Source organism: Ovis aries, chromosome 2 (assembly GCF_016772045.2).
Source record: "Ovis aries strain OAR_USU_Benz2616 breed Rambouillet chromosome 2, ARS-UI_Ramb_v3.0, whole genome shotgun sequence".
Taxonomy (NCBI): domain Eukaryota; kingdom Metazoa; phylum Chordata; class Mammalia; order Artiodactyla; family Bovidae; genus Ovis; species Ovis aries.
In genome coordinates this window covers 25454618-25598796 of record NC_056055.1, presented here as the reverse complement: position 1 = coordinate 25598796, position 144179 = coordinate 25454618, and the positions used below count along the sequence as shown (strand labels likewise).

At 38.1% G+C, this 144179-nt stretch overlaps 1 non-coding gene across 1 annotated transcript; it reads right to left on the bottom strand.

The window, feature by feature from the left end:
- Positions 1 to 121157: 121157 nt before the first annotated feature.
- On the bottom strand, positions 121158 to 121287 carry LOC114113409 (U11 spliceosomal RNA). Its single transcript, XR_003588445.1, has one exon. It is a non-coding gene; the product is annotated as a U11 spliceosomal RNA (small nuclear RNA).
- Between the last annotated feature and the right edge of the window lie 22892 nt (positions 121288 to 144179).

Genomic DNA, 144179 nt, shown 5'->3' with positions numbered 1-144179 from the left:
TGCATGAAAGTGAAAAGTGAAAGTGAAGTCGCTCAGTCGTGGCTGATTCCTAGCAACCCCATGGACTGCAGCCTACCAGGCTCCTCCGTCCATGGGATTTTCCAGGCAAGAGTACTGGAGTGGGTTGCCATTGCCTTCTCCACCACAACACCTAAATCATGTAAATTCCATGAATTATATAACTTATTAATCCAATCTAGTTAGTAATCTGCTGAAAGTGAAACTGAATGTTGCTCAGTCAAGTCCAACTCTTTGTGGCCCCATGGACTGACTATACAGTCCATGGATTCTCCAGGTCAGAATACTGGAGTGGGTAGCCTTTCCCTTCTCCAGGGGATCCTCCCAACCCAGGGATCAAACCCAGGTCTCTCACATTGCAGGTGGATTCTTTACCAACTGAGCTACACGGAAGCCCATACTCTGCTGGTCAACAACAATTATGCTAGTAGAGAAATCAAGAAAATGGCAGACATATCTTATAAAAAACAGATGACAACCAGGAGTGACATTTAATAGCTGCTGTTTCAATTTTTAAGTTTATAACACAAAACACGAAAAATGGTCATATTAGACAAAGCTTTTAGGGGAAAAATAGCTCAACAATGGAAAAAAATCCATAAAAATCAAAGTAGCTTCATATTTATAAACATGAACCAAGAGTCACCAGGAATTCATTTGAGGAAAAAGAAGGACTATAATGATTAAGACAAACAAACAGAAAATCAAAACAGAAAGCAAAACAAAACTTCTGCTGGAGGAAATAAATCATCCTGCAAAAAGGAAAAAAAAAAAGGTTAAACTAATTTGAACATCTTTGGAGAGATTTGTAATGTCTAAATACTAAAATAAAAGATTTCCATGGAAAGGAAACAGTAGAAAAATAGTAAAATATTTTTGAAAATTAATACATAGCCATAAAGTGAAAAATTTAGTAAAGGATTGAATGATGAAAATGAAACAGCCAAAGGCAGAATCAATGATCTAGAATATGTTGAGAAACTCTCCAAAAGTGATCAATAAAAAAGGAACAATGAGACAATAGGAAAGGAAAAAAAAAAAAACAAAACACCTTAGTATCATGGATACCCTCTTCCAGGAATCCCCCTGTTCATTTAATAAGATTTCTAGGAGAAAACAAACACACAAAAAAGGAAAATTTTAGAAAAACTTCAAAGATAGAAGAATAGTAAGAACAGTAATAGTGCTTAATAAAGTACTCACATGTTCACACTGAAGTGAGCAATTGGACACTGAAAAAGGTAAATCAATAAAATTTGAAAAAACACTCACCTGGACTTTCCTAGCATGCTTGTTCACTCCAAGTGCAAAGAGATAATACTCTAAATGCTGTCACAGGTGGCAGAAAAAAATTAGCAGAGAAACAAATGACCATTTGGATTATGTAAGATTTCTAATCAGTAACAACAGGTTTTAAAAAACAACGTAATGATTGCTAAAAGTTGAGAGACAAAATTATCTTCACTTGAGAGTTCCTTGCTAGACTATTCACAAAGCCAATGTCAAGGCAAAGACATTTTCTGATAAGTGAATAGTAGCTGTTTGTTCCACCTGTGCACTGTGTATGAATTAGAAATTACTGAGACAATGTCAAAGTAAAAAATAAATCTAAATAATGACCGTGTAAGGTACAAGATTCAGTGAAGGAAGAAATATGAAAAGCTATACAGGAAATTTTTAAATGGATTAATTTCAATTAGGAAAACTTTAAAAGGTCATGTTTCTTTCATATCTTTCTAATCATAGTATGTAGTTTTACAAAAACATTTCCACAGTGGCCGTGTTATAAAAATCAAATTTAGTTTTCTATTCTTACAACCAACTTTAGAAAGCAAGTGTAGTTTAAAATGGCATACTTGTGTTATAAACCTTAAAGCATAATAAAGTATAAAATCAACAAAATTAGGATGGCAGAGGGAAGAGTAAAGAAAGAAAAAAAGTTGAATAAGCTAGAAGAAAATGATACAATTATATTACACAGGTAATGAATCATAAGTAGAGCTCTATAAAATATATATACATGCATACTTAATTTATTTTTAAAATAAATATGTCAAGTAAACTTTTTATTTTAGAACAGTTTCAGACTTAGAGAAATATTGTAAATTTGTACAGAGATCACTTACACTCCACACCCAGTTTCCTCTATTATTAACATCATATATTAGTATAGTACATTTGTTACCATTAATGAATCAATACTGATACATTATTGTTAACCAAAGGCAGATCTACTCAGGGTCTGCTGCTGCTGCTAAATTGCTTCAGTTGTGTCTGACTCTGTGCGACCCCATAGACAGCAGTCCACCAGGTTCCCCCGTCCCTGGAATTCTCCAGGCAAGAACACTGGAGTGGGTTGCCATTTCCTCCTCCAATGCATGAAAATGAAAAGTGAAAGTTAAGTCACCCAGTCTTGCCTGACTCTAGCGACCCCATGGACTGCAGCTCACCAGGCTCCTCTGTCCATGGGGTTTTCCAGGCAAAAGTACTGGAGTGGGCAGGCTCTGCTAGGCTGTGACAATTTCTCAGAATTTCCTTGTTTTTAATGACCACAAGAGTTTTGAAGAATAGTAGTTAAGTATTTTATAGAACTGTCCTATTGGGATTTATCTGATGTTTTCTGGAAGACCACGGAGTTAAAGTGCCATTTTACCACATCATATCAAGGACACATGCAATCCACATTACTTTCTACCATTCATGTTATTAACCATGACCATTTGACTGAGATAGTGTTTGTGTTTGTGAGATATCTCTATTCTAAAGTTATTCTTTTTTTTTTTTTTCTCCGCCTCCCATTTTACATGCCATCCTCTTTGGAAAGAGGTCAATATGCACAGCCCAAACTTGAGTACAGAGATGCTTCATTCACTTGAGATTGGCTTATCTATTAATATATAAACAAAAAGAACAAGTTCCTGAATGAGAATAAAACACTTGCAAATGATATGAATGATGAGGGATTAATATCCAAAATATATTAACAGCTTATACATCTCAACATCAAAAAAAAAAAAAAAAGATTAAAAAATGGACAGAAAACCTGAGTAGATGTTTTTCAAAGAAGACATACAGATACCTAACAGGCACATGAAAATTTGCTCAGTATTGTTAATCATCAGAAAACCACATGCCACAACTGATGAGATATTATCTCACAACTGTCAAAATTGCTGTTATAAAAAAGACAAAAAATAGCAAGTGGTGAGAACATGGAGAAAAAGGGAATTGGCATGCACTATTGGTGGGTATGTAAGTTGTTACAGCCACTATGGAAAACAGTATGGAGGGTTCTCAAAAAACTGAAAGAAGAACTACCGTATAACTCGATAATTTCACTCCTGGATATATATCCAAAGTAAACAAAAATGATAATTTGAATAAATTCATGCATGCTGATATTCATAGCAGCATTATTTATAGTAGCCAAAATATGGAAGCAACCTAAGTATCTATCAACAAATGAACAGGTAGAGAAAATGTAAGATATATATGTGTATATATATATATATGTATAAGTAAATGAGTAAGTGAAGTCGTTCAGTTGTGTCTGATGCTTTGCGACCCCCTGACAATATCTCAGAATTTCCTTGTTTTTAATGACCACAAGAGTTTTGCAGAATAGTAGTTGAGTATTTTATAAAAATGTTCTATTGGGATTTATCTGATGTTTTCTGGAAGACCACAGGAGCCTACCAGGCTCCTCTGTCCATGGGATTTTCCAGGCAATAGTACTGGAGTGGATTGCCATTTCCTTCTCCAGCGGATCTTCCCGACCCAGGGATTGAACCCAGGTGTCCCACGTTGTAGACAGACGCTTTACCGTCTGAGCCACCAGGGAAGTCATTTTATACATATGTATACATATACACATAATCTTTCTCTTGCATACACACATACACACACATATGTACATATACACATAGTCTCAACATGTATACACACACACACAGTGGAATACTACTCAGTCATTAAGAAATAATGAAGTTTTGCTACTTGTAATAACATTGGTTATATAGTGATTGCTTATATTATGTAATATATAAATAACTATATAATTATTATTACCTACCACCCAGATTAAAAATTGTTAAAGTTTAAATACACTTTCTTCAAAAACTCTTATTATGGAAAATTTTAAACATACATAAAAGAAAAGCCTCCATATATCCATCACTCAGCTTCAATTATCATTAACTCATAGGCAATCTAACTTCATCTGTATCCTCATTCATTTCCCCTACCTTGGATTATTTTGAAACAAATTCCAGATATCATATTAATATTTTAAGTTTATTTCAGAACATATCTCAAAAAGATAAGGTCTATTAAAAAAAAGTCACAGTTAATCTAATCACACCTAGAGTGAACAATAATTAATTAATATAATTAAAACCCAGTTAGCATTCAAGCTGTCTATTCTCATAAATATCATCAGTATCTACAGTTTTCTCAGTGTGTTTAAGTCAGGTCCAAATAAAGGGCACTCATTACTCTTGCTGGTATGTCTCTTAAATATCTTTCTCTTTTTCTCCATCTTTCAATTTGTTGAATGGATCTGGTCATTTGTTCAGTGGTTTCCCAGATTCTGGATTCTGCTAATTGTCTTCTGGTAGTGCATTGGAGAAGGAAATGACAACCCATTCCAGTGTTCTTGCCTGGAGAATCCCAGGGACTGGGGAGCCTGGTGGGCTGCCATCTATGGGGTCACACAGAGTCGGACATGACTGAAGTGACTTAGCATAGCATAGCATAGTGTTAAATTTAACATGTCCCTTGTAGATTGCATTTGGACACTTAGACATTTGATTTAGATTCAGATTTTCATTTTTGGAAGACTGTTGATTCTTCCAACAGGAAGCACATCCTGTCTTATTCCCTCCATTTGTGATGTTGACTGACCTGATATTCAAAGTCTAAATCCATTAATTCTTAAGAACCACAAAATGATACCATTCTATGTTCCTTCAACACTCATTAGCTAGAGTAAATATGTATCAATAACAAGAAATTCTACCTCATCTGCTCTTTGGCTAGCCACTGGCAGAATCAATAAGACAATGCAGGATACATAGCTCTTTCCCTTTGTAAAGTTTGCTAGTTTTCAAAATAATGACTTGAGCCATTTATAGGCCAACTGTTTTATCCTTCGTATTAAAGAGTTTTAGATACTTTCCAAGTTGTTAAATCAAGAATTAATGAAGGACTTCCCTGGTGGTCCGGTGGTTAAAAATATGCCTGCCAAAGCAGAGGACATGGGTTTGATCCCTGATCTGAGAAGAGTTCACCTGCCACGGAGCAACGAAGCCCATGTGCCACAGCTGCTGAGCCTGCATGTTGCAGCTGTGAAGGCTGCACCCTCTAAATCCTCTGCTCTGCAGCAAGAGAAGCTATGGCAATGAAAAGCTGGTGCTCCTCAAGGAAGAGCAGCCTCTGCTCAGTGCAACAAGAAAAAGCCCACATTCTGCAATGAAGACCCAGTGCAGCCAAAAATTAATAAATTAATTAATTAAAAAATAAGTAATGAAGTATATATATTCTATTTTACTGAGTTACATTGGTCATCACTGTAAAATGAAAAGGGGCGCCCCAGGTGTCCCTAGTAGTAAAGGAAGGCATCTCCTGCCTGCCAATGCAGGAGACATAAGAGACCTGTGTTCAATCCCTGGATTGGGAGGATCTCCTGCCTAGAAAATTCCATGGACAGAAGAGCCTGGCAGGCTATAGTCCATAGGGCTACACAGAGTTGGGCATGATCACAGTGACTTAGCATGCACAAGTAGCACACAGGCATAAAATGGGAAACACAAAATGTTGGCAATGGTTGCCTCTGGATAGAGAGGTTGTGGATGGTGGGAAAGATTCTGTGTAATCTTTGAAAAAAGACTTTATGCATGAATACAATATTGTAAATCAACTATACTTCAATAAAATAAATTTAATAGTAAATGGAGATAGTAAGATTCAAAAAACCCTGCATGCAGATTTTACTTTAACAATATAAAATTTTTAGGAATTTTTAATTATATGGTAAAATGCTTATATTTTAGCATTTGAGTGACAAGAGTAAAGAAAGACCCATGTATAAATATGTATTAAGTAGGCAGTGAATACAGTTTAATGGAGAAAAAAGGCAGCTAGAAGGTAGGCATGAGAATAAGAATGGCCAAGAGCCCTAGACCCTTTAGGTCAAGGGCATAGGATTGAATTCTTGTCTCATAACATCAGTATGACTTAGTATTGATATCATCAAAACTTCCTCAGGATTTTGATCATTTTCCCAACATAACCTGGTCTGCCTTAACTTCTGGAGGCTCTGAGTAGAGAATCTATCTATCTCCTTGCCTTTTCTAGCTTCTGGAGGCCACCTGAACTCCTTGATTGAGACCCCTTCCTCTTATCACTAACACCTTTTGTTTCTGTTGCCACATTTCCTATTAATTAATCTCCTGACTCCTTTTTATTTTGTAATTACATTGGGCCCAACTAGATAATCCATAATAATCTCCTTAAGATCCTAACTTAATTGCATCTGCAAAAGCCCCTTCTACCATACAAGGTAACATTCAGATATTCCAGAAATTAGAATGTGAAAATATTTGGGGGAAAGCATGTTTCAGCATATCACAATTTTATATGGGAAAGAGCTGAGGAATAGAATGAATCTCTCTGGGGCATAGGTCCTTGTCATTCAATCAACCTGTTTCAGTGGCTGTTTCTGCTAACTTCTCTCTCAGGAAGACTAGGAGACTGGCAGGAATATATTCACTGTAAGATACTTTACAGCAGGATTTTAAAATGTGCTTGGCATTTGCTTTAGTCAGGTAGGGTAAGGCACACAGACACAGAAATTCCAGTCATGAAGGAAGTTTTTAAACCCACAAATCTCCAGAAGTTGGAGGCGCATCATATAGGTCACATAGGTAAGCACCAGGGTGGGCCAGGAGGCAGAGAGGAATATAGGGGGCAAGAGCATTTGCTGTTTTTGTTTTGTTTTGCAGGGAAAGCAAAGCAAGACATGTTTAAGATTATCTAGTTTGAATAATTTCACCAGTTTCTGGTGTGAAGAGGCTGTGTCTAGACGTCTGGTATCCTAATCAGAATTTTTAGAGTGTGGGCCTGGCCGCCCTTCAATCAGGCTCTCGCAGGACTCCCGCACTTTTTATCTCTGAATCTCTGATGTAGATGGGGTCTTTGACCCTATCATGTATATGGGGTTCCCATACATGTGAATTAAAATTTGATTTTCTCCTGTTAATCTGTCTTTTGTAAGGTACAGTTTGGGCCGAGGCAAAAGAGGAGAGACGACCTCAACAGAGGTTCAGTTCAGTCACTCAGTTGTGTCCAACTCTTTGCGACCCCATGAATTGCAGCATGCCAGGCCTCCCTGTCCATCACCAACTCCCGGAGTTCACTCAGATTCAGGTGCATCGAGTCAGTGATGCCATCCAGCCATCTCATCCTCGGTGGTCCCCTTCTCCTCCTGCCCCCAATCCCTGCCAGCATCAGAGTCTTCTCCAATGAGTCAACTCTTTGCATGAGGTAGCCAAAGTACTGGAGTTTCAGCTTTAGCATCATTCCTTCCAAAGAAATCCCAGGGCTGATCTCCTTCAGAACGGACTCGTTGGATCTCCTTGCAGTCCAAGGGACTCTCAAGAGTCTTCTCCAACACCACAGTTCAAAAGCATCAATTCTTCGGCACTCAGCCTTCTTCACAGTCCAACTCTCACATCCATACATGACCACAGGAAAAACCATAGCCTTGACTAGACGGACTTTAGTCAGCAAAGTAATGTCTCTGCTTTTGAATATACTATCGAAGTTGGTCATAACTTTTCTTCCAAGGAGTAAGCATCTCTTAATTTCATGGCTGCAGTCACCATCTGCAGTGATTTTGAAGCCCCAAAAAATAAAGTCGGACACTGTTTCCACTGTTTCCCCATCTATTTCCCATGAAGTGATGGGACCAGATGCCACGATCTTAGTTTTCTGAATGTTGAGCTTTAAGCCAACTTTTTCACTCTCCTCTTTCACTTTCATCAAGGGGCTTTTGAGTTCCGCTTCACTTTCTGCCATAAGGGTGGTGTCATCTGCATATCTGAGGTTATTGATATTTCTCCCAGCAATCTTGATTCCAGCTTGTGTTCTTCCAGTTCAGCATTTCTCATGATGTATTCTGCATAGAAGTTAAATAAGCAAAGTGACAATATACAGCCTTGATGTACTCCTTTTCCTATTTGGAACCAGTCTGTTGTTCCATGTCCAGTTCTAACTGTTGCTTCCTGACCTGCATACAGATTTCTCAAGAGGCAGGTCAGGTGGTCTGTATTCCCATCTCTTTCAGAATTTTCCACAGTTTATTGTGATCCACACAGTCAAAGGCTTTGGCATAGTCAATAAAGCAGAAATAGATGTTTTTCTGGAACTCTCTTGCTTTTTCCATGATCCAGCGGATGTTGGCAATTTGATCTCTGGTTCCTCTGCCTTTTCTAAAACCAGCTTGAACATCAGGAAGTTCACGGTTCATGTATTGCTGAAGCCTGGCTTGGAGAATTTTGAGCATTATTTTACTATCATATGAGGTCGGTTACCTTTATTCAGGCAAGGAGGGGTGACAGTCAGCCTAAAGACCAGGCTGAGTGCAAGAGGGATCAGGGAGGTTTCATGTTTAAAGGGAGGTTTGTGGAAGCGCTAAGGGAAAAGTAAGTCAGGTGGGATATTTTGGGTAATCATTAGTTGAGATGGCATTTGCAGTTGAACAAGGGGTGGGAGGTTTTGGACAGGGGGTGATAAGTCCCAGGCTGATGTAGAGGGTGGGAGGTTTCTGGGCAGAGGATGATAAGTCCTAGGTAGATGCAACTGGCCTGGAGCATCAGGTGGTGAAGTCACTCAGTCACGTCAAACTCTTTGTGATCCCATGGACTGTAGCCTATCAGGCTCCTATATCCATGGATTTTTCCAGGCAAGAGTACTGGAGTGAGTTGCCATTTCCTTCTCCAGGGCATCAGGGTGGGACTTAAAGTTCAGTTTTGTTTCCTTCAAAGTTAGATGATTCAGCAAGGGCTTTTGAGACCATTGTTTTCTTTTCTAGGCCCAAATACTCCATCTTTCATCATTTTAATAATTTGACCAGCTCCCCCCTCCCCCAATAACAATAAAAACAAGCAAAAGAAGGAAAGGGGGAAGGGACATTTTCACCTTCCTGACATTTCTACTGAGTGCCCTTTTCCAAGAGCCTAGCATATTGTATTTGGAGAAGTGAGAGATGTGCCTTGGTTACTATTGGTAATGTTTATAATTCTGAAAGGAATAAGGAGTGTGCTATCAAGGCCATGTATTGTGGCCTTAATATATGTGCAGACATTTTGATTTATGCTTTAAGTATCTGTGAGGCAAGAGACTCCCAAGTTCTTCACCCTAAAGGGTCAACTCTTAGGCAGTGGTCTAATAGTTCTTACTGATTGTGAAAATGGGGTCATTTGTTGTTGGTCTGTGCTAAGATAACTGACTGCCTTAAGTTTGGTGAACTGTGTTGACCTTTGGGTCTCATCCTTTACCAGGACATCCTGACTAAGGAATTAAAAGCAACAACATTCCACTGAGTTCCATCTTTCTTATAAAAAGGGCCATGCCATTGTACCATTGTAATTTGCTCAGTTAATCCCAAGGACTCTGGGGAGAACTGACTTATGGGAGCACCATGGTATCTGGCAAGGGGCTGAAAACAGGGTATAACCCCTCCTGCAACTCCTCAGGGATGGTGCTGTCCAAGTAGGCTTGGAACATGGGACCAACACCCCAAGAGCACCAGAAGGACACAACATGATGCCAAATTATTTTAGAGCCTTAAAAGCTAATGGAGGAGCTATTGAGACCACATGGGGCATCCAGGCCTGAAACCACGTGAGCAATCCATATAAACTTGGAAGACTGGGGGCTCCTGGAGGCCAGGCCAGAAAATGGCTGTTTCCAAAAGTGAAGTAGAGACCTTGAAGGAATGAAAGGACTTGCAAGTGAGCTCTAGGACTTCCAGGTTGCTGCTCTCAATGCAAAGTATGTTTCCCACCCCATTTTTGAGATGAATGGCACCATATTGTAGATCAGGCCCTGAGCCTTTGGAGTGGCAGCACTGACTCCAAGACCCAAGACTACCAGAGAAATGACCCTAGGGAGTATCAAATAGTGAGAACTCACACAAAGGAAACCACTTGAATACAAGACCCAGAATCATCATATCACTCTGTGCAGGATGCCTCCTCTAAACAACAAAAGAAACCCAAAAAACAAACCCAATCATCAGCAGACAGGATTACCACCTCACTCAGCCTTGCCCATCAGAGGAAAAACAAACAAACAAATAAACAAAAACTCAGCACAACTCTCACCCTATAGGAAGCTTGCACAAACCACTGGACCAAACTTAGGAGGGCAGAAACAAGAAGGAAGAAAGAATTCAACCATGAAGCCTGGGAAGAGGAGACCTCAAGCACAATGTTAAAAACAAAAAGTAATGAAAAGGCAGAGAAATACTACACAAATGAAGAACAAACTAGAAACACAGAAGTCCAAATAAATGAGTAAATAGGCAAACTACCTGAAAAAGAATTTTAAAAAATGATAGTAAAGATGATCAAAAATCTTGACAAAATGGAAAGAATGCCAGAATCAATTAACAAAGTCCCAGAAGAATTAAAGAATAAACATGCAGAGACAAACAACATAATTTCTGAAGTTAAAAATACTCTAGAAGGAATCAAGAGCAGAGTATCTGAAACAGAAGAATGAATCAGTGAGCTGGAAGATAAAATGGTGGAAATAACTTCTGAAAAGCAGAGTAAAGTATAAAGAATATAAAGAATTGAGGATAGCCTCAGAGACCTCCAGGACAATATCAAACGCATCAACATTTGAACTATAGGGGTCCCAGAAGAAGAGAAAAAGAAAGGGTATGAGAAAATTTTGATGAGATTATAGTTTAAAATTTCCCCAACATGGAAAAAGAAATAGTCAATCAAGTCCAAGAGGCGCAAAGAGTTCCATACAGGATAAATCCAAAGAGAAACATGCCAAGACACATACTAATGAAACTAACAAAGACTAAACACAGAGAAAGAACATTAAAAGCAGCAAGGGAGAAGCAACAAGTAACATACAAGGGAAACCTCACATGCTTAGCGGGTGATCTTTCAGCAGAGACTCTGCAGGCCAGAGGGAATGGCAGGATTTATTTAATGTACTGAAAGGGAAAAATCTACAACCAAGATTACTGGACCTGGCAAGGATCTAATTCAAAAGTGATGGAGAAATAGAAAGCTTTCCAGACAAGCAAAAGTTAAGAGAATTCAGTACTACCAAACCAGCTTTACAACAAATGTTAAAAGGACTTATATAGTCAACAAACACAAGAAAAGAAAAATGATCTACAAAATCAACCCCAAACAATTAAGAAAATGGCAATAGGAACATATATATCAATAATTACTTTAAATGCAAAAGGATTAAATGCTTCAACTAAAAGAGAATGGCTGAATGGATACAAAACAAGACCCACATATATGCTGTCTACAAGAAACCCACTTAAGACCTCAAGACACATATAGACTGAAAATGAGAGGATGGAAAAATATATTCTATGCAAATGGAAAGCAAAAGAAAGCCGGAGTAGTTAGCCTTATATCAGACAAAATAGACCTTAAAATAAAGAATATTACTAGAGATAAGGAAGGACAGTACATAATGATCAGGTATCAATCCAAGAGGAAGACATAACAATTGTAAATATCTATGTGTCCAACATAGGAGAACCTCAATACATAAGACAAGCACTAACAGACATAAGAGGATAAATTGACAGTTACACAATAATAGTAGGAGACTTTAACACCCTATTCACACCAATGGACAGATCATCAAAACAGGAAATTAATAAGGAAACACAAGTCTTAAATGATACATTAGATGAGATGGATCTCATTGATATCTTCAGGATATTCCATCCAAATGCAGAAGAATACATCTTCTTCTCAAGTTCACATGGAACATTCTCCAGCATAGAACACATCTTGGGTCACAAATCAAACCTCAGTAAATTTAAGAAAACTGAAATCATATCAAGCATCTCTCTGGCCACAACACTATGAGACTAGATATCAATTACAAGAAAAAAAACTGTAAGAAACACAAACACATGGAGATTAAACAACACTCTCCTAAATAACCAACAGGTTACTGAAGAAATCAAAAGGGAAAGCAAAATATTTCTAGAAACAAATGACAATGAAAACATGACAACTCAAAACCTATGGGATGCAGCAAAAGCTGTTTTAAGAGGAAAGTTTATAGCAATACAGTCCTACCTCAATAAACAAGAAAAACATCGAATAGACAACTAAATTTACCCCTAAAACAACTAGAAAAAGAACAAAAAATCCCCCAAAATTAGTAGAAGGAAAGAAATCATAAAGGTCTGAGCAGAAATAAGTGAAGAAGAAATGAAAGAAACAATAGTAAAGATTAATAAAACTAAAAGTTGGTTCTTTGAGAAGATGAACAAAATTGACAAACTTTTAGCTTGACTCATCAAGAAAAAAGAGAGAAGAATCAAATCAACAAAATTAGAAATTAAAAAGGAGAGGTTACAACAAACAACGCAGAAATACAAAAGATTATAAGAGACTATTATGAACAACTATACGGCAATAAATGGATAACCTGGAAGAAATGGACAGATTCTTAGAAAAGTTCAATCTTCCAAGACTGAACCAGGAAGAAATAGAAATTATGAGCAACCCAAATACAAGCACTGAAATTGAAGCTGTGATCAAATATTTCCCAAAAATCAAAAGCCAAGGACCAGATGGCTTTACAGGAGAATTCTCTCAAACATTTAAAAAAGAGCTAATGTCTATGCTTCTAAAACTCTTTCAAAAAATTGCAGAGGCAGAAACACTTCCAAACTCATTCTACGAGGCCACCATCACCCTGATAACAAAACCTGAAAAAGACAACGCAAAAAAGAAAACTATAGGCCAATACCACTGATAAACATAGATGCAAAAATCCTAAACAAAATTTTGGCAAACAGAATTCAGCAACACATCAAAAAGCTCATACACCACAATCAAGTTGGGTTTATTCCAGGAATGTAAGAATTAATCAATGTGATACGCCATATTAACAAATTGAAAGATAAAAACCATATGATCATCTCAATAGATGCAGAAAAAGCCTTTGACAAAATCCAGCACTTAAAACTCTTAAAAAAAAAATGGGCATAGAAGGAACCTACCTAAACATAGTAAAGGCCATATGTGATAAGCCTACAGCAGATATTATTCTCAGTGGTGAAAAACTGAAAGCATTCTCCCTAAGATCAGGAACAAGATAAGGTGTACACTTTCACCACTATTATTTAATATAGTTCTGGAAGTCCCAGCTACAGGAATCAGAGAAGAAAAAGAAATAAAAGGAATCCAGATCAGAAAAGAAGTAAAACTCTCACTGTTTGCAGATGACATGATACTGTACATAGAAAACCTTAAAGATAGTAGCAGAAAGTTACTAGATCTAGTCAGTGAATTTAGCAAAGTTGCAGGATACAAAATCAGTACACAGAAATCATTTGCATTTCTATATACTAATAGAGTTTTGCCAAGAAAATGCACTGGTCATAGCAAACACCCTCTTCCAACAACACAAGAGAAGACTCTACACATGGACATCACCAGATAGTCAACACCGAAATCAGATTGATTATAATTTTTGCAGCCAAAGATGGAGAAGCTCTATACAGTCAGCAGAAACAAGACCAGGAGCTGACTGTGGCTCAGATCATGAACTTCTTACTGCCAAATTCAGACTTAAAGAAAGCAGGGAAAACCGCTAGACCATTCAGGTATGACCTAAATCAAATCCCTTATGATTATACAGTGGAAGTGAGAATAGACTTAAGGGACTAGATCTGATAGACAGAGTGCCTGGAGAACTATGGACAGAGGTTGGTGATATTGTACAGCAGACAGGGATCAAGGCCATCCCCATGGAAAAGAAATGCAAAAAAGCAAAATGGCTGTCAGAGGAGGCCTTACAAATAGCTGTGAAAAGAAGAGAAGCTAAAACCAAAGCAGAAAAGGAAAGATATAAGCATCTGAATGCAGAGTTCCAAATAATAGCAAGGAGACATTAAGAAAGCCTTCCTCAACAATCAATGCAAAGAAATAGAGGAAAACAACAGAATGGGAAAGACTAGAGATCTCTTCAAGAAAATTAGACATACCAAGGGAACATTTCATGCAAAGATGGGCTCAATAAAGGACAGAAATGGTATGGACCTAACAGAAGCAGAAGATATTAAGAAGAGGTGGCAAGAGTACACAGAACTGTACAAAAAAGATCTTTTTTGACCAAGATAATCACGATGGTGTGATCACTCACCTAGAGGCTGACATCCTGGAATGTGAAGTCAAGCGGGCCTTAGAAAGCATCACTATGAGCAAAGCTAGTAGAGGTGACGGAATTCCAGTTGAGCTATTTCAAATGCTGAAAGATGATGCTATGAAAGTGCTGTACTCCATATGCCAGCAAATTTGGAAAACTCAGCAGTGGCCACAGGACTGGAAAAGGTCAGTTTTCAGTCCAATTCCAAAGAAAGGCAATGCCAAAGAATACTCAAACTACTGCGCAATTGCACTCATCTCACATGCTAGTATAGTAATGCTCAAAATTCTCCAAGCCAGGCTTCAGCAATACGCAAACCGTGAACTTCCAGATATTCAAGCTGGTTTTAGAAAAGGCAGAGGAACCAGAGATCAAATTGCCAACATCCGCTGGATCATGGAAAAAGCAAGAGAGTTCCAGAAAAACATCTATTTCTGCTTAATTGACTATGCCAAAGCCCTTGACTGTGTGGATCACAATAAACCGTGGGAAATTCTGAAAGAGATGGGAATACCAGACCACCTGACCTGCCTCTTGAGAAATCTGTATGCAGGCCAGGAAGCAACAGTTAGAACTGGACATGGAAAAGACTGATTCCCAATAGGAAAAGGAGTACATCAAGGCTGTATATTGTCACCCTGCTTATTTAACTTATATGCAGAGTACATCATGAGAAACCCTGGGCTAGAAGAAGCACAAGCTGGAATCAAGATTTCTGGGAGAAATATCAATAACCTCAGCTATGCAGATGACACCACCCTTATGGCAAAAAGTGAAGAGGAACTAAAAAGTCTCTTGATGAAAGTGAAAGAGGAGAGTGAAAAGTTGGCTTAAAGCTCAACATTCAGAAAACTAAGATCATGGCATCTGGTCCCATCACTTCATGGCAAATAGATGGGGAAACATTGGAAATAGTGTCAGACTTTATTTTTCTGGGCTCCAAAATCACTGCAGATGATGTTTGCAGCCATGAAATTAAAAGACGCTTACTCCTTGGAAGGAACGTTATGACCACCCTAGATAGCATATTGAAAAGCAGAGACATTACTTTGCCAGCAAAGGTCCGTCTAGTCAAAGCTATGGTTTTTCCAGTAGTCATGTATGGATGTGAGAGTTAGACTGTGAAGAAAGCTGAGTGCCGAAGAATTGATGCTTTTGAACTGTGGTTGTTGGAGAAGACTTGAGAGTCCCTTGGACTGCAAGGAGTTCCAATAAGTCCATTCTAAATGAGATCAGTCCTGGGTGTTCTTTGGAAGGACTGATGCTAAAGCTGAAACTCCAGTACTTTGGCCACCTCACGCAAAGAGTTGACTCTTTGGAAAAGACCCTGATGCTGGGAGGGATTAGGGTCAGGAGGAGAAGGGGATGACAGAGGATGAGATTGCTAGATGGCATCACTGACTCCATAGACATGAGTTTGAGTGAACTCCAGGAGTTGGTGATGGACAGGGAGGCCTGGCATACTGCAATTCATGGGGTCACAAAGAGTCAGACATGACTGAGCAACTGAACTGAAGTGAACTGACGATCCAGCAGTCCCAGTCCTAGGCATATACCCTGAGGAAACCAAAATTGAAAAAAACACATATATCCCATTGTTCATTGCAACACTATTTACAATAACTGGCACATTAAAGCAACCTAGATGTCCATCAACAGAAGAATGGATAAAGAATTGTGGTATATATATATATATATATATATATACACATACACAATGGAATATTACTCAGCCATTAAAAGGAACATGTCCGAGTCGATTCTGAAGAGGTGAGTGAGCCTAGAACTATTATGCAGAGTGAAATGAGTCCGAAAGAGAAAAATAAATATTGTATTCTAACACATATGTACAGAATTTAAAAGAATGTTACCGAAGAATTTATTTACAGGGCAGCAATGGAGAAGCAGACATAGAAAACAGACTTATGGACATGAGGATAATGGAGGAGGGGGTGAGATGTATGGAGAGAGTAACACGGAAACTTCCTTGGTGCTAAATTGCTTCAGTCGTGTTTGACTCTATGTGACCCCATAAATGGAGCCAACCAGACTCCCCCATCCATGGGATTCTAGGCAAGAACACTGGAGTGGGTTGCCATTTCCTTCTCCAATGCATGAAAGTGGAAAGTGAAGTCGCTTAGTTGTGTCCGACTCTTTGCGACCCCATGGACTGCAGCCTACCAGGCTCCTCTGTCCATGGGATTTTCCAGGCAAGAGTGCTGGAGTGGGGTGCCATGGAAGCTTATATTACCATATATAAAATAAATATCTAATGGATATTTGCTGTATGGCTCAGGAAACTCAAACATGGGCTCTGTTTCAATTCAGAGGAATAGGATGGGGAAGGAGATGGGAGGAAGCTTCAAAAGGGCAGGGATATATGTATATCTATGGCTTATTCATATTGAGGTTTCACAAAAAAATGACAACATTCTGTAAAGCAATTATCCTTCAGTAAAAAAGAAAAAAAATTAGAAAAAAAAAGCCTATGGAATATGACTTGCATGAAACATTTAATCCCTTTCTTCTTTTTGATTTCTCCTTTTTAGGCTATCTATATTATGCCTGTTTCACAGTTGTATTTTTTAAGCAATAACTTGTCTGTTTTCATGGGTTCAGAGGTGGAGAAAAATTTTGCCTCAAGATGAATCATACTTGAGTCTCACCCATACATAATTTAGGTGATATTGATAGGAGATTGAGGACTTATGGTTGATTCTGGAATGGGTTGTAACTTTTGGACCTCAGAAGAAATCAAATCTGCCCCCACCTTGATCTCAGACTTCCAGCCAATTGAATAATGAGAAAATGAATCTCAGTTGTTAAGCCACCTAGGCTCTGGTGTTGCTTTATGGTAGCCATAGCAAACTAATACAGCATGTAATAGTGAAACAGAGAAGAAAATGACTAATTATATGAAATGCGACTGAGAATTGGAGAAGCAGGGGGTCACTCCATGCCCAGCCTTGGAGGTCACCATAATAATAATTGTTTATCTGAAGAGTTATTGAATGCATTGCAGAGTTTGGGGCAGGAAGATGATATGATCAGAGTTATATTTTAAAATTGCCACTCTAACAGCAATGTGGAGTGTGAATTTGGGAGAGGAAAATCAATTTATGTGGATTAGTCACTTCATAATCCAGACCAAATCTTTGGTAACATGTACCAGCAATAATTTTGTTATGTTTATGTATTCAGTGGGTCAGGAATTCCGACAGGAAACAGGGGCCATGGCCTATCTCTGCTCTGACATTTCAGCTACTTAACTCTAATGGCTGGTGGTAACCAAAATGTCTTTAACCTAAGGCTATTAAGAGATCTCTTACATATTTGATGGGACTATTGATCATATATGTATGACCTTTCCTTGTGACTTGAGCTTCCTCGTATCATGGCAGCCATAGGGTAGCTAGGACGGGTCAGGCCAGGTGCAGTAAGTTAGTGGAAAAGGTCAAGTTTCATGACCTTTAACAACCTCATTTAGAAGTCACAGAGCATCACTTCTGCTGAACTCTACCAGGAATAGGTATGGATCTCTGGCTTGCAGGCTAGATGAATGGTGGTAACATTTGTTAAGATGTAGAGCCCTGCAGTGTCACTAACCATCAGGGAAATGCAGATCAAAACCACAGTGCAGTATTACCTCACACCTGTTAGAATGGCCATCATCTGAAAGACAAAAAAAAATTGTCAATCCCCTCAGCCTCTGCTGCTGCCAGTACTCTGGCACCACCTAGCCACCTGGCACTGGAGGTCCTCCACAGGAGGGAGGGAGGCAAAGGGCGGCAGCAGGGGTGACTGACAGGGGCGGCAGCGTCTTGTCTTCAGCGGGTCAGGCCAGAAAGAAAACATAACAAATGCTGGTGCGGATGTGGAGAAAAGCGAACCTTCATGCACTGTTGGTGGGATTGTAAATTGGTACAGTCATTAGAGAAAACAGAATGGAGGCTCCTCAAAATATTAAAAATGAAGCTACCATATGATTCAGCAATTCCATTTCAGTTATATCTCTCTCAATAAGTTGAAAGGATCTAATGAAATATTTTTGAAATCTATGTAGAAAATGCTTATATATATATATATATATATAAATATATAAAATCCCTAGCATCCCACTGAAGTGTATGTAAAAGTGAAAGTGTTAGTCACTCAGTCGTGTCTGACTCTTTACAACTCCATGGACTGTAGCCACCTAGGTTCCTCTGTCCATGGGGATTCTCCAGGAAAGAATACTGGAGTGGGTTGCCATTCTCTTCTCCAGGGGATCTTTCCAACCCAGGAATCGAACCCAGGTCTGCCACATTGCAGGCAGATAATTTGCTGTCTGACCACCGAGGAAACTAAAGGAGGTCAATAAATAATTGTTGCCGGTGAATGCCAGATGTCAAAGAGTAAACCTGACATCCAGGTGAACCAGATCACATGATATAAAATGCTTCCTTAAAGACAGCATTTGGCATCCAAATTGAGGGAAGTGAGTATAATGATACCTGACCTCTGAGACTGTGTTCTTATTTGCTGGTTGTTTTCTGCAGCCAATACCAAGGAGTTTGGGTGATCAGAAAAAAGAGGAAGCCATTTTTCTGCTAAGGCAGATCCCTCTGTGACAGCTTTTACCCTCTTTTTTTTTCTCTTTCCCAGTAAAAAATCTTTCTACTGTTCAAGTGCACATGACATCTTGTTCTCAATGAAAAGAAAAGACAATCCTATGAATGCCCACAGACGAAGCTCTCAGCATCTCCTTGAAGATTTGAGGTCTGGACACAGGCAGCCCTACCCCCTTCTTTTCTTTCTGGGGACACATTGCATTTTTTTCTCCCAGTCCCTTAGCAGGTGGACATTTTAAAAATTTAAATTTATTTATTTTTAATTGGAGAATAATTACTTTACATTATTGTGTTGGTTGCTGCCATATATCAACATGAATCAGCCATAGATATGCATATGTCCCCTCTCTCTTGACCCTCCTTCCCACCTTCCACTCCCATCCCATCCCTCTAGGTTGTCACAATGCACCAGCTTCCACTAGAAATATATTTTACACATGGAAGTGTAAATAATGTCAGTGCTACTCTCTCGATTCATCTCACCCTCTCCTTTCCACCCTGTGTCCAGAGATCTGTTCGTCTGCGTCTCCATTGCTGCCCTGCAGATCTGCATGAAGAGATTTTTGAAGCATTGTCTTTTAGTTTCTTACTGAAATAAGAATTTTAACAAGGTGAAGTCTTATTCATTTGGGAAGCATGGTAGGCAGAGTAATGGCCCCCAAAGACATTCATGTCCAAATCCTTGGACCCTGTCAATATATTATCTTTCTGGATAAAATGGCCTCTGGATAAAATGTGATTCAGTTAAGGGCTTTGAGATGGGAAGGTGATCCTGGATAAACTGAGTTGGCCCTAAATATGATCACAAGGAAACATCACAAAAGGGAATGTTTGCTTCCTGGGTATTGGGCAGCGGGAGATGTGACTGTGAAGAAATGATTAGGGAGCTGCACTCTTGCTGGCTTTAAAGGCAAAGGAAAAGTCCATAAACCCAGGCATGCAGATATCCTCTGGCAGTGGAAATTGGCAAAGAAATGGATTTTCCTCTAGCATCCCCAGAAGATACACAGGCCTATAGACACTTTGATTTTATTCCCTGTTTGAGTTCTCATCCACAAAAATATAGCATAATAAATGTGTGTTGTATAGTTTTAACCATTAAGTTTGTGGTAATTTGTTATAGCAGCCTCAGGAAACAGAGACAAGAAGGATTCTCTGGGCATAGCCCCAGGGACAATTCTGACCCTCATTTCTCTCAGTGTATCTCCGACTGTCCAACCAAGGTTCATTCTCAGTCTGCACCAGTGGAATCTGCGTTCAGCCCATCACTGAATTAGAGAAGCTAGGAATGCTCCAAGGACAGGATAGTTGGAGAACCTGACACCACCAACACTACCACTGACATCCTATCAGAAGACGGTGGAGAATGCAGCTCACCAGCCAGGCATGAGTGAGTCCCTTGGCTGATATTTTGCACTCAATAAGCCAGTATTCCCAGCCCAGCCAGTCTCCTTTGGACATGTGCCATTCTCAGAACCACCTTCCTCACTGTTGTGGAGTGCAGGCATCCACTTCCTCACCAGAAAGAGTGAGGGAGCTCCTCTTTTCATGAAAGCACTGATCTCATCAAGGGGGCTCTACCGTCATGACCTAATCATCTTCCAAAGCCCCGCCTCCAAAAGCTATCCTCTGTGGATTAGGGCTCAATATATTAATTTTCTGGAGGAGACAAGCATTCAGTCCATAAAAATCTTTTCTTTTTTCTCTCTAATTTTCCCTGAACACCACCAAAGTGGTTAAAAGCCTGCAGTTTCATCTTTGCCACCTTGATCTGTCTCTTTTGGACACTGATCCAGGCTGTTTCTGAATCCCAAAATAGTTAAGAAATAAGCTTACACTAAACAAAGTTAGCTAAAACCTGGAGATACATTAAGTGTGTTAGGAAGGAAGAAGTTAAGTTTTACCCTGTTATCTTGCCAGTTCTTTATCGCTTCTGTGTTAAAGTACTGAAATTATTACCAGGGTAAAATGAAGTAAAACTGAAATCTCATGAGAAAATTCTGTATTAAAAAATAATACTCATGGTTTTATAATTCATGTTAACGAACAAAAATGACTCTTAATCACTTTAAAAATATAATATTCTCCACAATATTTGACAGTTCTTTCCTAGAGCCACATAGCCATACAGAATTTATCTAGGGATTACATTCTTCTCAGGAAAGTGAATTGATGTGACAATTTTTAGAGTTTTATTTATTCCATCTAGTTTTATTACCAGATGGATGTAGTCTTATACATGTGTATATTTTAAAATATATATATGTTATAAAATAGCAAACGGGCAATCAATTTAATGCAATCAACAACAACAAAAAATGTGTGACTTCTGAAAGATACCTTTAATATCTAGGTAATTTTTTAGCAATTATTTTTCTAGGTCATGATTTATTTGTGCTATTGAAGAGTTAAAAAAATTAAAGTGAGATCTATACAGAAACCATACATTTGTAAAATATGCTAGAAATTGTATTGGAATTTAGTTCTAAATCTCTGTCAGAGAGAGATAAAATCAATGAGCTTTACTAAGGGCAGGATGATACAAAGACTGAGCAGGCTGGAGTAAGAATTTGTACTAACTTGAGAACTGAAAAATTTGACTAGAGTAATTTTACAAAACTTACACTTTTTTCCTATAAAATAGGACATTGGAGGTAGTTGGGGAAAAGAATGTGACATAATTATTGTAAAGATGTAGGAAAATTAAATTGGCAATGGTTTCTAGTGTGATGAAATTGTTGCTCTATACATCAGTATGAATCTGGAAAAGTCTTTAGTTTGATCAACAAGGGAGAAGATGTAGAGAGATTCTAAATGAAGCCTTTACTAAGTGTGCCTTAAACAGTTTTGGTTACCATTGGTGGGGATGGTCAGCTGTGTCCTAATCTTTCGGTCCTATTGATTATAGCTCACCAGGCTACTCTGCCCATGGAATTTTCCAGGCAAGAATACTGGAGCGGGGTGCCAGGGGGTCTTCCCGACTCAGGGATTGAACCTGTGTCCCTTGTCTCCTGCATTGGCAGTTGGATTCTTTACCACTAGCATCACCTGGAAAACCCTTTAGTTATCATAATCAGCTAAAAAGTGATCTCTTCTTTGCTAAATAGTAGTCTTGTAACCTTGGGAAAGTTACCTTTCCTGAACTTAAAATCATTTGTGGTACATAGCATGCAACCCACTCCAGTGTTCTTGCCTGGAGAATCCCAGGGACAGGGGAGCCTGGTGGGATGCTGTGTATGGGGTTGCACAGAGTCAGACATGACTGAAGCGACTTAGCAGCAGCAGCATACTTTCAATAAATGTAGTTTTTTTTCCTCATCCTCCTCATGAATTTGTAAGAATTTTCTAGTCTCATAGACCATGAATATACCTCTAGGTCAAGGATAGCAAACAGTCTTCATCCCACACATCAGCTTAACCAAACAATGAGCAGAGGACAAGGCATGACTTCAAGAAACATCTTTTCTCTCTGCTGTTCATATTTGTTAAAGGACAGAAAGATTGGTTATTTTTAAGCTATGTTTTGTCTGTTTTGATTCAACAGTACATTTCTTTCCTGTACCATTGATGAAATATCCTTGAAGACATGAGTCCTTGGTGGTGGTTTAGTCACTAAGTCATGTATGACTCTTGTGACCCCATGGACTGTAGCCTGCCAGTTTCTTCTGTCCATGGGATTCTCCAGGAAAGAATACTGGAGTGGGTTGCCATTTCCTTCTCCAGGGTAACTTCCCAACCTAAGAATTGAACCCAGGTCTCCTACACTGCAGTCAGATTTTTTATTGACTGAGCTATGAGGGAAGTCCCACCTATTGTATTTAGCATAACTCATGCTATTATACATAAACAATTTTCATGATTACACAATAAAAGAACTTTAGGAAAGAGAACCACAGAAAGCTTAACCAATTTAGTATTATGTTTTTATTTTACAAAATCTTTTTTTTAATGCTTTCACATCTTCTTTTTGTCAATAAGGCTGAAAAGCTTATCAAACTGACTGAGGTTTAGATTAGCCATGTTAAATATTTTCACTGTAAATAATACTTTAAAAAAATTGAAATATAGCTGACATATGCCATTTTGTAAGTTTAAGGTGCACAGTATGTTGGTTTGATGCATTTATTTATTGCAATATATTACCACCATAGTATTACTATCTCTATTGATTCATAAATGTATTCATTTTTAAAATGCTACAGGAAGGGGAAATTGAAAGGAATTGTTAGTTCAGTCAATCGTGACTGATTGCCCAACGTGTCCCTGTGAGACAGGCTGCTACCTGAGACTTTGTTGCAGTGCTGGACAAATGGCTTCTCTTGAGCCACAGAATACAAAGAAACTATAAGGAATTAAAAACATGCTTCATGCATGCCCAGATGGGGAACAATAAAATAAAAAAAGACCAAAAACCCAACTGCATTTCTGAGGTGCCATGCAAAAGCAGGGTACTGCACGTGTACCCTAAACATAGCACCACCAAAGAAGTGGGCAGAACTCTTAAGTTACCTCTTCTGCCTGACTCCTGGACCTGCCCCTACATCACTGCATATAAGGAACCAGCTTGCTCCTCCTTGAAGAGCAAGCAAGGACACCTGTTACTTGTTTTGTTCCCCTCATGCTACAGCATGAGTCCCAATAAAGCCTTGCCTGAATTTCTCATCTGGCCTCTTAACAATTTCTACTGATTAAAGAGTCCAAGAATCCAGATCAGTAAAACCTGGGCTAAGCCTGCGTTCTCAAGTCCTGCACTTAATGCCCTTTCTGCTCTGTTGGAGGCACATTGCACATGGGGTTCAGGGTAGGTATTCCAGAAAGAAGGAGCTATTAATACGTGATGCAGTGCTCAGGGATGTGAAACACAGTGACCATTCTTGGGGCCACAGTATCCATTTTTGTGTACACATCAGTATGAGGCATTGAAGCTATATGGGAGATATGCTTCGAGGGGTCATTATTGGTAAAGTCATTTTTGACATGGATGGGCTTTAGCTATTGATGGGCTTAAACAAGGATAAGATGAGTTATCTCTTGAGCAAGGAGGAGGGATTTGGAGCTGGCCATGACCAGACTCAGAGATCCAGGTGAAGGTCTGAACTATATGCTACTACATATATTTATTTTTGTTGTTCAGTTGCTCAGGCATGTCTGACGTTTTGCCACTCCACAGACTGCAGCATGCCAGTCTTCCCTGTCTTTCACCATCCCCCAAAGTTTACTCGAACTCATGTCTATTGAGTCAGTAATGCCATCCAACCATCTCATCCTCTGTCATCCTCTTCTTCTCCTGCCCTCAATCTTTCCCAGCATTGGGGTCTTTCTCAATGAGTCATCTCCTCTCATCAGGTGGCCAAAGTATTGGAGCTTCAGCTTCAACAGCAGTCCTTTCAATGAATATTCAGGGTTGATTTCCTTCAGGACTGACTGGGTTGACCTCCTTGCTGTCCAGCAGACTTTCAAGAGTCTTCTCCAGCACCACAGTTTGAAAACATCAATTCTTCAGTGCTGAGTCTTCTCCAAGATCCAACTTTAACACCTGTACATGATTACTGGAGAAACCATAGCTTTTACTATACAGACCTTTGTCAGCAAAGTAATGTCTCTGCTTTTTAATATGCTGTCTGGGTTTGTCAAGATCCCCTGGAGAAAGGAAAGACTATCCATTCCAATATTCTGGCCTGGAGAATTCCATGGGCTATACAGTGCATGGGGTTGTAAAGAGTCGGACACGACTGAGGGACTTTCACTTACACTTTCTAGGTTTGTCATAGCTTTGCTTCCAAGGAGCAAGTGTCTTTCAATTTCATGGCTATAGTCACCATCCTCAGTGATTTTGAAGCCCATTTTAAGTAAGTCACTGTTGACATTGTTTCTATTTGCCATGACATGATGGGACCAGATGCCATGATCTTGGTTTTTTGAATGTTGAGTTTTTCACTCTCCTCTTTCACATTCATCAGGAAGCTCTTTAGTTCCTCTCTGCTTTCTGCCATAAAGGTGGTGTCATCTGCATATCTGAGGCTTTTGATATTTCTCCTGGCAATCTTCATTCCAGCTTGTGCTTCATACAGCCCAGCATTTTGCATGATACACTCTTCACAGAAATTAAATAAGCAGAGTGGCAATATATAGCCTTGAAATACTCCTTTCCCAATTTTGAGCCAGTCTGTTATTCCATGTCTGATTCTAACTGTTGATTTTTGATTTGCATACAGGTTTCTCAGGAGGCAGTTAAGATGGTCTGGTATTTCCATGTCTTGAAGAATTTTCCAAAGTTTGTTGTGATCCACACAGTCAAAGGCTTTGATGTAATCAATAAAGCAGAAATAGATGTTTTTCTGTTATTCTCTTGCTTAGGACACTCAATAAAACAGAATTCCCAGAATTCTCTTTGTTTTTTTTCTATGACCCCAATGGATGTTGGCAATTTGATTTCTGGTTCCTCTGCCTTTGCTAAATCCAGCTTGCACATCTGGAAGTTCTCGATTCACATACTATTGAACACACACACACACATACACGTGCATGTGTGTGTAAAATTTCCTGATATTTTTGCACAGTCATGCATGTACTTTTATAAAATGAGATTATGGAGAAAATGGAAATGAAACCAATATCTCAAACGGATATCTGTGCCCCCATTTCTGTGATCACTATTGGCTTTGAGCAATTTTCCATTATTTTCATTGTGTTCATTAGTCATCAGTATTTTCCTTCCTTGTAATTTTTGTTTGTAGTCTTTGCTCATTCATTCAGTTGATGGTTTTTGATGGCTTTTTCTTCATGATTTGTACGATTTTTTTTGTATTCTAAGGTTATTAATATTTATCAATTTGTATATTCCAAATTATTTACTTTTGAACTGTTTCAACTGCCTTTTATTATGTAGATGTGGATATGAATTTTATTTCAACTCTCTTGAGTTTTTAATGGCTCACTGGTTATGTTTTATAGCTCTGAAATTGAGGTTACTAAGAGAATACTAAATTAAACTCTTACTTTCCTTTTAAACACCTGCTTAAAACACCTGTTTAAAGATGAAACAGTTCATCTTTCCATGACTACACTTTTTATTTTTAATTGAATTATTTCCTCTTTCAATCCTTGCATATTTATTGGAAGAACTGATGATGAAGCTCAGGCTCCAATACTTTGGCCATCTGATGTGAAGAACTGACTCATTTGAAAAGACCCTGATGCTGGGCAAGATTGAAGGCAGGAGGAAAAGGGGATGACAGATTATGAGATGGTTGGATGCCATAACTGACTCAATGGACATTATTTTGAGCAAGCTCTGGGTGGTGTTAGACAGGGAAGCCTGGCGTGCTGCAGTCCATGGGGTCTCAAATAGTTGGACATGACTGAACAACTGAACTGATTTCCTTATTGGAAGATTATGTTACTAAAACTCTTTACAGCCAGTTTCACAGACAAAAATGATTTAAAAGTCTATTTTGCTTGATAAAGAGCCACACAAGATTCTTTGTAAAAAAAAAATGATGTTGAAATTTTACAGTTTTCCCCTAACTGATTCTTTAAATGCAGACCTCTGATTCAATTATCCCTCTGCTGCTGCTGCTAAGTCACTTCAGTCGTGTCCGACTCTGTGTGACCCCACAGACGGCAGCCCACCAGGCTCCCCTGTCCCTGGGATTCTCAAGGCAAGAACACTGGAGTGGGTTGTCATTTCCTTCTCCAATGGGTGAAAGTGAAATCCCTCAGTCGTATCCAACTCTTAGTGACCTCATGGACTGCAGCCTGCCAGGCTCCTCCATCCATGGGATTTTCCAGGCAAGAGCACTGGAGTGGGTTGCCACTGCCTTCTCTGTATTCCTCTGCAGTAGACCCTATTAATCTTCACGTTCTCACCTCCTGTGTCCTCACCATGCTCCTGGCATAGTGCCAGCTACATGAAGACTTGGGGAGACAGTCTTCCTTAGAAATAGTAGTGTAGATAGTATAGGGCTTCCTAGAATGCTAAACTGCTGTGAACCAAATTTCTGGTTGCCTGACTTCCAGCATCTCTGCATTCATTAGGTCATGACCAAGCTTGAGAAATCCCTATACTATCTCCTTTTCTTTAGTGGCAACTCATCAGTGTTGCAATTCACAGTTAACAAATATTACCATAACCCTTACACCTCTATGAGCTGGAGAAGAGAAATAGTTAGGCTTCCTGGTGCACTTACAAAACCAAATGAGATGAATGAATTCAGGACTCACCCTGCAGTGCATGCTTTCATGATATTGTAATAGGGAAGAAGCAATTTGTCTCTATGTTGGATTGGTTTCTTTTATTTAACCTTTGCATTTTATTACTTTTGCTACTAGGTAAAACATTGCCCAAAGCCTGAAATATGCAGGCTCAAGATTCTGACCAGAACCATCTCAAGGGTTTTATCTTTGAAGATCCCTTTTCCATTTATAGGGAGACAAAAAGTTGCAGAACAGAGAATAATACTCTGTCATGCTGGAGGATTACAGAAACAGTATAAGCTGACCTACTATTGCAGGAAGAAAGGATTCTGAGACCAAGAAGCATGCAACAACCAATAATAACTTTACCCTTTTTAGTATAACAGAATCCTGAATTCTCACATGGTTAAGACAGTTTTTTGGGACACCAGTCCACCATCTTCTTGGTCCATGGGCTTTCCAGTAAAGTCACAATTCCTTGCCCCAACAACTCTTCTCAATTTAGTGGTCTCTCTTGAGGCAAGTAGTATGAGCTTGGATTCAGTAAAAATGTTGAATATTGGTTCCATTTTCAAGATTTGTGGGAAAATTATGAAAAAAAATACCGAAGAGAAAGAAAATACTTTCTCTTACACAACGTTTATATATAATAGATTCATCGTAGACAATGAACAGACTAGCTGGCCGAAACAGAGGGTCATTTTCCATTAGTATTTAGCAGTCTTCACTGTTAGTGGTTGAAATGAACACGAAGGTCCTGACCTTTATCCTGTGCTCATTCTGGCAGATCCCACACTTGCTTCCTTCAGCATGGCTCCCTCTGCCCCAGATCTCCTCCTTGCCCAGCCTCTGGTCTGCCACCATGGCCCTGTTCCTGATTCTACACAAAGTCAAATCCAGACACAGACCTTCCCCAGTGAGGCAGAAGGCCTTAGTGCCCAAAGCACAGAGCTTACATTCCTTCTATTTAATAAAAATTGAGGACCTAATGTTGAAAGAAAAGAAGTCTTGGTTGATAACCCGCTGTGAGCTACAGAATTGGCAGGCCTCAGGAAGTGACAAGGTGGGCCAGTTTGTAAATTTCCAAGACCCAGAAGTTTAATATGTCTTAGAGACAAAGTAGGCAGTCAGGGTAATCTCAGGTGTGGTGACAAGCATGGACATGTAACCAACAATAATGGTTTTTGTCTATGGATTCTAGATTTCAGATATAGAATTTCCATGTCTGGGAAGCAAAACCCTAGCCCAGGAGGAAATTAATTACGAGAAAGAGGTGAGCAACTCACCTACTTGAGTAATAACTGGTAGCACATATTGCTGGCCGTAATGCTAAGCAATTCTGACCAGGAGGTAGGAGCTTTATGAGAAGAATCATTGGATTTAGGTTTAGAACACACAAACCCCAGTAGCAGGACATGTTCATCATTTTCTCAAGGGACAAGTTAGTTATACAACAATTAAGGACTGGGCCAAAAGTGCAATCTGAATGAAATGGCACATCACAACACAGGGACAAAGACTCCAGCAGGTACATGGATTTTATTTCTTCAAAATAAGAACATTTTCATTCAAAAATTCCACTCAGTTCAGAGGAATTGATCATTGAAATGCAGGAAAAGGAAAAAAAAACACAACATTACACCTAAGAAGGGATAACTCCCACCAAGGTACTACATAAAAATAATGATTTCTGAATACACATGGTTATGGAAAATGATTGTCTGTTATAAACAGCAGTCTCTGACAGTCTGCCAGCAAGTACTTATTGGGGTGAACTAGGATGAAGAAGGATTAGGTGAAGGAGAGAAAACCTTAATGATCTTTAAATTAAACATTAACTTTTTTAAAAAGGAAACTCTTCCTTATTTGCACACGTATAGTATATATTTTATATATGCATGTGTGTATGTGTATGTATGTCTCTACCTATCTATTTATTTATCTTATCTGTATTATCTATTTTTCATATCTGTCACCTCTCTCTCTCTCTCTCTCTCTCTCTCTCGACAACTCCATGAGCAGGCAGGGGAGAGAATCTCATGCATGCCAGGGTCAACCTAGATAAACTCTCTCCAGATTAAGAAACCAAGTGTGGTGAGCTAAATAATGGCCTCCAAAGACAACCAAGTCCTAATCTCTGGAACTTGAAATGTTACCTTGATTAAAAAGTGATTTTCTGATGTAATTTATTATTTTGCAGTGGAGAGTTTACCTTTGCTTATCATAGTGGGACCTAAATACATCACCAAACATCCTTGTAAGACAAAGGCAGAGGGAGATTTGGCTACAGAAGTAGCAGACAGAAGCAAGAGGTTGGGGGTGCTGCAAGGAAAGGATTTGGAGCCGAGGAATCCAGGCAGTGTCTGGAAGCTAGAAGGATGAAGAAACAGACTTTTCCCTAGAACCTCCAAAATGAATCAGCCCTTATGACACCTTGATTTGAGCTGAGTCCGATTTCACACTTCTGGCCTACAGAACTTTAGGAGAATAAATCTCTGATGTTTAAAGGGCCAATTTTGTGGCAATCTGTTCCAGCAGTCATTGGAACATAATAATCAAAGAAATAATAGAGGTTCTTTCTTCCTTAAGTATAGATTTCATGTGATGACACACACTATTCAGAGCATCTGGGATCAGCAATGAAACTGTGAATCACTTTTTATGACTGAAAACCTTTAATGCAAGGAAATGGGACCTCATAGTGCAAAGATTGGTACTGACTCTGGGTGTTGGAGTCTTGACTTCTCTCATATTTCAGGTGAGGGTCTTAGGTTTAATCCAAAATCCTTTATGTACCTATGTGAGACTGAGCCTAAACTCTACCAGGCATTCTGATAAAAGCCTAGAAAAGGAAACTCACTAATAAGATTGCAGGTCTCCCAGGGTGCCTAATTCAGTCCAGCATGGCCCTGAGGATTCTTGTAGGAGTCCAGGCTAAGAGCCTCCGAGAGCTCTGAGAGGTCCAGCTGACCAAGAGAGCTCTGAGAGGTCCAGCTGACCAAGAACACCCTCCCAGGACTGTGGAGCTGTCACCTGACATCAGCCTCTGACCTGCAGCCTTATCCTCACTCACCAGCAGGATTTTCTTGTGCTCTTGTGTTTCTTGCACAATAGCGATTTTGAGGTTGATAGTTTTCCATAAGGAGTCACTGCTCCGAATGTGTGTGTAAAAGTTAAATTTGCTTCTATTCTGACAACTTTCAGAAAGAGTGCTCAGTGAATACAACCATTTCAGGGTGATGACAAGTTGGAGAGTTTTGAAAGAGCTATCCTGCAAAATAATTTGAGCCTTATTGCTTGATTACAGTTCTTGTAACACTTCAGTCTCTCTCTCTCTTTTTGACACGCAAAAAGGTGTACACATTTAACACATACTATTTGATGAGTCTGAGGTAAGTATACATCCATGAATCATTATTACAGTGTAGACTACGAACTTATGCATCTCCTAAAAAAGTTTCTTCTTGACCTCTCTTTTATTGTTATTTTTTTAAATAAGAACCATAGATATAACATCCACTGTTTCAGCAAATTTTTAAATATTCTACGTTGTAGAGTTGTCAGTGAGAACTCTGCTGTAAGCAGATCCCTAGAACTTATTTATCTTGCTTAACTGAACCTTTATAGCTTTTGGTCAACACCTTCTGGTGTCCCACTCTTTCAAGCCCCTGGCAACCACCATTCCACTCTCTATCTCTATAAAGTTGACTATTTTGAATTCTACATATAAGTGATACCATATGATAATTATCTTTATCAGACTTAACTCACTTAATATTATATTCTGTTTATTGTTGCAAATGGCAGGATCTCCTTTTTTAAAGTACTGAATAAAATTTCATTGTCTGCACATAAAGTCTTTATCACAGACCTATAGGTTGTAATCAGTTGAACAGATCCTCAGGAAACTGTCTGACCTAGTTCCAATCCCTCAAAAGGGACACTGGGAAATTTTTAAGGACAAATGGAGGACTTGATTCTACAACCTTCACAGGCACACAGAAACTCAGAGTATCTAACAACATTTACTATTTGTGCATTTTCCTTAGATTTTCCCTGCTTTGTTCATAGTGCAATTTATGTTTGAACACTACTGTCACTTTAAAATCATCTCAGCTACAGGAAATAAGGAATTCTTTCCTAATTCACTGGTCTTAACTATGACTGGCCTCTGAGTCCTCTCATGATATCATATATCTTGTATATACTTCTGCTTGTTGGCTGGACATCACGCAAATGTACAGACAGAGACTGTCATCTGACTTGAGGATGACAAGACTAAGATGTAATGATTCTGTTCTTAGTCCTCTCCTTCAGGAGCCAATTGAGAGTCTAAGAAGGATTATACTTTGCAGAGGAAATGGCTTCTTTACATTTGGTGTTAAAATATAAACTTTGTATCTGTTCCCTACTAACTTCTGCTCAGAATTCTTGTTTAACTTTCACTGTTAGAACCTACTCATCTTTTCTTCAATAGAGCTATGATATTTTCTTTCACTTTCAAGCATTTTTTTTAATTGTGAAATTACACACTTAGAAAAAACACATTCAACATAACTGATAAAGAACATTTTAATAAGTCACTATTAAGAGAATACTTTTGCTAACTTTTACTTGGTCCAAGCCATATAAAACATTGCTAGAACACTAGAGGTCCTAATTTCCTTCTTTCCTTTTGTAGTAAAACATTTTATTTAGTTGTTTTTAATCAAATGAAAAATTCTTTAGATTCTATAAGGCTTTACAAAGTTTCATATACATGATTTCATATAATCTCACAACAACCTGTTTTTAATTTCCTTTACCCTGATATTTGGAAAAGGAAATGGCAACCCACTCCAGTATTCTTGCCTAGGAAGTCCCATGGACAGAGGAACCTGGTAAGCTATAGTCTATGGGATTACAAAGAGTTGGACATGATAGAGACTAACACACACCCCCTATATTGCCCCTCCCTGCTTTCCATATCTGTGAGTCTGTAGAACCCCTAACAACCATTCCTTATGCCTAGAAAGGTGATCAGTATATTTCCTATTACACCAATCACTTTCTTGATTTTATTTTTAGCATGTCATGTAGGTAAGCATCATGAAACAGTACAAGATTAGTTTTCTGTGTTTTTGAACTCTAAACTAGTGGAATAAAATCACATGTACTTTTTTTTGATCTGGCTTATTTTGCTCAATATTCATCCATGTGGCTGTGGAGTGATTGATATGAGGATGCATTTGTTTTCATTGATGTATCATACTCCACAGTAAGATCATAACACAGTACATTTATTCCTGATGTGTATTTGTGTTGTTCCCATTATGTAACTATTAGAGATGGTGCAGATGTAAATATTCTTGAATATGTTTCTAGGAACCTATGTGTACCATTTATTTTGGGTACTCTTTTAAAAGTAACATGGTAGAGTCTTCAGACATGTATACTTTCAATTATTCCAGATAAAATTGAACAACTTTCCAAAGTACTTGAGCACTTGATGCTTCCACAAATAGAATCCATGAGTTCCAGTTGCTTTACATCCTTTTCATTACTGGTATTACTAGTTTTCTTCATCTTACTAATTCTACATGCATGCTGTTGTTTAGTCACTAAGTCATGTCCGACTCTTTTGGGATCCCATGTATTACATAGACCACTTGATTTCACATTCCAGGATGTCTGGCTCTAGGTCAGTGATCACACCACTGTGATTATCTGGGTCATGAAGACCTTTTTCGTACAGTTTTTCTGTGTATTCTTGCCACCTCTTCTTAATATCTTCTGCTTCTGTTAGGTTCATAATATTTCTGTCCGTTATTGTGCCCATCTTTGCATGAAATGTTCCCTTAGTATCTCTAATTTTCTTGAAGACATCTCTAGTCTTTCCCATTCTATTGTTTTCCTCTATTTCTTTGCATTGATCACTGAGGAAGGCGTACTTATCTCTCCTTGCTATTCTTTGGAACTCTGTGTTCAAATGGATATATCTTCCTTTTTCTCCTTTGCATTTAGATTCTCTTCTTTTCACAGCTATTTGTAAGGCTTCCTCAAACAGCCATTTTACCTTTTTGCACCTCATTTTCTTGGGGATGGCTTTGATCCCTGCCTCCTGTACAATGTCATGAACCTCCATCCATAGTTCTCCAGGCACTCTGTCTATCAGATCTAATTCCTTGAATCTATTTGTCACTTCCACTGTATAAACGTAAAGGATTTGATTTAGGTCATACCTGAATGGTCCAGTGGTTTTCCCTACTTTCTTCAATTTCAGTCTGAATTTGGCTATAAGGAGTTCATGATCTGAGCCACAGTCAACTCCCGGTCTTGTTTTGCTGACTCCATCTTTGGCTGCAAAGAATATAATCAATTTGATTTTGGTATTGACCATCTGGTGATGTCCATGTGTAGAGTCTTCTCTTGTGTTGTTGGAAAATGGTGTTAGCTATGACCAGTGTGTTCACTTGGCAAAACTCTATCAGCCTTTGCCCTGCTTCATTTTGTACTGCAAGGCCAAATTTTCCTGTTATTCCAGGGGTTTCTTGACTTCCTACTTTTGCATTCCAGTCCCCTATAACGAAAAGGACATCTTTTTTTGAGTGTTAGTTCTAGAAGGTCTTGTAGGTCTTCATAGCACTGTTCAACTTCAACTTCTTCAGTATTACTGGTCGGGGCATAAACTTCCATTACTGTGATGTTGAACGGCTTGCCTTGGAAACAAACAGAGATCATTCTGTTGTTTTTGAGATTACATCCAAGTACTGCATTTTGGACTCTTTTGTTGACTCCATTTCTTCTAAGGGATTCTTGCCCACAGTAGTAGATATAATGGTCATCTGAATTAAATTCATCCATTCCAGTCCATTTTAGTTTGCTGATTCCTAAAATGTAGATGTTCTCTCTTGCCATCTCCCATTCGACCACTTCCAATTTACCTTGATTCACAGTCCTAACATTCCAGGTTAGTTCTAACATTCCTATGAAATATTGCTTTTTACAGCATCGGACTTTACTTCCATCACTAGTCACATCCACAGCTGGGTGTTGTTTTTGTTTTGGCTCCGTCTCTACATTCTTTCTGGAGTTATTTCTCCACTCATCTCCAGTAGCAAACTGGGCACCTACCGACCTGGGAAGTTCATCTTTCAGAGTCCTATCTTTTTGGTTTTTCATACTGTTCATGGGGTTCTCAAGGCAAGAATACTGAAGTGTTTTGCCATTCCCTTCCCCAGTGGAGCATGTTTTGTCAGAACTCTCCACTATGACCCACCGGTCTTGGGTGGCCCTACATGGCATGGCTCATAGTTTCATTGAGTTAGACAAGGCTGTGGTCCATGTGATCAGACTGGTTAGTTTTCTGTGACTGTGGTTTTCAGTCTGTCTGCCCTCTGACTGAGAAGAATAAGAGACTTATGGAAACTTCCTGATGGGAGAGACTGACTGACGGGTAAACTGGATCTTGTTCAGTAGGGTGGAGCCATGCTCAGTAAATCTGTAATTCAACTTTCTGTTGATGGGTAGGGCTGTGTTCACTCCCTGTTATTTACCTGGAGCCTAACTATGGTGGAGTGCTGGGAACCAGCACAGGAGATCCCACCCATCACAAAGGTCATAAGGAAGAAACCTGAAGGGCAAAGGCGAGATCAGCCTCAAGGGACCCCCCTAAACCCTCTCGAGCAACTACCCCAAAACCAGAATCTGTCTGTTTTACTATATCATGCCTCTCACTAACACCTCTGATGTTAACAGGGGGCTATCCCCGACCACTTTTTCTAAAGCTTGTGAACAATGTCCTTTGATTTAACCACATTAGATCTTGAGTTAATAAATTCCTCCCATGCTATAGCCCACTTCACCTTTAGCATATAGGAATGCAACCTTATCTAGTGCTTTCGGAGGGTGGCACCTGACTTTAGAAAAATCACCTTTGGAGAAAATGAGTTTTCTGGCTGACTAATCATTATCAGAAAGGGTCATAAGATGTTAGCAGGCCCCCTGGCCAGAAGATGATGTAAATCACCCAAGATCTTTGTATATCGGAAGGAATGCAGGGAGAATGCCTGGTCCCGATAAGGGTCAGGACTGCTGACCCTGCATGACTATGCGTCTTCCATTATTTTCAATGTATAACTCAAGGTATATAAGCTACCCTGGAAAATAAAGTTTGGGCCTTGCTTACTGAAGTTTGGTCTCCCCATGTCTTTCTTTGTTTCTTTCTTTATCTTCTTTTCAGGCTGACTCCCTGGGGCATAAGGGCCCTCTGAGTTCAATTTCCTGCCTGGGCTTCTAAGACCCACTTGAGAGGGAGCCCAAGGCAGGGCACCCTCTCCTATTCAAGCAGGCGCCTATGGCCTATGTGAACAGAGCAAGTCTCTTGTCTGAGATTTTATTGGCTTTCTGCGTAAACTAAGGAATATCAGCCTCTTTCTCCCCTATATTTTCCTAACTGCTATATTCCTTCTTTATCTCTTTCTATATCTCTAAATAAATTATTCATCTAGGTCGCTGATGCCGTCCCCCTGAGGATACCCTGGATCCAACTGGGGCTGGACCCGGTAGTGGAAGTAATGACAATAATGGAGACCTCCTTCAAAAGGTCCCATGTACACACTACTGCACTCAGTCCCCCTGACTCTGTAGCAGGCCACCACTGACCTATGCATATGCCAGAGACTCTGGGACACTCATAGGCAAGTCTGGGTCAGTCTCTTTTGCAGTCACTGATCCTTTCTCCTGGCTCCTGGTGCACACAAACACTTCTATTTGTGAGTACAAGGCTCTGTTTGATCACTCACTTAGAACCAGACATCCTGAAATGTGATGGCAAGTGGACCTTAGGAAGCATCATTATGAACAAAATCTAGTAGAGGTAATGGAATTCCAGTTGAACTATTTCAAATCCTAAAAGATGATGCTGTGAAAGTGTTGCACTCCATATGCCAGCAAATTAAAAAAAAAAAAAAAAAACAACTCAGCAGTGGCCACAGGACTGAAAAAAATCAGTTTTCATTCCAATCCCAAAGAAAGGCAATGCCAAAGAATGCTCAAACTACCACACAATTGCACTCATCTCACATGATAGTAAAGTAATGCTCAAAATTCTCCAAGCCAGGCTTCAACAGTATGTGCACTTTGAACTTCCAGATGTTCAAGCTGGCTTTAGAAAAGGCAGAGGAACCAGAGGTCTAATTGCCAACATCCATTGGACCATCAAAAGAGCAAGAGAGTTCCAGAAAACATCTCTTTCTGCTTTATTGACTATGCCAAAGCCTTTGACTGCATAGATCACAGTAAACTGTGGAAAATTCTGAAAGATATGGAAATACCAGACCACCTGATCTGCCTCTTGAGAAACCTGTATGCAGGTCAGAAAGCAACGGTTAGAACTGGACATGGAACAACAGACTGGTTCCAAATAGGAAAAGGACTACATCAAGGCTGTATATTGCCACACTGCTTATTTAACTTATATGCAGAGTACATCATGAGAAACACTGGGCTGGAAGAAGCACAAGTTGGAATCAAGATTGCTGGGAGAAATATCAATAACCTCAGATATACAGATGACACCACCCTTATGGCAGAAAGTGAAGAAGAACTAAGGAGCCTCTTGAAGAAAGTGAAAGAGGAGAGTGAAAAAGTTGGCTTAAAACTCAACATTCAGAAAACGAAGATCATGGCATCTGGCCCCATCATTTCATGGAAAATAAATGGGGAAAAAGTGGAAACAGTGGCTGACTTCATTTTTCTGGGCTCTAAACTCACTGCAGATCAAGACTGCAGCTGTGAAATTAAAAAACAAAACAAAACAAAACACTTTGTCCTTCAAAGAAAAGCTATGAACAACCTAGACACGATTTCAAAAAGCAGAGACATTACTTTGCCAACAAAGGTCTGTCTAGTCAAGGCTATGGTTTTCCAGTAGTCATATATAGATATGAGAGTTGGACTATAAAGAAAGCTGAGCACTGAAGAATTGATGCTTTTGAACTGTGGTGTTGGAGAAGACTCTCGAGAGTCCCTTGGACTGCAAGGAGATCCAATCAGTCCATCCTAAAGGAGATCAGTCCTGGATATACATTGGAAGGACTGATGTTGAAGCTAAAACTCCAATACTTTGGCCACCTGATGCGAAGAACTGACTGATTTGAAAAGATCTTGATGCTGGGAAAGATTGAAGGTGGGAGGAGAAGGGGGATAACAGAGGTTGAGATGGTTGGATGGCATCACCAACTCAATGGACATGAGTTTGATAAAACTCTGGGAGTTGGTGATGGACCAGGAGGCCTGGGGTGCTGCTGTCCATGGGGTTGCAAAGAGAAACTGAAGTGAACTGAACTGCACTACATAGCCAGCCAGACTGCTCTGTCCATGGGATTTCTTAAGCAAGAATACTGGATGGATTGCCATTTCCTTCTCCAGGGGATCTTACCAACCCTGAGATCAAACTTGAGATGAGATGCTCTTTAAGGATACGTTTCCAATAAGATATATTATGATAGAATCCTAGGTTATGAAATAATGGGTAAATAAAATGACATAATAGTTTGAACCTCAAGCGTGCCTTTAACATCAATTATTTTTGCTTAGTCCATTCAGTTTCCTTCAGTTCATTTCAGTTGCTCAGTCATGTTGCTCTTTGCAACACCATGAACTGCAGCATGCCAGGCCTCCCTGTCCATCACCAACTCCCAGAGTTCACTCAAACTCACATCCATCAAGTCGGTGATACCATCCAGCCATCTCATCCTCTGTCATCCCCTTCTCCTCCTGTCCCAGTCCCTCCCAGCATCAGAGTCTTTTCCAATGAGTCAACTCTGCATAAGGTGGCCAAAGTACTGGAGTTTCAGCTTCAGCATCAGTCCTTCCAAAGAAATCCCAGGGCTGATCTCCTTTAGAATGGACTGGTTGGATCTCCTTGCAGTTCTAGGGACTCCAAGAGTCTTCTCCAACACCACGTTCAAAAGCATCAATTCTTCAGCACTCAGCTTTCTTCACATTCCAACTCTCACATCCATACATGACCACAGGAAAACCATAGCCTTGACTAGACAGACCTTAGTTGGCAAAGTAATGTCTCTGCTTTTGAATATGCTATCTAGGTTGGTCATAACTTTTCTTCCAAGGAGAAAGCATCTTTTAATTTCATGGCTGCATTCATCATCTGCTGTGATTTTGGAGCCCCCAAAAATAAATTCTGACACTGTTTCCACTGTTTCCCCATCTATTTCCCATGAAGTGATGGGACCAGGTGCCACTATCTTCGTTTTCTGACTGTTGAGCTTTAAGCCAACTTTTTCACTCTCCTCTTTCACGTTCATCAAGAATAAAGAGACATAATTCATAATGTCTCAAGCCTCTAATCCTTCTTCCTCCAGCTTTTTCTCTGATGACCTCGAAAATAGAAGCAAACAGGAAAGAAATTCTACAAGTTACCACCACCACACACACCTGCCCGCCAGTTCTGCCCTTATTGTTTACCTTCTTACTGTCTCTTGCTCCTTAGTCAGTCCCTTTAGATCCCATCTTCTCTTGCCTCCTTGAGGACATTGCTCCAGCAAGGATCTCTTCTCATCCCTATAGCATCAAATTGTCCTTTCCCAAATACAAAACAAGCTGTAAAAGGAAAACTCTTGGCCCTGTTTGTCCCCTGTTATAATAGCTTCATTATCTGATTCCCTTTGCAATAAGAACATTTCTGGAATTACCCATACTCTGGCTCCAGTTTCTCTCCTCCAATTCTCTTTATTCTGGTATTCCATTATGCACATGTTACACCCTGTAGTGTCATCTTATTGTAGTTTTAATTTGCATGTCCCTAGTGACTAATGAGGCAGTGTGTTTACTCCATCTTTCCCAGAATCAGCACCAGATTTCATCTTTTGTGAAATGCCTACTCAAACCATTCTTCATATATATGTTTTCCATAGGATAATTTTTCTCTCTAAATTTATCCTTTTTACTTAAAAAAAGCTCCGTAATTAGGTAGCTTGCTTTAACTTCTAATGATTCCTTTGAATCTCATATTTCTCAGTGTCATATTAACATTAGCAAGATCTTCTCAGAGCTTCGTCCTACTCTTTAACATTTTCTCCTTTTAGAAGGACTATATTATACATTCTATTTCAAAAAATAAACTTTGATATCCTTTAGTATTAAAGCAGAAAAGAAGAGTTGCTTCAGGTGACTAGTGATAACGGCAGCAGGATTTTGGCATAGACTTGTTTTTTACATTTAAGAATAAGTTTTTTACACTTATTCTTAGGATTCTGATAGCCAGAAGGGAGCAATGGAAATGTGGATCTCACTGTCAGAGCTAATGCTACAGTTTATCAAAATATTTGGCATCAAAAACTTTGAGGGATTCCCTGTTGACTCAGTGGTAAAGAATCTGCCTGTCACTGCAGGAGACGTGGGATCGATTCCTGATCTGGGAGGATTCCACATGCAACTAAGCCCATACACCACCATTACTGAGCCTGTGCTACTGAGCCCACCTGCCACAGCTATGTGTACCCTAGATCCTGTGCTCCCCACCAAGAGAAGCCACTGCAATGAGAAGCCCACGCACCACCATTATTAGAGAGTAGCTCCCACTCTCTGCAACCAGAGAGAGGCCCATGGAGGCAGCAATGAGGACTCAGCACAGCCAAAAATAACTAAATAAACAAAAATTAAAACAAACACACACTATGGAATGGAAGAAGTAGCTTGTATATTCTTACACTAGTTTCACACTCTGATACAGAGACTTTAGTAGATGGAATAAGGCAATACAGTTTGAAAAAAATCACTTAGAATAGCTCTGAATTTCAATAGAAAGACAATATAAATTCTAGTTACTTTTAATATTTTTAATAAGGCAAGTAGTTTATTATTTATTTCTTTGATATTTACTTGAGTTTCTTATTTGCAAAGTTTAGAAACATTTAACAAACATTGAATAGATGTACGCCTATCCAATATCTTTACTGATGGATTTGGTAATATTTTTTTCTGTGTTATATTGATTCAGGCAAACTGTATATAAGTATCCTACTCTTTCAAAAAATTAACTTTGTTGTGACTTTTCTCCTTACTTAGAGTGTGTTAAAATCTTAAGAGCATCATTTTTGCCTGTGTGCAACACATCACTAACTGATGTGACACATCAAGATATTAAATATATCTAGTGAGAAGTATTATTTATAATATTGAGTATTCATATGTCCAAATACACAGTTTTTATGGAAATAAATGTCATATAATTATAGTTCATTATTGGTTATGATGTCAATGCTCTGTTAGTTACTTTAGAGTATTTTAATTCAGGCCATAATTATGGATATTTTCCTGTCTAATCTGCTGAAAGTGGACATAGCAATTACGATGTGTGATAGAATTCTCCACCTGGCAACTGTAGTTGCCATGGTGATGACCATGTGGGCAAGAAACACTGATTCACTGTGCTTTCTCTGCTTGGCTTCATCATCTCCAAAGGGAAAGAGCATGCCTCTGGCTGAGGATTGCCTCTCAGTCTCCTTTGTTATCTTCCGAGCTTCTATTTGTTGGGGAGAGGGATCAGAAATGAGAAGCTGACTTATTAAAAACTCTCTCTCCACATAAAAGGATGGGTAATTGGTTTTGCTAAAATACAATATGCAAGAAAATGAAGAAAATTTGATTTTATATCATGAAAAAACATGATTATTGTGGTACAGCTACTGAAACATGATTGATACTATGTTCTCTATGATAAAATTTAAACATATGTGCACTCTTTATATTCTGCGCTACATTTCAGCTAACACAGCATTTGCAAAATGAAAGAGAAAATATATATTATTGAAAACTTCCAAGACTTCTTTCATTTCCTAGCTGTGAGCTAAATTAAAAAAAATTTCTGTCATTTCAGAGATGTCTGGGAAACTTTCAGTTAAGATTCAAATATATAATTATGACTGATTGACATTGCTGTATGGCAGAAACTGATACAACATTGTAAGGCAATTATCGTCGAATGTGAAAAAATGAAAAGAAACAGATTCAAACCCTCCATAACAGCTCTTAGACTTGCAGAATATTTATTTAACCTATCTGTGGTTTGGTTCACTCATATATATAAAAACAAAAATAAAAGTTTGAAATGAGAATTAAATATGAAAATATGTTAATATACTTAAAATAGTTCCTGGTATCTTAATTATTAAATGAATGCTTGCTATCATTGTTAAGTATCATAATTCCTATTGAGAGAGGCTGAGACCTGGGACCCTTTGCTGCAGTGCCACAGTCCTTGCACCTGGACACCCATCTCCTCAGGCAACAAAACATGAAGGAAAAAAAAAATAGCTGCATGCATGTGCAGTTGGGGTAAATTCTAGACAAAATGTCCAAAACAAATCCCAACTGCCACTTCTGAAGAGCTCAGAGCAAAGCTTGGGTGTTGAGAGCAGGGAGTCAGGTGCTCATGCCCTTTCATTCATCACCACCTGGGCATATCACCTAAGATACCTTCTTGCAACCAGCTCAAACCCCGCACCTTGAAGAATGAGCAAGCGAACCTGCTACTTGTTTTCATTCTCTTCTGTGCCCACAGGAGCCCCAGTAAAGCGTTGCTTGAATTTTTTGACTGGTTTCCTGGCAATTTTTATTGATTGGGGAAGGCCAAGAACCCTGGTCGGTATCACTGTAGACTAAAGCCCTTGCATTATTCTAGGTTCCCGGGGGAGTTGCTGCTGCTGCTAAGTCGCTTCAGTTGTGTCCGACTCCGTGCGACCCCATAGACGGCAGCCCACCAGGCACCCCCGTCCCTGGGATTCTCCAGCAAGAACACTGGAGTAGACGGCAGCCCACCAGGCACCCCCGTCCCTGGGATTCTCCAGCAAGAACACTGGAGTGGATTGCCATTTCCTTCTCCAATGCATGAAAGTGAAAAGTGAAAGTGAAGTTGCTCAGTCGTGTCCGACTCTTCGCGACCCCATGGACTGCAGCCTACCAGGCTCCTCCGTCCATGGGATTTTCCAGGCAAGAGTGCTGGAGTGGGGTGCCGTTGCCTTCTCCCCTGGGTGGGGGGCGGGGGGAGGGTGATTTCCCTTAAACATGTTGCCTCTCCTATCCCATGCCTTCATTCTCCACTTGAAGTATAATACAGGCGGGTCCTTGGAAACCTTTGTTTCACATTTCTCCCTTAGATGAAACTAATCTGTCAAAAAACAACAAGATGGGGGGCTTTCTTTAGTGGTGGGTGGTAGTAACATGGGTAGGTGTGTCCTCCTGGTGACTGGAACTTTCCCTCTGGGAAACTGTCCCAAGGTTTATCTTTGAGAGTGAATTGGCAGGACCATCTATCTTGGTCTGAGCTGTTCTCCTTCCAATTAATCAGTAACACAGAGCTCATTTGATTTCCATCTGCTGGGGCTATGCTATTTTAGTTCTCACTCTTATAGGGGTAAGAGCTCAGACGGGATTGAAACTATTTGATCTTCTCAAAAATGCATCCTTACTGTTTAAAAGTTTGTATTTAATTGATTTATCTTGCTGTTGTTTCTGTTTTTCAATCACTCAGTCATGTCCAACTCTTTGCAACCCCATGGACTGTGGTGTGCCAGGCTTCCCTGTCCATCACAATCTCCTGGGGCATGCTCAAACTCATGTCCGTTGAGTCAGTGATGCCATCCAACCATCTCATCCTCTGTTGTCCCTTCACCTCCTGCCTTCAATATTTCCCAGCATCAGGGTCTTTCCCAGTGAGTTGGCTCTTTGCATCAGATGGCCAAAGTATTGGATCTTCAGCATCAATCTTTCCAATGAATATTCAGGATCAATTTCCTTTGGGATTGACTGGTTTGATCTCTTTGCTGCCCAAGGGACTCTCAAGAGTCTTCTCCAGCACCATAATTTGGAAGTATAAATTATTGGACATTCAGTCTTCTTTATGGTCCAGTCCTCACATCTGCACATGACTACTGGAAAAACCATAGCTTTGACTAGATGGACCTTTGTTGGCAAAGTGATGTCTCTACATGGTCAATTATTCCTATGGGAAAATTTCAGTTACTGCCTCCAACAGGAAGAGAGGAACCCTGCACTTCCAAATGGGAAATTCAAATACTTTACTACCCCAGAAGAGGAGGGAAGACTGCTTTCTTGCCCAGCAACACAACCAGCCAATAGAAAATGCTGTAGCTCAGTCAATGAGAAACTGTCATCACCTGGACTTTTACTTTCCTCCAATGAACTTCTATTGTTTTCCTATTGAGACTTCCTTTCCTTGTCCTGCCCTTCAACTATAAAAGCCTTTCATGTTCTGTAATCCTTGGAGTATCCCCCTGTTTGCCAGATGAGTTGCTCCCGTATTTATGAACCATGAAATAAAGCCAATTAGATCTTCAAATTACTCAAATTTTTTAATAGTTGTGATAAAGTAAGAGAGGCTAAAGCACCTAAGTTGCCTAATGAAGGGATGCAGAAATGGATATGTGCATATCAAAGAGGGAATAAACCACTGTAGGTACTTAGTGTTCAAGTTACCACAGAATACTGGGGAAATTTAGTGAGACACTTATGTAAAGCTTACAAAGTGGGTCTAATCCACGGCACTAACTTCCATAGATTCCAGGAAAAGTTGAATTTATCAAAATTGATCATTCAAACAAGAAAATGAAAGATCTGTGTTTCTTTATTCTCTTATGTTTTCTTCATCAGGCTGATAATACACTTGCAGATCTATTTGCAACCCCCCTAAAAGGATGATAGATTTTCCTAATTCCTTTTTGTTAAACCCTTTTCCCACTTCCTTTACTTTAGAAGGCACCCAGTCTGATATAAAACTATAATGTGTATACACTTTAGAAAATGTATTATTGCACCAATAATAATCTAATTTATTTGTTTATTAATAATTTAATCAATAACATCTTTTAACTATTATATTGTAATATACTTTAAACATGTTAAATAATTAAATAATGCATGTTAAATAATTATATATTATTATTTTGATTACAGTTGCATTTAAAACTTTGTTCCATTTTGTGGCTTTTATTCTTTTGTTTTAAAAATGAAATCTGTTAGTAAGTTTATATCATGTTCAATGGTTCTCAAATTATTTGATCTTTAGAGCTCTTTACAGTGTTAAAAATTATTGAGCATTTGAGAGAGCTTCATTTTACTGTGATAATACATCTATCAATAGTTACTGTATTTGAAATTAAAATTAAGAACATTAAAAATGTTCATTAATTTATTTGAAATAATAAAAATACATTTCACATTAATATATATATCTTATGATGTATTTTTATAAAAGATAACCATTAATATATTCTGTAAAATATTATTGAGAATAGTGAGTGACATTGTTTTAAGTTTTTGCAAATCTTTTTTTTTGACTGTTTTTTTAAAATTCAAATTTATTTCATTGGAGGCTAATTGCTTTACAATATTGTGTTGGTTTTGCCATACATCAACATGAATCTGCCATGGGTGTACACGTGTTCCCCATCCTGAACCCCCTCCCACCTCCCTCCCCATACCATCCCTCTGGGTCATCTCAGTGCACCAGCCCCAAGCATCCTGTATCTTACTGGGCTTACTGAAGACATTTGAATTCTCACATTCTGCATTCAATATATTGCAGTATGTTGTTTTATTTGAAATTCAAGAAGAGATTCTGGCCTCAAATACTTATGTGGCTAAAAAAGCAAGGAATATTCTATTAATTTTGTCAGCTTACTGTAAGCAAGGAATTTTCTATTGATTTTGTCAGCTTACTGTAGATATCCTTCTTTGGTACTCTAATGAAACTTGACAAAACCTGATGAAACAATTTCTAAAAGGTTAGTTGCATGTGAAATCTGAAACCATTGCAGTCAGTTTTTCATACTCATTTACATTAAACTACATTAGTCTGATTTATTATTTGAATAGATCCTTTGCTCATGTGTAATGCTATAACATTACACATTGATCACTTAAAAATATTCACTGAGTAATGCAAATCTTCCTAATATTGATACATGTAATTCTATAATACAGAAAAGCATCCATATCATATCATCACCACACATATGATCAGGAAAGTCTGTAAGTGTTGAGAAATGTCAAAATGCCAAAATTCCAATTTTCACTTGAAGGTTAAAATCTTTTTTCTTTATTATTTTCAATTAGAGGATAATTGCTTTACAGTGCTGTGTTGGTTTCTGTTGTACAACATGAATCAGCCGTAAGTATACATATGTCTCCTCCTTCTTGAACCTGTTTCCTAACTCCTACCACTCTCCACCCTTCTAGATTGTCTCAGAGTACCAGGTTGAGCTCCTTGTGTTATATAGCACCTTCCCGCTAGCTATCTATTTTATATATGGTAAAGTATATATTTCACTAATACTCTCTCAATTTGTTCCACACTTCCCTTCCCCTATCCATAAGTCTGTTCTCTACATCCATGTCTCTATTCTTGCCCAGCAAATATGTTCATCAGTACTATTTTTCTAGATTCCATGTATGCATGTATGTGTACATGTGCGTGCTCAGTTGTGTCTGACTCTTGCAACACCATGGACTACAGCCCCCCAAGCTCATTTATCTATGGAATTTTCCAGGCAAGAATACTGAAGTTGCCTATTCCTCTTCCAGGAGATCTTCCCGTCCCAGAAATCAAACTATCATCTCCTGCATTGGCAGGCAGATTCTTTACCAGTAACGCCACCTGAGAAACCCAGACTCCATGTTTATGTGTTAATAGAAAGTTCAGATCTTTGGGAGCAAATAATGTCAGTTATGCTCCTTTTTTCAAATCCTAAAAGATGATGCTGTTAAAGTGCTGCATTCATTATGCCAGAAAACTTGGAAAACACAGCAATGGCCGTAGGACTGGAAAAGGTCAGTTTTCATTCCAATCCCCAAAAAAGGCAATGCCAAAGAATGTTCAAATTACCATAGGATTGCACTCATTTCACATGCTAGTAAGATTATGTTCAAAATCCTTCAAACTAGGCTTCAGCAGTATGTGAACCTAGAACTTCCAGATGTAAAAACTAGATTTAGAAAAGGCAGAGAAACCAGAGATCAAATGCCAACATCTGCTAGATCACAGAAAAAACAAGGGGATTCCAGAAAAAAAAATCTGCTTCTACTGCATTGATTATGCTAAAGCCTTCTTAGATCACGACAAACTGTGGAATCTTCCTAAAGAGATGAGACTACCAGACCACCTTACCTGCCTCCTGAGAAACCTGATTGCAGGACAAGAAGCAACAGTTAGAACTGTACATGGAAAAATGGACTGGTTCAAAATTGGGAAAGGAGTATGTCAAGGCTGTATATTGTCACCCTCTTTATTTAACCTATCTGTGGAGTATATGTGAAATGCTGGGCTGGATGAATCACAAGCTGGCATCAAGATTTCTGAGAAAATATCAATAGCCTCAGATATGAAGATGATACTACTTTAATAGCAGAAAGTGAAGAGGAACTAAAGAGACCCTTGATGAAGATGAAAGAGGAAAGTGAAAAAGCTGGCTTAAAACTCAACATGCAAAACACTAAGATTATGGCATCTAGTTATATCACTTTATGCACATAGATGAGGAAAATGTGGAAACAGTGTCAGATTTCATTTTGTTGGTCTCCAGAATCATGCAGACAGTGACTGCAGCCATGAAATTTAAAGACAATTGCTCCTTGGAAGAATAGCTATGACAAACCTAGACAGTGTATTAGAAAGCAGATATCATTTTGTAGACAAAGGTCTGTATAGTCAATGCTATGGTTTTTCCAGTAGTCATGTACAGATGTGAGAGCTGGACCATAAGAAGACTGAAAGTCCAAGAACTGATGCTTTCAAACTGGTGCTGGAGAAGATTCTTGAGAGTCCCTTGGACAGCAAGGAGATCAAATCATTCAATCCTAAAGGATATCAACTCTGAATATTCATTGGAAGGACTGATGCTGAAGCTGAAGCTCCAGTACTTTGACCACCTGATACAAAGTGCTGACTCATTGTAAAAGACCCTGATGATGGAAAAGATTGAAGGCAGGAGAAGGGGGCAAGAAAGAATGAGATGGTTGGATGGCATCCCTGACTCAATGAATATGTTTGAGCAAACTCCAGGAGATAGTGAAGGGTAGGGAGGCCTAGCATGCTGCAGTCCATGGGGTTGCAAAGAGTTGGACGTGACTTAGTGACTGAATAACAATTGACCCTGAGTAGTAGGACATGAGAGAGTCCTCTATAGGCCTTCCCAACTGCAATTTTGCATTATGTGTGTGCATGCTCAGATTTAGCGACTGAATAACAAATTTTTCCTTGAATTGATAGATTCACTTTGTTCATTTTTGAGAATATGTCTGTCAAAATCTAATTCTGATAACCACAGCTTTTCTTTCAGTTCTATGAAGTACAGAGGTGGTTCAATGAAAAATGAGACTATTTGAACTTATAACTTAAATAACTGCACAGGTGATGTCCTTGAACTAACTCTCATGCCTCAGTGAACAGCAAGCAAGTTTTGTGGGTACTTCCCATTTCATCCCATATGATATTAAAGAGGTGTACCTATGGGTCAAGGTTTAATAAAACCAAAAGGAATAGTTTTATTATTTCATCAAGGATATTAAGCAAACTTACACTTAAACATGCAGATATGGTAGTGTTGAGTGTAATGACCACGCATATAATTTGTTGCCATTGTTTGATTTGTGCTAAGGCTGTAGTTTCTTTATCCCAGTTTGCTTTGTGCCATCATTGCAAATATTAGTGCAGCGGGAAAAAGCAAATAATACCCTCATATTATTATGAAAGTAGCACTGGCCTCAAACTCTGAGATGATCTCTGGGAATTTCTACAGTCCTCAGACCACACTTGAGAACTGGGGCTTTAATTAATTTCCTCTACCTGCTTAATAGTATGAATACTTGAACTATATAACATGCACACCATTACCTACTCAAGGGGATTTTCCAAACCCAGGGATTGGACTCATGTCTCTTGCATCTTCTTTACCATTGAGCCACCTGGGAACCCTATAGCATTAGTCGGTTAGTCATATGCAACTCTTTGTGACCCTATGAACTGTAGCCCACCAGGTCCCTCTGTCATGGAATTCTCCAGGCAAGAATACTGGAGTGAGCAGCCATTCCCTTTTCCAGGGGATCTTCCGACCCAGGGATTGAACCCAGGTCTCTTGCTTTGCGGCCAGATTCTTTACCATCTGAGCCACCATGGAAGCCCCTGTGTATAACTCTGACCCTATAAAATGAAATTACTGAGATTTTAGAGAAAAAGTCATCATAGCCCTGGGGTGTATATTGAAATTTAGATAGATAATCTTTAATTTTCTAATAAATACAATAAGTAAATGTGGTTTTCAATAAGAAGATATACAGATTGAGCCAAACAAATCTTTTAGACTGAAAAAAGCAGAAACAGCTAGCATGTCAGAGGATAACTGGAAAAAACTTACCAGGATACAATTTCTTCATAGTGCAATAATTATAAATATGACAAGAGAGGACTTCTACCCATTTATATACTATTGTATTTTTATGCATCCAATGTAAAAATCTTATAAATATGCTTCACTGTTCACTGTCAACTGGTCCACTGGAGAAGGGAATGGCAAACCACTTCAGTATTCTTGCCTTGAGAACCCCATGAACAGTATGAAAGGCAACAAGATAGGACACTGAAAGATGAACTCCCCAGGTCAGCAGGTGCCCAATATGAAAGACTGAAGGCGGGAGAAGAAGCAGATGACAGAGGATGAGATGGTTGAATGGCATCACTGACTCAATGGACATGAGTTTGGGTAAACTCTGAGAGTTGGTGATGGACAGGGAGGCCTGGCATGCTGCAGTCCATGGGGTCACAAAGGGTTGGACACGACTGAGCGACTGAATTGAACTGAACTGATATAGTATGATAATGTCCAGTTTAGTAAATATATTTTAAAGACATTTGTATCATCAATCTATTATTGAGAAGTTTTCCATTAAATTCCTAAAGAAAAATCTATGGCTTCTGTTGACAACTATAACTTTATCAAATTCTCTCAGGCAGAATCAAAGAAGTTGACCTGATGGCCATTTTTTAGCAAGTGGTCTTATCTAGTTACTATGATATTTTAGAAGTACTTGGACAATTCACTCTCTTTCTCTTTTCTGGAGCAACTTGAAGATAAGAAGGATTTTCTATCTGTTTCAAAGGCAGGCAGAACTTACTTGTGAGCTTCTAGTACCTGGAATTTGGGAGGTTTATAATTATATTCAATTTCATTAAAATATATTGACTTATAGAATTTTAAGGAAATTTTCATCCTGTGACAATTTTGTCATTTTATATTTTCTTGGAAAATTATCCACTTCATATAGGTTAAATGTTTCAGTTCAGTTCAGTTCAGTCACTCAGTCGTGTCTGACTCTTTGCGACCCCATGAATCGCAGTACGCCAGGCCTCCCTGTCCATCACCAACTCCCGGAGTTCACTCAGACTCACAGCCATCGAGTCAGTGATGCCATCCAGCCATCTCATCCTCTGTCGTCCCCTTCTGCTCCTGCCCCAATCCCTCCCAGCATCAGAGTCTTTTCCAATGAGTCAACTCTTCGCATGAGCTGGCCAAAGTACTGGAGTTTCAGCTTTAGGATCATTCCTTCCAGAGAAATCCCAGGGCTGATCTCCTTCAGAATGGACTGGTTGGATCTCCTTGCAGTCGAAGGGACTCTCAAGTCTTCTCCAACACCACAGTTTAAAAGCATCAATTCTTCAGTGCTCAGCTTTCTTCACAGTCCAACTCTCACATCCTTACATACATGACCACTGGAAAACCATAGCCTTGACTAGACGGACCTTTGTTGGCAAAGTAATGTCTCTGCTTTTCAATATGCTATCTAGGTTGGTCATAACTTTTCTTCCAAGGAGTAAGCGTCTTTATTTGTTCAAAATATTTTTAAAAAACGTATATCTGCTATTTTCCCTTTCATTCTATTTTCTGTTCAGTTGCTCAGTCACGTCTGACTCTTTGAGACTCCATGGACTGCAGCACACCAGACTTCCCTGTCCTTCACCATCTTCTGGAGCTTGCTCAAATTCACGTCCACTGAGTCAGTGATGCCATCCAACCATCTCATCCTTTGTCCTCCCCTTCTTCTCCTGCCTTCAATCTTTCCCAGCATCAGGGTCTTTTCTAATTTGTTTGTGATTTCTTTGATAATCCTGGGCACTTTATGTTACACGATTGCAAAATAAATCCCTTTTAAAATACCTCAACTTTTTAGTTCTTTATTGTTGGTATATGGAAATACAATTGAATTTGGAACATTGAGTTTGTATTTAGTAACTTTAAGAAGGTTTTAAATAATTCTGATGGTTTTTATATACATTTTCTTCTCCAGGATGACCTTCCTGACTCAGGGATCAAACCCACGTCTCCTATATTGGAGACAGATTCTTTACCATCTGAGTCACCAGGAAAGCTGGTTATATATACATTACTTTAGCTTAACTGCATGTAAAATGATATATCTGTTAATAAGGACTGTTTATTTTTTTATTCTCACTTTTGCACCTTATGTTACTTTTTTTTGCCCTACTGAACTGGCTTGCATCTCCAAAATAATGCAATGAAATGATCAAAAACAACACTTTTTTTTTTTTTGGATCACACAGGGAAAATTTAACTTATAAGAGAGTTAAAAGAAAATTATTAAGAATTTTTATTTATTGAATTGCAAATATAAGAAATTTAATTTCAAATGTTTCTTATCGATCAATTTTCTGAGATGCAAATGCCCTCTAATATAAGATCATGTACATGTGTTATCTTCATAGTCTGTCATTTTCAGTGCTTTTGAGGTACATGCCACTGAAACTAAGGTTCGGGCAGCTATGAGATCTCCACGCTCAGAGAACATGACATTCAAGGCCTCTTTGAGCCAATTAGAGCTTCCCTGTGGCTCAGATGGTAAAGAATCAGCCTGCAAAGCAGGAAAACAGGTTTAATCCCTGGTTGGGAGATTCCCTGCAGAAGGGAATGGCTACTCAACTCCAGTATTCTTGCCTGGAAAATTACATGGACTGGCGGGACACATACAGTTGATGGGTCACAAAGAGTCAGACATGACTGAGCAACTCACACTTTGAGCCGATTATCTTCTACCATATTTGGTAGACAGAGTCAGCCATTGATAAACCACATCATTGTCTATAGGAAAAAGCCATTCTTCACGGTTTGAGTTTTATGACATTCAGCACTTTTTGGCTTATAATGAAACTTTCTGGGCTAGTGAAAGTGAAAGTGCAAGTCACTCAGTTGTGTCCAACTCCTTGTGACCCTATGGACTATATAGTCCATGGAATTCTCCAGCCCAGAATACTGGAGTGGGTAGCCTTTCCCTTCTCAACCTGGGCTAGTGCTCTCAGTCAAAAAACCCACATATCTCTGAGGCATTTGTTGTTTATTACTCCAGTGAAATATCTTCTACAGAGCAGAACTGTTGATAAATTGGCCAAGAAATCTGGTGATTATGACATGACTCATAGGGTTTTACTGTTACCACAATAATGGTACTTTGACTGTTATCCCAGATTCTCCACAGCATTTTTCTAAACAGTGTTCACTCTGAATGATGTCCCCATGTGTGCACTGCTTGAGACTTTTGGTTTGTGTTTATGATCTAAACCTAGAGGAACAATTTGACATGTTGCTCTGAGCTATAAATCCCAGATTAGAGGGTTCTAGCATACACACTCTGGTACAGAAAGTCAACTTGAGGTGTTGCTTGGAAACTTTAAGCTATTCTTTAGCTATTGGTTGTGATATCAACTTATAAAGGATATTTTGATTGGAAGAAAAATCTACATCCCTGTTGCTGATTGCTGTCACAATATACAACATATTCAGTAAGAATTCACTTGAAAGAATTTTAGAATTAGGAAACTGAGTCCTATATTTAAAATAAAATATAAGGCACAACTATGTAATATACCAAGTTCTAATTGGACTTCTAGACTTTCTCTATGCAAAATGCTGAAGGCAAATGGACTGTTGTGGAATTATCATATTTGTCAACATTTTCTCCTGAGTGACTCATTGCCATGAGTAATATATATTTTTAATGTCATCTGGTTATGAACATTTTAGGAACATTTTCCTGAATATTCAAGAAGGTCAGTATGAAAGAAAGCAATGCTCCTTCACTTCTAGAAACATTACTGAAATGAGTTCCTGATATTTACAAGTCCTGATATTCTTACTTCTACTTATCACTTAAAGGATGGCTCTTGAAAAGGAAACTTGCTCTCTATATGAATTTGTTAGCTCAGGAGTCATGTGAAAAGTTGTATTTGTGGGACACTGAATTTTGTATGGCAACTTAGGGTTATTTATTGATTTAGTAATTATATCCTCTTTTTCCATTTGTTAGTTTTTTTGTAGTGATAAAGACCTGATAGCCTGCAGGGATACGTATTCTTTGAAGAGATAATACTATACTACTTTTTACTCTTATTTATGACAAAGAAGCTATGTTTAGAGCATGAAATACAAAGAAGGAATAGACACATTGCTTGGGAAAAATGATTGAAGGATAGTTGACATAGAGAAAGAAGAAACTCTTAAAAACCCATTTTTGTTCGTATCTGAGCAAATGCACATTTTCTTTGGATGTTGTAGGCAATAAGAAATATTTCCCCATTACACGTATAGACTTTGTATATGATAGATATATTTAAATGAGTCAGAGGCTCAGGTCAAGATTTCTTTTGCTTGGAAAATCCGTTGACATTCCAAGCTCTTGAAATTAGCAGGAGATTCAGCAAGATCACACTATCCGGCAAAATTTTTCCTGGTTGAGCTGACATTTCCAGAAGATTTTCCTCATGGCTGCAATGAAAATTTACTGAGCCCAATGCCAAAAGCTAGAGCTAGTGCTTCAGGCCCTTTATTGTTTTCTTGTCTTAAATTCTTCCTTCTAAAAACACCATCTTGCTTTTTACCCCTCTATAATTCAGGTGTCAAAGAAAAATTAGAAATAATTATAATTGATAATAATAATGGCAGGCATTAAATATTTAATATCTGTATCTGAGGATCAAATATGATAACTCATGTGAAGGTCTTAAACAGTATCTAGTATATATTTAGTGATGAATAAATATTAGTTCTTACTGTACTTTTTAGCTCTTTACAAAACACTTATTTGATCTTTTTTTTTTTTTTTCACATGAGCTTACCTTGGTGTTCAGTGGATGATGAAACCTCTCTTTGCTTGTCAGATTTAATCACTTTTATTCTAGCTCCTCTAAAATTATTTTTTCCACTTCAGACAGGAAGTTCTTGTGACTATCCACAATGCCACGTGCTTGTTTCTACATCAAGCTTGTTACTGTGACACACAGACTCTCTCCTTCAGTTTCTACTCCTTATGTCAGATCAATTGTGAATTCTTCTCTGAGTTCTCTATCATCAGCCTGAACAAGATTCCTATTCTTGTTCCTTTGTTTCTTCTCCTCATTGGTCCATACACTGTGCCTCTACCATTGGCGGTCCTGACATTCATTACGTACATTTCCTGTATGTACACTCAGGACTGCAATCCTGCGAGGAGATATTGATTATACTTCTTTCATGTGGTCCATAGACCTCGTAAAGAGCCAGGTATGCAATTTGTAATCAATATTGTTGAGTCATTCATTGAGTTTAATTTTTAGTGACTTCTCTTTTATAGGTATGAAGTTCACAAGTATTTTCAAATGTACTATCTTTAATAAGATTTTTTATCTCGCAGAATATTTTGGTATAGGAACCTGTATTGTATTCTACTTTAAGTACTATTCATTCTTTCATGTTTATAGAATCAGCCTTCACAAAAATCACTATTTAAATCATAGTAAGGTGCACAATTTATTGGGGTTGGTCAAAATGTTCGTTCAGGTTTCTCCATATCTTAGGGAAAACCTAGATGAACTTTTTGGCCAAATCAATATTTTTAAGAATAAAATGAAACAGGGCAAACTTTAATTTTGGAAATCTTCAGGTAATGATGGATATTCAGTCAACTCCATCATCCATCCCAAAAGCTTCTACTGAAAAGAACAAAATAAATTTATGAGAAACAATGTCTCACTAGCTTACTTCTCAATTCCTGGAGATAACTTGTCAGGCACTCCCTATTTTAATCATTATCTGCTTCATTAGATAGCAGACAAAGCAACTATCATATGCTAGACATCAAAAAGATGCCAACCATCTAACAAGATTGTATCTGTCACGCGATTCAGTATGATAGCTACCGTCACAGCTCCTAAAGCAACAAGAACCTTATTTCAGCATCCCCCAAACCTCCAGTTTCTCAGTAAAACTTAAGGACTGCTGACAAGGTGACTTCTGCAATAAATCTCATCTCTGATTTATTTTCCCTGGATTAAATTCCTATGAATTCTGGAGCCAGCTGGAAGTTCAAAGCTGAATTAAAGAGATAATCTGTAGAAAAATACTTCAATAATTGAAATCTATGAATTCCTAGAAAGATTTCAGATGTTTTTTTCTTATCTGTTAGGAGGCCGCATGCAACATCCTAACTTCTTGTATAGGCAAGAAATGAAAATGATAAGAACTGAGGAGACACAGGTTTGGTCCCTGGGTCGGGACTATCTCCTGGAGGAGGAAATGGCTATCCATTCCAGTATTCTTGCCTGTAAAATCCCATGGACAGAGGAGTTTGGTGGGCTGCAGTCCATGAGGTCTCAAATAGTTGGACACGACTTAGCAATGGAGCAAGCACGTAATTGCAGTTTTTTTTTTTTTTTTCATTGCCAACTAGGGTGAGCTAGAGAGACAGAAATACTTCCAACATTCAAGAGATTATAAAGGTATGGATCTATTATTGGGTTCTTTTCACTATCTTTTGATATCCAACCCTCAAAAGGTGTCTTTTATTTTCCTGATTTGTAAACACAAAGCCAGGATTCTAAAAACTCACATTGGAGCATATGCATGTTTAACTCAATAAATGTGTTTATACCCTTTGTAAATTGCAATCATAAACAGAAGGGTTGTAAAATTTGCAGTCTAATAAATATAATAATTAACTTCCATTGAGAACAAAGTAGATACAGGCACTTACTATGCACATTGTTGTTGTTCAGTAGCCAAGTTGTGTCCAACTCTGCAACCCCATGAACTGCAGCATTTCAGGCTTCCCTGTCCTTCACTATCTCCCTGAGTTTGCTCGAACTCAATCTTTATTCTAGCTTTTGAGTCACCCAGTGCGGCATTTCACATGTTCTCTGCATACAAGTTAAACAAGCAGGGTGACAATGTACAACCTTGATGTTCTCCTTTCCCAATTTTGAACAACTCCGTTGTTCCATGTCCTGCATACAAGTTTCTCAGGAGGTAGGTAAGGTGGTCTGGTATTCCCATCTCTTTAGGAATATTCCACAATTTGCTGTGATCCACAGAATCAAGGGCTTTAACTTAGTCAATGAAGGAGAAGTAGATGTTTTTTGGAATCCCCTTCCTTTTTTTATGATTCAGTGAATGTTGACAATTTGATCTCCGGTTCCTCTGCCTTTTCTAAATCCAGCTTGAACATCTGGAAGTTCTTGGTTCACATACTACTGAAGCCCAGTTTAAAGGATTTTGAGCATTATCTTGCTAACATGTGATGAGTGAAGTCATACAGTAATTTGAACATTGCCTTTTTTTAGATTGGAATGAAAACTGACCTTTTCCAGTCCTGTGGCCATTGCTGTGTTTTCTAAATTTGCTGGCAAAATGAGTACAAGCACTTCAACAGCATCATCTTTTAGGATTTTAAATAGTTCAGCTGAAATTCCATCTCCTCCACTAGCTTTGTTTGTAGTGATGCTTCCAAAGGACCACTTGACATCATACTCCAGAATGTGAGGCTCTCAGTGAGTTACCACACCATCGTGGTTATCCAGGTCATTAAGAACTTTTTTCTACAGTTCTTCTATGTATTCTATTCTTCATAATTTCTGCTTCTGTTAGGTCCTTGCCATTCCTGTCCTATATTACAAAGATACTTGGGATAAACTCATGAGATTAGCACAGTTTTTATTCCCATTTTGGTAAGAAAATTATTGCCCATTTAGGTCAGGTAAATGCATCCAAGTCATGAATCTAATAGTATTTGAACTTCAAAGACTGTGTTCTTCTCTCTATAGACTACTGAAAAAACAGGGAAACAAGCTAGATTTCTTTTATTCATCCCTCTAGGTTCTCCCTCACTCTTCCCCATCTTACATGCCCCTTGGAATTTAAGTTGAGTTTGGTCAATGGAGCTCAGCGACAGATAAGGGGAGAAGAAAAAAGTAAGGTTATGGTAGTTACTGCAGAGACACCAAACTTGTTAGTGTCTGCGTGAATGTCCACAACTCGTGCCAGGCAGTCCTTCCACACAACATTCTCTCTGAGTTCAAGTAACCCACCCCATTTCACCCCTCCAGGCTTGACTCAGTAGTAGAAATAGCACCCCACAATTGGTAGCTTTCGGGAACAACATTATCCTACCAATTTGAGTGCCATCTCTTTCTTGACAGGATTCTGATAAATTTATGGTATCTACTAGAATGTTTCAGAAGAAATAATTAAATTGCAAAATTCATGTGTATTCATGTGAAATCATTTTATCCCTACAAAGGGGCTATAACCACAGAATATTACAAGATGCAAGAAAATAGACATATCAGAACCCCTAGCTCACTTTGTGTCTCATATAGAATAATTTATACTTTTAGTTAAAGCAAAATATAAATCAATAAGTGCTTTAAAGAGTTAAATTGCTAATTTCTTTTACCATGCTGCTATATGAATATATTATGGTACTTTCTCTTAGATTTTTTCCTTCTCTTTTTGCTATTCTGACATTTAGGATGCATGTTTTGTTCTAAAAACGTTTAATTAGTGTTTTAACTGACCTGTGTCATCATTTCATATCAAACTCAAAATAACAATGACATTTCTCGAAAGGGCCATGAGAAAATGCAGTTTATTGAAGAATAAAGTTTGTGATTCCTTTTATTAGGCAGAATATAGATAGATTTGAGTAAAATTAGAAAGTACAGAGTCCTCCTCATTGAGTACTGAGATGGTGACAAACTTAGAGACAGTATCAATTATGATATGAAAATGTTTCATTATCTACCTGGCTATGCCAGATCAGATCTGTTTACCTCACTCTTTTGATCTCAATCATGTTCATTGTTATTGGTATCCTTTGGTAGTAATGAAAATATTGCAAATAAGATTTTTCATGAAGATGTTAACAGCATTACTAGATTTCCTTGTCCCTTTGCTCAAACACATGAGTACCGTGAACCAATGGTGCTCAATTAAAAAAGAAACAAAACTCTAGCTTAGTGAATATAGTTTCGGCAAACTATCTGATTCTTTTCTTCATGGATTCTCATCCTACAGCAGATCATGACTCTTGGTACCTTGATATACTACTCTATTACCATGCAACTGTTAATGCGTCTCCATTGTTGGACCATGGTTCTTTATGAGCATAGCATAGAACATGATGTAGAGGAAGAGCTCAATCAGAATTTGCAGAATTTAAATAAGAAAACAATAACAATGATTAAAAATAAGGTATTCAAGAATGCAGTCTGTATGTTTGTTGGATGGTAGGGCATCATCTTTAACATTATGGCTGACATTTTCTGTGATGGTTTTGATTTAGTTGTATGGGGAAAACCTCAAATATTTCAAAGTAAAGATAAGCAAACGGGTACCTAAATCACCTTATTTTATAATTTATCCCTAGTTATGTCTCATTTGGCTTCCCTGGTGGCTCAGACCGTAAAGAGTCTGCCTGCAAAGCAAGAGACCTGGGTTCAATCCCTAGGTTGGGAAGATCCCCTGGAGAAGGTAATGGCAACCCACAGTATTCTTGCCTGGAGAATTACATGGACAGAGGAGCCTGGCGGGCTATAGTCCATGGGTCACAAAGCATCAGACAGGACTGAGCTACTAACACACACACATACACACACACCTTTCATTTCTCTGCCCCATTTATAATATAATTGTCGTAAATATTTATTTATATACATTTAGAACCATATATATGTGTAATAATTTTTGCTTCAATCAAGTATAATTTAGAAAACTCAAGAGGATTGTGTATTGTATTTTACACACCCCATTTTTTTTTCCTTCTTGATGTTTCGAGATTCCTTCTTATATTATTTCCCTCTGCTTAGGTATTTCTTTCAGTCATTTTTATAAGAGTAGGTCTGCTGTTGACAATTCCCTTAATATTCCTTTATCTGAAAATGTTCTTTTTTATGTGGATTTCTTTTTGATGTGGACCATTTTTTTAAAGGTTTTACTGCATTTATTACAATGTTGCTTCTGTTTTACACTTTTGTTTCTTTCATCATGAGGCACATAGGATTTTAGCTCTCTGACCAGGGATTGAATCCATACTTCCTGCATTGGAAGGTGAAGTCTTAACCACTGGATCACCAGCCCCTCTGAAAATGCTTTGATTCTTCTTCCTTCTTGAAGAATATTTCCACTGGAGATGGAATTCTGGATTAACAGATCTTTCATTTCAGTACTTGAAACAATGTTTTGCTAATTTCTTCTGGCTTCCAGGATTTGTGATGAAAAATGTGTTGTCATTATAATTTTTCCCTCTATTGCAAGCTATCATTTCTTTGTGACTATTTTGCATTTTTCTTTGTCTTTAGTATTCAGAAATTTAATATTATGTGTTTTGTGTGGATTTCTTTGTACTTATCCCTCTTTGGAGTTCACTTACCTTCTTGAATCAGTAGGTTTATATCCTGTGCCACCAAATTTGGAGAGTTTCAGTCTTTCTTTTTCTGAAAACAATTTTTTTAAGAGTAGTTGTTAGTGTACAACAAAACTGTGAGTTCAGTACAAGATTTCCCATATATTTTCTGCCTCCACACATGCATAATTTCCTCCATTATCAATATATTGACCAGGGTGTTACTTTTTTTGTAACCAAGGATAAACCTATGTTGACCTGTCATAATTGCCCAAACTCCATTATTTACCTTAGCTTTCTCCCTTAGAGTTTTATATTCTATGGTTTTGTATAAATATATGGATATAATGACAATATTCATCATTATAGTGTCATACGAAGTGTTTACACTGCCCTAAAAATCTTCTGTGCTCTGCCCGTTTGTCTCCCTTCTTCCTGACCCTCACAAGCACTAATTATCTCCATAGCTCTACAAAATCCAGAATGTAATATGATTGGAATCATATAGTAATTAGCCTCTTCATATTGGCTTCTCTCAGTTAATAACATACATTGAAATTTTCTCCATGTCTTTTCATAGCTTGATAGCTCATGAACAATGTGTTCAGCATTATATAATATTCTATCATCTGAATGTGCCCCAGGTTATTTATCTAACTACTTTTTTAAAGACATCTTGCTTCCAAATTTTGGAAATTATGAATAAAGTGGCTATAAACCTAAGTGTGCAGAGTTTTGTATGGGCACACACCTTCAACTGTTTTGGTAAATATCAAGGAGTGTAATGTTGGATCACACGGTTAAGAGTATGTTTTGTTTCATAAAAATACGCAAAACTATTGCTCAAAGTGGCTGTACCATTTTTTCTTCCCATCTAGCAATGTGTAAGTTTTCCTTTTGCTTCATTTCCTCACTAACATTTGATCTTGTCAGTGCTTTGGAGTTTGACCACTCTAACAGGTCTGTAATGGTATCTCACTGTTGCTCTGATTTGCATTTTTCTGATAACACAAGAAGTGAAGTATCTTTTCATATGTTTATTTTTCATCTGCACATCTTCTTTGATGAGGTATCTGTTAAAGTCTTTGGCACATTTTATATTTAGGTAGTTTGTTTTCTTACTGCTGAGTTTAAGAGTTTGTGGTATATTTCATATAATAATCCTTTGTCAGATGAGTCTATTGCAAATATTTTCCCCTAGTTTGTGACTTGTTTTCTCCTTCTCTTCAGATTATTTTTTGCAGAACAGTTTTTAAATTTAGTCAAATTCAACTCACCAATTACTTTTTCATGGAATTTTTCTTCACTGAATCTAAAAAGTCAATGCCATTACCTAAGTTTCCCTTATGCTATTTTCTATGAGTTTTATAGTTTCATATTTTACATTTGGGCTAATGATCCATTTTGAGTTAATTTTTATGAAGGGGGTAAGATCTATGTTTAGATTTATATTTTTTTTTTGCATTTTGAAGCCCAGTTGTTCCAATACCATTTGTTGAAAAGATTATCTTTTCTCCAATGTATTGCCATTGTGGATATAAATAAAATAACTTGCTGAGATTTTATTTGGTATTGTATTGGATATATAGATCAGATTGAGAAGTTCTGACCTCTTAACAATATTGAGTCTTCTTTTCCACCAACATGTATTTTGTCTCCATTTATTTATTTCTTTTCTTGATTTGTTCATCAGAGTTTTGTACTTTTCCTCATATAGATCTTGTACATAGTTTGTTAGATTTATATTTAAGTATTTTTTGTGGTGCTAATGTAAATAGTATCATGCTTTTCAGTTCCATTTGTTCATAACTGGTACATAGGAAATAAGTTGACTTTCATTGATTAATCTTGTATCCCGCAGTTTTTCAATTATAATTTATTAGTTCCAGGAGTGTTTTGGCAATTCTTTTAGACTTTTTACATAGATGATCATGTCATCTATAAACAAAGGCAATTTTATTTCTTTCCTCTAGTCTGTGTGCCTTTTCTTTTCTTGTTGCATTAGCAAGGACTTCCCAGAGAAGGCGATGGCACCCCACTCCAGTATTCTTGCCTGGAGAATCTCAGGGATGGGGGAGCCTGGTGGGCTGCCATCCATGAGGCCGCACAGTCAGACACGATTGAAGTGACTTAGCAGCAGCAGCAGCAGCAGCAGCAAGAACTTCCAGTGTGATATTGAAAAGGGTTGGTTACAGAGACATTCTTGCCTATACCTAAGCTTAGAGGAAAATTTCTCACTATTCCCCAAGAAAAAGAAATTCAAAAAAAACCAAAATGGCTGTCTGAAGAGGCCTTACAAATAGCTGTGAAAAGAAGAGACGCGAAAAGCAAAGGAGAAAAGGAAAGATATAAGCATCTGAATGCAGAGTTCCCAAGAAGAGCAAGGAGAGATAAGAAAGTCTCACTGATCAGTGCAAAGAAATAGAAGAAAACAATAGAATGGGAAAGACTACGGATCTTTTCAAGAAAATTAGAGATACCAAGGGAACACTTCATGCAAAGATTGGCTTGATAAAGGACAGAAATGGAATGGACCTAACAGAAGCAGAAGATATTAAGAAGAGGTGGCAAGAATACACAGAAGAACTGTATAAAAAAGATCTTCATGACCCAGATAATCATGATGGTGTGATCACTCACCTAGAGCCAGACATCTTGGAATGTGAAGTGAAGTGGGCCTTAGAAAGCATTACTATGAAGGAAGCTAGTGGAGGTGATGGAATTCCAGTTGAGCTTTTTCAAATCCTGAAAGATGATGCTGTGAAAGTGCTGCACTCCATATGCCAACAAATTTGGAAAACTCAGCAGTGGCCACAAAACTGGAAAAGGTCAGTTTTCATTCCGATCCCAAAGAAAGGCATTGCCAAAGAATATTCAAACTACCACACAAATGCACTCATCTCACGTACTAGCAAAGTAATGCTCTAAATTCTCCACGCCAGGCTTCAGCAATACGTGAACCGTGAACTTCCAGATGTTCAAGCTGGTTTTAGAAAAGGCAGAGGAACCAGAGATTAAATTGCCAACATCCGCTGGATCATGGAAAAAGCAAGAGAGTTCCAGATAAACATTTATCATCTATTTCTGCTTTATTGACTATGCCAAAGCCTTTGACTGCGTGGATCACAGTAAACTGTGGAAAATTCTTCAAGAGATGGGAATACCAGACCACCTGACCTGCCTCTTGAGAAACCTATATGCAGGTCAAGAATCAACAGTTAGAACTGGACATGGACCAACAGACTGGTTCCAAAGGAAAAGGAGTATGTCAAGGCTGTATATTGTCACCCTGCTTATTTAACTTATATGGAGAATACATCATGAGAAACGCTGGGCTGGATGAAGCACAAGCTCGAATCAAGATTGCTGGGAGAAATGTCAATAACCTCAGATATGAAGATGACCACTCTTATGGCAGAAAGTGAGGAAGGACTAAAGAGCCTCTTGATGAAAGTGAAAGAGGAGAGTCAAAAAGTTGGCTTAAAGCTCAACATTCAGAAAACGAAGATCATGGCATCTGGCCCCATCACTTCATGGCAAATAGATGGGGAAATAGTGGAGACTTTATTTTTGGGTGTTCCAAAATCACTCCAGATTGTGACTGCCGCCATGAAATTAAAAGACGCTTACTCCTTGGAAGAAAAGTTATGACCAACCTAGATAGCATATTAAAAAGCAGAGATATTACTTTGCCAACAAAGGTCCATCTAGTCAAGGCTATGGTTTTTCTAGTAGTGTTGCATAGATGTGAAAGTTGGACTATAAAGAAAGCTGAACACCGAAGAATTGATGCTTTTGAATTGTGGTGTTGGAGAAGACTCTTGAGAGTCCCTTGGCCTGCAAGGAGATCCGACTAGTGCATCCTAAAAGAGATCAGTCCTGAATATTCATTGGAAGGACTGATGTTGAAACTGAAACTCCAATACTTTGGCAACCTGATGCAAAGAGCTGACTCATTTGAAAAGACCCTGATGCTGGGAAAGATTGAGTAACAGAGGATGAGATGGTTGGATGGCATCACCAACTCAAAGAACATGAGTTTGGGTAAACTCTGGGAACTGGTGATGGACAGGAAGGCCTGTCATCCTGCAGTCTATGGAGCCACAAAGAGTCGGGCACAACTGAGTAATTGAACTGAACTGAACTGAACTGAAGTATACGAACTACAGGCTTTTTTGGTAGATATCGTTTATCAAGTTGAGAAAGTTCCTCTTTATTTTTATTTTTCTTGAGAAGGTTTTTTGGTTTTTTTTTAGCTTTTGAAAAGATGCTGAAATTTGTCAGCTTTTTAATGCAACTATTAATATGGTCATGTTATTTTCTTTTTATTTCCAGTCTGTTAATGTGGTAGACTTCACCACATTGACCCCTATGTGTTGACCAGCCTTAAATACCTGGGATAATTCCTTCTGGTCATGGTGTGTAATGCTTTTTGTACATTTTGTTCAATTTGTTAATTTTTGAAGGCTTCTTACATCTCTGTTTGTGAGAACTGCTGGTCTGTAGTTTTTCTTTCTTATAATGTATTTGTCTACTTTTTATATTAGGATATGGCTGACCTCAGAATGAATTAGCAAGTATTCCCTTTGTTTTTATTTTCTGAAAGAGAGTAGAGAATTGGCATAATTTTTCCATTAATGTTGGGTAGAATTCACCAGGAACCCACCAAAACCTGATGTTTTCCATTTGAAAGGTTATTAATTATTGATTCAATTTCTTTAATAGATATAGACTTTTTCATATTGTGATCTACGGGTGAATAGCATATCATTTCTATTATTTTGACTCCGTTAAGGTGTTCTTCATGGCTCAAGATGTCATCTATCTTGGTGAATGTGCCATGTGAGTGTAAGAAAAATTTGTATTCTGGTGTCATTGAATGAATTCGTCTGTAAATGTCAAATATATTTAGTTTCTTGGTAATATTGTTAAGTTCAACTCTGTCCTTACTGCTTTTCTGCCTGCTGGTGAGTGCATTTCTGAAAGAAGGATGCAGGTATTATTTCCTAAAGTAGTTAGTCAGTCCATTCTCTTCTTTCCTTTCAGGATTCTGAATGTCATAACATTAGATTTTTGCTGTTGTTGCTATAGTCCCATAGCAAGAACAGGTTGCTGAAGCTCTGTTTACCTTTTTTCTTTTACTTTTTTCTTTTTTCAATTTTTTGTCTCTTGTTTAGTTGTTTAATTTAACTTGTTATATCTTAAAGTCCATGGATCCTTTCCTCTGTCTTCTATTCTGCTGTCATGCTTACCCATTCAGTACTTTCCTTTGGCTACTATATTTTTCAGGTATAAAATCATCATTCAGCTCTTTATATCTTCTACTACTTTGTTGGGATTGTCTTTCTCTCTCTCTTTTTAAATTTGTTCCAAATGTGTTTATAACTGCTCATTGAAATGTTTTTAATGACAGCTTTGAAATGTCTGTCAGAAAATGCTAACGTGTCTATGACATCCAGGTTGAGATATGTTGATTGTCTTTTATTTTTATTCAAGTTTAAATTTTCTGAGTTTTTAATGTGACATAATTTTTATTGAAATTTGGACATTTCATATTAGTTATGAAACCCTGGATCTTATTTAAGCCTTATATTTTAGCTGGTTTTCCCTGACACCATTCCAGGAGTAGGAAAGAGTATAGCATCACCTTTATACCTCCAGATGAGAGTAGAAGCCCAGGATACCCACTTGACCTCCACTGACATCCACAAAGGATTGGCTGAAAGAGGCAATGAACAGAATCTCCCAGGAGCTTTTGGAGGGAGCACAGTCCTGTTGATATCTGGATTTCAGGCTTCTTGCCTCCAGTACTCTGAGGGAATAAATTTCTATTGTTTCTAAGCCACCCAGTCTGTGATAATTTGTTACAACAGCTACAGAAAACTAGTGCAATTGTCCCTATATAAAATCCAGTGAAATCCACCCAAACTCTATTAGAACTAATAAATTAGTTTAGCAATATCACAGAATATAAAAATCAATAGCATTTATACAAATTAATAATAAAAAATGGATGCTTTTGAATTGTGGTGTTGCAGAACTCTTGAGAGTCCTTTGGACTGCAAGGAGATCAAAACAATCAGCTAAAGGAAATCAACCTTGAATTTTCATTCAGTTCAGTTCATTTCAGTTCAGTCGCTCAGTCATGTCCGACTCTTTGCGACCCCATGAATCTCAGCACTCCAGGCCTCCCTGCCCATCACCAACTCCTAGAGTTCACCCAGACTCATGTCCATCGAGTCCATGATGCCATCCAGCCATCTCATCCTCTGTTGTCCCCTTCTCCTCCTGCCCCCAATCCCTCCCAGCATCAGTCTTTTCCAATGAGGCAACTCTTCACATGAGGTGTCCAAAGTACTGGAGCTTCAGCTTTAGCATCATTCCTTCCAAAGAAATCCCAGGGTTGATCTCCTTCAGAATGGACTGGTTGGATCTCCTTGCAGTCCAAGGGACTCTCAAGAGTCTTCTCCAACACCACAGTTCAAACACATCAATTCTTCAGCACTTGAAGGACTGATTCTGAACCTGAAGCTCCAATATTTTGGTGATTTGATGCAAAGAGCCAACTCATTGGAAAAGCCCTGATGCTGAAAAAGACTGAAGGCAGAAGGGAAAGGGGATGGCAGAGGATCAGATGGTAGGATAGTGTCACCAACTCAATGAATATGAATTTGAACAAACTCCAGGAGATTCTGAAGGACAGAGGAGACTGGTGTGTTGCAGTCCATGGGGTTGCAGAATTGAATATGACTTAGTGATTGAACAACAACATGATAATAAAGATAAGTCATGTACTGCAAGAAAATATTTGCAAGGCAAATATATGTGAAAAAATACTTATATCCAGAATAATAAACACACACAGTATTTAATAAGAAAACAAATAAACCAATAAAATTGAGCAAAAATTTTGAGCATACACTTTATTAAAGAAGATTACATGTGGAAAATAAACCCATATAAAGATGCTTAAAATCAATTAGGCATGTGAGAAATGCAAATTAATTCACACTCTGATGTTACTATACACTTGCTAGAGTGGCTGAAATTAAGGTCACTGACCTTAATATCTAGTGTTGGCAAGGATATAGAGAAACTGAAACTCATATACACATTGGTGGGAATTATAACAAGTTTGAAAAAAATGTTTAGTATATTCTTTAAAAATTGAATATTTTATCATTATTTAGCCATTATAATCCTAGAAACCCATTTTTTAACCAAGGAAATGAAAGAATGTGTTTTTGTAAACACTTAAATGGGGGAAAAAAGAAGGAATGAAGCATTGATATCTGCTACGTGTAATTGTATCTCAAAATAATTTATCCTGAGGGAAAGAATTTGGACAAAAAGTATACATACTGTATAACTGAAGTCACATACATTTTTAGAAAATGCAAATTAGCTTATAGGGACAGAAAGCAAATTAGTGGGTTTTTGCTGATGAGGAAACAGGGTGGGACGTAATGAGAGATTACAGAGTCCTTAAAAAAGCTTTTGGGGGTAATGGATAGATTCAATATTTTGACTCCAGTAAATTTTTTTGTGAATACATACATACATACAAATTTATTAAATTGTTTACTTTAAATGTGTGCAGTCCTCTGTATGTCAATTATGCTTCAAATTTTTGTTTAAAAATAATATCTTTATAATGGCATTAAAAGATGCCTAAGAATAAACTTAATGAAGGATGTAAATCACTGTAGGACTAGTATTTGTGAGCATACACAAATTGATTTTAAAATTTATAGGAAAGTATAAAGGGTAAATAGCATTTGGATAATTTTGCAGCAGCGGAAATGGGTGGATTCACTCTATTAGATATCAATATTGATTATAAAGTCCCAATAACTAAATGTGGTATTAGTGCACATATAGAAAAAGAGAATAGAAATTCTAGAAATTTATAGCAGATAATATTATATACGACAAGGCAACACTTCAGAGCCATGGGTAGCAGTGGTGTTGAATGTTGACCCTGGTCCACTATATAAAAATCTAAATATCAAGTCAGTTGTAAGTGAAAATATTAAAGAAAACATTGGGCTTTTAAAAGGTAATATAGAATAAGATCTTTTCAAGCTTATGTAAAGTAATATTTCTTAAAACATAAAAGAACTACCCTTAAATTTTTAAAAATTAACATTTTGGACCCCCAAATAATTCAGCAGTATACCAAAAGAACATAAGAGATTTTTAATAAATTGGACTACATTAAATTTAGAAACTTTGGTTCATCTAAGTTTGTTTGAGGATGAGGATGTTAGAGAGAGGTCAGGTATTAAACAATATAGTTTTTGAAAGACTTATGTGTGGTAGTTATTATTTATTTCCTTGTTTCCATGTAAACTATGACAATAGGCAATCTGGTTTTGAAACTATGGTATGAGATATTTTGGTTAGTTTCTAGATGAAGTTACTGGGATAATTCAGAAAATTTATTTAAATATTTTACAATGTTAAAATCTAGTGTAATAAAATAGAAATAAAACAAAATGGGAATACCAGATCACCTGACCTGCCTCTTGAGAAATGTGTATGCAGGTCAGGAAACAACAGTTAGAACTGGACATGGAACAATAGACTGGTTCCAAATAGGAAAAGGAGTACGTCAAGGCTGTATATTGTCACCCTGATTATTTAACTTCTATGCAGAGTACATCATGAGAAACGCTGGGCTAGAAGAAGCACAAGCTCGAATCAAGATTGCTGGAAGAAATATCAATAATCTCAGATATGCAGATGACACCACCCTTATGGCAAAAAGTGAAGAAGAACTAAAGAGCCTCTTGATGAAAGTGAAAGAGGAGAGTCAAAAAGTTGGCTTAAAGCTCAACATTCAGAAAACGAAGATCATGGCATCTGGCCCCATCACTTCATGGCAAATAGATGGGGAAACAGTGGAAACAGTGGCTGACTTTATTTTTCTGGGCTCCAAAATCACTGCAGATGGTGATTGCCACCATGAAATTAAAAGACGCTTACTCCTTGGAAGGAAAGTTATGACCAACCTAGACAGCATATTAAAAAGCAGAGACATTACTTTGCCAACAAAGGTCCATCTAGTCAAGGCTATGGTTTTTCCAGTGGTCATGTATGGATGTGAGAGTTGGACTGTGAAGAAAGCTGAGCTCAGAAGAATTGATGCTTTTGAACTGTGGTGTTGGAGAAGACTCTTGAGAGTCCCTTGGATTGCAAGGATATCCCACTAGTCTATCCTAAAGGAGATCAGTCCTGGGTATTCATTGGAAGGACTGATGCTGAAGCTGAAACTGCAATCCTTTGGCCACCTGATTTGAAGAGCTGACTCATTTGAAAAGACCCTGATGCTGGGAGGGATTTTGGGCAGGAGGATAAGGGGACGACAGAGGATGAGATGGTTGGATGGCATCACTGACTCGATGGACACGGGTTTGAGTAAACTCTGGGAGTTGGTGATGAACAGGGAGGCCTGGCGAGCTGCCGTTCATGGGGTTTCAAAGAGTCAGACACGACTGAGCAACTGAACTGTACCGAACTGAATGAAATAATAATTTATTTCTCTGTAATAGTTTAAATGACTAAGTTCATGATAGTCTGTTACTGCTAAAAATAACTTATTTGGGAAACTCTTGTTCACTGATCTCTTGATACATTCTCTAGGCTGTTGACAGTAATAGGCTAACATTTTAAAACTCACATCTGTATTCCTAACGGAATCATAAATTTAATGGAATATTCTACCAAATGATAATGATTGGGAGAGTCTTCTAATCCAGCTTCCCAGTGAGTCTCAAAAGAAAAGAGGCTGCAATGGGAATGCAACCTAGGAAAATGTGAGTGGCAAGGGGAGTCATATTTTTACAAAACAGTTATTTAAGTTAGAAAAAATAGCCCAAGAGAAGGGTCTTCTGATTCCAGTCAAGTGGTGTAAATGTAAAACTGGACAAATATGTGAAGCAGTGCTTTTCAGGAACTGGAATACAGAAAAAAGAAATAAAATAGTTCAACAAACCTTGAAAAATAAGAACAAAATTATGGAATTTACACTTCCTGATTTAGAAACTAATTACAGTCTTAATAACCAATGGAATCTGTATTGGGGTAAGAATAGGTAAACAGATAAATTCAGAAAAATATAAAGTCTAGAAACAGACCTTCATATTTATGGTCATTTTTTTTTTTTTGACAAACAAACATGTTGAAGCCATTTAATAGAAAATGAGATGCTTTTAAAGAAAGGTCATGGACCAACTATATAACTTTACAGGAAAAACTAAATTTTTAACCCTGTGTTACACCATATAGAAAATCAATTTGAAATAGAAAATAGTCCTAAACTTCACTATAAATTTGCTGAAAGAAAATAAGAGTATATCTTCATGCTTTGGGGAAAGGCAGAAATTTTGCAAATAGGATATATACAGAAAAGCACTAAATATAAAAACTTTTATAGTGATACAGTGATTATCATAAATACTAGAATATCCTATTTATCAAATACATCATGAAAAGAAAACAAAAAGACACAGCATATACTGAAAACAATATTCCTGCTACATATACAAATGATTTATATCCAATATACTAATGATATCTTACTAATTCATAATAAAAACACAAAAAACTCCAAAAATGGTTAAAATATTTGAACTTTGCAGGTGATCATAAATTAATGATCAGTAATCAAGTGGAAATATTAGTGTTAGTATTAAGTATTAGCTAAATGCAAATGAAAACTAAAATGATATATAGTTCCAAATCCAGAATAGCCAAAATATAAAAAAGTTCGCAACACCAACTATTGGTAAACACATGGAATAACTAGAATCTTGAGTTATTGCACTTTGGAAATATATTTCTAAAATGTGAAGCATAATGTCTATCCTCTGATGTAGCAAGTCTACTAAGGAATATACACAAGAGAAATAAAAAATATATGTTTAAAAAAACTTACACAAGAGTATTTATAATAGCTCAGAGCTAGAAAAAACACAAATATCCATTAATAAAAGGATGAATACATTATTGTGGTATAGTCATCTTAATGAAATTCTACTTAGTAATAAAAAAGAATTCACTGCTGATAGACTAACAACACGGAGGAAACTCAAAAACTACACTTGCAAAAGAAACCAAAAGTACATTAGAGTATAGTAGTGTAATTCCATTTCACCACAAGTTCAACAGCAGAGAGAATTAGTCCATGGTGATAAGAGGCCATAGTGGTTGCCTATGGGAGGAAGAGTGGCTTGAGGCAGACGGGAAAGCAGCATGTGGGAATCTTTGGGGGTTGATGGAAATGTTCTTCACTTTGGTGTGGGTGTTGGTTATGTGATTTTAAATATCTAACAGAAACTCATTGTGTTACATGCCTAATTGTTACAAATTTGCCTATACATCTTGCTTCAGTAAAAATATTTAAAAACACAGGAGCTAATATATGCAAAATGTATGCATGTTACACCTCACATAGAAGATACCCTAATGATACCCAGAGACTGCAAATTTTATACAGAAGATGTGTAGAAGAGGTTAATTTTACTCATCATGCCCTAGACTTCACAAAATCACAAAGGCATTAGAGTCATCACTAGTTATGAGTAATTCAATATTTATCACATAAAATTTGAAACACATAATGACTTGAATGCATAAAAGCTCAGTTATGATTCACATAATTTCCAAACTGATGTTCTTGATTGGTGGGTAGATCCCTTTGAAGTGTCCATTCAGGTAACAACAATTCCACTGGTGGCTCTGCCTTTTTCAAGGCCACACGCCATGTTGTCTCCATCCCAGCCTGCTGGAAGAAAAAACAGCTTGGAGAATCACACCTGGTGAGCTTGAAGGTGCTGGGACTGGAGGGAGCACACACCACTTTTACTGACATTCCACTTTCTAGAACACAGTCACATGGATATGTCTCATTGCAAAGGGAGAATGAAAATACACTCTAGCTATGTGCTCTGTGAGAATGTAAGTCTAGAGAATGGAGAGCCAATCCTGTCACATCTATGAGAAATTCATGCGCAAGGAGGGAATTCTGTTTCTTTTTTCCTCCTTTTCTTTTCCATTGTCAGCTTCCATTGAAGATGTGAAAAACTTACCCTGATTGAAGCTGAATATCAAGTAGTTATCACTCATTCTTAAATATTCTGAAAGGCAAGTTTCTAGGCACATGTATGAAGCTATCACATTTTTTTTAATATGTTTGCTGGGAACAAGAAACCCAGAAGAAATGACTACCTATCTATAATCCAGAGAACCCTGGAGAACCTCAGAAAATTATCAAAATCCCCATGTATTCACATAAAACTAAGTAAGCATTGTCTGCAGAAATAACCTTTTTCTCACATTTGCGTTCTTCGTTCTTCATAAATAATAGCACATTCTAATTAATGCCTCACTAAATCATACTAGATTTTTGTCACTATACATGCTTTGAATTACCTTTTATTTTCATTTTAGAATGAAGCCCTTACATTGCAGCGCTTGGGAATCACATAGTGTAGATGATTACCAGCTGTCATCATTACTGAGGCCAAAACAACAGACTGTTTCAAGACATGAATTAATTCAGATTTTTAAAAAATCAATTAAACTGTTTCTCAGCATTACAATCTTATACATTCTTAAACTCTCAAAGCAATTATTTTTTTTACAAGACTTTTTCATTTTAAGAATTAGAAGTCATCAGAACAAATTTCCTGCTGGGAGGCATTCAGTCACCTGAGTAGGAAATAACAAGACCACTGAAGGTTTTTATATAATCACAGATTTATCCCCTGGCTAGGTCTCTTAAGGAAATATTTCTTTCTATCACTCTTCAATCTTTTTACTTTTTTTCTTAGATTTTTGAGATGGGTAAAATCTCAAATTTTCACTCAGTTTCTGAGGATTCTCTCAAATTGACCATCAAAGCATTGTAGTGTCTGTTGCTCAGGATTCTACCTTCTATTTTCACTGTATCAACTGCACCAACCAACAGGTCTTTATGATTAGTATCTAGTATTATACAAGAATTATATCCTTTGTAGTATTAACTCCATATAAAAACACAACTCATTCAATTTATTCTCACATCTACACCAAGAAGAAACGTTATTTCTCTAACAGTGAGAAGTACACAAAACCAGGAATAATCCAGAAAGTGAAGCCTTGGCTTTCCATCCAGAATCTAAGTTTCCCATAAATCAGAGAAACTAGTATCTAGCTATGAAAAGAGTAGACATGTAAAATATTCCCTAAAATTTAGAAATTAAAAAAGATATATATCCTTCAGAACCTTTCATCTTGTGTTTCTAAGGCAAATGAAGACTAGTCATTTTACCTCATAAAAAAGTGTTATGTCTTCTATACTAAGAAATAAACCAGTGATGAAGGTAGTATAAGATGCTGTGACACTGATGAATGGAACTGAGTTGAAACCTTCCAAGTTCCTCAGTGCCGGGCACTGGCCACTGTTTCTTCCTGGAAGTACAGGCTCCTCTCATGACAAACCTAAGATGCTTAAAGTGGATGACAGCTTTTAAACAACAGAGAGCAATCTGAGTATTGAATGAATGAATATTTGTCATCTTGATTTATTTCATTATTAAACAGTGAGTCTTTTAAATCATAATCAAAACAGGAATTTCCAAATAACCTCCATCTAACATCAGATTGTATAATTGGTATTATTAAGTTACATTTTATAACAAAGTTCAAAACACAGATTATTCTAAAAATCACAGAAATATCTATGATCATTTCTTATGAACTTCCTTAAAAAGATTTAAGATATTAAAAGCCTTCCAAATCAGGGTAGCCTGTGGCTGCCAATACCGTTGAGTTGATTGCCTGACTCTAAGTGAATTATTCTAGAATAAAAGCTTATGTTGTTGCCTGAGCAGAAATGAGAAAAAGCAAAATCGTAGATGACAGTTTTTAATAACTAAATGTTAAGAAGCAATGTCTCTTAACACCCTCATTAAATTATCTCTTAAAAGTCATTACAGATACTCTTCTTCTCCATGGGCTGGGTTCCCTTTTGTGCTCTAAATAGATGTGGGGGTGGGGAAGCTACCGTCATGCTGTCACTGTTAATTAGCATCTCCTGCATGCCTCTTCCTGCCCAAGGCACTCGCCATCCTCTGCCAGACCCAACAGGAACTTGCAGAAAAACCTTGTTTACTCAGCGTGGCTCTTTTGGTTGTATTATTTGATGGCATTATGGAGAAGAACTCATCAGTGCCTCTCTGTAGGGGTGAAAGTCAATTTTAAATGTGGTGAGAACTTCACCTAAGCTAATCTTGGAGTGATGAATCCTCAGCTGGACATAGAATTTTACAAAAAAAAAAAAAAAAAGAAGAAGAAAACACAAAACCAAAAACCCTGTGAAGTGAATTATCAGGCAGATTATAAATTGCAAGCAGTGAAAACACTTCTTTTGAGTTATCCTTATAAATTTATTTTTATTCAAGGTCATTTCACACATTCATTATTATTAATTTGCCTCTTAAATATTGTGTTGCTTCTCATGAGAAAATGACCAGATCCAGTTTAAAAGATGAGCACTATGAGTTTTTAAAGAAAGAGCTATATCCTATGGCAAAAAGCAGGTCTATAAATTGAAAGAAAAGTTATCCAACTCAATTGTCTGAGTTTGCCAAATTATGGTAATTAATCTGTACTAATGAAAAAAAAAAAGGAAATTCTTTTCCGAGGATATAAAAAAGATATAAACACATCAAGATGATGGTATTTCTAAAGGGTACACTCGATCTGGCAATTCTCCCCAAACTGATAAATTTAATGTAATTCTAATAAAAATTTCAAGACATTTTTATGCAACTTGACAAGTTATCTTTTAAGTGCATATAAAGGAAAAAATATAGAAGATTAGCTAAATAAATTATGGGAAAAGAAAAATGGAAGTGCTCACTCAGCACATATCATGAGACATGTAAGAAAATGAAATGATAAAAAGCAAGATAAAAGCAAATTAATAATTCAGGGATCCAAATGAGTTCACACACACACATATGTACACATGTACACAGAGTATGTATATCATATTATAGATCATTATGTTGCATGTATGAGAGTCACAGTGTTTCAGTGTAGTGATGAATGTGTGGAAAGGATACACTTGTCACCTGGCATCAGATATTCTTGATGGAGCGTGTGAGACTGGAGGATTGTAAAAGGGTGTAACCCCATATATTACTAATTCTAAGTGTTTTAATCTTTCATACCCAGAAGTATTTTTGCAACGAGTTATGTAATGTTTAAAAATCTTTTCTCTGAGCATTTGTGTATTTTCTATTTGCTCGCTTTGCTATTACATTTATTTTGTAAAATGGAGGAAGGAATTTTAAGAGGGAAGACTTTCCCTAGATAGGAACTGTGTTTGGATCCTGGCTATCCCATTTTCTAGCTGAGGGACTCATGGATGAATTATTTATCTTCTTCCCCTCTCAAGTTCCTCTTTCTATAAAATGAAACTAACAATACTTTTGATGTGGCTATTAGGAATGTTGAATAAGATAAAACATGTCATGTGCTTAAAATAGATTACTAATGAAGCCCCTTGAGTTATTAGCATGATTCATGTGAGGCATAGAAAGAAAACAAGCATGACTGGAAGGTGTTGGAGTTTTGGGGCTTGGTCTACAAGAAATATTTCAAATTTTAAAGTGATTCCTAAAGGCAATGGGAAGCAATAAAATACTTCTATGCAAGTGAAAGCATGACATCAGATATATCCTTTTAACAGATTCCCTTGGCAAAGTTATTGCAGTGTAATTTATTATATTTTATAGTTTAATTCTATTTTATAGCTAAATCTATTGCATACTATATGTCAAGAACCTTAGTTAATAGTCAACACTCAATGTGAACACAGATATGTAAAGGAATATATATTTTTGAAAACCTGTTAAGTATAATTGTGACAATGATCTCTCCCAAGAATGGCTTAGTCAGTTCAAAGGAGTTAAGTTTTGCAGCCCATCTGATTGCTTATGAATAGTAAACTGTGGGAAAGAATAAGCAATTCAGGCAGCTCCAAAGAGTCCTGGGTATTCAAGCTTGTAATATTTCAGTCTTTAAACTGTATGTACTTGGTCGCGCAGGGGTGTCTGACTCACTATGGCCCCATACACCTTAGCCCTCCAGGTTCTTCTGTACATGGTATTTTCCAGGAAAGAATACTGCAGCAGGTTGCCATTTACTACTCCAGGGAATTTCCCGGACCCAGAGATCCAACCTGCCTCTTTTGTGTCTCCTGCAATGGCAGATGGATCCTTTTCCACTAGTGAGAGGGTAACAGGCAGGAAGGCCAGGGGTTTCCAAATGGAGGAAATAGCCTGCGAATGTCAGACATTTTTTTCTCTCTTAAGCGGCAGGAGGAAACAAAGTAGCGATATTTTTTCCTTCCCTATACAAATTTAAAAGGAGGTTTCTCTTAAAATTCTGTGTTGCCATGACACCTGGTTTCACCTGAAGTTAACAAATGCCTTTTTCTTATGAAAATGTTTATCTTAAGCTATGCTAATGGACTATGCATTTACCCCAAACTCTGTCTTCAAGTTGGTTCGGCCTTTTGGGCTCAGAACCTACTTGATAAACCAGTATGTTATACTCTGATATTGTTCCTCTAATCTATGTAAATAACACTATTTGTATGGTGCCCTGCTGTTCTTCAAGATTCAAGTTAACCCTTTTATGGCCCAAGATGAACCATTTGGAGCCAAGATTATCCCAAAATACATCCTATGGGTGAGGGGCCTGGTGCCTTCTAAATTTTGAGACATTCCTTTCTTTCATTAACAGACTGCTGATAACTATATAACATCCAGCTAAAGACTAACAGGGGGGTACTCTTTCTGCCCCCTTCTGATGCCTTTGTCAGAAGCTTTCTCTATCTACTTTATACTTAAATTAAACTTTGTTACACAAGCTCTGAGCGATCAAGCCTCATCTCTGGCCCCAGACTGAATTCTTCTCCTCCGGGGGCCAAGAATCCTGGCGTTGTAATTCAACAACAACCTTTCACTAGCACCACCTGTGGAGCCCTTAATCTGTATATTTACCTGTTGTTCCAATTTTTTACTTTTTTGTCTTATTATCCCAATTAATTAAATAAATATCTTATTAAAATATACCCCATATATATATATATATTTAATTCAGAAATGTTAGCACAGATATAGGTTTCTGAATAGATATTGCAGTAAAGTAAAGTTGCTCACTCGTGTCCGACTCTTTGCCACCCCATGGGCTGTAGCCTACCAGGCTCCTCTGTCCATGGGATTTTCCAGGCAATAGTCCTGGAGTGGATTGCCATTTCCTTCTCCAGGGGATCTTCCCGACCCAGGGATCGAACCCGGGTCTCCCACATTGTAGACAGATGCTTAACCATCTGAGCATTATCAAAAAGTTTATAGAGAATTTTAACACATGTTCAAGGTTTTGAGAATAAATAATTTTAAATTATATATATTGTTGGCCTTCAAAAGCAGCATACGAGCTTTAGTGCCTCTTTAAGAGGCAACATTATCAACCTTTTTTTCATTTACTCTAAATAAATACATGTAAGTCTTATGACATGGAGGGTATCATAGGAAGCTATTTTTTATCTAAGTGACTTTTGTTTCCTCAGCTTTTGACATTTAATCTTTCAAAAAAAATTGTGAGAATAGTCAGAGAAAAACAACTCCCTTTTATAATGCCAGAGAGAGGAAAAAAAGACCTCTTGTAAAACACCTTGACGTAATGGGTAGTTGGCTGCCGAATGTAAACAAAGATATTAACGTAACTGTTGAACTAAGAAAACAGCTGTGAGGAAGCAGGAACACTTGCTCATAGCTTTGGTGTTAAGAAAGAGAAATAGATGCATCTAACACAGAGCACGCTACTAAATGTTTAAATATATACTTACTAGTCATTTTAATAAAAGTGAATGGATGGTAAAATATATAATGAATATATTTATAATAGATGACACAGATATTTAGTCTTAAATTCGTATCAGAAATGTTTATGAAGACTAAGAACTCTGCTTTTCTAAGATAAATCGTAGTCTCATGTGTGAAATTTCTAGGGTCAGAGTTCTGGAAGAGGAGATTCCTTCTGCCCAGGCAAAGATACAAATGCAGCCTTCATTCAAATTTTGTGAAATTTATTGAAATCAAATAATATGCAAAATAGTCTACTGAGTTCAGTCACTGGAACTTTTCATCTCTGGGAATACTGCTCTTTACAGCAAATCTTACTAATCATTGGTAGACTGCATAATTTTTAAGTGTTTATTATAATTGCCAATATTTTTATTATTAGTCTCATTACTAACGCCCTTAATTGGAAACATTTTAAATTTCTAATGGAATATTTGTGAGTTTGTATTTAAATACATAGAATTTCAAAGGAAAAACGCAAAGCATGAACAGCCCCTATAGCCCTCACTTTCCACATTTCTGCTTCTGTTCACTACTCCTTCCAGAGAGAGCTGCTTTGAACACCATGGAACAGGTTTGTCTGCTTTCATACTTTGTATCAGCTGGTTTTTAAAGCCTTGGCTTTAAAATATAAGGGGTATATAGACTCAGTCATGGGAGAAGAGGTCTATGGATTTAGACCTCAGGGCCAGTGTTAGATGGGGGCTATCTGTATTTTATACTAATGCAACTGGAGAATCCTCAGGGTAACTAATGAGGATGTCTTGGCCAACATCCCCAGTTGTGTAAGGTAAGCCCAGGGATCTCACCTGCATCAGACTTTTCCCCCCAAACAACAAGGGTGGAAACCAGTAGCAAATAAACTAGATCTTGCCAAATCACCCCTCATATTTACTCCATCATTTCTTTTCACCCTACTCTGTGTGCTGGGAGCTGATTGTAGGAACCTGTAAACAGGGTCCCCACACTCTGATTCCCGTATGTGTCCCCTTAGTGGGAAGGACTGGCAGGAGACCTGGGGAAGGAGGAAAAACAATCAGGAAATTGATTCCCCCAGAAATTTGTCCAAAGAGAAGCTGTTAAAGAAGTCCTGACACTTGTGAACATGGTAAGAAAGATTTTATTCAGGATTATTGCAGTTGGTGTCAAGAGTGTTGCATGAGGGAAGCAGAATGAGGCCCAGCTCCTAAGACATCAAGTATGAGCAAGGCTTTATAGCCAAGGAGCAGCTTGAGGGTCAGTGGATGGAAGATGACTAAGAGTAAATATCAAGGGTGGGGCACTATTGCTAAGCTGGCCTGCTAGAGTTCAGTCAAGGAGAGAGGTTGTCGGTGCCACGTGGGGTCCATTCTTCTGTTTCCTTCTCACTGCCCATGCCCCTGAAGCCTGCAATTGGGGTTGGTTCTCTGATATTTCAAACTCCCGCTTTTTAGCTTTCCTTGACTTTGACCATACCTTTGCAAATAGTGTCTAATAAATTCTCCTCAGTTACCCCACTGAATAATTCATCTGATACCATTCCTAGTGTTTTTCTCTCTCTCTATCTCGCTATGTCTCTGACCCTCTTTTATACAAACTCTAGCCAGTTGACCTTCTTCCCCTTATTAAAATTTGCATCACATTCAAGGCTGATATTTCCTCTGACCTGAAACTACACTCCCATTCTTCTCTCTGCTACCTCTCTCTTTCTACTGAGGTCTTAGCTCACCTCCTGTCTTCCTCCAAAACATTTTTTTCCCACTATGCCTTAAATTTAAATATTAAATTTTATTAAATTTATTAATATTAAATTTTATTTTATTGTTCCAATAATAAATTTTATTTTATTTTTCTAAGCACTCATTCCAATCTGAAATTAGATTGTTTAGTTACTTGTTTCCTTTATTGGTTATGCCTTCACTGCAGGCAATGACTTTACCATTTTTAAGCAAAAATAGTGGGTTTTTATTGTTTGTTTTTTTTTTTGCTTTGTTTATTTGTTTGCTTTGCATACTTTGGTTTACAGAATCTCAGAGAGGTTTAGGAAACAAAGTTTGGTTGTTACATACCAAGAAGAAATCTACCTAGAAAACTACCCATCCATAAGGTGGAACTGTTGACTATCCCATTGCTATTGTCATGTGTCGCTGGGGCACTTACAGACCAAACCTAAGATCCTCAGCAATGATAAACAATACATCCAGGCCTGTTCATCATGAAAAACACAGGGCTTGGCCTCCTGAAATTCACTTTACCTCCCGGGTCTTCATGATGCAGAACCTAGCCGCAAGAGAGTCTATGAAGCGGATACTGATGTCCTAGATTCTGCCAAGGAAGGTTAACTTCAGGGGATGAAAATGGTGTTCTCTGAGAGAGCTGGGTACGTTTTCTGTCCCACTACTGCCTGTAAATACTGAACTCTCCTGACCAGCAGTGATGTAGATGGTTTTTACCACTGAATAGCCAGGATTTTAACTACTGAGCCACCACAATGCAGGAGACACAGGAGATGCAAGTTCGATTCCTGGGACAGGAAGATCCCCTGGAGGAGGAAATGGCAAACCACTCCAGTATTCTTGCCTGGGAAATCCCATGGACAGAAGAATCTGGTGGCCTGCAGTCCATGGGGTCACAAAGAGTCAGACACAATTGAGTACACATGCAGTCAGGGTCTAGAATAGTAACGGCTCTGCTCTAAGTGTTCAATGATGTTTTTGTGGAATAAATAAAGTTTAAAATATATATTTGATTTTTAATTACACAAAGGGGTTATACTATCTATTCTGCATGTTTTTCCTTTAATAATATATCTTACAAAATTTCCCTATATCAGCACAGATAGGTTTATCATGTTATTTTTAATGGGACACGTAGTGATCAGTATATCATTGTACCATAATTACAAAAAATAAGGTTTTTTAATGATACATTTGTAATCAATGTCTTTTTAATGCTTAAGTAATGACAATGAAAAAACTTAAATTCATACCATACCCGAAACATCTTAAGGTAAATGTCTATGTGAAGTTGATACCTGAAAGTATTTGTATACATAACAGCATTGCCTAATTTCTTCTATATTGAGAGCTCATAGCCCTTTTATTTCAATTGTTATTTTTTAGCTGCTCACCATGTGGGATCTTAATTCCCCAAACAGGGATCAAAGCCATGCCTCCTGCATTGGAAGTGCAGACTCTTAACCACTGGACTGCCAAGGAGGTCCCCTTGCCTAATTCCTTTTAAGGAAAGCAAGCTTTTGCCAACTGTAGAACCTAGCTCCTCACATTACCTTATTGTGCTAAAAATAAACATACATCCTTTAAAATTTACAACTGTAGCTATTTAATGATTTAAAAATTAGTAGTATTAGGTAAGTTCAGGATACTCTGCAATCATCACTACTATCCAGTGCTAGAAAGTTTTCGTCATCCAAGATGGAAAATGTTGGGTGATGGTTAACAGTCACTTGCCCATTAGCAGTCACTCTCCATTCCTGTCCATTAACAGTCACTCCCCATTCCTCTCTCCCTCCAGGTCCTGGCTAACACAAATCCGCTTTGTAGCTCTTTGGATTTGTCTATTATGCATATTGCATATAAATGGAATCGGTTTCCTTTACATGGCATGTTTTCAAGGTTCATCCATGGTTTATTAATAGCATGTATCAGTACCTCTCTTCTTTTTATGGCTAATAGTATTCTATTGTTTGGGTAGAACACATTCTTTATTCATCAGCTGATGGGCATTAGGTTGTTTTTATGTTCTGGTTACTGTGGATAGGACTCTTAGGAATAGTTGTGTACAAGTTTTTAACTCCTGTTTGACCAAAATATTCTGGGAATATAGCTAGAAATGGAATTGGTGTGTTTATTTTATTGAAGAGCCATCAAAATGTTTTCTATGATGGCTGTACTATTTTACATTACCGCCAGCAACTTATGAAGGTTTTGATTTATTCATATCCTCACCAACATTTGTTATTTTCTATTTTGTAGGTTATGGTCATCCTAGTGGGTGTGAAATGATTCGTCATTGTGATTTTTATTTGGATTTCTCTAATGATTAGGGATGCTGAATATTTTTATGTGTTTGTTGGCTATTTGCATATCTTCTTTGGAGAAATGTTTATCCAGGTGCTTTTCTTATTTTTAAAATTGGGTTGTCTTTAGTTGTTGAGTTTTAAAAGTTCTTCATACTTCCTGGATTCTAGGCCTTTATCAGATATATGATTTTAAATTATTTTCTTCTACTTTGTGAGTTGTCTTTTCACTCTCTGATAGTATCCTTTGATGACTCCAACTTTTAAATTTTGATTAAGTCCAATTATCTCCTTTGTAACTTAAACTTTTGGTATTATATCTAGGAAACCATTGTCAAATCTTAGGTCACGATTTACAGCTAAGTTTTCTCTTAAGAATTTTAGAGTTTGGGCTCTTATATTTAGGCCTTTGATCTATTTTGTGTTAATTTTTATATACACAGTGAGGAAAAGGCCCAAATTCATTCTTTTTGCATGTGGACATTCAGTTCTCCTAGCATTTGAAGAAAAGACTGTTCTTTCCCCATTGAATGGTCTTGGCCCCCTTGTCAAAAATCAATTAACTATAAACAGGTTAGTTTATTTCTTGGCTATCAATTCTAGTCTATGGATCAATATGTCTATTCATATGCCAGTACCATACTGTATTTTTTAATATTTAAAAGATATTTATGAAAAATAAAAGAAAAAGAAACAGCTCCATTGCCCCCTTCCTTGCTTTTACCTGCCACGGCAAGTGTCACCAGTATGACGTCTTCATTTCTGTATGCAAGTATATGCATGCATACGTGCTAAGTGGCTTCAGTTGTGTCCAACTCTTTGTGACCCTATGGATGGTAGCCCACCAGGTTCCACTGTCCTTGGGATTCTCCAATCAAGAATACTGGGTGGTTTGCCATGCGCTTCTCCAGGGGATCTTCCTGACCTAGGGATTGAACCCTCGTCTCTTATGTCTCCAGTATTGGCAGGCAGGTTCTTTATCACTAGCACCACCTGGAACACCTTCTGTCTCGCTACCACTGGAATTAAGTTTACTCTATTGTTTAGAAGCTAAAAGTACACCTGGGAGCACCACACTGTTTTGATTACTATTTTGAAATTAGAAATTATGAGCCTTCCAATTTTTCTATTCTTCTCTAAGATTGTTTTGGCTATTTGGGGTAGACTGGGCATCACATAATGTTTTTACAAAATTTCCTATTATACCAAAGTCAAAATTATGCACAGTGTTATTTTAAATTTTATTTCTTTAATTATAGTCTATCCTAGCCATCCCATATGTATGTATGGGCCTATTATATATTATTTTTTCTGTCTTCTTTTCAAAAATAAATTCCCTATTTATTTTTGTTACTCATTTTCTTATTGAGTTTTCAGTCTTTTAAACATTAATTTGCATGAGCATTTTTACAAGTTTAGGAAACAACTTCTCAACTCTCATGTGAGATTTTTCCTTTTTTTTTTTGTTTTATTATTTGACTTAAATGTGGAAATTCTTTAGCTATGTAAATGTTGAAATTTTTACAATTTCAATGTTAGAAATATTTTCCTTTTGACCTTCTTCACCTTAAGACATAAAGTCATCAATTCTTTCTAATAAAACAATCATGGTTTTTTCTGTTACCTTTAAATTGCTAATCTATTTATAATTTATTTTAAAATAAATCATGGTGTAGAGATTCATTTTTATATCTTTTTTTCCAAAACATTGGTCCATTGGGCTGACATGAAACCCATTTCTTTATCATATGTGCTTCTGATGCATTCATTTGTATTTATAAATTTTAAAACTTCCTCATGAAAAGATGTGTAGGCAAAGATCACAGTTATAAGTAAACAACTCAATGAATTTTTACAAAAAGAACACATCTATGCAACCAGCTCCAAAGTAAGTAACTTACCTTCGCCAGTTCCTCAGACATCCTTGTCCCTCCTCTCCAAAATATTTTTTTCCTTAGGGCAACCATTACTCTAACTACTAATACTATTGACTGTTTCTTTTCCCCCAGCTGTCAACTTTATACAAGTAGAATTGGAGAAAATTATACACTGTGTATCTGGATTTTTCACTTGACATGTTTGGATATTCATCCATCATATTGTGTGCATTATAGTGCTTCTGTTCTCATTGCTGCATAGTATTCCACCTCATGAATACACCACAGTTTGGATATCCATCCTACTGTTGATGGGCATCTGGATAATTTCCATGTGAATCTATTATAAGCAGTGCTATTATAAACATTCTTGCAAATGCCTTTTGTTAAACTTACACATGCATTTCTTTTTCTTTTTTTTTCAATTTATTTTAATTGGAGGCTAATTACTTTACAATATTGTGGGTTTTGCCATACATTCACATGAATCAGCCATGGGGTTACACATGCATTCCTATTGAACATGGAATTGTTGGCTCTGCATACAATTGGTTGTAATAGAGACAGAGACTGCCAGTTTTCCAATGAGATTGTACTAATTTATACTCCAACAATCAATGTACCAACATTTGAAAAGCAAAAGAGTTCCAGAAAAACATCTACATCTGCTTTATGGACTATTTCAAAGCCTTTGACCGTGTGGATCACAACAAACTATGGAAAATTCTTAAAGAGATGGGAATAGCAGACCATCTACCTGCCTCTTGAGAAATCTGTATCCAGGTCAAGAAGCAACAGTTAGAACTGGACATGAAACAACAGACTAGTTCAAAAATGGGAAAGAAGTACATCAAGGCTATATATCGTCACCCTGCTTATTTAACTTATACGCAGAGCACATCATGTGAAATGCTGGGCTGGATGAAGCACAAGCTGGAATCAAGATTGCTGGGAAAAATATCAATAACCTCAGATATGCAGATGATGCTACCCTTATGGCAGAAAGTGAAGAACTAAAGAGCCTCTTGATGAAAGTGAAAGAGAGTGAAAAAGTTGGCTTAAAACTCAATATTCAGAAAACTAAGATCATGGCATCTGGTCCCATCACTTCATGGCAAATAGATGGGGAAGCAATAGAAACAGTGGCAGACTATTTTGGGGGGCTCTGAAATCACTGCAGCCATGGTAACTCCAGATGGTAACTGCAGCCATGAAATTTAAAGATGCTTGCTCTTTGGAAAAAAAGTTATGACCAACCTAGACAGCATATTAAAAAGCAGAGACATTGCTTTGCCAACAAAGGTCCATCTAGTCAAGGCTATGGTTTTTCCAGTGGTCATGTACGGATGTGAGAGTTGGACTATAAAAAAAGCTGAGCGCCACCAGAATTGATGCTTTTGAACTGTGGTGTTGGAGAAGACTCTTGACAGACCCTTGAACAGTGAGGAGATCCAATCAGTCCATCCTAAAGGAAATCAGTCCTGAATATTCATTGGAAGGACTGATGCTGAAGCTGAAACTCCTATAATTTGGCCACCTGATGTGAAGAACTGACTCATTGTAAAAGACCCCAATGTTGGGAAACATTGGAGGTGGGAGGAGAAGGGGACAACAGAGGATGAGATGGTTGGATGGCATCACCGACTCAATGGACATGAGTTTGAATAAACTCCAAGAGTTGATGGACAGGGAGGCCTGGCATGCTGCAGTCCATGGTGTCGCAAAGAGTCGAACCGACTGAGCAACTGAACTGAGCTGGTCCATGTACCTGAGTTTCAATTATTCTAAATACTCATAGATGCTTCAGATCACTGATTTTTCTATTTTAGTTATTTTACTGGCTAAATTGAGGTTTTAATTTGCATTTTCTTGATGAGATGAGTGGGAGTGCATGTTTTTCTTGGAGTGCATATGTTTCTTGGCCATATAGATATCATCTTTATTTTCTTGCCTGTGTCTTACTTGGTTGTCTGTCTTTTCTTATTGAATATGGTGGTTTAGTTGTTAAGTTGTGTCTGACTATTGTGATCCCTTGGACTGTAGCCTGCCAGGCTCCTCTATCCATAGTTTTTCCCAGGCAAGAATACAGGAGTGAGTTGCCATTTCCTTCTCCAGGGGATCTTCCCGACCCAGGAATTGAACCCATGTCTCCTGCACTGCAGACAGATTCTTTACCACTGAGCCACCAGGGAAGCCCTAACTGAATTTAGGAGTTGCTTATATTATTTATGTATTCTTTCCATTGTCAGATATATGCATTGCAAATATCTTCTTCCATTTGGTATCCCAATCTTTTTCTGTCTTATAGTGGTTTTTTTGGACATAATTTTTGAACTTAAGATATTTCAATTGGTCAATTTTTTCCTTATAGTTACTATTTTGTGTGTGTGTCCTTAATAAGAAATCTTAACCTAATCTAAGTTCAGTAAAATGAATTATTTTTTGCCTTTTATATTGAGAACTGCAATCCATCTGTAATTGCTTTTCTTTATGTGTGAGGCAGGGATTAAGATTTAATATTTTTCATATTGGTACTTAGATGGCCCAGGAAGATTTATTGAAAAGGCTCTTCTTCTCCACTGCATTGCAGTATCATAAACATCAATCTGCTTCTGAACTCTGTTTTTCCCTTTGGTGAGTTTGTAATCCTTGCAATAATATCACATTATTGTTACTTCTTTTAATTAACTTTGTAAGATTTAATTGGTTTTGTAAAAGATCTTGATAAATAATAGTGTAAGTTTTGTCCTTTAAGTAGAAATGCAACAGGATCTGTAAGTAAACTATTATAATTAAATAATATCAAAGGAAAATCTCTGCATATAAGGTCATATATAAAAATATGTTTTCTCACATCAGCAATAAACAAATTGAAAACAAATTTTAATAAGTATTTTTTCATCATTGTGATTTCAAAATAATCAAATACAGAGTAATAAATCTTAAAAAAAAAGTTATATAAGATCTCTCCCCTGAAAAATTTAAAAAACTCTTGAGAGAAACTGAAGAAGCTATACATGTGGAAGAAAGTACAGAATTAGTGGGTTGAAAGACTCACTGTTGTAAAGATGTCTGTTCTTTCCAAAGCTGATGTATATGGAATACTCTTAAAAAACTCCAAAAGTTTGTGTGACTGTGTATATATGCACACATGGAACTTGATAAGCTATAATTGTAAAGTTTATATGGGAATACAAACGATCAAAAATAAAGGAAATTTATTTGAAAATTATTTACTTATTAAAAAATTCATTGTTTTAAGGTTTATGTTTATTTCATGTTACATTTTATGATTTCTTTGTTTTTGTGATTTTTCTTCTTTGTTATTGTTATAAAATAATAAGATTTTAATATCTTATAATTTAAAAAAATATTTATGAAATGGGACTAATGTAAGTACCTATAACCTGAAAGATTGAGAGACTTCAATGAAATTATCTGGATCAGTTACATATATACACCTCCTTGTTTTTGTTTTTTTTTTTTTGCTAGATTATGGGGTAGCTTTTTCACAGTGATATCAAGGTTTTAAGTTTTTTTGTTTTCTGTTGGAATTTTATAACTCTTTTGAGGACAATCATGTTAACATTTTCTCCCAGAAAATTAGCCATTTATCTAGATTTTTAAATGTGCTTACACCCATATTTACCCATTAAATTTTTATTATTCTTGAAATTTATTCTGCGGTTTCTTTTTTTTTTTTCAAATTTGGAGATATTTCCCTCCTCAATTAAGTAAACTTGTGATTATCTTATAATTATTTCTTTTCTGGGTGTAGGTTCTGAACTGCATTGTTTTTTGGTGGAAACAGTTTTGTGCTGGTGCCTTGATGATCTTACAGGTGTATATTCACAAAGATCACATAAGCAAAGATTGAACCACGGTTGGTAGGAATCCAGACAGAACATTTTGTGAGCGTACCAGAACATAAGAGGATGGGAGCCTTGTAAGTGGCTCCTGTCAAACCACTTCTCATATGTTTCCTGCTCTGTGAAGAGGCTGGCATGACACAGTTTCTTACTGCCAGCTGGGTCGTGACAGTGTCAGTCTCTCTGCCTTGTTGCCCTCAGATTACAGCTGCATGCTGTAAAACTGACTAGTAAAGCATGTCTTTGGTTCCTCAGCAACAGAGACTCATCCACTTACTGTCATCTGACTCGTTTCCGTGTAGCCCTGTGCAAGGGCTAGGAAGCAGCACCTGGGTCAGCTTTGCCTTCACTGCCAATGTGAGAAATAAACAGCTTCAACCTAAAAAAGGGCTTGTTTCTTTATCAGATGAATCAATCCATCAAGCTTGGCCTTGCCTTGTGTATGATATGTCTTACTCTTTTTCAATATGTAAGTTTTAAACTTTTGTTTTTCTTGACTTCTTTCTGTTTCTTTTGTTTAGTTAAACATTTTGAATTATATTTAAGATTGAATTTTATTAGTATCCTTCACCTCATAAGAAAGTTCTTAGCTATAAAAGTGTTTTAAGAATTTTCTTCTGAGCACAGTTTTAGCATATCTTGTAAGATTTAATATGCTTTATTTTCTTTATAATTGTTTTCTAGATTTTTATCTTTCTTGACTCAACTTTTACCTATTCAAAAATATATAACCATTTTTTGTTCATGTTTTGCGATTGCTTTTTAGTTATTTCACAGATCAGAGAATGTGATTTGTATAGTTAAGATTTCCTTCATTTGATTTTATTGTGATTTTTCTTTGTGATCTACATGGTTCGATTTTGTCACTATTTCATGGATGCTGGAAACACACTCATTAGTTACTTCAGAATGTCTGTCTTCTCACTTGTTTGTCTCTGTCTGACACAAAGTCTGACAGTTAAGGATCTCCTTGACTCTCTTACTGCTGTGTTTTAATTCATCTCTCCTTCATTTCTTGTCCCTGAGGATTTTTATAAGAGTGACTTTATTACTGAGCATAACTTTTGTCATGATTCCTTGTCTTTACAGCTTCTGCCTTCAGTCCAAGCTTATTAGATTTTAATATCACAAAACCTACCTCTGTTTTTCTTGGGATTTTCTACTATGTGTTCCTAGATCCTTTTGTTTATAAACTTTGGTAGAACTGCCAGCAAGAAATAACATGCTGTTGGATAGTGATTTATTTCCTCTGTGGCATTAATTGACTTTACTTCCCTTACGTATAAACATACAGGCATAATTTTACACACAGGTGCAAGCTTCATGAACAACTGTGATTAATTAATTCCCTCCCTCGCATTTTTGGTCTGGTTCTTCCCTTCCCTTGATTTTTCCCTTCCTTCCAGTTCAGGCCCTTCTTTCATGCAGAGAAACCATGATGACAGGTACTGTTTATCTTCTGATTTCCCCCATGTTGCATACACACATCATCCTTGTTTACCTCTGTGTCTGTGTATATATCTGCATTTACAAGCCTGGTCCCCTGCACACCCACTTCAAAATTCCTATCTTACTTAGCCTCTGCATGTCTCCTGCATTTGTGTGCTGGCATCTCTGAATTCCATCTTTTACTTTTTCCCCATTTAATGTCCTAAAGTCTTAGGAAATTTAAACATTTCTAAAAAAAAAAATTAAAAATTTGACCCACTTTTAAAAATTGGTTTTCATTGAATAATTACTCTAAATTACCTTGTCTACCATGTTTGGAAACTAGAAATTCTACTTCAGAATTCAGCTTCATTTTGTATTGGTTTTTGTAAAATTGGTACGTCTATGAAAAGAATTTTTATCCTTTCCTCTTGTTCATTTCTTATTTTTGAGTCTCCAGCAACATTATATGGTTTCTGTATATTTCCTCTAGGAGTGACTGGTTTGATCTCCTCGCAGCCCAAGGGACTCTCAAGAGTCTTCTCTAACACCACAGTTCAAAATCATCAATTCTTCAGTGCTCAGCCTTCTTTATAGTCCAACTCTCACATCCATACATGACTACTGAAAAAAACATAGCTTTGACTAGATGGACCCTTGTCAATAAAGTAATGTCTCTGCTTTTTAATATACTGTCTAGTGGTAAAGTACCTGCTTGCCAATGCAGGTGACAGAAGAAACACAGGTTTGATCCCTGGGTTGGGAAAATCCCATGGAGGAGGGCACAGCAACCCACTGCAGTACTGTTGCCTGGAGAATCTCATGGACAGAGGAGCTTAGTGGGCTAACGTCCATAGGGTTTCACAGAGTCACACATGACTGAAATGACCTAGCATACCTGCACATCTGAACTTAGAATTTAGTTATATTTTTATATATGAGATTTTCCTATTTTACAATATTGATGTAACATATATTTGATCTTAATATCTCTTCTGATTTTGTTTCCTTTTTTTCCCCTATCTTTTGCTATTTAGCCTTATCTTTGTAATTTTAGCATTGTTTTATGTATGAATATGTGTACGTGTGGGTCCATCTGTTAGTGATGTGGAATTCATAGATTCTGCTTTTGGGTTTTGTAGTGGTTCTTTTTTTAATTCTTTATATCACACTTAGCCCTCTGTTCCTGAATTTAGAACTCTTACAGAGCATCTGTTGCCTCTGTTATGACTAAGAGAAAATTACCACTCTCCCACTTCCTCTCTCTTCCCTCCACCTCCAGACTTTTCTTGGTTTTCCACTTATTTTTAGCCCTTTTGGTGGTTCCTTTCACAACTCCAAGTAAAACTCAGAGGTTCCTTTTCTTGGCTTACCCACTCGGTGCTGTGACAGATGAAGAAATGGCTACCCTTACATTGTCTTCTTCCTGCTTTGATCCTGCTGATTTTGGAGTGGGTTTTACTTTTTTGAGGTTCTTCAAATATACCTTCTGGAACCAATTTGTCTTCAGAATATTGTCTCAACTTCTGCTGAGATATTTTCCTCTTTACTGCCACTCCATTTACTGATATTTCTTTCATCATTTGGATATCCATATTCAAGTTATTGTGGTTTTTTTTTTTAACCAACAATGGGCTATGCTAATATATTCCTGATCTATTTCCTAATATGAGCTCTTCCACCTCATGACATATATTTAAGCTACAGCTTCTTTTATGTGATTTTCTGTGTCCAAGTTTCTTTCCTGCAGCAACTATAACATGAAAATGCTTTTGTTGTTTTCTGAGGGAGATCCAAGGCAGGTTGTTGCCTTGTCCCTGTCCTGATCTGTTATTTGTTTCATTACATCAAGAATGGCTGAAGAATGTTTTTCTTTTTATAATTATATCTAAAAACTGAGCTGTTTTCCATGTCTTTGTAGATAATTTTGTGCTAGTTTTGGAGGGTAATAAAGGCAATGGCACCCCACTCCAGTACTCTTGCCTGGAAAATCCCATGGATGGAGGAGCCTGGTGGGCTGCAGTCCATGGGGTCGCTAGGAGTCAGACACGACTAAGCGACTTTACTTTCACTTTTCACTTTCATGCAGTGGAGAAGGAAATGGCAACCCACTCCAGTGTTCATGCCTGGAGAATCCTAGGGACAGGAGAGCCTGGTGGGCTGCCGTCTATGAAGTCGCACAGAGTCGGACACGACTGAAGCGATTTAGCAGCAGTAGCAGCTTTCCCTTTAGGTTTGCAGACTTTTTTTTTTTTCAAGTTCAGGAAAATATCTTCTGTTATATCTTTGAATGCACTACCTTTTTCTCTGAGGTGGTCCTGTGTATGGACAACGCTAATCTTGTCTTAGATGTGTCTGCACTCCACCTTACCACTATCTCCACTTCAACTGCATTCATCAGCTTGCCTTTTCCCTTCTGCACTCATAGAGAAGATCTCAGATGTTTCCTGTTAGTGAGTAACTTGGCTTTACCACAATTTGTTCTGTTGTATGGGTGTGCCAGTCACTCACTCGTATCTCACTTTTTGCTTCCCCATGGACTATAGCCTGCCAGGCTCCTCTGTCCATGGAATTCCCCAAGCAAGAATACTGGAGTGAGTAACCATTTCCTTCTCCAGGGGATATGCCTAATCCAGGGATTGAACTTGTGTTTCCTGCATTTCAGGCAGATTCTATACCATCTGAACCATATATATATATATATATATATATATATATATATATATATAAAATCTAATGGAATTCCCAAACTGACTTTTTTGCCAACCCAATATATACTTTTTCAGATTCTTTTCCATTATAGGTTAATTTAAAATATTGAAAATATTGAGTATAGTTCCTTGTGCTATACAGGAGGTCCTTGTTGGTTACCTATTTTATATAACGTAGTCTGTATATGTTAATCCTAAACTCCTAATTTATCCCTCTCTCCTCGCCACTTTGGTAGCCATAAGTTTGCTTTCTGAGTCTGAGGATCTGTTTCTGTTTTGTATATAAGTTCATTTTTATTATTACATTTTAGATTCCACAAATCAGTGATATCACATGGTGTTTGTCTTTATCTATCTAGCTAACCTCAGTATGATCATCTATAAGTCTTTTCATGTTGTTGCAAATGATATTATTTCACTCTTTTTATGGCTGAGGAAAATTCCTTTACTCCAGGCTTTAGCAATATGTGAACCGTGAACTTCCAGATGTTCAAGCTGGTTTTAGAAAAGGCAGAGGAACCAGGGATCAAACTACCAACATCCGCTGGATCATGGAAAAAGCAAGAGAGTTCCAGAAAAGCAACTATTTCTGCTTTATTGACTATGCCAAAGTCTTTGACTGTGTGGATCACAATAAACTGTGGAAAATTCTGAAAGAGATGGGAATACAGACCACCTGACCTGCCTCTTGAGAAACCTATATGCAGGTCAGGAAGCAACAGTTAGAACTGGACATGGAACAACAGACTGGTTCCAAAAAGGAAAAGGAGTACGTCTAAGGCTGTATATTGTCACCCTGCTTATTTAACTTCTATGCAGAGTACATCATGAGAAACGCTGGGCTGGAAGAAGCCCAAGCTGGAATCAAGATTGCCGGGAGAAATATCAATAACCTCAGATATGCAGGTGACACCACCCTTATGGCAGAAAGTGAAGAGGAACTAAAAAGCCTCTTGATGAAAGTGAAAGAGGAGAGTGAAAAAGTTGGCTTAAAGCTCAACATTCAGAAAATGAAGATCATGGCATCTGGTCCCATCACTTCATGGGAAATAGATGGGGAAACAGTAGAGCCAGTGTCAGACTTTATTTTGGGGGGCTCCAAAATCACTGCAGATGGTGACTGCAGCCATGAAATGAAAAGATGCTTACTCCTTGGAAGGAAAGTTATGACCAACCTAGATAGCATATTCAAAAGCAGAGACATTACTTTGCCAACAAAGGTCCATCTAGTCAAGGCTATGGTTTTTCCAGCGGTCATGTATGGATGTGAGAGTTCGACTGTGAAGAAAGCTGGGCACGAAAGAATTGATGCTTTTGAACTGTGGTGTTGGACAGACTCTTGAGAGTCCCTTGGACTGCAAGGAGATCCAACCAGTCCATTCTGACGGAGATCATCCCTGGGATTTCTTTGGAAGGAATGATGCTAAAGCTGAAACTCCAGTACTTTGGCCACCTCATGTGAAGAGTTGACTCATTGGAAAAGACTCTGATGCTGGGAGGGATTGGGTGCAGAAGGAAAGGGGAGAACAGAGAATGAGATCGCTGAATGGCATCACCGACTCGATGGACATGAGTTTGAGTGAACTCTGGGAGTTGGTGATGGACAGGGAGGCCTGGTGTGCTGCAATTCATGAGGTCGCAAAGAGTTGGACATGACTGAGCAACTGAACTGAACTGAACTGAACTGAGCATGGCCCCATCCATCAGAACAAGACCCATTTTCCCCTTTAGTCTCTCACGTCAGGAATCTTCCGTAAGCCTCTTATTCTCATCCATCCGAGGGAAGACAGAATGAAATCCACAATCACAGAAAACTAATCAAACTGATCACATGGACCACAGCCTTGTCTAATTGAATGATACTGGGGAAGGGAATGGCAAAACACTTAAGTATTCTTGCCTTGAGAACCCCATGAACAATATAAAAAGGCAAAAAGATAGGATGCTGAAAGATGAACTCCCCAGGTTGTTAGGTGCCCAATATGCTACTGGAGATCAGTGGACAAATAACTCCAGAAAGAATGAAGAGATGGAGCCAAAGACAAAACAACACCAAGTTGTGAATGTGAGTGGTAATAGAAGTAAAGTCCATCTGGATGCCATGATCTTAGTTTTCTGAATGTTGAGCTTTAAGCCAACTTTTTCACTCTCCTCTTTCACTTTCATCAAGAGGCTTTTTAGTTCCTCTTCACTTTCTGCCATAAGGGTGGTGTCATATGCATATCTAAGGTTATTGATATTTCTCCCGGCAATCTTGATTCCAGCTTGGGCTTCTTCCAGCCCAGCGTTTCTCATGATGTACTCTGAATAGAAGTTAAATAAGCAGGGTGACAATATACAGCCTTGACGTACTCCTTTTCCTTTTTGGAACCAGTCTGTTGTTCCATGTCCAGTTCTAACTGTTGCTTCCTGACCTGCATATAGGTTTCTCAAGAGGCAGGTCAGGTGGTCTGTATTCCCATCTCTTTCAGAATTTTCCACAGTTTATTGTGATCCACACAGTCAAAGGTTTTGGCATAGTCAATAAAGCAGAAATAGTTGCTTTTCTGGAACTCTCTTGCTTTTCCATGATCCAGCGGATGTTGGCAGTTTGATCCCTGGTTCCTCTGCCTTTTCTAAAACCAGCTTGAACATCTGGAAGTTCACAGTTCACATATTGCTGAAGCCTGGCTTGGAGAATTTTTAGCATTACTACTAGTGTGTGAGATGAGTGCAATTGTGCGGTAGTTTGAGCATTCTCTGGCATTGCCTTTCTTTGGGGTTGGAATGAAAACTGACCTTTTCCAGTCCTGTGGCCACTGCTGAGTTTTCCAAATTTGCTGGCATATTGAGTGCAACACTTTCACAGCATCATCTTCCAGGATTTGAAGTAGCTCAACTGGAATTCCATCACCTCCACTAGCTTTGTTTGTAGTGATGCTTTCTAAGGCCCACTTGACTTCACATTCCAGGATGTCTGGTCTAGATATGATCACACCACTGTGATTATCTTGGTCGTGCAGATTTTTTTTTGTACAGTTCTTCTGTGTATTCTTGCCCCCTCTTAATGTCTTCTGCTTCTGTTAGGTCCATACCATTTCTGTCCTTTATTGAGCCCATCTTTGCATGAAATGTTCCCTTGGTATCTCTAATTTTCTTGAAGAGATCTCTAGTCTTTCCCCTTCTATTGTTTCCCTCTATTCCTTTGCATTGATTGCTAAGGAAGACTTTCTTATCTCTTCTTGCTATTCTCTGGAACTCTGCATTCAGATGCTTATATCTTTCCTTTTCTCCTTTGCTTTTCGCTTCTCTTCCTTTCACAGCTATTTGTAAGGCCTCCTCAGAAAGCCATTTTGCTGTTTTGCAGTTTTTTCTCCATGGGATGGTCTTGATCCCTGTCTCCTGTACAACAACAACCTCACCAACCTCCATCTCTAGTTCATCAGGCACTCTGTCTATCAGATCTAGTCCCTTAAATTTATTTCTCACTTCCAGTGTATAATCATAAGGGATTTGATTTAAGTCATACCTGAATGGTCTAGTGTTTTTACCCTACTTTCTTCAATTTAAGTCTGAATTTGGCAATAAAGAGTTCATGATCTGAACCACAGTCAGCTCCCAGTCTTGTTTTTGCTGACTATATAGAGCTTGTCCATCTTTGGCTACAAAGAATATAATCAATCTGATTTTGGTGCTGACCATCTGGTGATGTCACTGTGTAGAGTCTTCTCTTGTATTGTTGAAAGAGGGTGTTTGCTATGACCAGTGCGTTCTCTCGGCAAAACTCTATTAGCCTTTGCTCTGCTTCATTCAGTACTCCAATGCCTATTTTGCCTGTTACTCCAGGTGTTTCTTGACTTCCTACTTTTGCATTCCAGTCCCCTATAATGAAAAGGACATCTTTTGGGGGTGTTAGTTCTAAAAGGTCTTGTAGGTCTTCATAGAACCGTTCAACTTCAGCTTCTTCAGCATTACTAGTTGGGGCATAGACTTGGATAACTGTGATATTGAATGGTTTGCCTTGGAGACGAACAGAGATCATTCTGTCATTTTTGAGGTTGCATCCAAGTACTGCATTTCGGACTCTTTTGTTTAACATGAGAGCTACTCCATTTCTTCTAAGGTATTCCTGGCACCATAGTAGATATAACGGTCATCTGAGTTAAGTTCACCCATTCCAGTCCATTTTAGTTTGCTGATTCCTAGACTGTCGATGGTCACTCTTGCCATCTCCTGTTTGACCACTTCCAATTTGCCTTGATTCATGGACCTAACATTCCAGGTTCCTATGCAATATTGCTCTTTATAGCATCGGACTTTGCTTCTGTCACCAGTTACATCCACAACTGGGTATTGTTTTTGTTTTGGCTCCATCCCTTCATTCTTTCTGGAGTTATTTCTCTACTGATCTCCAGTGGCATTTTGGGCACTTACCAACCTGGGGAGTTCCTCTTTCAGTATCCTACCATTTTGCCTTTTCATACTGTTCATGGGTTCTCAAGGCAAGAATAGTGAAGTGATTTGCCATTCCCTTCTCCAGTGGTCCACATTCTGTCAGACCTCTCCACCATGACCCCCCCATCTTGGGTGGTCCCACATGACATGGCTTGGTTTCACTGAGTTAGACAAGGCTGTAGTTCATGTGATCAAATTGGCTAGTGGGTGGCGGCTGAGAGGAGCTACCTGACATCTGAGGTCAGGGGCCATGCTCATTAAATTTTTAATCCAATTTTCTTTTGATGGGTAGGGCTGTGTTTCCTCCCTGTTGTTTGACCTGTTGTGTGGCTAAAACTGTGGTGGAGGTAATGAGGTAATGGTGACCTCTTTCAGAAGCCCAGTGCAAGCGCTGCTGCACTCACTGTCCCCAACCCTGAACCAGGCCACTGCCAGCCCACACTCTCACCAGAGACTCCTGGACACTCACGGGCAAGTCTGGGTCAGTCTCTTGTGGATAGACTTTTCATTATAGGGGACTAGAATGCAATAGTAGGAAGTTAAAAGATACCTGAAGTAACAGGCAAATTTGGCCTTGGAGCACAGAATGAAGCAGGGCAAAGGCTAACAGATTTTGGCCAAGAGAACACACTGGTCACAGCAAACACCCTCTTCCAACAACACAAAACTCTACACATGGACTTCATAATTGGTCAATACCAAAATCAGATTGATTATATTCTTTGCAGCCAAAGATGCAGCCACAGTCAGCAAAAGCAAGATCAGGAGCTGATGTGGCTCAGATCATGAAGTCCTCATTGCCAAATTCTGACTTAAATGGAAGAAAGTGGGAAAACCACTAGACCATTCAGAAATGACCTAAATCACATCCCCTACAATTATACAGTAGAAGTGACAAAAATATTCAAGGGATTAGATCTGATAAACAGAGTGCCTGAAGAACTATGGAGTAAGGTTCCTGAGATTGTACAGGAGGCAGTGATCAAGACCATATCCCCCCAAAAGATATGCAAAAGGCAAAATGGTTGTCTGAGAAGTCCTTACAAATAGCTGAGGAAAAAACAAGAAGCTAAAGGCAAAGGAGAAAAGGAAAGATATACCTATTTGAATGCGCAGTTCCAAAGAATAGCAAGGAGAAGTAAGAGAGCCTTCCTCGGTGATCAATGCAAAGAAATAGAGGAAAACTATAGAATAGGAAAGACTAGAGATTTCTTCAAGAAAATGAGAGATACCAAGGGAACATTTCATGCAAAGGTGGACACAATAAAGGACAGAAATTGTATGTACCTAACGGAAACAGAAGATATTAAGAAGAGGTGGCAAGAATTCACAGAACTATACAAAAAGGATCTTCATGACCCAGATAATCACGATGGTGTGTTCACTCACCTAGAGCCAGACATCCTGGAATGCAAAGTCAAGTGGGCCTTAGGAAGTATCAATATGAAAAAAGCTAGTGGAGGTGATAGAATTCCAGTTGAACTATTTCAAATCCTAAAATATGATACTGTGAAAGTGCTGCACTCAATATGTCAGCAAATTGGAAAACTCAGCAGTGGCCACAGGACTGGAAAAGGTCAGTTTTCATTCCAATCCCAAAGAAAGGCAATGTCCAAAAATGTTCAAACTACCACACAATTGCACTTATCTCTGTTAGCAAAGTAACGCTCAAAATTCTCCAAGCCAGGCCTCAGGAGTATGTGAACAGTGAAATTCCAGATGTTCAAGCTGGATTGAGAAAAGGCAGAGGAACCAGAGATCAGGTTGCCTTACATCCATTGGATCGCTGAAAAACCAAGAGAGTTCCAGAAAAAAATCTACTTCTGTTTTATCGACTATCCCCAAACCTTTGATTGTGTGGATCACAATAAACTGTGGAAAATTCTTTAAGAGATGGGACTATCAGACCAGCTGACCTGCCTCCTGAGAAATATGTATGTAGGTCAAGAAGCAACAGTTAGAACTAGACATGGAATAACAGGCTGGTTCCAAATTGGGAAAGGAGTACATCATGGCTGTATATTGTCATCCTGCTTATTTAATTTGTATGCAGAGTACATCATGAGAAACCCTGGGCTGGAAGAAGCACAAGCTGGAATCGAGATTGCTGGGAGAAATATCAATAACCTTAGATATGCATATGACACCACCCTTATGGCAGAAAGTGAAGAGGAACTAAAAAGCCTCTTGATGAAAGTGAAAGAGGAGAGTGAAAAAGTTGGCTTAAAGCTCAACATTCAGAAAACTAAGATCATGGCATCTGGTCTCATCTGTTTATGGCAAATAGGTGGGGAATCACTGGAAACAATGAGAGAGTTTATTTTGGGGGACTCCAAAATCACTGGCTCCAAAATTCCCTGGTGACTCAGAGGTTAAAGCGTCTGCCTCCAATGCGGGAGAACCAGGTTTGATCCCTGGACCGGGAAGATCCCCTGGAGAAGGAAATGGCAATCCACTCCAGTATGCTTGCCTGGAGAATCCCATGGATGGAGAAGCCTAGTAGGTTACAGTCCATGGGGTTGCAAAGAGTCGGACACGGCTGAGTGACTTCACCTTCACCAAAATCACTACAGATGGTGACTGCAGCCATGAAATTAAAAGACCCTTGCTCCTTGGAAGAAAAGCTTAGACCAACCTAGACAGTATATTAAAAAGCAGAGACATTACTTTGCCAACAAAAGTTCATCTAGTCAAAGCTATGTTTTTTTCATAATCATGTATGGATGTGATAGTTGGACTATAATGAAAGCTGAATGCCAAAAAATTAATGCTTTTGAACTGTGGTGTTGGAGAAGACTCTTGAGAGTCCCTTGGCCTGCAAGGAGATCAAACCAGTCCATCCTAAAGGAAATCAGTCCTGACTATTCACTGGAAGGACTGATCCTGAAGCTGAAACTCCAATACTTAGGCCATTGGATTCAAAGAACTGATTCATTGGAAAGACCCTGATGCTGGGAAAGATTGAAGGCAGGAGTAGAAGGGGACAACAGAGGATGAGATTGTTGGATAGCATCACCAACCCAACGGACGTAAGTCTGAGTAAACTCTGGAAGTTGGTGATGGAAGATGGCTTGCTGCCAGGTCTCAAAGATTTGAACACTGAATGACTGAACTGAACTGAATGATATATATGTAAACACCGTTTTTTTTCATCCTGTGTGTGCTTGAAGTGTGTAGTCTGTCTTGATCATCTTTCTGTCCTGATGTAGTTGAAACAGATTTTCTTTGATAACTTTCCCCTCCCCTCTGAGAACTAGTTTTGTTTCTTATGGAGCTCTAGTTTTCCCTGAGGTTGTACTGACTCTCTGGCTTTTCTGTATCAGGAGGGGACAGTGTGCATGGCCTGGGTTGTGTTGACTTTCCGGCTGCTTACTTGAGTACTGTGCATCCAGCTCCTTCAGGGGGCAGAATTCCCTTCAGAATTCCCCTCTCCCAGAAGAGAGGTCTGGAGTTCTGCTTCTGATAGCTGTTTCTCCTTGGTGCTGGCTATCTCTGGAGACAGAGAGGCTGCTAGATTGTGTTTCTACCCAGTTCCCCTACTTCTGCAGCATTCTTTCAGATCCACTTGGAGTAGAAGGCTGAAAAGATATTTGGAAGGGTCCCCTGATGGAAGCCTGCAGGGAGTGGAGAAGTTTTACATGATCTTCTTCCAGTTTTCTTCTCCCATTTCCCACTGACTTAGATTGTTTTCCTACATATTTTCTCTGACTAATTGCTGCTTAATTTTTGGAGTTCATTTCCTCTGCATTTGTGACCTTTGTGTTTTTACTCCTCTGCTCTGGGGAAAAATGGCAGTGACTGGGGGAAGTTTTCCCTGGGTGGACATTTTCTAGTGATTTCTCAGCCCTGCCCAAACCACACTTACTTGACATTTCTCTCCTTGCATTATGCATAATTTTCCCTCAACCTCTCACACATAATTATGCATCTAACCTTTCCTCTCTAATGTTTCCTTCAGATGCAGGGTGGGGACTGTGGTAAGACATTATGCCACCCTGAGGGTCTCCCTGGAAGTTTCTATCCCTGTGATAGGACAGCAGCCCTTTTGGTTGTTATACTGTGGGTTGTTTTTCCCTCATTCATCATTCAATATTTTAGGTTTCCTGGAATATAGGCTTTGGTTTCTCTCTTTACTCTGTAATTTTAAACTGTAAGTCCTGAAATTTGCCTTTTTGAGGGTGACCAAGATGGCCTCTCTCAGCAGAAGACTTAATTATAGGTCACTATGCATCACAGCTGTGGTGCTGGAGACGACCCTTGAGAATCCCTTGGACTGCATGGAGATCCAACCAGTCCATCCTAAAGGAAATCAGTCCTGAATATTCATTTGAAGGACTGCTGTTGAAGCTGCAACTCCAATACTTTGGCCACCTGATGCAAAGAAGTGGCTAATTTGAAAAGACCCGTATGCTGGGAAAGACTGAAGACCCATATGCTGGGAGGAGAAAGGGATGACAGAGAATGAGATGTCTGGGTGGCATCACCAACTCAATGGACATGAGTTTGAGTAAACTCTGGGAGTTGGTGATGGACAGGGAGGCCTGATGTGCTGCAGTCCATGGGGTCACAAAGAGTCGGACACGACTGAGTGACTGAATTGAACCCATCACACATCTGTCAAAAGCCCATATTAATTATTTATAATTATTATAATATAATTTATAATATATTTGTATTATAATATAATATATAATTATACAATGATATATAATATAATATTTATAATATATTATATATAATATATTATACATATTATAATTAATAATTAATTTCTCTTAATTAATAAAATTGGAGGACTCTTTGGAAGGGTGAGCCATGGTTCTGGAAACCATGCTGTGGAAGACAAAAAAGGCACCAACCTAAAAATCTGGAAAGATCAGTAGATAAATCACCAAAGTGATTGTAAAGTGTCCAGGTGTAAGGCAAAGGTAACAAAGGAGGCGCTGCAGTGAATTATAACATACATGGTACACCTAAATCATTCATAATACGGTCATTTATATTCACTGTTGCAGGCTGAAGTTGGAAGGAGTACTCTTCATGCTCTGGGCTAGAGAAAGTGTACTGGCTTAATGCATCTAACAAACTCTAGTATGATCAGTTAGATTATGGAGTCGTATACAGTGCACACACATCTAATATAATGTTATCTATGTTATTACACATAAGCACAAATTTACCCTTTCTTCCTCATATATCATTCATTTAGGTTTTGTATCTTTTAGTTGATTTATAATCAAGAGCCAATTTTCTAGCTGCTCCTATGAAGGCTATTGTTTTTCCCCTTAAAACACTATCAGGGATGATTCAAGATTTTGGAATGGGTACATAGAGAAGTTTCTGACTTGATCTTCTTTTCTGTGGCTGCTCATATTGTCAATGTTCCCATAGAGCCACTTACCACATTTACCCAAGACTTCATTAACAGATGTGCAAATAATTTTTAGAAGACCAAAGTGAAAAATGAGGCTGGAGAGAGAAGAGAGAGTTTTCTTCAGAGAAGGTTGTTAAATCTAGAAATCTTTGAATATATATATATATATATTTTTTTTCTTCTTCAAGCGAAATACAATAAGAGCTATGCCTTATTTGTTGTCTATAGTAGGCCTCGGTTCTTTACACTGACCATTGTATTCAATGCTGATCCCAAGCAGACGTGTGACTTTCATTGCACAATGGACCATGGAGACAAGCTCATTCTTTTGTTCACTCTAACCAGTGACTGGACCTTGTTAAGCGGTGTGTCTCCAACCCTGAGCTGAGTCTAACACTCATTTGATTGTTCAATTAACATTCTTAGTTGATGAAAGAGAAAATCCCTGGAAGAGAAACTGGACTCTGTTTTATTATTGTTTAAATTATCGTTAGTTTTCTTGATTAACTGTTTTCCATTTGTTTCTGCATTTTCTTACTTCTCTAATTGTTAATTTTGCATGTCTGCTCTCTGGAACTCAGAAGATCTAGGAGACAGAAGCATTTTCTACAAATAAGAAATGGGAGAGAAGGAGGGGCTATTGTGCCTGGGAAGGCCCTGCTGGATCCTGCTTACTTTCAATTCCTACATTCCTCTAATACTTCTCAATCCTCAAACCAGGGGACAGGACAATAAAGAGAATAAGTTTTGGATAGAGAGATTAATTATAAGTTGGCAGGGGAACTCAGTTTTAGGAGGTCTCAGTTTCAGTAGAAGAGCCAAGATTGAAATTCAGGACAGCATGACTCTAGACACAGTGATCTTTTGATGATTTCTAGCTGTTTCTCCTGAGCTCTTTCCTTGATGGCTCCAGACACTCTTTTAGGCCCCAACCTTTGATAATGACAGTTCATGATATAGCTAATGGGTCTGCGCCTTGCAAGTTACAAGGTTATTTCTTGAAAATATTTGTTCAGTTAAGTTCCGTTGCTCAGTCGTGTCTGACTCTTTGCCACCCCGTGAGCTGCAGCACACCAGGCCTCCCTGCCCATCACCAACTCCTGGAGTCCACCCAAACCCATGTTCATTGAGTCAGTGATGCGATCCAATCATCTCATCCTCTGTCGTCCCCTTCTCCTCCTGCCCTCAATCTTTCCCAGCATCAGGGTCTTTTCAAACGAGTCAGCTCTTGTCATCAGGTGGCCAAAGTATTGGAGTTTCAGCTTCAACATCAGTCCTAATGAACACCCAGGACTGATCTCCTTTAGGATGGACTAGTTGGATCTCCTTGCAGTCCAAGGGACTCTCAAGAGTCTTCTCCAACACCACAGTTCAAAAGCATCAATTCTTCTGTGCTCAACTTTCTTTATAGTCTAACTCTAGCCTGCCTCATTTCTCTCCTTTCACCTTTCACTACATTTCACATTGATACCAATGACTGTGTGATTTGCTCTGGAAGTCTTTCATTCTGCGGCCTCTGGGAGAGGACCAGATGATGTATTTTGAGGTTACCAAGGCATCCATCTACACAGTTTCTTACAAGCAAATCAAGCATTTTCACTATGCTGAACAAAACAGTTCTATTCCCTCTGAGCATGAATGAATCAATGACTATTGACTGTTGTCTCTCTTTGCAAGCAGATATTACATCTTTAGTTCAAAAACTATTTATGGAGCTTGTCATATGGATGATATGTTGTGCTGGATTCTAGAAATGAACAAAGATTTTCCCAGAGCTTATGGGCAGATGGTGGAGAAAAAGTAGGACCTTCTCATCATGCTTGAGAGAAGCTCCAAATTTCCTCTGTGATAACCCTGCCCTCAGCCCCTGGGGCTCCAGCTCCTCCTGCTTTGAATGTCCCTATGGACTGTAGCCTGCCAGGCTCCTCTGTCCATGGGATTTTCCAGGCAAGAATACTGGAGTGGGTTGCCATGTCCTTCTCCAGGGGATCTTCCCAACCCAGTAATTGAAGCCAGGTCTCCCACATTGCAGGCAGATTCTTTACCAACTGAGCTATGAGGGAAGCCCCCACCCAGAGCAGCCCCCTCCTTTCTGCTGCTCCTCCAAGCGCTCTCTGCCTCAGGAATCTGATTCCTCTCCCTGTATCTCTTCTCACTAGGATCTTCTCACATCTCACAGCTTGATCCTTCAGATGCCTGGTCAAGGGCATCCCCTTAAGAAATTGCTTCCTGAACACTGTAGTAAGATAATCCCAGTTGCTTCCTTCCTTCTTTCCTTCCTTTTTCTCATTTTCCTTCCATTTGCTTGCTTTTCTTTTTCCACAGAAATGTTATTGTCTGAAATGAAGGTGCTTCTTCATGTGGGTTTTTTTTTTTTTTCTGCTTCTTTACTATAATGTTTCCCCAGGCACTTAATCTTGCTTATTTGTGTCTTCCCAGTATTGGAATGACTACCTTAAAGGGGACACTTGATATCTGCTTGATAAAGGAATAAAGCAATGAGTAAATAAATGTGTCATTTATAAAGGCATTTGGCTGCAAGTTACAGAAAATGCATTCTCAAGGACTGAAACAAATTTGGGTTTATTTCTCTGCGTGATACAAGTTCAGAGAAACGATTTTGCAACCTTAAGTCAATTTAGTGGTTGATTGATGTAATTTCTGATGTCTTTGAAGTTCATTCAGCATGTCTCTCATTGAACTAAGTCTCTCAAGCAGTTGCAGTATTTTGATGACATATATTTGAATATTAGAAGACATAATTAAAATAACTGAAAGAGTTTCCTCTGGTCCCATAACTTATGGTATGCAATTATAAAATATCCTGTCTTTTAACATTTATTTTCTGGAACTAGTTTTTATCCTGCCTTTGATGAAAGTTTGAGCAGTCCCATAAATGTGCTCTTAGACACCACAAAATCCTCTGGTGAATAATTAAAGTTGTTGGTAACATGTAGTTAAAACATCAATGCCTGCTGCTGACTATACAGTCTACATTTTGGGAAAGAGATTGGGTTCCTTCTGCGCTAATTCTCCTTCTCCTTGAAGATGGAGAAGACTAAAGGGCACAGGGAATTTTTACTTGATTGGTCCTTTCTTGATTTGGGCTCAAACTCACTGAATTTGCTGACATTTTAAAGTAACTTCATTTCTTGTGAGTGTCTTTAATGGTTCCTCAAAGTGGCTTGTTTGTTGCATAACAAAGCATCCCAGGAGAAATGGGCTTAAAATAACCACAATTTTATTATATCTAACAATTCTGTGGGCCAGGAATTTGGGCGGTACTCAGCTTGAAGATTCTCCAGCTCCTATAGCCTGGATTGGGGTCAGTTTTTCTTTGACACTGAGCTGGTGCTCAGTCTCAGGTGACCTGTCACCTGTAACTCCTTTGTTTGATAACTGACCACTCCCGTGGCTCACCATGTACCTCACCCTCCATCCTCGGTCCCTAGCCATCTGTGGCTTCTCTTTGCTAGGACCTGCCTTCCCTTCCAGCTGGCCCTCATGAGCAGACCCTAAGGTGGCCCCAGCTGGCTCTCTTCTACCTGGACAGAACATCTGGTCCAGAGGAAAAAACTTAGGTTCCTTTTGTCCTGATGACTTCCCAGATGTAACCACTTCCCCACAGCTCATGAGTCAGCACTCTGAGACTGTCTCTAACTCTGGATTCCGTGGGCTGAGGTCAGACTGCCCATCGCAAGAAATCATTAGGTTAGAGGGAAGGGAAAGCCCATACAGAGACAGGTGTAACCTTGTTTTATACTGACAGTGTGGTTAATACAGGGACACTGGTCTATATAAATAAATCATGCTATTTATAGCCTCCTTAGCTAGCCCTTAATATACATAATAAGTTGCATACTATACATATGTAAACTGTAAGTTTTTTAAAATTAGTTTTTTATTGGAGTATAATTGATTTACTATATTGTGTTCATTTATATTGTACAGCAGAGAGTTGGTTATACATAAATATATATTCAATATTTTTTATTCTATTCCCATATAGGTTATTACGGAGTACTGAATAGAGTTTGATGTGCTATAGAGTAAGATCTTATTAGTTATCTATTCTATATATAGCAGCATGTATATGTCAACTCCAATCTCCCAATTTATCTCTCCTTACCTTTCACCTTGATAACCACAGCTTTGTGTTCTACATCTATGAATCAACTTTTGTTTTATAAATAAGTTCATTGGTACCATTTCTTTAGCTTCCCCATATAAGTGATATCATATGACATTTGTCTTTTTCTGTCTTGACATTTGTCTTTTTCTGTCTTACTTCACTCAACAGGACAATCTCCAAGTCTATCCATATTGCTGCAAATGGCATTATTCTGTCCTTTTTATGACTGAGTAATATTCCATTGTATATACATACCACATCTTCTTTATTCATTCCTCCATGGACATTAACATTGCTTCCTTATTTTGGCTATTGTAAATAGTGCTGAAATGAATATTGGGGTGCATGTATCCTTTCAAATTATGGATTTATTCAACACAGTAGGAAGGTTCTCTTTTCTCCACACCTTCTCCAGCATTTATTGCTAGTAGATTGTTTGACAATGATCATTTTGGCCAGTGTGAGGTGATACCTCATTGCAGTTTTAATTTTCATTTCTCTAATAATTAGTGATGTTGAACATTTTTTCATGTGTCTCTTGGCCATCTGTATGTCTTCTTTGGAGACCTGTCTTTTAGAATACACTGTAAGTTAAGATTTAGCCTTTGGAGTGATATGCCTGAATTAGATTATCATGCCTCGTTTTGTTATCCTAGATCTAGCAATTTATTTCATCTTCTCAACCTGAATTCCCTCCTTTGTAAAACTGGAAAAATATTGTATGCTTCATGAAGATTAAATAAGACAGACATGCAAAGTATTAGAGTGTTTTATGCCTTCTTTTAAAGGAGGCAATGATAGTAATTAGTAATAATCTTTGATTAAATTTTCACACATTGTCAATTAGAAAGAGCTTTTAAAATCTTTCCCTGAAAATTGTCATTTCAAATGCTTTGATATGTCATTCCATCACATTTCATGTGAAATCTCATTGTCAGTTTTATCACTTTAAGAATTAATTGAGTGTTTTGTGATGAGTTGCCCATTCTATCCATCAAACTTTTAATTTGCATTTAAACTTTATCATTTTAATAGTGAAGAGTTTGAGTAGAAACTGCCTTTATGGGAAATGATGTCATTTCTGAATATTAAAAGATCAAATTAGCAAAATACAGTTCAATCTGATTAATTTTCCAATCATCATAGCCAAAAAAATGCCTCTGCAACAGCAGTGTGACTCATCATCGGTTCACAAAACATAAGGAAGCAATCAAGACTTGTTCAGTTAAAATAGCAGTGATATTTGCCTCACTAGGAGACCATGGAAAAGGTCAATTTTCATTCTAATCCCAAAGAAAGGCAATGTCAAAGATGTTCAAACCACCACACAATTGCACTCATCTCATATGCTAGTAAAGTAATACTCAAAATTCTTCAAGCCAGGCTTCAACAGTACGTGAACCATGAACTTCCAGATGTTCAAGCTGGTTTTAGAAAAGGCAGAGGAACCAGAAAAAGCAAGAGTTCCAGAAAAACATCTACTTCTGCTTTACTGACTGTGCCAAAGTCTTTGACTGTGTGGATGACAATAAACTCCGGAAAATCCTGAAAGAGATGGGAATACCAGACCACCTGACTTGCCTCTTGAGAAATCTGTATGCAGGTCAGGAAGCAATAGTTAGAACTGGATATGGAACAACAGACTGTTTCCAAATAGGAAAAGGAGTATGTTAAGGCTGTATATTGCCACGCTGCTTATTTAACTTACATGCAGAGTACATCATGAGAAATGCTAAGCTGGATGAAGCACAAGCTGGAATCAAGATTGCTGGGAAAAATATCAATAACCTCAGATAGGCAGATGACACTATCCTTATGGCAGAAAGCAAAGAAGAACTAAAGAGTCTCTTGATGAAAGTGAAAGAGGAGAGTGAAAAAGTTGGCTTAAAACTCAGCATTCAAAAAGCGAAGATCATGGCAAATAGATGGGGAAACAGTGGAAACAGTGAGAGACTTCAATTTTGGGGGGGTTCCAAAATCACTACAGATTGTGACTGCAGCCATGAATTTAAAGAAGCTTGCTCCTTGGAAGAAAAGCTATGACAAACCCAGACAGCATATTAAAAAGCAGAGACATTACTTTGCCAACAAAGGTCCTTCTAGTCAAAGCTACAGTTTTTCCAAGTAGTCATGTACGGATGTGAGAGTTGGACATCTATACATGACTACTGGAAAGAAAGCTGAGTGCCAAAGAATTGATGCTTTTGAACTGTGGTGTTGGAGAAGACTCTTCAGAGTCCCTTGTACTGCAAGGAGATCCAACCAGTCCATCCTAAAGGAAATCAGTCCTGAATATTCATTGGAAGGACTGATGCTGAAGCTGAAACTCCAATACTTTGGCCACCTGAAGCAAAGAACTGATTCACTGGAAAAGACTCTGATGCTGGGCAAGACTGAAGGCAGGAGAAGGAGATGACAGATGATGAAATGTTTGGATGATATCACCTACTTGATGAACGTGAGTTTGAGCAAGCTCTGGGAGTTGGTGATGGACAAGGAAGCCTGGCATGCTGAAGTCCATCATGGTGTCACAAAAAGTCAGATACAGCTGAGCAACTGAACTGAACTGAACTGATATTTGCCTCCAGTGGTTTTGAGTCCATCCAAGAGAACATGCTAGATTCAAAAAATGTGAAATCACTTTGTAGTATGGCTGTAACATCTTCAAAAAGATAAAAGAGGTTACTGGTGTGGATCTCTGTATGTCACTGCAAGGGGAGTGTGAGTTGCAAAAGATCTCTAAGGTCAAATTATAAATCATTTGTTCATTAGTCATTTTTTTGTTCACCTCCTGATGCATTCAGTCAGTCAAATCAGTCAACACAGCATGATGTAGTGGAAAAGGTTTGACTCTGAAGTAGACAAACCTGATTCTTAAATCTAGCTCTAGCATATATTAGCTGTGAAACTGTAATAAGGCATCATTTCCATTCTTGACCTCAGTTTCCTTTTTTGCAATTTGCAGGACTAATTACCTCTGATGTTGCTAAGAGGATTGCATAATATTAATGGTTCCCATCTGAGGCAATATCACCTCTTATGCAAAATCTGAAAATTCATTGGGCATTTAGAGAATAAGGATTCAAATTTTAGATGGTCTGCAATGTCTAGAACCCTTAAAAATCTGGAGTATACATTTCTGTAGCTTAGAAAGTCATGTTTGTCCCAAATTACTCCAGAATGTTCCAGTGAAAATGATGGAGCTTTGAAACCAGAGTCTAGACCCTAGCACAATTTTGTGTATAATAAAGACAATATTCTGTTACAGTTGTGATATGCATTGAACTTTCAAATGAACCTGCCGTATAAACCAAGGGAAGAGTGCACATGGTTTATTTGGTACTTTACTAAGAATTCATCATTAGTTTGGAAAGGTGTTGCCATCAAGAATTTTATCCTGGTTAAATCATCAATAAAACACACTTTATCAGTCTTCATTTTTAGCTATCAAATTTACAGTTATGTGTACATACATATATCTCTTTACATGTATATGTAGAGGCAGAGAGAAAGGCAACTTTAGCCATTATTTTAAAAATATTAAAATGCCAAATAGTGTTCAGTAAAGTATTTTATATTGATTTTATCCTAATATTTACTCTACCAAAACAGAGTGGAAACAAAATTAGATAAACATTTTCCCAAGAAATACACTAGGGTTGTCAGAAATATCACATTTTCAAGATGTAAAAAAAGGATTTGAAAAAGGTAATAATAAAACTGAAATATTGCATTTGACCAGAAAAAAAAAAAGATTTCATTGGTTCTTAGATAAAACCACAAATTAATCTAAAATATGGCAAATTGCACAATATTAGACAAAATTATTTTATTAGTATTATATTAATATTTTACTATTAGTATTATATTAATATTTTACTATCAGTATAATATTAGATGCAAAAGTGGAAAGAAATTCAAAAACGTAATTTTCAACCAAGCATTTATCATGTTTGAGAAGAAAGGTAATGTGGGGAAAGAGGTAAAATACAACTTTACAATGTGCTTTAGTGACATAAATGTTCATTCTAAGTGAATGAATGATTTTTATGTGATAATGAAGATTTGCTCTTGCATATGTTATGTTTGTAAGAAAGGACAAGTTTCAAATGAAATATTATTTTCAAAGTTGCTGCAAATGGATATGAAGAAAATTTCAATACGCGAAAGCCTTAAAATGTATACAAATAGTTCATTTCTCCATGCCATTGCTTCTGCTGCAGAGGGAGCAATAGCCATGGTGAGTCACGTGGACACCATGGGAGGACTTTTAAATGCTGCACCAGGTGTCTTTAGCACTTGTTTGCCTTCTGCTCAACAATGCTTCAGGGCCAAGGATTGTAGTGAAAAGTCACTGAGTGGACAACATTGTCATTGCCCCTAAGGCATGAAGACTGCTCCCATGTACCTCAGATAGTTTCGTGATCTGTACATTACCACTGAAGACATGTTTGGATATCTCCTTCTATACGACAAAGGAAGTAACTGTCCAAAGGAAGTGGTTGTTGCTGTTGTTTTAAGATTGTTGTTTTTAAGATCCTATTCACTTTCGGATGTTACTGAATACTTTTTAAGTAGAATTATGAAAAAGGTGTACACTGAAATTGTATTATTGAGAAAGTACGCAACATATGTTTTAGTCTTATTTAAAAATGTTAAATGGCTTTTTTCCCCTAAACTATAAAGAAATGAGATCAATTTTATTAAAGTGAAGCAGAATATCAAAGTATTTATCTCACTCACTAACAATGACATATGGATACACTAAAAGGTTCTAATTTGGAAACATTTGCTCATAATTAAATACTATTTAATATGTATAAATAGATAAATATCTGATAAGATAGTTATCAGACTAATTTACTAATCTACTAAAAATGGCTGAAGACTATGTTAAACATTTGCAGGAAGTTAAATAAGTTAAAAATAATGCCTTTGAGACCAAAATATCTTTTAATTGATATAGTTAGAAAAGATTTTGTGTTTAAGATTTCCCCACACACTCATTTGGAAAGAAACTAAATTACTTATTTAGACCAATTTCCAATTCTGTATTTAACTAAAGATGGTTTTAGTGCGATAGGGTGGTTACTAAAAAAACCTGTGGAACCAATTGTAATGTCTAAGGAAAGGATGTTAAAGACTCCTTTTAACAAGCTGGAGAACCAAATATCATTAAGTTACCGAAAACACAGGAAACATGGGGATCTTGGTGCATTTCATCAGTGCAGCTTGCTTGGAGATACTTTGAATTATATATACATTTACATATAACAAATATACACACACTATTGTGCAGTATGATGATCAGTAACCCATATTAAGAAAAATGTGCACTAGGGCAATTTAGGAATTGCCTCCCAGGTCTACCACATTATTTATGCTGTGCAGTCCACTTATGCCTTCTTCTCTTACTTTGTGTCACCAGCGGAGGAATATGGTCCCCAATATATGGTCCATCATGGTGTGAGTTGGAAAGAGGTTTCCTGGAATAAACTATGATAACACAGGGTCTTATTTCGTGTCTGCATCTGTAAACAAGAGTAGGCTCATATGTATGAATTTCAGGCCTCATCACTCTTCCCCCCATTTCATCAGTCTGTAATTTGCCTTGGATTATTCCCCCATTTCAATTAAAGGTATTTCCTCTTTCTTTTGTTATATAATTACAACTTTTAGTTGTTTCTTCTAACATTAGACTTTATTTTAATCTCTGTTTTTCCCCTTATATTTTCCCTATCCCTTGTCTCTTGCTAGAATGGGCTGAGTGTCTTTCTTCTCTTTCTTACAAATTTATTCATTATAAAAAATGTGAAGTATTGGTCTATTTTATTATGTTCTTCAGGATAGCTGTATCCGAACCTTTGCTTCTTGAATGTATGCTGTGTAATTACAGCTTAGTTTCCATTTATATCTCTGTCATATCTAATTTCTGATGGGTCCCATCATTTGACATTTTATTGGTTAAACACTGTTAGATTTTGACAAAGTTATACAGTTCAATGATATACCATTATGGCATTATATTGTTATTTTTGTGGGTGCAGCCTCAAGACCACCCTCAGTTTCAATAATTCACCAGCAAGACACACAGAGCTTGCTGAAAGCTCTTATACTCATTGTTGCAGTTTATTATAGCAAAAGAATATAAATAATATTTGCTCATGAAAGAGACATGTGATGCAGGGTCCAGGAGGATTCTACCTCTGTAGCTCCCAGTCATCCTCTCCTGCTGGAGTCATAGACAGCCTCAGCTCCCTTCTTTACCACAGGATAGGATGTGAAGTTTCATTTCAGGATAGCAATGGGAGCATCACAACATACTCATTATAAAAAAAGAGCTTTGGTCTGCTGGAACTGAGAACTGCAAGAAGCAGGGATGTAGCTGGCCGAGTACTGGTAGAGAGGTTCTGGTACGTGGCCATCTCTTTCATGATTATCCTTAAATCATGCAAATCCTCATTCTGAAGATGACTGTATTTCTCCAACTTACATCTCAGCCTCTCTCAAAGTGAAGAAAGTAAGATAAGATGATATTAGCTTCATGTTGCTAGAGAGCTCACACCATGAACGCATTACACTTGTCAGAGGCTCAAAACAGTCTGATGAAATGTTGGATATGCACTGTATATTATGTACGTATTCAATAAGCTCACAGCTTCATTTTTTCCTAACCTTAAGAAATGAAAATCAAAACATTCGTTTAAATCTCTGTGTCAGTTTTTCTTTTGTGGAGTCATGAGCAAATGTTTTCTGTGTAGATGGTCTAAGTTTCAGGGTGACAGCAGGAACAATTGAAGAATATTAATTATAATCTCTTAGAATAGTTACAATAAATTGGATTCTATGAACTCTACCCCTCAAGCCTAGTGAATCTGTAGCAACTTGTTTCTGCTAATCAAGAAAACATGAAATTACCCTAAATATATTAAATCCCAGCAAGAGTGTAGTTTTTATTTCATCCTAAGGGATAACAAAAATGTAGTGTTTTAGGCAGCAAAAATCTAGCAACAAGATGGTCATCCAGGGATGCACATGGTAGATAATGTTGGTAACACTAATCTTGGCTGATGACATTTATATGAGAATTGTCCATCACACTTCAACCCCATGCTGATCTTTCCTCCCCAGTCCTGATTTAAATGCACATGTCTAATTTGCATTAAATCTCAGTCTGGAACCCAAACAGTGAGGAAACATCATATTTATTTACTGATATCTTGCCTTCCACACTAAAAATATTGTTATTCAGTAGATTCAGTGCTATACATTTCGAAGAAAAAAAATCAGAATACACCCTAGCTAAGTCACTCCAGTCTTGTCCAGTTCTTTGGGACGCTATGGACAGTAGTGCCTACTGAGCTTCTCTGTCCAAGGGACTCTCCAGGCAAGAATACTGGAGTGTGTTGCCTTGCCCTCATCCAGGGGATCTTCTTGACCCAGGGATTGAATCCAAGTCTCTTACAGTCTCCTGCATTGGCAGACAGGTTCTTTACCACTCGCATCATCTGGGAAGCCCCAAAATTGGAATAGTAAGTATCTAACTTAGCCCAGGCAATACTTTACCAACATATGTTAGTTATATGCTGCCTGCCTTCACACACACTGTCCCCCGATTTGGGGAGCACTTTCTCTCCCCAACCTGCCAACTTTGTTGACTCACTGTTTCAGATCCGCTCTGTCCAATGGGGCTCATCCAGGCCTCACCTGAGCCGTCACCTGTGATGACGTCCTGAGAGCCGTGGTCAAGCACACAGCTTTATAAAAAGACTCCTTACAGGCACTATAATGTCTGACTTATATGCTTGCCTCCTCTTAGATACTGTGGATTGTTTGAGAGCAGAGATGACGGTTTTTCATCTCTGGAGCCAAAGCACAAGCATGGGGTGGACACAGGGTAAATCCTCAGTTAATGTTCAATGAATGAAAAAAATGTTTTCCTTGAAAAACCTGCAGCCTCCATATGATGGTATGGTGCTGAAGAAAGAAGGCGGGGGCCTTCTGGCCCCTGAGGGACAGGGCTCAGATACCCAGCACTAGCCAGGCAGGTCACTGTACCAGCACTGGGAAATGATGCCCTGACCCTTCAGGATACACCCTGGATGCGGAGCCCTCTGATCAGGATCCTGGCCTCTCCATCAGGGAGTGCCCTCACCATGATGTCCCACTGCTAAGCAGAGAGCTAATGGGAAGAGACAATTGTCAAAGCTCCCTGAAGCAGCTGAAGGCCTGAATATAACAATAAAGATATTGTTATATTTCTTGTGAAATAAATTATGGCATACCTTGCAATAGAATATGCAGTTATTTTTAAAAGTTGGGGCAAATCTATGAATACAAGAAAAAGAATTGAGAAAGAGAAGTTAATCATTTGAGGAGGGGTTCAGAGCTTGTTATCCTCACTGTGTGCAGGCTGATTGGCCGGTGGTGAGGTAACATGGTGGTGTTCCAGGACTCTTTTTCTTAGCCTGGATTTATCATCCTTCACCTGGGTGGGAGCCTTCATTCCTAAAAAGGAACTCAAAAGTATCACTATGCATATTCCTTGAGGGGAGGCCAGGACCCTGCTTTATCCCTGCACTTTTGTTCCTTGACTTCTCTTTTGTTTTGCATTCCCTCCCTTCCCATAGCCTAAGAAAAGAACCATCATGTTAAGCAAACCAGAAAAAGGCCTTGGAAAATGAGCAAAACCTAAGGGTCCAGGAATATGTCTGGTGTAACTGTTAGAGTTTAAAGTATAAGTGGGCTCTAGGGCTGAGGGACTGATTATAGATCCAGTTTCTGACGGGAAAAGATGCCTGTGCCATGTTTTAATAATGCAAAAGCTTCATTACCTGTAAGGTTTTTTTTTTTTTTTTTTGGTTCCTTTCTTCATAGATTCAATTGTTTCCTAGTAAAATTTAGTAATATGTTTTCAAGTGTGAAAGAATTTCAATTTAAAATAGAACTGGAGAATATAAAATAGAGACTCTCATAAATGTGCCCCCAGGAAAACTCAAGGACTGAGAAACTGCTTTCCCAGTAATCCCTGATTTACAGAGAACTGATAGTGTTGGAATTTTCTTGGATAATGGGGGACTGATCAGAGGTAATCATATTCAACCTCGGGCTGTTTCGCTAAATGCATGAATAGAATGACCCAGGTGAGTTGGTCTCACAAAGTGGACTGAATAAAGCTTTGTGACTGAACTGATTTTGCCTGTTTGGAAAAATTTCAGGGTTGTTTTCCATTTCTTTTAGATTTGAACCAACTTTAATTGAACTCTCCCTCTTTTCCCTTCCCTACTCATGAGTATAACCTGCTCCAAACCCTCATCTGTAGCTTGCTACAGTTTTCTTGTCCTGAATTAACCTGTATTCTCAAATATTAGTTTATTTTGAGCTTGCCTCAGTTCACCTCTCTATTTAGGCCAACAAGCTATTTTAATTAAAAAAAAATAAATCTGGCTTTTAAAAACATTGAGTTGATATAATTGTATAAATCAAATAAGTGATGACACAGATATTGGCAAACAATATTTCATTTTGGAAAGTAAGAAACTTTAAGTGGGAAGTCAAAGCAGGTATATAAAAATCTTGCAATCTTAACTTTAAATTGGGTGTCTCAGGAACATTAGTGTTCATTTTCTCACTGTAACAGTTTTGTATGTATTTCCAGGTTTAATCCACTGGAAAGTTCCAGGAGCAGTGAAAATCCAGTAGCATTGAGCATACCTACTACCCAAAGTGTGATCACCAAATATCCATTACCAAGGAATCCAACAAAGGCTCTTAAGAAAAGGGCTGATTGCAGCACAATGTTAAAAACTGTGGAAGATAAGTCTGGGACTACACATTATATTAGAAAAAGATGAAAGCTTACTGGAGTCAGGGTGAAAGGACGGGAACTTTATCCAAAAACTAATAATAATAGGAAAAGGTCAAGTGCTTACTTTGCTTCTCTGATATGAAAGGTTCAGTTCAGTTCAGTCGCTCAGTCATGTCCGACTCTTTGCAACCCCATGAATTGCAGCACGCCAGGCCTCCCTGTCCATCCCCAACTCCCGGAGTTCACCCAAACTCATGTCCATTGAGTCGGTGATGCCATCCAGCCATCTCACCCTCTGTCATCCCCTTCTCCTCCTGCCCCCAATCCCTCCCAGCATCAGGGTCTTTTCCAATGAGTCAACTCTTTGCATGAGGTGGCCAAACTATTGGAGTTTCAGCTTCAGCATCAGTCCTTCCAGTGGAACACCCAGGACTGGTCTCCTTTAGGATGGACTGGTTGGATCTTCTTGCAGTCCAAGGGACTCTCAAGAGTCTTCTCCAACACCACAGTTTCAAAACATCAATTCTTCGGCACTCAGCTTTCTTCACAGTCTGACTCTCAGATCCATATATGACCAATGGAAAAACCATAGCCTTGACTAGACAAAGGTAGTTCAATGTAAACAAATAACTATTTAATTATATGCTTTTATAAACATTTGATAAACGTACATTTAAATTATTATTATGAATTCATTTTTTTCACACATCTATTTACTGAAACACGTGAGAAGAAAGGCAAGCTAGTAGTATGCCTGTTTTTCAACAAAAGGAATAAGATTTCTTGGAGAAATTGGCAGGAATGTGCAAATGTATACAATTCTCCATTCAGGGCTTGGGCAAGAAATATGAACCTAAGATATCATATTCTGCCAGAAAGCAAGGAAGTGTTCAAAGACAAATGGGGTCATGATAAAATAATGTACTAACTTGATCAGATTTTTACTGCTAAAAATGTTGCACCTTAATCAATAAGAATAAAGTGATGACTGTGGACTGAAAACTGATCATGTGTAAAATCTATGATTACTTTTGCTTTCATCTTGAATACTTAAAGAGTTTGGAAAATTGTCATTTCCATCATCACAATGGGAAAAACCTAGACAAACTGAAAGTCAGCAGCTTTCTTAGGACACATTAGAGAACTAAGGTCGCAGGTCAAACCACTACCCTGAATTTGCAGAGAGATCCAGAAAGATAGAGGAACTGAGATCTACTTATTGATAGCAGACACACTCTAACCACCAACTGCTAGCACTTAACATGGTAATTTTGACAAATTACTGGAGGTTTAATGTGAGCTAGTGTGAGAGCAAGAAAAACCCAGGGCTACAGTCTTCAGGGGTGCTCTGCATTCATGAGATTTTACTCTAAGAACCCCTAAGAAAGATCCCAGTGTAGCCCTGGCCCAGGGAGAAGAGTAACTATTGTGAAATGTCTCAGAACCTTCTTCATAAATAAGGCCTACTTTCCAAGGGAAAGAATTTCACCAGAGTCACCTTTATCTTAGCTAGAGAAAGGGAATTCCTCCCATACCAGTTACCCTTCAATATTCCTGTCTTACCCAAGAGGGAAAAATATAGCCAACAGGGGAGAGAGATAAAGGATATAGATTGGCAATGCTGTACCCAGCAAGAAGAGGATGGAGTGAAGGGGGAAAGCTGCACCACAGGAGGAGGGATGTAAATGCTTATGAAGGCCATAGCCCTGACACACAGACTCACAAAAAACCTGAGACTTGATCAGAACAGCATAGAATGCTCCCCAAAACCCACACTTCACCACCACATGGACCAGGCTCCAGGATAACAACAGGACATTGTAGCTGAGTTGCAAGATTCACACTCTATCTAAGCAGGAAAACTTAGAAACCAAAGTCCAGAAGAGAGGTCTCTGACACCTGCAGCTACGGCAAACAGTAAGCCCAGTTACTTATCAGCCAGGTGAACAAAGATTCTCACAGTAAGGCTTATTTAACTCGGTTAACATTACCTGAAATAACATGTCTTGATTTCAGCAAAAAAATTATAAGATACACAAAGACAAGAGGCAACACCACTTTGTGAAGAAATAAGCCAATCATTAGAAACAAAACTCAGATATAACACAGATGTCGAGATTATGTCAGGGAATTTAAAATAACTTATGATTCAGATCTTAATGACTATAACTAAAACGTACAACAGATAAGAACTGATAGCAAATGTAAATAGAGAGATGGGAACTAAGAAAGAACTGAAAGGAAATGCTAGAAGTAAATGATATAGTAATGAAAACAAAATGTGTCTTTGATTGGTTAATCATGCCCACTTTGATGGGGCATGCCAAAGAGTCATAGGAGCAAAACAAAAGATCTCCCAATGGCCAAGCCTGGAACAATTTGAGCAATAAAATAAAGTAGTGTTGGATTATAACTCAAAGTTTAAAACAGGTGTTTCAACCCATATTGCTTAAATATATGTTAAGGATTGAATATGTAAATAAGTGGAGAAAACATAAAAATCTGTGGAACAGAATAAATACAAATAATTTACATAGATAATGTTCCACTCCTTAAGTTCAGCCTGTGTGTAATAACTTTCTTCTTATACTTTTCAGTGGAGAGTGCTGAGAAACTCTACCTCAGCCAGGTGATCAAAGTCAACATCCACAGTATCAGTCATGCTGATGGCATGTACTCTTGCTACGAGGTGACTAAAATGACACTACCTCTGCAGTCTTCCTTCCAAAAATACATAACTTTTGTCTAATCATGAGAAGAGTATGAGATAAAATCCAATTGAGGAGTATTTTATAAAACACCTAACTAGTACTCCTCAGAGTCATGAAAAGCAGAGAAAATCTGAGAAATTATCACAGTCAAGAGTGGCTAGGGACACATGACAATTAAAAGTTAGTATTTTGGATGAGATCCTGGAACAGAAAATGGGCATTAAACTTAAAAAATAAAAAAATAAACATAATATGAACTTTATAGTAGTATATCAATATTGTTTCACTCATTGTGACAAATTTACCATCTTGATGGAAGATGTCAACAGAAGGGAAACAAATAATGTATCATTATCAATGATTTAACTGATATCAGCCATCATTACCTGGGGATCATAGGCCTATTTTCAAAAATAATTCAAAAGGACAATATATTCGAAAGAACTTGAACTGTGTCATACTGAAAACTTCTTTTTTCTTTTACCTCTATATTTCCAGCCTATCATCTCTTTCTCTCTCTCTCCATTTCCTCCTCCTCCTTCCCTCCCTCCCACTTATCTTTCCTTCCTTCCTTTCTTTCTTTTTCTCTTCTTTCCTTCTTTAATTCCTTCATGTGGGGTATATAGGAATTCTCTTCACCATCTATGACGGTCATTTTTATTGTTAATTTGAGAGGCTAGAGTATTCAATCAAACGCTAAAATAGGTGTTGCTGTAAAGTTGTTTTGTCAATGTGGAAAACATCTGCAATCAATTGACTCTCAGTCCAAGACTGTTTTCCACAATACTGGTAGGGTTCATTCAGTCAGTGGAAAGGCCTTTAAAGCAAAACTGTAGCCTCTCTCAACCCTGAACTCTCCAGTCTAAATTAGATCAAAAGATCCCTAGTTCTAATCTGAGAATGGTATAATTTTATCCCACACCTGAAATTTTTCTAAGCAAAAGTGAATTAAAATACAAAAAGCAAAATTAGTGTTTCCTGAGGAAATTCTGCTCCAAAACTGAAGCATCAACTTCCGTCTGAGATTCCAGCCTGCTGGTCTGTCCTACAGATTTTGGACTTGCCAGCCCCACAATGATGTGAACCAATTTCTTGAAATAAATCTGTACAAATAGGGAGATAGGTAGATGATCCTATAGATGTAGATGATATAGATAAAGACATAAATACAGATCCTACCAACTCTGTTTTTTGAAGATACACTATCTTCACAACTTTTCTCTCTCAGTCTATTCTAAAATAAAAAGTATAATTTAAAAAGCTATTATTTCAAAATGATATTTAAAAAGATTGTATTGGTAACTATTGGTAATTGCTAAGACTGACTGTTCTAAAACTTCAAAAACAATTGGAAAGAATTAAACATATTTTTCTGTTTTTTAGAGTAGCCAACAATTACATAATAAAAGTTTCTTTCTATATAAATTATTTCCAACTAATAAATGAAGAGGAAATAATGGAATTAGAAAAACATCATTTTGTAAACTCCAAAGGATCAAAATCACCCAAAGATTTATTGGTGTGAAATTGTTTTTTGGACAGATCACACTGACACAACCTGAATGTTCCAGAGAATGTTAGGACCACTAGTTAGCACCACTAGGAGAAGGGGAGGACAGAGGATGAGATGGTTGGATGGTATCACCAATGCCATGGACATGAGTTTGAGTAGGCTCCGGGAGTTGGTGATGGACTGGGAAGCCTGGTGTGCTACAGTCCATGGGGTTGCAAAGAGACGGACACAACTGAGTGACTGAACTGAATTGAGTTAAATTTCTCATAAAAATAGGAAATTTACAATACCATGTATGATGTCTTATTGAAGAAAATTTACTTAAATTATAACTGCGCCTCACTACCAGTGTATAGGATACACACTGAGAAAGAGAAATACATTAAATGATGCCACAAATGATTCATTGTGATATGCTGTGCTTAGTTGTTCAGTCATGCCCGACTCTTTGTGACCCCATGGACTGCAGCCCACAAGGCTCCTTTGTCCATGGGGATTCTCCAGGCAAGAATGCAGGAATGGGATGCCATGCACTCCTCCAGGGGATCTTCTGAACCCAGGGATTGAACCCAGGTCTCCTGCACTGTAGGTGGATTCTTTACCATCTGAGCCACCAGGGAAGCTCAAGAATACTGGAGTGGGTAGGCTATCCCTTCTCCAGGGGATCTTCCCAACCCAGAAATCAAAGCAGGATCTCCCACATTGCCAGCAAATTCTTTACTAGCTAAGCTACCAAGGAAGCCCAAAGGACTCACTAACCAGATGCAAAATGTGAGAATTCTACAGAATAAATAATAGATTCTTTCCTAATCCCTCAGAAACAACCAATGGGAAAATCAGAGAAGACATAAGAACCAAATACAATATATGGATATTGTTTGAATTCTGATTCAAACAATCTCACAGTGAAAAAATGGTTTTGAGATAATCAGGGCAATCTGAGTATGAAATATTGGTGTGAAATTGTGCTTTATTTTAATTTTAGATGTGTTAACGGCGCGATGAATGTGTAAAAAGAAAGTGTATGTTAGCAGTGCATGATAATGTATTTAGAGGTAAAATGGCATAATGCTTGGCATTTTGCCCCGAAAAAAATCCCCAAAACCATAAAATGAAAGTGGGAGATTGGTGAAAGAAACTGTTTATAAGTTGGCAATTGCTGAAGATGAATATTGAGTAAAAGGGATTTATTTTACCATAATATCGGCTTTTGGTATGTTTGAAATTTTCCATATTAAGAAATCTTTTAAAATGTTTCTAAAAATATGTTCAATTTTGATAATGCTACATTTTCTAAAAAATTGAAAAAACGTAAAATTAAATTAATATTGTGACAGCTTCAGTTCAGTTCAGTTCAGTTCAGTCACTCAGTCGTGTCCGACTCTTTGTGACCCCATGAATCGCAGCACGCCAGGCCTCCCTGTCCATCACCAACTCCTGGAATTCACGCAAACTCATGTCCATCGAGTCAGTGATGCCATCCAACCATCTCATCCTCTGTTCTCCACTTCTCCTCCTCTGTTCTCCACTTCTCCTGCCCCCAATCCCTCCCAGCATCAGAGTCTTTTCCAATGAGTCAGCTCTTCACAGGAGGTGGCCAAAGTACTGGAATTTCAGCTTTAGCATCATTCCCTCCAGAGAAATTCCAAAGCTGATCTCCTTCAGAATGGACTGGTTGGATCTCCTTGCAGTCCAAGGGACTCTCAAGAGTCTTTTCCAACACCACAGTTCAAAAGCATCAATTCTTCAGTGCTCAGCTTTCTTTATAGTCCAACTCTCACATCCATACATGACCACTGGAAAAACCATAGCCTTGACTAGATGGACCTTTGTTAGCAAAGTAATGTCTCTTCTTTTGAATATGCTATCTAGGTTGGTCATAACTTTTCTTCCAAGGAGTAAGCATCTTTTAATTTCAGGCTGCAATCACCATCTGCAGTGATTTTGAAGCTCCCCAAAATAAAGTCAGCCACTGTTTCCACTGTTTCCCCTTCTATTTCCCATGAAGTGATGGGAGCAGATGCCATGATCTTCGTTTTCTGAATCTTGAGCTTTAAGTCAACTTTTTCACTCTCCACTTTCACTTTCATCAAGAGGCGTTCTTTTCTGAAATGACAACTTTTTCACAAAAATGTTTGGACTATGAAAATGCAGTGATCATCCTCTAAAGTTACACAGCTCTAAAATAAATAATATAAACACAGAAGGGAAGCAATGGGTGCAAATAACAAAGAAAAGAAGAAAAGCAGAAGAATGAAGGAGAGGAAAGAAATAACATTATTGATTACAAATTTTTATCTGTAAAAAGTATTGCTTCAGCAGTAAGCATTATACCTTTTTTTTTTTTTTTGATGGGAGAGGTAAGGTACCAGGACTGATGATTACCAGCTGCCTAAGTACAAAAAAAATTATGCTTCCAAAATTTCTTGATATCGATTCTCAGGAAGAACAAACTGCCCTATGTGCAGCACTCATAACAGAAACCCCCTTTCTTAATATCTATTTTTAAATCTTCAAAAACCATTATTTTGCCTAATAGCATCCTAGCAAGAGATTCTTGCAAAACTATAATTTGATTATCTTCTTGTTAAATATTTATAATGCAAGACAAGCAAGTGGCTTAATGATGAAGCAGAGCAGGACCCTGCGGGGCCCTTCCAGGTACAAAAGCTCCTTCTTGTCTCCTCTTTCTTGTTTTTAGATAAAAGCTTTAGTCTCCAAGGCCTTCTCTGTGTTCCAAAGAGCAAACACATGCAGTTATTAATTAGAAAAGTGAGAAAATGAAAAGACAAAGGAGAAGCAGTTAAACAAGAAAAGTAGTGATGATAGTTCAGTCAAAGAGTCCTAAATTCAATAAAGACATAAAAATACTCCACATTAAAAAATCCAAAATAAAGAAAAAACAGCAACAAAAACCCCAAAGTCCTAGTTCCCCCTCAAGCAATATACGTAACAATTTGACACAAATCTTTGAGTTGTTCTACAGTAACTAAGAATCCCCCTGTCCTAATTTACTCAGACTGGTAGATGATGCTGACTACATGCTGAGCAGAAGCATGTGAACTCCAGACCGCAACCAGAAGTTTGATGATCAAGATTCTTGAAACACCAGTCTTTCACCTCACCATCAACCGGTCAGAAGAAAGTCGTGCACCATGCAGCCTTCACCCCAAATGTTGCCTTTAGAAACCTTTCCTTGAACTTTCAGGGAGTTCAGGTTTTTGAGCATAAGCCACCCATACCCTTTGCTTTGTGCCTGTAATAAGCACTGTATTTTCCTTCACCACAACCTGGTTTCAGTAAATTGGTTTTGCTGCATGGCAAACTCAAGTTCATTTCAGTAATGAAGCTAAGGATAATTCATTGTGTACCCTAACCATCATTGAAGTTGCATAAATACTTTCAAATAATGCATTAAGAAAGTAGTTATCACAAGTTTGTCTCTTACTTGAAGGGTGCTGGAATTTAATACAAGGCGTAGAAGGAAACAGATTTTTTATTCTTTGAGAGAGAAGAAAGACAGTCAAGTCATTATGTAGAAGTCCTGTAACCATTTGTGTTCTGAGAGTCCATGTATTAGCAAGCATTCTGACAGCACTGAGAACTTCTGACAGTTAAAGTGACAAAGAAACAGAGGGAAAAATTAATGATTCAACAGAAGAGAAAGATGCTAGAAAATTTGTTGCCAATATGAAATAATTAAGTATGTTATATTTGCAAAAGACGTTGTTTTTTAATTTTTAGTTTCACTTCAAATTTTAGTACTAGAATTTAAATATATTTTAGTATATTATACGGTCCTTGAACTGTCAGACCACCTGACCTGTCTCTTGAGAAACCTGTATGCAGCTCAGGAAGCAACAGTTAGAAGTGAACATGGAACAACAGACTGATTCCACATAAGAAAAGGAGTATGTCAAGGCTGTATATGGTCACTCTGCTTATTTAACTTATATGCAGAGTACATCATGAGAAATGCTGGGCTGGATGAAGCTCAAGCTGAAATCAAGTTTGCCAGGAGAAATATCAGTAACCTCAGATATGCATTTGACACCACCCTTATGGCAGAAAGTGAAGAAGAACTAAATAGCCTCTTGAAGAAAGTGAAAGAGAAGAGTGAAAAAGTTGGCTTAAAGCTCAACATTCAGAAAATTAAGATCATGGAATCTGGTCCCATCACTTCATGACAAATAGATGGGGAAACAGTGGAAATAGTGGCTGACTTTAATTTTGGGGGTTCCAGAATCACTGCAGATGGTGATTGCAGCCTGAAATTAAAAGAAGCTTACTCCTTGGAAGGAAAGTTATGACCAACCTAGATAGCATATTAAAAAGCAGAGACATTACTTTGCCAACAAAGGTCCGTCTAGTCAAGGCTATGGTTTTTCCAGTAGTCATGTATGGATGTGAGAGTTGGACTGTGAAGAAAGCTGAGTGCCGAAGAATTGATGCTTTTGAACTGTGGTGTTGGAGAAGGCTCTTGAGAGTCCCTTGGACTGCAAGAAGATCCAATCAGTCCATCATAAAGGAGATCAGTCCTGGATGTTCATTGGAAGGACTGATGTTGAAGCTGAAACTCCAATACTTTGGCCACCTGATGAGAAGAGCTGCCTCATTTGAAAAGACCCTGATGTTGGGAAAGATTGAGGGCAGGAGAAGGGAATGACAGAGGATGAGATGGTTGGATGGCATCACTGACTCAATGGACATGAGTTTGGGTAAACTCGGGAGTTGGTGATGGACAGGGAGGTCTGGCCTGCTGCTGTCCGTGGCGTTGCAAAGCGTCAAACATGACTGAGTGACTGAACTGAACAGAACTGAAATGCTTTGTAAGTTTATTGCAATTTTCTTTGTTGTCTTTTTTTTTCCCTTGGACATAACTTTAAACATTATATTTCACGCTTTTTGTGATTTATTAACTTTCTACCAAAGAATTGCCTCCTTGGCCAAACTTTGGTCAAAATTCTCTGAATTCTTCTTTTAGCTATTCATTGTCCTTGGCCTGCCAAACCTGGTTTTAGCAAAGAATCCTGCTGTCAGTTTATTGAGAATCCCCCAACCCTCTCTTCCCCTTCATCTTTGATTAGTAACTAAGTTCCTGTTTGCAACTGTCCATCTTCTCTTTTATTCTGCCCGGTGGTGATAAATCCCCACTTATGCTGGTTGTATTTGGGGTTAAGGTCAATCACTCTTCTTTATTGCAGTAGTCTTTCCCACATTGCCTAATCTTGAATAAAGTCTTCCTCGCCATTTTAAACAAACATTAGAACAATTTCTCTTATTATTCTATACCCAAACTTAACCTTACTATTTTTCTGGTGGCACTTGGAAAAACTTTAGGAAACAAATAAATATACTTTCATAGATGTATATATCTTTGAATTTAGTATATTTTTAAGTTGAAATAAGGATCATAGCACACTTTTTTCTTGTATTATAACTTTTAAAATTATCAGGAAAAGTTATGAAGGATTAAAATAGGAAAAAAGAAAAAAAAACCCTCAGTAATACTCTGTCTAGGTCATCTATTTCAGCTGTCTCTACTTTTCATGGTCTTTGAACTGTTTTACAGCTCTGTAAGTTATAGAAATCTGACAATAATGTAAATGATTCTTGTTTATAGAAACACAAATGAATTAGGCCCAGTGTGTTGCAATTGATTACTGACCTGTAAATAGATGTTTTGCATCAATTTGCAACTTGATTTCAGAATTATTTTATTCCTTATATATATGTACGTTTTGAACTTCATGACGTATTACAGATTCTCTCGTTAACTATGAGTTATTTTTGACATATGTTCCATATGGTAGTTACAAATTTCCTTTAAAAACCTATCCTTTAACACAACGTTGGAATTTATAATAGTTGTTAACCTTTTGAATCATATTTCCCACCGCTTAGTCATTTTTCTACATGTAAGTGTTTAATGCCTCACACCAGACATTTTCCCTGGCTTCTGGTTTGAGCTTTTGCTTGGCTGAATTCTGCTTGTATCTGGTTCTTTTTCAGAAAATGCTTATGGGTGTCATATGTTTCTTTATGTTTGAGAAGGTCTGACTGCTCTCTTCACCCTTGAATGACAAAGTCACCAGGAAGAACATCATGGACTCGAATTGCTCTAGTCAGTTTGTTTCTTACTCTTTATTTATAACAATTATTTACATCCTTTTTCTATAGCAATAATTCAGTGCTAAGCTATTATCTTTTTTTGCTGGGTTTATTTTCTCTTTTTATTTAGCAGTATATTGATTTTATTTGTAATTTTCTGTCTATAATCTCTCCCTTTACCTATTTTTATTTTAATGCCCCTCATTTAAAATCCATTAAAATAAACCCATTATTAACATGTTTTTCTGTGTACAGTAAAATAGTGTTTCATATTTCCCGGGATTAAGTTTTTTTTTTTCCTAATTAGATGCTTCATCTTTCTTTTGCCTGCCAACTTCTTTTTTCCTCACTTCCTTTCTTTCTTCCCTCCTTTCTTGTGATATACTCCCATACACTCTGTTCCCCCCTTTTTTTGTATTTTTAACTGGAGGATAATCACTTTACAATATTGTGTTGGTTTCTGCCATGCATCAACATGAATCAGCCATAGGTGTATATATGTCCCCTCCCTCTTAAACTTCCCTCCCACCTCCCACCCCATCCTACCCCTTTAGGTTGTCACAGGGCACTGGATTTGAAGTCCCTGCATCATACAGCAAATTCACACTGGTTATTTTTACATATGGTAATGTATATGTTTCAGTGTTATTCTTTCAGTTCATCCCTCTCCCCTTCCCCCACTGTGTCGACAAGTCTGTTCTCTATGTCTGCATCTTCATTGCTGCCCTGCAAATAGATTCATCAGTACCATCTATCTAGATTCCAACATATGAGTTAATATATGATATCTGTTTTTGTCTTTCTGACTTACTTCACTCTGTATAATAGGGTCAAATTTCTTACAACTCATTAGAACTGACTCAAATATATTCCTTTTTATGGATGAGTAATATCCCGTTGTTTCCCCCCATTTTATATGTCAATTGCTTAGTAATTGCTGCATAAACACCATGCTGTTAGAAGTGGATAAGTCTGTCCAGAACTTTACTTGTACTGATATGGTAAATTCTCCTGGACTTTCCTTTCAAGATTCATGGGCATGCTTCACTCCTTCTGTGAAACGATACTATGGCTATTTGTTCAGGGCTTGATGTTTCAGGGCTATGAAGGTTTAGGGCTCAGAGGGGACTACATATAGTGATGGCTGGCAGTCCTAGACTCTGCCCTCTTATCTTGAATAGCTTAAATTAAAGGGAACACATCCTATTCTAAAATGTCCTGAAGTTCATTATTTGACATTTGACTTGACTGTGCACCATTTCTGGGTTTTGTCCTACTTCAGGGGTTGGAGCTCTGTCCAACTGAATGGAACTAGTCCCTGCCCTCATCTGGCTATCTTACTCCCATGGTGATATGCCTTCCTGCAAGCAGAAAGGGGCAAACTAGAAAGTGTTTGGGCCTCTCTGAGACACTGTATGTATGTTTCATTTGCCTAGTTTTCCATTTGTTGCTCAAAATAATTAAGCCCTTCCTTTTTCCCTCCCCCTTGAGAAAATCATCAGCATGAAATCTCTGTGTCTGGGAGATTTTTGTTGCTGTTCTTGCAGAATGAGAAGGGTGTAAAAACCTTCAACATTCCTTTTCTTTTTACTTCTCCCCAACCTAGGGCTCATGATGAGATTGTCTGGACCTTCCTCAGCTCTCTCCAAGGTGTCTCCATGGGACACAGAGTAAAAACTCTGTGGAGAGGTACCATGCTGAGTTTTGAGGATTTCTGGACAATCTTTTTTTCTTGCTTAATTGTAAGCCACCAGCCATCAAACCATCTAATTTAAATTTGAGCAAGTGTACTTTTCACTGCTTCTCCTCATGGGATCTCTCCTTCCCTCCTCTTTCCATCATAATTGATTTTTTTGTTGTTGTTTGTTCACATTGTTTGGTTCTGAGGTGGGAAGGTTTTCATACTCAGCTTCACTTTACTTATTTAATCCCCAAATTACACAATGCTTTTATGAATTCCTCTGGCTGCAAGGCTTGGTAGCAATTTTAAGACATCTACAGATGTTAAAATGCATACAACAGCTTGGTGCCTTCCATGTGGCCCAGAGGCACTTTTAAAACGCAGACTGAGAGTACGTTTATTTCCAGCCATCTCTGGAGAAGCAATAATGGTTTTGAAATGTCACTTTTAGATTTTTAGAATGTATGTTCTAAAAAAGAGAAAAAAAATCATCCCCCCCACCCCGCCCTCTATTCAGTGTTACCTGGCAGTCAAAAATTAGAGTTTTAGAAAAACTGGGAATGGTTAAGGCACTTTTGAGTTCAAGCCTAATCTTCCAGTAATACAACATGAAAATGACCACTGCCCCTTTCCTTGACCTGATGGCCATGAGTGAATTTATAGCCATTGAAAGGGGTATAAGAAGGTGTGCGTATGCCCATGCTAAGTTGTTTAAGTCATGTCCGACTCTTTGCGTCCCTGTGGAATGTAGCCTGCCAAGCATCTCTGTCCTTGGGATTCTCCAGGCAAGAATACTGGAGTGGGTTGCCATGCCCTCTTCCACGGGATCTTCCTGACCCAGGAATTGAACCCACATCTCCTGCAGCTCCTGCATTGCAGGCGGATTCTTTACTACTGAGCCATGGAAAAAGCCCACAAGAACACGTGGGGAGAATCATTGGGATGTTCCTGGTTGCAGGAGCAAGAGTGTGGCCTTCCTGCCTTAAACAGAAAGGAGACACTAATTAAGAACATAGACCTTATGTTCAAACAAACAGTGGCTTCTCTTTCCTTAATGCCTTGGCCTTGCTATCGTAGAAAGTTATAAAACATTATGTTCTAAGTTACCACTTTATTGTTATTTTATTACACACAATGATATTATTATGCATTACATGTTTCTTACGTGCCAGGCAGTATTTCAGATACTTTATCAATACAGTCTCATGTAATTTTCCGAATAGCCCTAAGATACGTATATGGATTTGGTTGTGAGAAACTGAGACATTGAGCAAGTAAGTCATCTGTCTCTGTTCACACTGCTAATGTAGAAGCTGACTCCACAGGATACAGTGAGACTGTGTCCTCCCTCTCTCGGATGTATTCTTACAGAAGGCATAGCTCCTTGCATGGTGCTAAGCAGATCATGCAGGGAAAGCAAGCAGAGTACAAAAAAATCTGAAAGACCTTTTGGGGGTTCCAGCCCTCAGTCCAGCATCATAGGACTGAGACCTTCACAACTTCTTTGAACCTATTTTCCATTGACTATAAAATGGCCAGTGCTATCCACTCTGCAGAGTTGTGCTAGGAATTTCAGAGATGATCTCTGTGGGGTGTCTAACTGTGCCCTGCATCTCCTAAGTATTTGGTTATTGACTGACCCTTGGTGTAGAATTGACATTGTCTACCTTTTATAACTACATACATTCCCAAGGAAACAATTCTTACACATACTTCCCATATGCTATACAATGAAAGATGAGCAGTTATATAAATACTGTCAGTAGAAAATAGTTTAATATATGTTTTCAGAATTAAGGTGGTGGTTTAATGATATTCAGAAAGTAAAGATACACTAACATCCTCAAATTGCCTGACCTAAAAACTGAGTCCTCCATCCACAACTCTGGTAATTACTTTAGCGAATTGTAGTCCCTTCCTCTGGCCACATTTCTAGCTAGTGAGAACAGAGGACCTATTCCCAGAGAGAATGAGTCACCTATAGGGACTGCGAAATTTGCCTCCAGCTGCTCCTTCTTTTGTGCAGATGGGAGAACTGGCATTTGAGTCTGTGTCCTGTGGGCCCCACTTATTGACAGTCCTCTTTATAAATAGGAAAGAAAAGGACAGTTATCTTGGCCACAGAGAACAAATATGAAGTAGTCTGTTATGAAATAAAGTATGTCACCACAAAAGATGTTGAAATTCTAACCCCAGTACCTGAGAATGTGACGTTATTTTCAAATAAAATCTTTGCCGATACAGTCAAGATCAGGTCATTAAGGCGGATTCTAATCCAATAGGACTGGTGTTCCTTAAAAAAAGGGTAAATTTGGTTACAGAAATAGACATACCGGGTGAATGCCATGGGGAGGGGAATGCAGAGATCAGGGTGATGCTTCTGTAAACCAATGGATACTGAAAATTGTCAGAAACCACCGGTGACTTGGAAAGAGGCCCAGGACAGTTTGTCCCTCAAAGATCTTGGAGTCTGAAGGACAACCAATCCTGCTGACACCTTGATTTCAGAGTTCCAGCCTCCAGAACTGACAGACGCTACATTTCTGTTGTCCAACTGCCCAGTTTTTAATACTTTATTAGTCAGCCCCATGCCACCACTGCATGGTCCTCAACAATGAGCCAAATTTCCCTTCAGCTCATCTCAAGGTCAGAAACACTAAAATGCTGTGCCTGACTCAGAACCTCAAAGACTTGAAGTTTGGGAGTTTCAGGTAGAGGGCTGGAAATATAGCTGAAAAGCATGGGATAGATCAGTGAGTGTGGCTAGACTGAGCACAGCAGCATCATCCTGTCCTTGAATAGCTGAGACACAGGTTGACAAGTGAGTGAGGACAGGGAGCTAGTGAAGGTAGAGAAGACCATTTCCAACCTCCCAGCCTGGTGTCTCCTGGTGGACCACCTGGACAGGATTCATCCCACACGTGCAAGAGCATAGATTTACTGAGAAATATTTAACCAATTAGAGCACATATTTAAATAAAACAAAGTCATGGATTCAGGTAAAGTTGGAGAAAATTGGGGCAGAGAAGCATAAAAGTGACCTTTACCTGATAAAGTTGAATTATTCATAAACTTTGATGCATATTCCCAGCTAGAACTCAACATAACTTACAAAAAGAAAAGAATTTTTCTTCATACTTTATCATAGAACTTTTTGAAAGAAAAATGAAAGAGTGGGTATAAGCCTACAAAAAAGTTATCCTGCAAGTGGGAAAGACATTATGGAGAAAACTTGGAATAATAAATACTGACAATTCTATCACTAAAACAATAAAAGCAATTCCCTACAAGGAAAGAAAGAAGAAAAGTAAGATTTATTGCTATACACATTGCTCTCATATATGATGAAAACTTTAACTCTCATAATGTAAAGAAAGATATGATAATAGTATACTGGAATAATAGTAAAAAGGCATGGATTATCCATTTTACAAATAAGAGATATGGTGCTCACAGTCATTAAGTAAATTGCCTCAGGTCACAAAACTGGTAAGATTCAAAATCAGAAATCAAACCCAGGTATATTCAACTTGGAAAGCCAGGGATTTGGGATCATAAGGAAATCATGACTTTCACCTTTGAGGCAAAATTAACGTTGTACAGATAGCTAAATTATTTCTGCCCAGCATATTCTTGAAACCACCCAACTTGAAATCCATTTTTATCATATAAATTAAGTGTCTAAAAATAAAACTTGAAATCAAAACTGATTCAAAGCAAATGCATTCTAAGGTATTTCCTGGGAAGGGGGAACCCCATTCCAATCTAGATTTGGTAGCATTTGCCACTATGGCTAAATTTCCAGGGCATCAGATGACCAATTGTTTAAAGTTGGTTCCACATCAACTGAATTTCAGAGGATGTTAGAATCATAAACAGGCTTCCAAGCAGCTGTCATGAATTAAGTCTATTGGATCAGAAGCTGGGGAGGCAAGAGAAATGTCTTAAGAATTCACAGAAACACAGCCTCAAGTCCAACAGCATCAGTGCAAAAAAATGGTTGTGACTTGGAGGCTACCTGGATGCACAAACGTAAGTTATGATAGAAGCCATAGAGATAGTAGCTACCACGTAACAAGCACCTGAGTACCAGGGACTTTGCTCACATTATTGTCAACCTGCATATCAACAATGGAAGGGGAAGGTATTTATTACTTCCTCTACACAGAGGAGAAACAGTTTCAGAGATGACTCACTTCCCCAAGGACAAACACTGTCAGGAAAGATGCAGTGCAGTTCTCATGGAGCAATGACCTTGTGTTAGTATGGAGCCTTAGAGCCATCAGCAGTGACAGTTCTGCAATGGTGGCTTGAGTTGGCAGTCCATAGACAGAATTCGGGCTTGGAGGAACTGGCTTGATGTGGAACTTCTCAGCAGCGGGTGGTCACACAAGTGCACTTTCTTTCAGAACAAATACTTTTTTTTAACTATTGTAGGCCCAGACAAAAAAGTAACGTGTAATGAACTGCCATATGCACATTTCCCATCTTCAACAGTCATCAACTCATGGCTAATCTCAAAAGGTGGTATCTGTAACTAAAAGAAAAATCTGGATGTGCCCCTGTATCCGCTTTTCTTTTGTCTTAGTTTGTCCACTTGCAATGACCAATATTGTAGGTGTGGATTTGAAGGGGGAGAAATTGCTAAAAGGAAGGGTAGGAATTCCTGAATTAAGAGTTAAACCGATCATCTTGACTACTAATTTGTTAATATGGGAAAAATCTAAAACATTCAAAAACTCTGCACATTTGGATCTGAAACAAAAACTGGACGTGTTTTAGCAAATAAAATGTCTTCCCTGTTATTTGTTCATTTAACACTATATTCAGCATCCTTCTTGACACCACAATTGGTACTTACTGAATGTCAGTGAGTCTGTTATTCACCCAGAATCTCAAATTGTAATGCCCAGGGCTATCAGACCAACAAAATTGAGACTCTTAGTCTTGGACTGCAAGGAGATCCAACCAGTCCATTCTGAAGGAGATCAGTCCTGGGTGTTCTTTGGAAGATATGATGCTAAAGCTGAAACTCCAGTACTTTGGCCACCTCATGAGAAGAGTTGACTCATTGGAAAAGACTCTGATGTTGGGAGGGATTGGGGGCAGGAGGAGAAGGGGACGACAGAGGATGAGATGGCTGGAGGGCATCACTGGCTCGATGGACGTGAGTTTGAATGAACTCCGGGAGTTGGTGATGGACAGGGAGGCTTGGTGTGCTGCAATTCATGGGGTCACAAAGAGTTGGACACGACTGAGCGGCTGAACTGAACTGAACTGAACTGAGGCAGCACCCAGGAGTCCTGGGGAGCTTGGTGTTTCTTAAGAATGTATGCTTATCAACAGTGTTCGAATTCCAGGCCAAATTCATTGTTCAGGCTGTTTGTCCTTGTCTAAGACATTTATTATCTCCCGCCAGTTGTGCAGGGATGTATTTGTTCTCATTTCACAGAAATTCAAAAGGAAGCTCAGCCTCAAAGCAGATGACACAAATCATCTTTCCTCCCTTCACATCAGCCAATCCCAAGGCTGCAAACTAGAACTTGTGAGCAGCGGATATCCAACAACACTGGCATCGTAGTCTCCAATGGTCCCACTTTCTGCCTCTCTTGCAGGGCACGTGTTTCCACCTTCACAGAGATTTCAGTCTTTTGGTTCTTCTGTTATTTACTCATGACTTTACCTCCAAGATACAGATATGAGGGTACCCAGTTGTCTTTCCTCCAGGCATGATTTACAGATAGTTAATTCCATACCACTTTGGCTGTCTGCCGCACACCTGAGGAAACCACTGTATGATCTGGTGGTCTGGTGCTGGAGTAAAGCCATCCACAATCTCCAATCCCAGATGAGAGGGCAGTTTTGCTAGGTCATTTTCTCATCTCTCACTGACCACTTAAGCGCACATTTAAAGACTGGATGAGTTCTTTTTTTCTTTTTTTTTTTTCCCATTTCCGGGCCATAACTTCCAGACTTTGTCTAATGTTTTCTAGAGAAAGCAAAAAAAGTTCTTTGTCTTTCTGCCCTGCCCCCAATACAATACATTCCCTCCCTTTCCTACAGCTCAAGGGTCCTCTCAGCCTTGGCCCTTGCTTGTGCTTTGGGTCCAACTGTCCCGCCTTCTCAGGGACACCTTCCTACTGAGGAGTCCCTCATACCTGATCTTCAATTCTTCTCTCAGTTCTGTTCTTTATTTTTTTCTATCAATGAAGGTCCTTTTCCTATTCTACAGTTTTCACCTCTTATCACATCTATCTCAGATCTCCCAGAAAAGGGAAACCAGAATAATGGCTCCTCAAAAATATCTGAGTCCTAATCTTCAGGACCTGTGAATATGTTATATTTTGTTACATTAAAAGGGGAATTACCATGCTAACCAGCTGATCTACAGATAAAGAAATTATCCTGGATAATCCAGGTGGATTCAGAAATCTTTGAAAGAGGAAGAAGTAGGCAGAGAGAATGACAAAATAAGTCCGCGTGAGAAAGACTCAACCAGCCACTGCTGACTTTAGATACAGAAGGAGACATGAGACAAGGAATATAGGAAGCTTCTAGAAGCTAGAAAAAGCAATCACATTATTCCTCTCCTAGAATCTCCAGGAGTATAGCCCTGCTGATATCTTGCCTGATAATAGATATAATCAATATATTTTGTTTTAAGCCAGTAAGTTTGTGATAATTTTATAGCACCAATAGGAAATTAATACATACTCCAGCCACATTGGGCTTCCCTGATAGCTCAGTTGGTAAAGAATCTGCCTGCGATGCAGGAGACCCTGGTTTGATTCCTGGGTCAGGAAGATCCGCTGGAGAAGGGAAAGGCCACCGACCCCAGTATTCTGGCCTGGAGAATTCCATGGACTGTCCATGGGGTCGCAAAGAGTCAGACACGACTGGGCAATTTTCACTTTCACTTTCCAATCACATCATCCCTCCTTTTGACTCAACTGCTCAATCAAGGATGATGTAATTAATAAATTCAGTATGGTCTTACATGCATTTAAGTAGTCACAATAGCTTTTTCATATATTTGGAAAAATAATATATTTACACGGATGAAAGTGAAAGTGTTAGTGGCTCAGTTATGTCTGACTCTTTGCGACCCCATAGGGACTGTAGCCCACCAAGTTCCTCCATCCATGGAATTCTCCAGGCCAGAATACTGGAGTGGGTAGCCATTGCTTTCTCCAAGGGATCTTCCCAACTCAGGGATCAAACCTAGTTCTCCTGTATTGCAGCCAGATTCTTTATGTCTGAGCCACTAGGGAAGCCATGAATATATGTATGTAATTAGGATTAATTATATGAAATTGCTGCTTATGGAGGTCAAAATTGATATTTGCAATTTCATATTGTTCAATTATATATCTATGTATATTCTAAAAATTATTATTCCATGTGCTGACAGTGGTTCTGAGAATAACTCATAATGTTTTTGTCCCCCCATAATTGAGGGCCAGACTTTGGGAATCATTGCTCTAAGGATACAGATAGATGAAAGATACTTACATTTACAAATCTCTTTGCCTTTCCTACTGTTTATTCATAGACTATTTAAGTGATATGTCTGTGAGAAGAAAAAAGAATATGTTTTGTGGTAAATGTCCCAACTGTTTTTATTTTCTCCCAACTCAGCAGAAGAGGGGAAAATAGCCAAAAAAGGAAGGAAAGAAAGGAGGAGGAGGAAGGGAGGAAACCATGAAGGAAAGAAAGAAGAGAAGAGGAAGAAAAGATGGATAGGAGAGAGGGAAGGAAGGAGGAGGAGGGATTGGAGAGAGAAAGATAATAGGCAAAAATATAGAGGTAAAAGAAGTTTTAAGTATGACACAGTTCAAATTCCTTTGGTATATTTTGTCCTTTTGAAATATCTTTGAAAATAGGCATATGATCCCCAGGTAATTATATATAATATCGTTAAATCATTGATAATGATATGTGTTTCACTGCTGCTGTTGAATACATGCCATTTAACTAGTACAATGGCTTAAATTGACAATAATAAATGTCACTGAGTGCGGCTAAATCTAATTTTTAGCATCATCTGAGAAGACTAATTTAGCTTTAGGATTAAAGTATTCATACCTTATTTGTGACTGTTAAAAAAACTGTGCAGTTCTTTGATATATTTCCAATATAATTAATAGAAGTCTCAGTTTATCATTGAAATTTTTTAACATGAACCCTGATTATTTATAGTTAGAACGTTACAAAGTGAAGTACAGTTCTTAGAAAAAAAATAATGACTTTGGTGTGTAGTAGAATTTACAAGGAGAATAAGCTCCTCACACTATTGTTAAAAATGAAGTTAGGTGAGGTATTTCATTAGTTAATTTTTTTCTGTGTTAATATACTTTAATTTTTCTATTTTATATTGGATTATAGCTGCTCTAAAAGGTTGTTTTCGTTTCATATGTACAGCAAAATGATTCAGTAGATACAAATACATATATATATACTTTCTCAAATTCTTTTCCCAAATAGGTCATTGCGGAATATTGAGTAGAGTTTCCCGTACTATGCAGCAGGCCAGCAGCATGTGTATTTGTTAATTTCAAATTCCTAACTTATCCCTGCCCCCGACATTTCCTCTTTGGTAATAGTAAGTTTGTTTTTGAAGTCTATGAGTCTGCTTCTGTTTCACAAATGAGTTCATTTGCATCACCTTTGTTGATTCCACATATAAGTGACACCACACGATATTTGTCTTTCTCTTACTTTCTTCATTTATTATGATAGTCTCTAGGTCCATCTATGTTGCTGCAAATGGCATTATTTCATTACTTTTTGTAACTGGGTAGTATTCCATTGTGCATATCTTTTTATCCATTCTTCACAGATTACTTCTGTATCTTGACTATAGTAGGATTTGTTTGTTTGTTTTTTTTAAAGAGCGTTTTCAGGTTCATAGAAAACTTGAGCAGAAATTGTAGAGATTTGCCATATACCCTTTCCCTACACACAGGCGCAGCCTCTCCCGTTGTCAACATCTCCCACCAGAGTCATACATTTGTTAGAATTGATGAGCTTCCATTGACACATCTTTATCATTCAAGGTTCATAGTTTACCTAAGGATTCATTCTTGGTTTTGTACATTCTGTGGGTTTCAGAAATTGTATGAGGACATAAATGCATCGTTGCAGCATCCTACAGAGTATATCTACTGCCTTAAAAATCCTCTGTGCTCTGTGCATTCATCTCTCCCTATCACTTCTGACAAGCACTGACAGTCACTTCCTACTATCTTCACAGTATTTTCTTTTCCAGCACATCGTATAATTGGAGTCAACAGTGTAGTTTCCAGATTGGCTTCTTTCACTTATCAATATGCACTGTTTCCTTTATGTCTTTTCCTGGCTTGAAAGCGCATATATTTTTTTGGTGCTGAACAATAATCCTTTGTCTGGATATATCATAGCTTATCTTTTCACTTGTGAAGGACATCTTGGTTGAATCCAACTTCGGGCAATTTTGCAAAAAGCTGCCGCAAATATCTGTGTGTAAGATTTTGTGTGGACATACATGTGTTATCTTTTAAAAGAACAGATGAACTCTTTATGATGTAAGATAAAGTAAAGTTACATGATTATACAAAGTTGATGGACAGAGGAGCAATGTAGCAGACTCCTACTGAAATCAAGACTCACTTGAATCAAATGTATTCAGTCTATAAAAATACATGAGTTTATAATTTTATATGAAAAAGAAATTATAAAGCAAACAATAGAAATGAGAGACTGAGGTAAAAAGTGGATGGAAAATGTTTTAAAGGAGAAATTAGTACTCACCACTCTCATCCATTGATGATTCTTGGCGTCCCTTGAATGTGGATAAGCAGATTGTCAATGCCTCATTAATGTGATACAACATGAAACACTCCATCATCTAGGAGGCATGCTTGACAGAGAGCAGAATCTAGGTTTAATAAAACCTTTCAGATCAGTTCAGTTCGGTCTCTCAGTCGAGTTCGACTCTTTGTGACCACATGCACTGCAGCACACCAGGCCTCCCTGTCCATCACCAACTCCTGGAGTTTACTCACACTCATGTCCATTGAGTCTGTATTGCTATCCAACCATGTCATCCTCTGTCTACCCCTTCTCCTCTTGCCTTCAATGTTTCCCAGCATCAGGGTCTCTTCAGATGAGTCAGCTCTTTGCATCAGGTGGCCAAAGTATTGGAGTTTCAGCTTCAACATCAGTCCTTCCAATGAACACCCAGGACTGATATCCTTTAGCATGGACTGGTTGGATCTCTTTGCAGTCCAAGGGACTCTCAAGAGTCTTCTCCAACACCACAGTTCAAAAGCATCAATTCTTCTGCACTCAGCTTTCTTTATAGTCCAACTCTCACATCCATACATGACCACTGGAGAAAAACTACCATAATCTTGACTAGATGGACCTTTGTTGACAAAGTAATGTCTCTGCTTTTGAATATGCTGTTTAGGTTGGTCATAACGTTTCTTCCAAGGAGTAAGCATCTTAATTTCATGGCTGCAATCACCATCTGCAATGATTTTGGAGCCCCAAAAAATAAAGTCTGACACTGTTTCCACTGTTTTCCCATCTATTTGCCATGAAGTGATGGGACCGGATGCCATGATCTTTGTTTTCTGAATGTTGAGCTTTAAGCCAACTTTTTCACTCTCCTCTTTCACTTTTGGCTATAAGGGTAGTGTCAAATGCACATCTGAGGTTATTGATATTTCTCCCAGCAATCTTGATTCCAGCTTGTGCTTCATCCAGCCCAGAACTTCTCATGATATATTCTGCATATAAGTTAAATAAGCATGGTGATCATATACAGCCTTGATATATTCTTTTTCCTATTTGGAACCAGTCTGTTGTTCCAGGTCTTGTTCTATCTGTTGCTTCCTGACCTGCATACAGATTTCTCAAGAGGCAGATCAGGTGATTGGGTATTCCCATCTCTTCTAGAATTTTCCAGAGTTTATTATGATCTATACAGTCAAAGGCTTTAGCATAGTCAGTAAAGCAAAAAATAGATGTTTTCCTTGAACTCTCTTGCTTTTTCCATGATCCAGCAGATACTGACAATTCTCTGGTTCCTCTGCTTTTTCTAAAACCAGCTTGAGCATCTGGAAGTTCTAAGTTCACATATTGTTTAAGCCTGGCTTGGAGAATTTTGAGCATTACTTCTCTAGCATGTGAGATGAGTGCAATTGTGCAGTATTTTGAGCATTCTTTGGCATTGCCTTTCTTTGGAACTGGACTGAAAACTGACCTTTTCCAGTCCAGTGGCCACTGCTGAGTTTTCCAAATTTGCTGGCATATTGAGTGCAGCAATTTCACAGCATCATCTTTTAGGATTTGAAAAAGCTCAACTGGAATTCCATTATCTCCACTAGCTTTATTCGTAGTGATGCTTTCTAAGGCCCACTTGACTTGGTATTCTAGGATCTAGGTGAGTGATCACACCATCATGATTATCTGGGTCATGAAGATCTTTTTTGTGTAGTTTTTCTGTGTATTCTTGCCACATCTTCTTAATAGCTTCTGCTTCTGTTCAGTTCATACCATTTCTGTCCTTTACTGAGACCATCTTTGCATGAAATGTTCTCTTGGTATCTCTAATTTTCTTGAAGAGATCTCTAATCTTTCCCATTCTATTGTTTTCCTCTATTTCTTTTCACTGATCACTGAGGAAGACTTTCTTATCTCTCCTTGCTATTCTTTGGAACTCTGCATTCAAATAGGTATATCTTTCCTTTTGTCCTTTGCTTTTTGCTTCTCTTCTTTTCACAGCTATTTGTAAGACCTCCTCAGACAGCCCATGTTGCTTTTTTGCATTTCTTTTTCTTGGGGATGGTCTTGCTCCCTGTCTCCTGTACAATGTCACTAACTTCCATCCATAGTTCATCAGGCACTCTGTCTATCAGTCCCTTAACTCTATTTCTAGTCCCTTAACTTTATTTCTCACTTCCACTGTATAATCAGTAGGGATTTGATTTAGGTCATACCTGAATGATCTAATGGTTTTCCCTCCTTACTTTCTTCAATTTAAGTCTGAATTTAGCAATAAGGAGTTCATGATCTGAGCCACAGTCAGCTCCCAGTCTTGTTTTTGCTTACTGTATAGAGCTTCTCCATCTTTGGCTGGAAAGACTATAATCAATCTGATATAGGTGTTGACCATCTGGTGATGTCCATGTGTAGCGTCTTCTCTTGTGTTGTTGGAAGAGGGTGTTTGCTATGACCAGTGCATTCTCTTGGCAAAATTCTATTAGCCTTTGCCCTGCTTCATTCTGTACTCAAGGACAAATTTTCCTCTTATTCCAGGTATTTATTGACTTCCTACTTATGCATTCCAGTCCTCTATAATGAAAAGGACATCTTTTTTTGGGTGTTAATTCTAGGAGGTCTTGTAGGTCTTCATGGGACTGTTCAACTTCAGCTTCTTTAGCATTACTGGTCGGGGCATAGACTTGAATTACCATGATACTGAATGGTTTGCTTGGAGACAAACAGAGATCATTCTGTCATTTTTGAGATTGCATCCAAGTACTTAATTTCAGACTCTTTTGTTAACTACGAGGGCTACTCCATTTCTTCTAAGGGATTCTTGCCCACAGTAGTAGATTATAATGGTCATCTGAGTTAAATTCACCCATTCCAGTCCATTTTAGTTTGCTGATTCCTAAAATGTCAATGTTCACTCTTGCCCTCTCCTGTTTGATCACTTCCAATTTGCTTTGATTCATGGACCTAACATTCCAGGTTCCTATGCAATATTGCTCTTTACAGCATCGGACCTTGCTTCCATCACCAGTCACATCCACACCTGGGTGTTGTTTTTGCTTTGGCTTTGTGTCTTCATTCTCTCTGGAGTTATTTCTCCACTGTTCTCCAGTAGCATATTGGGCACCTACCAACCTGGGTAGTTCATCTTTCAGTGTCCTATCTTTTTGCCTTTTCATACTGTTCATGGGGTTTTCAAGGCAGGAATACTAAAGTGGTTTGCCATTCCCTTCTCCAGTGGGCCACATTTTATCAGAACTCTCCACCATGACCTGTCTGTCTTGGGTGGCCCTACATGGCATGGCACATAGTTTTGTTGAGCTTCCAATTACTGCCTGTAAAGAGGGTACTAGAAAAATTTAAGTATCAACTTGAGAAAAGTAGGCAAATCCAGGATCAGGATATTTCTTAGAACAATTGACCAAATTATCTCAACAAATCAATTTTTATTAAAGATCTATAGAAAGAAAGTTCAATTAAAGAAGAATCAAGAGACTAAATCTTGATACAGATTTGGAAAAAAAAATATATATATACAGGAAGATATTTTACTATGATTGAGACAGTTGGATATAGATCCATTATTGTTACTGAGAAATTATTATTAATTTTGTTAAGTTTTGTAAAAACCTTGATATTATGGTTTTCAAAACATTTATTTTGTTTTATGAAATACATGGTGAAATACAGTTGAAATGAAAAGAAATATTGGTTTTATTTTCAAACACTTGAACAACAAGAAATGAACAAAACAGGGATTAAAAAAATGAAGCAAATGCCACATAATCTTGATTACTGTTGGAACTGCAAGTCTATCTTAGAAAATTTTCATTATAGCAGTGACTTATGGTATACATATTACATAAAAACTTGAAATACACTGGGTCTGAAAAAATACTATTCCTTAGTTCTTGTTTGAAAAAAAATTCTTTTGTCCTCAACCATACTCAGATGATATATTGAATTTTAGTCCTGTGTCCTCAGGGCCCTGATGGATACACCTATACACCTGAATCACGCTTATTCATAACTGGGACTCACTTCCTTCTCTCCACAACTAGAGTTGGAGTGTCTAGAGAAGGAGAAGAGTGGGAATGTGCACTTTTACTTTGAATGTGATGTTCTGAAGATAGTTCTTGAAACACTTCAGACTCAATAAGGCAGCACTTACAAATGTGCCTGAGGTCAGCGCTGGGCCTGAGGGACAAATATTGTCTTGACAATTGTTTACGGGGTCATTGTCTCTGACTTCTTTGAAATGTGTACCTTTGGTCCCATTTGCTCCTCTATTTACTGTTTTACCTTCAAACCTGTTTAAGTCTCTATCCAACCAAAGGAAACAACTTTTTTTTTTTTTAATCTTCCAGTTGTGCTAAAAAACTCCCCACTTTGCCAGGTGCTATTAATAGTATTTGCTATTCAATTTTCATTCATTCTCCCGCCTGCTAGAAAGAGACTCGGGACTGCTATTCTCTGTACATTTTCCTTCATTTCAGTTCACAGAATCACTTTCAAGTTCTACAAATTACATGTCCACTTCCCTGTTAGATAGTTTTTCTCTTTCTTTCACTGATTTTTGAGAATATAGCTATTTCGTAAGTGTTGAAGTTAATGACCATAGTCTATTCAGTACATACTATAAGCCCAGAACTGTTGTATATCATTGTATATGCATTATCTCACTTAATTCTATTAACAAAACCACATGGAAAATGTTACTGTCCTCATTTTAATTAAAGGCTTTCCTGATAGCTCAGTTGGTAAAGAATCCACCTGAAATGCAGGAGACCTTGGTTCAATTCGTGGGTTGGGAAGATCTGCTGGAGAAGGGATAGGGAGTTATTTCATTACTTAACTGGGGAAACATAGGAACATAGCAAATAGCAGAAGATTAAGGATATAAATTCATGATAGACCACACAAACACATACACATACACACACATATATATATAGTATATTATGATTAATATTAATAGAATATTTGGTTGAGATTGGAAAAAATAAAATAAGCTAAGGAGAAAGAGAGTGAAGTATATTATTTTAGAAGCCAGACAAGCCCTCTGAATAGATAAATGGCTAAGACCTAAATAAAGTGAGACGGCATTTCAGTGGCATTTAGTATAGTCACAATTCAATGCATTACCTCTTGTCTAGTTCTAAAATACAATTCCCTACCACTAAGTCATCTTTTCTCATTCTTCTCAGCCTTGGAAACCACCAATCTGTGTTCTATCTCTCACAGATTTAGCTATTATTGATATTTCATATAAAAATAGTCATAGAATGTGATCTCTTGTGTTTGGAACCTTTAATGAGTGTGTTTTGAATGTTCATTGACATGTAGCACATATCAGTACTTCATTCCTTTTTATGGCATGATATTCCATTTTATGTGTACACAGGGTTTTCTCTTATGGCTCAGCTGGTAGAGAATCCATCTGCTTTGTGGGAGACCTGGGTTCAATCTCTGGGTTGGGAAGATCCCCTGAAAAAGTGAAAGGCTACCCATTCCGGTATTCTGGCCTGAAGAATTCCATTAACTGTAGAATACATGGAGTTGCAAAGAGTCAGACACGACTGAGACATTTTCACTTTCACTTTCAACTATTTGTTGACCCATTCATACATTGGTGGACATTTGGGTTATTTGTACCATTTTGTTGATATAAATAGTGATGTGTATATATACTTTCCTGAGTCCCTGTTTTCAGTTCTTTTTGGTATATACTTAGGAAGGGAATTGCTGGGTCATAGGGTAGTTCTGGGAGAAGGCACTGGCAATCCACTCCAGTACTCTTGCCTGGAAACTCCCATGGATGGAGGAGCCTGGTAGGCTGCAGTCCATGGGGTCGCAAAGAGTCAGGCACCACTGAGCAACTTCACTTTCACTTTTTACTTTCATGCATTGGAAAAGGAAATGGCAACCCACTCCAGTGTTCTTGCCTGGAGAATCCCAGGGATAGGGGAGCCTGGTGGGCTGCTGTCTATGGGGCCCCACAGAGTCGGACATGACTGACATGACTGACATGACTGACTTAGGGTAGTTCTGAAAGAGTTGGGAATACCAGACCACCTGAACTGCCTCTTGAGAAACCTATATGCAGGTCAGGAAGCAACAGTTAGAACTGGACATGAAACAACAGACTGGTTCCAAACAGGAAAAGGAATACGTCAAGGCTGTATATTGTCACCCTGTTTATTTAACTTACATGCGGAGTACATCATGAGAAACACTGGGTTGGAAGAAGCACAAGCTGGAATCAAGATTGCCGAGAGAAATATCAATAACCTCAGATATGCAGATGACACCACCCTTATGGAAGAAAGTGAAGAGGAACTAAAAAGACTCTTAATGAAAGTGAAAGTGGGGAGTGAAAAAGTTGGCTTAAAGCTCAACATTCAGAAAACAAAAATCATGACATCTGGTCCCATCACTTCATGGGAAATAGATGGGAAACAGTGGAAACAGTGTCAGACTTTATTTTGGGGGGCTCCAAAATCACTGCAGATGGTGACTGAAGCCATGAAATTAAAAGACACTTACTCCTTGGAAGAAAGTATGACCAACCTAGATAGCATATTGAAAAGCAGAGACATTACTTTGCCAACAAAGTGCCTCTAGTCAAGGCTATGGTTTTTCCAGTGGTCATGTAAGGATATGAGAGTTGGAGTGTGAAGAAAGCTGAGTGCCAAAGAATTGATGCTTTTGAACTGTGGTGTTGGAGAAGACTTTTGAGAGTCTCTTGGACTGCAAGAGATCCAACTAGTCCATTCTGAAGGAGATCAGCCCTGGGATTTCTTTGGAGAGAATGATGCTAAAGCTGAAACTTTGGCCAACTCATGCGAAGAGCTGACTCATTGGAAAAGACTCTGATCCTGGGAAGGATTGAGGGCAGGAGGAGAAGGGGACGACAGAGGATGAGATGGCTGGATGGTATCACTGACTCGAAGGACATGTGTCTGAGTGAACTCTGGGAGTTGGTGATGGACAGGGAGGCCTGGCGTGCTGCGATTCATGGGGTCACAAAGAGTCGGACACGACTGAGCGACTGAGCTGAACTGAACTGAAGGTAGTTCTATGCATAACTTTTTGATAAACCACCAAACTGTCTTTCACAGGAGTTGCACAGTTTTATATCACCATCCACAACCAATGCATGAGTGTTCCAATTTTTCTACATCGTCACTCTGAGATTACATTTAAATTGATATTTTTAAGGAAGAGCAAGGGAGGCAGTAAACTGGAATTTTGAAAATGAGCAGCAAAGGAATTGTAAACTGATCTGGAGAGTAATCAGATTCAGAGCTCATAAGGCCTACTGGCTATAATAAGGAATATGCAAGAAATAATTGCCGAGGACAATGTCAAGAAAACTACCCCTATACTTTCTTCTCAGGTCTTATGTTTCATGCATTTTGAGTTGATTTTTGCATATGGTGTAATTGTTGTTGTAGTACAGTCACTAAGTCATGTCTGACTCTTTGTGATCCCATGGAATATAAGGGTCCAGTTTCATTCTTTTGCATGTAGATATACAGTTTTCCATGTAGCATTTGTTGAAAAGACTATCCTTCCCCATTGTGTATTCTTGGCATCCTAGTTGAAGATCAGTTGACCATATATTCATGGGTTTATTTCTGAGCTCTCTATTCTGTTACATCAGGCTAATGATCTGTATTTATGTCAGTACCATACTATTTTGATTACTGTAGATTTGTAAAATATTTTGAAATCAGAAAATATGATGCCTTCAGCTTTATTCTTTCTCAAGATCGCTTTGGCTAGTCAGCATTGTTTGTCTAGAGGGATGAGAGAATCCAATTAAA